This window comes from Neolamprologus brichardi, chromosome 23 (assembly GCF_056152115.1).
Source record: "Neolamprologus brichardi isolate AB-2024 chromosome 23, ASM5615211v1, whole genome shotgun sequence".
NCBI lineage: Eukaryota > Metazoa > Chordata > Actinopteri > Cichliformes > Cichlidae > Neolamprologus > Neolamprologus brichardi.
The window spans coordinates 26,815,213-26,959,391 of record NC_142125.1 but is presented as its reverse complement, the minus strand read 5'-3'; the positions used below and the strand labels follow the sequence as shown (position 1 = coordinate 26,959,391).

Here is a 144,179-nt window from a genome sequence, read left to right as displayed (position 1 = left end):
TAGTCCAAATCCCACCAAACAGAGAGGGCATGGGGTGATCATGGACCTTCTGAACAGCTGTTTCAAATCTGAGAATTATTCTTTGAGCTTTTGTTTGTGTTACTATTTTAGTTCTTTAGTTCTTGTGTTGTCATGCAGGGGTTGCTTTTAAAGAAAACATTTTGGTTCCCCCCTCTGTCAGCTTTTTTGCGTCTCAGTCTCACAGCAATAATTTGTGCTCATTACAGCAATTTGCAAGTAGCCATGACTTCACTTACTGTTTACTACTAATTAATGTGGACAGAAAAATGAAGTCACAGCCATATTTATGAAAAAAAATGTGTATTTTTTGAAAATTTTGATAGATAAACTTAATCTTCATTTTTCACAATTCGTCTTGCGAAGCCAACTCAAAGCCCAAACAGCAGAAATCAGTTTTCCCAGCACACCAGAGAACAAGAAGCAGTCAGCTGCATGGAAATACTGACATCATACCTGTCTGCATGCAGAATTCCTGTTCATTAGCCTGCCACTTAGATCCCGAGGCCAAGTCGCTCCAGCAACATGAAAAGCTCAGACAACCCTGACGAAGTTTCTTATTACTTGCTGTTTTTCTGTTCCTCGGTCAACCTCCTTTCATCTTGGTTAGTCAGCTCCTAGTCATGTATAATACTAACAAGTGGAGCTGTGTTTTGTATCTGCTCCATTCTTCTTGTTTCTCTGAAAACTTGGGAAATAGGATTAATGCTCTCCAGTGGACATGACTTTCAAAACCCAAAGCATATCCGTGTCAAACAATTCCACTGTTTCCCTGAAAAGATGCTGAAGGAGCTATAAAAGTGGTTCCATATGATTGACTGAAATGTGATTTATCCAGTCACCATCAGTATAATTTACTGGCTGGCATATATTTTGCCTACCATTTGGCAAAAGCTTGATATATGATGTGCTCCAAAACTAACAAGACTGAAATGAAGTGTGTGTGTGTGTGTGTGTGTGGGGGGGGGGGGGGGGGGGGGGGGGAGGGGCGGGGTGTCAACCAGTCACAAGAATCAGCTTTTTTTTGGACTCCTTCTCTGTTGTGATCACTTGAGGGCAAGTTGAATGTAGTAACAACACTCCACAGAGTGGATTTTGTGGCCAAGTAATTGTAACTTGCCTTTTGAAAAGATGCCAGCTTGGTCTTTGTGGGTGAGACTGATGGGCACTGAAAAAATGCTAGGGGCTAAGCTGGTGAGACTGACAAAATAACGTGTACGGCATTCAGCAGTGTGATTATTGAAAAAAAGGAATTCGTGAGAAAACAGAAATTTGTGGTGTTTTTGTTTCATTATAATAATTTAAGAAAAGAAAGTTTTTGGGTTTTTTCTCCTCTTGTTAGAGATTTTACTTTTGCAAATAATGACAATGATATTTCTTGAGGGTATATGACATAACTCTGTACCACACATGACATGTCAAAAATAAAAGGGCTGATCAGGCATGATTGTCTGGTGCTATGCCTGAATATGACTGAACCACCAACACTTCCACCAGTGGCTCGGGGTCTGACCGATGTTCCAAATAAGCATAATATACTTACTGTTATCTTCACAATTTGTTAATACTTCCTCTTGTCGTTGCTTTTTTTTAGAGGTGTAGGAACCATCCTCAAGAGCTGGAAAATGAAGGAAATGTAGAAGAGATAAAAACTGCAGTTCCTCGAGTCGCCTTTGCTAGCCCTCCTACTTCTTATTAGATGCAAATTGTATAAATGTGAAAATTTTAATTGACTTCCTTCTTATCATATTTGCAATATTTTCAGAAAATTTGACCAACAATTTAACTTTGAGGTCAAGTTCAACAATATTTAAACTCGTCTGAGAAAATTCTTGAAAATCCTGTGTCACCTAATTGTCATGTTAACAGTGTTGGGTGTCCATTCTGCCCATGCGCCCGGCTGGTGTTATAAGAACTGAGGGTGTTTGTTTTTTTTATTACTCATCCATCTGGAGTTAGGGGAGTGGTGACGTTGACTGAAAAGTCCTTTAATTAGTGCCATCAGGTCTCATCCACTACTTGAGGTTATTAAACTTCAGTGCATGTGCATTTTTTTGTGGATCACTGACTAATATGCTGGCTTGCTGTGTGGTTACATACCATCCCAGAAGTCTGCCCTTCAGTTTGGGTGAGCAAAATTCTAGTAGTTTACTGATCTTTAAGTTTCTCTGTACTGCATTCTTACATTTTATGAAAGGAGCTTGCTAACCAGGCTTGCTAACACTGGGTGATATCTTAGCACCAAACTAAAACTAAACAGATAAGAGCAAAACCATTCTGGAAACTCAGTGAAACTAAAGTGAAGACAAAAATTAAAAATTAATTAGAATAAAAAGCACTTATAAATTACAAAACACTAACAACTGTAATAGAGACATACCAGCTGATCACACCTGATCAGACACACCTGATCCTCAGCTATTTCTGAATTTTCTGCTTTGATTTAAAAAAAAAAGATGCATTCTGCATTTCTACACGGTTTATAGTTTGCCTCTTGCCAATATACCCAGCCACAAACATTTTCACTGGGAGTGACAAGGATGGACAAGAGTTGAAATGAGTACATCAGAGGGACAGCTCAGGTTGAGCAGCTTGAAGACAAAGTAAGAGTGGTAAGTGCAGACGAGGGCTGGTGGAGAAGATATAGTGGATATGTTGGACAAAGGAAGTTGAAGATGGAGCTGCCAGGCATTAGGACTAGAGGAAGACCTCAGGGGAAGTTCATGGATTAAAACGAAGAAGGAAATGCAGAAGGTTGGTGTAACAGAAGAGGATACTAGAGATATGCTGAGATGGGTCCACTTTAGTGACCTTCAAAGGGATCAACTGAATGAAGAAGATAAAGAAAGTTATATTGTAGAAGACTGTAATACTCAACATACTGTTGAGCTGCCCTGACTCCCCAGTTGTGGTGACGCAACACTGGTTGCAATTTGAGCGCAAGAGTTGACAATACTATCCATCCTCCACAAAAGGAAGTCACGACTTGTCCTGTTTGCCACTCTTCAAAAGCAAAAATTATTCCTAACATTCATTTTTTGTTTGCCCTGTGTTTGCCAAAATGTCAAAGGCAGAAAAAAGGTCCTATGAGGCAGTCTCGGTTATATCTGAGAAACTCAAAAGAAGAAATATCTAGGTAGACGTATATACTGTACTACTAGCTCTGAGTATATAGCGGGTCAGCTTTCTGTACTTGTAGACTGCACTTTTAAAATTGGGGCTGATGAAAGATTTTAGTTATATGATCTCTTTACATGAAACAATGTAATCTAAGTGCCAGTTACAGCTGTGGGATAAGTAGGCTAAAGGTACTAACGTGATGAAGCGGAACTGTGTATACGTTCCCAGTGAAAAAATACATATGGTGTACATAGTATAGGTTATAGATCAGTCAACGCTGCCTGAAGTACGTCCTCACAGTGAAACAAGCAAACCCACTGATTCCTGCTGGAACCAGTTTCTTAATGTGGTGACGAGCTATTCGCTCTCTCATGACCACCTCTGAATTTTTCTGTCTGGCTGTTAATCCCGTCGTCTCAGAGCCTGCTTTGAGTTGGGCCTGGAACTCGAATGTTTTTCTCCATCTTTGGAGGACAGTTTGAGAGTTTGGCAATGAGGCTATGAGCAGAGCAAGGAAAGGAATCTACAAAAGCCTGGAGAAGACATTCTTGACTTTATCCCTTCATTAAAACTAAGAGATGGTGTGAAAGGCAGATCTGGTACAGATTTGTCAAGAAATCATTTAAATTTCCCACTTTGAGGAGTGTGTTTGCAGTTGAATTTAATAGCAAATATGTAAGTTGTTCAATTAACTGTCAAAGTAAAACTTAGTCATTAGACTTGACCTCAGAACAATGCAAGAAAAAAATTATTTTTCAGTTGAAAACTGAATTTGAAGTAAAGTTGTTTTTCTGAAGTAAAACAGTAAGAAAAAAGGAGCCCTCACAAATACCAGAACTACGTTTTCAAAAAAATGTAAATGGCTAAAGAAGTAAAATATTGTAATTAGCACTGTATGCTGCTCAAATCATTTACTGTAGCATGCCATGTGGCACGGCCTGTGAAAAAACAATAAAAAATACTGGTTGAGCCATTTTTTGGGTTGGAGAAGCATTCGAATAAAGTTAATTCATTTTGTCACAGCATGTTTTCTTTTAGTGAAGTCAGACCAATTACCCAGCAACCCAAAGCATGCCAGTTCCACGTGATAGCACAGGAAAAAGATCGTTAGCTGCTAACCGCCTTTACCAACTTTGCTGTGGTCATTAAGTCTGTATGGCGGGGAAAGAAACAAGAGGGATTGTATGGGGAGGATAAAAAAGCCTCCAGTTAGTGCTTTAAGCACCCTTTCTTGCGTTGTCTGTTAGTGTAGTGTTAATACATCAGCGTGTTGAATGTGAATGGACAACAGTGGGACCTGAAGCTGATGTGTAGATCTCTCCCTGTTTGAAGTGTGATGCAATCGTCTAGGTTCTCAGACCTATTCATTATTTTTTACCAGACTTAAGTTCAGGACACATTTATGTACTGGTGTGCTGTTAGACACTGATTGAGATGTAAAATGATTCCAGATGTGTTGTTATTATGCACTGGTGCACTCATTCTCCCGAGACCTACATAGGTACTGATTTCCTAGATATCCTTGAATGACAGTCGCACAAAGAATTGTTTTGCTTTCAATCAAGCCAGTATAAAACCATGAATAATTAGCCAGCTCTGTGGTGGTGACCTTAATACAACATGCTCTTCTGGCTGCATTCAGCCTTGTCCTTAAATGACCAAGTAAGCACAGCCTCCTAATTATCGTTTTTGCGAGTGAAGAAACCCACCATGTTGGTAAACTGGTTAGCCTCAGACTAGTGGTTTCCTGCTTTGGTGCATTGGTTTTGGTTAAAAGGACAATCAACTCGTCACCAAGCAGACAATAAAACAGCTGGGAGGAATTACTTTACTGGGGCATGAGGACAATCTGATAATCTAGCTCATCTAATCTATAGCCTAACTACTGCAGTTTAACATTCCTCAATAGAGTGAACTTTTTCCCAGCCTTTTGCTTTCTCTGTAGAGACCTAAACAACAAGGTGGACTGCAGTGCATTTATTAATACCAAAAGTATATTAGTATATAAAAATAGCCACCTATTTCAGGATCAGATGCTAAGGCTGGATGCTGCCATACCTTTGTAGTGCTTCTAACACATGAAGTAATAAATATATAATAATGATAATGATCTTTTGCCCTATAGTAATTCTAAATCGTATGGAAGGCGCTGTTGCAAAGACACAAGTGTTGCACCATAAAAAACAAACATTGCGATGTAGTGCTTGCAATATATGAATGGCACAATTAAGTGGCAAAACAAATCCTATTTTTCCATGCTTTTCCAGCTTTAATACTGGAATGTCCTCAACTTGGGAGTGCTGGTGGCTAGCCTGTGTTAGCCTAGGCTAGAGGTAGCCACTAATTGCTAATTGCTGTCTAATTCCTACTTCCTTTTAGTCATAAATCAAATCTGATCTAGTGTAGAATTTACCTTTCAGGTGGCGGGCTGGAGGCAGCAATGAAAAAAGATTAAAAGGTAACCAGTTTAAACATGTAGTTATTTTTCTATGAATTTACTAAGATCACACACACACACACACACACACACACACACACACACACACACACACACACACACACACACACACACACACACACACACAATAGATTTCATGATAAAAAGTTAATAAAAACCCAAGATTTTTAGACATACATACTGTAATACTGTTGCAGTGAATGATTTTTTACATGAAAATCTCTCCAGCCTCCACCTCATAAGTTATGAATGAGGGATTTGACCCTCCTGCTCAGTAAAAATTTTCAGCTAAAAATGTAAAGCTGAGATAACCCAGATGACATCATCATAGTTCATTTCTCAGACATGGAAAAAAAACCTCCTCCAGAGCCATTAAATGACTGTTTTCACAAGCTGAAAAAAATCTATCAATAGAACTACTGTGAACAGCTTTTCTGCTCAGGAGTATAATGTTACCTTTAACAGTATTGGAGTAATTACATTTATGAAAAATGGTGACTATAATCTATAACTGTTTACTTTTTCTGAATTTCTGCAGTCTGTTAGTCAACTCCTACATGAGGCCTGGCTGAGGTCTGAGGCCTGTATTGCACTTACAAACACCTGAAGATAACTGTGATTGGACTACATTTAAAATATCCAAAAACATGTCAGTATTAGCTTTGTGCATCATTAAGCTGTTCTAAAATAATTTCATTCATTTGTGCTAGTGTGTTTACTGCACATGATGATATTACAACAATGATGACTTAAATAGTCTATATATGTAATGGGTATATCTAATGTAATGAGTGCAAGGGCTCTTGGTGGCGCTGTCGCTTGGTGTTCGCTTGCTCTGCGGTAGAGTATCACTTTCTGTTCCTGCTCAAACACAGTGGTGTTTCTGAGTAGCTTATTTGCTTAGCAATTTAATTAACAACTTTTAAATACATTCTTTTTTCAGAGTATAATCTTCACGTGCTTCATCTGAAGCACACTTTCTGTGTACTCACTACCTAATTTATAGCCAAAGTATTCACTCACTGTCTCTGTACTGATTCGCTAGCTTAGCTTAGCTCGTAGCCGACTCGTTAGCACCATGGCTACTTCACCTGTCCCTCCTGCACGTTCTTGCTCATTGTGTCAGATGTTTAGTTACTCCTCGGCCTCCTTTAGCAGTAATGATATCTGTAACAAATGTAGCATATTTGCAGCTCTGGAGGCCAGAATTACTGAATTGGAGACTCGGCTTCGCACCCTTCATTCACCTGTAGCTAGCCAGGCCCCTGTAGCTGGTGCAGCCGAAGATAGCGTAGGCCCTGCTAGCTGTTCCCCGGCAGACCCCAAGCAGCTGGGGAAAGAGGGCGGCTGGGTGACGGTGAGGAGGAAGCATAGTCCTAAACAGAAGCCCCAGGTACACCACCAACCCGTTCATGTGTATAACCGTTTTTGTCCACACGGCGACACACCCGCCGGGGGTCAAACTCTGGTAATTGGTGATTCTGTTCTCAGACATGTGAAGCTAGAGACACCGGCCACCATAGTCAATTGTCTTCCAGGGGCCAGAGCAGGCGACATTGAAGGAAATTTAAAGCTGCTGGCTAAGGGTAAACGTAAATTCAGTAAAATCATAATTCACGTCGGCAGTAATGACACCCAGTTACGCCAATCGGAGGTCACTAAAATCAATATTGAATCGGTGTGTAACTTTGCCAAAACAATGTCGGACTCTGTAGTTTTCTCTGGTCCCCTCCCCAATCAGACCAGGAGTGACATGTTTAGCCGCATGTTCTCCTTAAATTGCTGGCTGTCTGAGTGGTGTCCCAGAAACAATGTGGGCTTCATAGATAATTGGCAAACCTTCTGGAGGAAACCTGGTCTTGTTAGGAGAGATGGCATCCATCCCACTTTGGATGGAGCAGCTCTCATTTCTAGAAATATGGACAAATTTATTAAACCCCTCAAAATATGACTATCCAGAGTTGGGACCAGGAAGCAGAGTTGCAGTCTTACACGCCTCTCTGCAGCTTCCCTCCTCCTGCTACCCCCCCAAAAACCCATCTCCATAGAGACTGTGTCAGCTTCCAAAAAGACAAAAAACAAACTGAAAACCAGCAACAAACAACTTAAACATAAACAATTACAAAGAAAGAACAATACAGTATCCACATCTGAACCAAAGAGTAAAACAGTGAAATATGGATTATTAAATATTAGGTCTCTCTCCTCCAAGTCTCTGTTAGTACATGACTTAATAATTGATCAACAAGTTGATTTACTCTGCCTTACAGAAACCTGGTTGCAGCAGGATGATTATGTTAGTTTAAATGAATCAACACCCCCGAGTCATTCTAACTACCAGAAATCTCGAAGCACAGGCCGAGGGGGAGGTGTGGCAGCAATTTTTCACACCAGTCTATTAATTAATGAAAGACCAAGACAGACTTTTAATTCATTTGAAAGCCTGATGCTTAACATTGTCCACCCCAGCTGTGAAACCAGTCTTACTTGTTATCATCTATCGTCCACCTGGGCCTTACACAGAGTTTCTGTCTGATTTCTCAGACTTTATATCTAATTTAGTTCTGAGCTCAGATAAAATAATTATTGTGGGTGATTTTAACATCCATGTAGATGCTAAAAATGACAGCCTCAACATGGCATTTAATCTGTTATTAGACTCGATTGGTTTCTCTCAAAATGTAAAAGAACCCACCCACCACTTTAATCACACTCTAGATCTTGTTTTAACATATGGCATAGAAACTGAACATTTAACAGTGTTTCCTGAAAACCCTCTCCTGTCTGATCATTTCCTGATAACATTTACATTTACAATAATTGATTACACAGCAGTGGAGAGTAGACTTTATCAAAGTAGATGTCTTTCTGAAAGCGCTGTAACTAAGTTTAAGAATATAATCCACCCACTGTTATCATCGTCAATGCCCTGTACCAACACAGAGCAGAGCAGCTATTTGAACGCTACCCCAACAGAGGTCGATTATCTTGTTAATAATTTCACCTCCTCACTACGTACGACTCTGGATACTGTAGCTCCAGTGAAAACTAAGGTCTCTAATCAGAAGTACCTGACCCCGTGGTATAATTCTCAAACACGTACCCTAAAGCAGTTGACTCGTAATCTGGAGAGGAAATGGCGTGTCACAAATTTAGAGGATCATCATTTAGCCTGGAGAAATAGTTTGTTGCTTTATAAGAAAGCCCTCCGCAAAGCCAGAACATCTTACTATTCGTCACTGATTGAAGAAAATAAGAACAACCCCAGGTTTCTCTTCAGCACTGTAGCCAGGCTGACAAAAAGTCAGAGCTCTATCGAGCCAACCATCCCTTTAACGTTAACTAGTAATGACTTCATGAACTTCTTCACAAATAAAATTTTTATCATTAGAGAAAAAATTACCAATAATCATCCCACAGATGTAATATTATCTACAGCTACTCTTAGTACCATTGATGTTAAGTTAGACTCTTTTTCTCCAATTGATCTTTCTGAGTTAACTTCAATAATTACTTCCTCCAAACCATCAACGTGTCTTTTAGACCCCATTCCTACAAAACTGCTCAAAGAAGTCCTGCCATTAATTAATTCTTCGATCTTAAATATGATCAACTTATCTCTAATAATCGGCTATGTACCACAGGCCTTCAAGCTGGCTGTAGCTAAACCTTTACTCAAAAAGCCATCTCTAGACCCAGCAGTCTTAGCTAATTATAGGCCAATCTCCAACCTTCCTTTCATATCAAAAATCCTTGAAAGAGTAGTTGTCAAACAGCTAACAGATCATCTGCAGAGGAATGGTTTATTTGAAGAGTTTCATTCAGGTTTCAGAGCTTATCACAGCACAGAAACAGCTTTAGTGAAGGTTACAAATGATCTTCTTATGGCCTCTGACAGTGGACTCATCTCTGTGCTTGTCCTTCTTGACCTTAGTGCAGCATTCGATACTGTTGACCATAATATCCTATTAGAGCGATTAGAACATGCTGTAGGTATTACAGGTACTGCACTGCAGTGGTTTGTATCACATCTATCTAATAGACTCCAATTTGTGCATGTAAATGGAGAGTCCTCTTCACACACTGAGGTTAATTATGGAGTTCCACAGAGTTCAGTGCTAGGACCAATTCTGTTTACATTATACATGCTTCCCTTAGGCAGCATCATTAGAAGACATAGCATACATTTTCACTGCTATGCAGATGAGACCCAGCTCTATCTGTCCATGAAGCCAAATAACACACACCAATTAGTTAAACTGCAGGAATGTCTTAAAGACATAAAGACCTGGATGGCTGCTAACTTTCTGCTTCTTAATTCAGATAAAACTGAGGTTATTGTACTCGGCGCTGAAAAGCTTAGAAATATGGTATCTAACCAGATTCTTACTCTGGATGGCATTATCTTGGCCTCCAGTAACACCGTGAGGAACCTTGGAGTCATTTTTGACCAGGATATGTCCTTCAACGCACATATTAAACAAATATGTAAGACTGCGTTCTTCCATTTGCGCAACATCTCTAAAATTAGAAATATCCTGTCTCAGAGTGATGCTGAAAAACTAGTTCATGCATTTATTACTTCCAGGCTGGACTACTGCAATTCATTATTATCAGGATGTCCAAAAAACTCACTGAAAAGCCTTCAGCTAATCCAAAATGCTGCAGCAAGAGTACTGACAGGGACTAGAAAGAGAGAGCATATTTCTCCTGTTTTGGCTTCCCTTCATTGGCGTCCTGTTAAATCCAGAATTGAATTCAAAATCCTGCTCCTCACATACAAGGTCTTAAATAATCAGGCCCCATCTTATCTTAATGACCTTGTAGTACCATATCACCCTATTAGAGCACTTCGCTCTCGCTCTGCAGGCCTACTTGTTGTTCCTAGAGTATTTAAAAGTAGAATGGGAGGCAGAGCCTTCAGTTTTCAGGCCCCTCTTCTGTGGAACCAGCTTCCAGTTTGGATTCGGGAGACAGACACTATCTCTACTTTTAAGATTAGGCTTCAAACTTTCCTTTTTGCTAAAGCATATGACCAGGTGACCCTGAATCCTCCCTTAGTTATGCTGCAATAGACGTAGGCTGCCGGGGGATTCCCATGATGCATTGAGTTTTTCCTTTCCAGTCACTTTTCTCACTCACTATGTGTTAATAGACCTCTCTGCATTGAATCATATCTGTTATTAACCTCTGTCTCTCTTCCACAGCATGTCTTTATCCTGTTTTCCTTCTCTCACCCCAACCGGTCGCAGCAGATGGCCCCGCCCCTCCCTGAGCCTGGTTCTGCCGGAGGTTTCTTCCTGTTAAAAGGGAGTTTTTCCTTCCCACTGTCGCCAAAGTGCTTGCTCATAGGGGGTCATATGATTGTTGGGTTTTTCTCTGTATCTCTGAAGCGCCTTGAGGTGACTTTTGTTGTGATTTGGCGCTATATAAATAAAATTGAATTGAATTGAATTGAATTACAGTTAGGTTCATAGAAGTATTCCAACAATTATATAACTGTTCACACTATCACTTTAAAATAAAAAAAGCCAAGAGTGGACTGAAGTGCAGAGTTTCAGTTTTAATTCGAGGAGTTTAACTAAAGTATTAAGAATTACAGTAATTTTCATACATAGTCTCCCATTTTCAGAGCCTTAAAAGTTATTGGACAGTTGTCTGACAAGCCGTTAGGCAAAAACTGTAGGTGTGTTGATTGCACTGGATAGCCCACCATCACCAAAAGGCCTGAAACATAGAAGAAGATAATAAAAACGCATGATGACAGAATTATTTCCATTTTTAAGAAAAACAATGCCACAACATCTTAACCTAGTCAAGAACACTCCCAAGGTGGTGGGTATATCACTGTCATGCAATCATGACAGATGCAAGTATGCAATCATGAGATGTCTTCATGAACGTAAACAGAGTTTACAACAAGGTAAAAAGCACTGATTTATATTCAAAAACAAGAAGGAGAGATTCAAGTTTTCCTGAAAACATCTAAAACAGCCAGCACGGTTCTGGAAAAAAATCTTTGGACTTATGAAACCAGAATGATGAGGAAAATATGGAGAAGAAAAGAAACAGACCAGGATCCAAAGGATACCACATGATCTGTCAAACATGCTAGAGACAGTGTTATGCATGGTCATGTATAGCTGCCAGGGGAACTGAGCCACTCGTGTTTATTGATGATGTGACCACTGTTAGAAGTAGCAGGTTCACCCAGATGATGAAAAAATAATCAGACGTTGCTTCATGGTGCAAATGAATGATGACACAAAGGATACTGGAAAAGAGCTTCTCAAAGCAAATAACAGAGGTTATTCTTCAGTGGCCACATAAGTCAACCCAACAGAGCAGGTTCTCCATTACTAAATGCCAAACAATAGTTACATTTAACAGTGTTACGTCCCTCTGTAGCCCCTAATCAGCTGGTGCTAATTGGCCACACCTAGTAAGGTGTGGATAAAAGTATACCTGAGGCAAGCTTCCCAAGAGCTCACTTGTCTTTACCTGGGTGGCATCAGCTATTTCACCCAGCCTGCTATGCCATTTTAAGATAAAACCTCGTCTGACTAACACTCTGGTATCCGTCTCCTTTTTTTTTATGTTGCAGCTTTTGAGCCGGGTCGTAACAAACAGTAACTAGTTTGTCCAGTGATTAGTATCTAAAAATGTGTGCAACAATTCAGAAATATAAAAGAATCCTGAACAGATGATATGAACACTTTTGCCAAACTCTTTGAATTAAAGTTGAAAGTCTGCACTTCAGTTATGTTGACAGTTTGATTTAAAGTCTGCTGTGGTGCTGTAAAAAGGCTGAATTACAAGAACTGTATCAATATCCAAATATGGACCTAGCTGTGTGTTTAACTCTGTTTTTTATATTTGGAAATAAATGAGGCACTATATTAAATATGTACTCTGATATTAAACTGCTAGAGTTTCCATGGCTTATAGACCCACATACAGTGTTCTCGTTCTCCACTTTTATCCACTTTATCATCTCGCTCACTTTATCAACTTTCAATATAATTGCTGCATATCAAGATTACTACACATGTATGAGAAAAAAACAGGACTTTAGGAGAGGCTTCCTATCAAATGTTTTATTTATTTGCCATAAGTTTTGGTTTTCACTTCATTCCTCTGTTGACCTTGGAACAAGGGCCAAGAAAACTGGAAACCCCTGGAGTTTAATGGTGGGAAGTACATTAAAGAGTTTTAGGTGATCCAGAAGAAAAAGAAAAAAAATGGAGCTTTTTGCTTTCTCGCTGCTGAGTCATTGTCTGTTAATCTAACTTTGTGTCTGGTCAAAGGCAGATCCCATTCTTTTTGTGCCAACGGTTTGAGTTTGCCCTTTAAGCTCAAAGTGTCACAGAACTGTTGAACTGCCATAAATATTAGGGCTGTGGCATGGTTATTGGTGCCAGACATGCTGGTCTGATTATTTCAGAAACTGCTGATATACTGGGATTTTACCCCACAATCATCTCTTGGGTTTACAGAGAATGGTCCAAAAAACGAGAAAATATCCTGTGAATTGCAATTCTCTGTGATGTTGAAGCCTAAGGTCAGAGGACAAAGACCAGACTGCTTTGAGCTGATCTGAAGGCAACCATAATTCAAATAATCACTTGTTACAACCAAGATATCCAGAAGAGCATCACTGATAAGGTCATAATTTGGTGTCAAAAACATGAAAGCATGGATCCATACTGTCTTATTTCACCAGTTCAGACTAGCGTTGTGATAGTGTGGGGATAGTTTATTGGCCTATAGTCCCCTTAATACCAGCTGAGCACCATTTAAACACCACAGCCTACTTGAGTATTGTTTCTGACCATGTCCATCCCTTTATCATGATAGTGTACCATCATCTGATGGGTTGTTCCAGCAGGATAACACACCATGTCACAAAGCTCAGATTATCTCTGGTTTCTTGAACATGACAAGGAGTTCTCTGCAGAAACTCAGTTCACTGTAACAAAATACAGTAAGTTCCAACACAAAGATGTTACTCTTTCATTTGTGAACCTGTAGTTCTTCTGCAGTCGAGCTATCAATGGATACAGGCTATGAAAAAGAACATAAATGAGTGATAAAATTAAGCAAACAGCAGTTCATTTGGTAGGAGTAGTATTGCAGCATGGATTCATGAATCTGGTTGTAACAAGACACTGGCGCCACCGGGCCCTCTGACCACCACCAGTAGGCAAACATGGGGTTAGTATCTTGCCCAAGGATATTTGGCATGCAGCCAGGAGGCAGCCTGGGATCGAACCACCGACCTTCTGATTAGTGGCTGACCTGCTCTGCCACCTGAGCTACAGCCACCCTCACAGGCAACAGGATTGCATGTTCATCCTACACAGTTCTAATAATTTTGGTCATGCTGTGGTCTCCAATCACTTTTTTCAATAGCGTGACTGTAATATTAGTATCTCTGTTTTGAATTTAGGCTAAACCTTATAAAAATAACTGACAGGCAGAGGAAGAGGAGGCCAAATTTACTCTCCAGGTGGATGTTCCAAAGTAGAAATGTGACTTCATTTATAAACTATGAATAAATAATCCAAATGCCAATTCTTGATATCACAAGCAAGGCTGTGCACAACCAACACGAGCCACTGCAGATATTTTCTTTACATTTTAGGGGTAAAACAAGCATTCATTGTTGTATCTTGCAGTATTTCTAACGCTGAGAAAATGTGGACGTGCACTCATTTTCTAATGTGAATAAGTTCATGTTATTCCAAAGTCAGGAATGGAAGCTGTCTGACATTCATCTGACTGGAAATTGAGCTGTTGCCTAAAGAACTAGACAGTGAGTCAAAATCGTGTCTCAGTTCCGTGAAACAAGGCCGTCAAAGCCGTCCAGATGAATTAAAGGATGAATTTTTATATGACTGTAACTGACGGATTCCTTTTCTTGCACCTATTCATGCAGGTCAGGTAGCAGTAGGTCAGTGAGAATTTACAGCCACCCCCCTCCCTGGGTAATTTGCAGCTTACATTACACACTTTGAACTATGAAAAGTGCCAAACCACAGGTATTTCAGCCCCATGTTGTGAAATAGTCAAAGGACTCGGTCTTGTAATGTGTTTTCAGGAACGTTTGTCAAACGAGGGAGTGTGATGTTGAACAGAAAAACCATGTGACCACTGCAAAAAGTTGAATTCCTTCCTGCGTTCAATGAAGCCACAAAGCCCTGTTTTATTTCTGTGCTTGGCTTATTATTTGGATTAATATCTTCAAAACAGGCTTGCTTCGACACTTCGCCAACCAGACCATAATGCTGCATTTGCCAACATCAGAAACTGAATATTGATCCCAGATTCTGTCTATTACTGGTTTAAAAGCACACTCTCAGACACGATACAGGAACAAACACACACCAGCTTTACTCCTATCCAGTGTTTCTCAGAAACTATTAACACAAACAGGCTGCAGCCATAACACCAAAACCCACTGTACTCTTTACAAGGTACAACATAAAACACTGATGCGTACATTTCTTGACAGGCAAGAAAAATGATTTTATGGATGTGTGTTTGTGTGCACATCCAAAAACAGCAAATCTGAGCCAGGCAGAAGTAAAGGCTGTATAAAAGGCCAGAAGCTGAAGCAGACAGTGCAAACAATTCCCAGAATTCCTCTGAGGAGCAGAATAAACTGACCCTGGCCTTCTTCTGCCACACAGGCTGAGACACTGACGCCTCGGCGTTGTTGGGTCTAGCCTGTTATTACCGAGCATGGAGATGTGCCTGAATTTACTCACAGTCTTGCATTAACTTGTCAGTCTTTCACTTTTAGGTGGTGCAGGCAGAGCATGTGCAGGGTTTTCTTTTCTCCTCTACATGCTGTGAGTTTCTACTCCTAAGTCAATTCACAGATACTTCACCCTGAGACATAATTAAAGGCTGAAGTAAATCTGCACAGCTGGCGGTACATACACACTCTTGACCCCGGAGCATCAATTTTTGCTGTTTTACTCACAAGGTGCTTTTTGGTGTTTGTGCCACGACACACCAGCTTAAAGTGAAAAGGATTCGACACTCCTACCTTCCCTGTGGAAGATGTAATTGCTTCAGAATTCACAATTAGGGTATTTAATCGCATATTTCATCTTTTTAACGGAATGTGTAAATGCATATAATTCAATTAGTTTCTATTTTTTAAAGTTACAAGGCTTATGGTCAAATTTCAGCCAATAAATCATTGAGTTAACCATGAAGACCTTGGTGCATGGAAGCCTAATTTTAATGACTTGTAAACCTGACCCCAGTCTACGTTTAATCAGAATCTATTCAAAACCTTTCAAGCAATAATGTTAACAGATAAATGACACGCACGAATGCAAACGCTCTATTGTAACTGTTGCTTGCCTATTGTGCAAGCAGTTGGAACAAGATTTTGCTACTAACCCTAAAGCAACTATGACTAAACACTAATATTTGTGTTGTAACTGATTTTCCAGTTTTTACATTTTGTCACTAATAGGGTGCTATATTTCAACAAGGCGTCACTAGTTGAGGGTCTGTGTTCGTCTGCTGTGTAGTACTGATGCTGTCATTTAAATATCACAATGGAAAACTAATGTCCTTTACATACATAAAGACATGTATTAACAAAGGATACAGTGACATTCAAGTTCCACTTATCCAGTGAAATGACTTCCAGAGATAGATGCAGCTGACGTCGACCATCACTTGAACACCTTATTAACTTCACTAGGGCCCACACCTCAGCACATCAGTGTTTTAATAATAATTTCGACTGACCTTCATGTCAAGTCAAGTTATACTGGCAGCGTCTCAGAGTGTCTGAAAGGCATTTCAGAGACTGGGAGTAGAGATGCGACTGGAGAAAGTGTGAGAGAGTTTAAACAGAGACAGAATAATAATAAGAACATGGCCAGGCCAGAAAAGGAAAATGAATGGCAAAGAAGGCTACTGTTGGTGCTAGCAGAGGGTCTGTGCCTCCTCAGCAGCTCGGCTCTGTCTGGACCCTGTTTGTCCAGCTTTGGCGGACTCTTTTTTCATGTGCCAGGAGAACAAGTTTTTATTGGCTCACGTGCAGAGAGCATGCACACACAAAGTACTGACTGAGAAGTTATTGAAGCCATGATAGAGGCTCGCTGAAGTCTACAGATATTTAATCCAAAGAGCAGCAGGTTCGTCTACCTGCCTTAGCACCTTGTGCCACTGCTTCCTTAGTATACGCACACATATATATTATCTCAAGATAAAGCACAACTTGTTAGTCAGAACATGGAAAGCTATCCAAAGCTTATTTTGGAACCCCTTCCTGACCCCCACTGTAGGAATCACAGTTATAAACACAAAAGGGTATTGCAAAACATATACTTGCTGAAATGTTCAAAAACCTGTATCTGCATATCAGGTTAAAATGGATTCTAAAGCTGCTCCATGCATGGTCAGCTGATTAAAGTTCAGCAAAATTCAGCAGGCAGAGAGACTAACTGGGTGCAGGTGTGTGTGTGGAAGCAGTCTGGCTACTGGCATTTATAGCATTTCTGACATGAACTTTTCAAAAAGAGCTTGCTGGCCAACTGTGGACATGTTAATATCGCTCATGAGACGACCAAAAAGTTATATGTTTACAGATATGCTTTAGCTGATGTGTCATTTGCCAGATATGTTCAGTTAGTGAGAAACTGCTGCATGTAGCATCACAACCAGCAGGGATTAGATTAGATTCCAGGAGCACAAATACTGGTTACCATCATTAATCTTTTTTAGATAGCACCCTAGTCTATACATTGCATAGTATCTACAAACACTGCACCATTACATCTGCATGATTCTGCAATTTGCTCTACATTCTCAAGGGTTTGCACTATTACCTTACCTTAAAATGTATTTAAGAGTAAGAAGACAAGTTCTGTTTCAAAGTCGTCATTCTTAGCATTCAACACCATACTTGTCTTTATAAGTTTTTTAAGGGTCAAATGAATAAGGACACAGTTATGGAGACCTAGAGATCAGTCCATAACTACGTGGTAAACAATGCAAACAAAGGAGCACTGTGTATTTCCTGGCAAGTTGCCCTAAGTTTAATTTCAATTCAGTTTTGTTTATATAGTGCCAATTTATAACAACAGTTTCATCAAGGCACTTTGGTAAAGACTCTAAACTAATACAGAGAAAAACCAACAGTCAAATGATGCCCTATGAGCAAGCACTTGACAACTGTGGGAAAGAAAAACTCCCTTTGTACAGGAAGAAATCTCTGGCAGAAACAGGCTCAGAGTGGAGCAGCCATCTGCTGCAACTGGTTCCATGACTGGTTCCATGACTGGTTCCATGACTGCAAACACCTTTTACTTTAAAAACATCACACTTTTTGAAGTGTTTCTACCAGTGGGCTAGCAGTAATGTTTTTTTCCTGATGGGTCTGCAACTCATTTCTGGAGGTTGAGGCTGAAGCTAGAGGAAATTGGTCACAAAGAGTATGCTTCACTAAAAACATCCTTACGATTGCTTTAGCAGATTTCTGTGGTTGTCTGTAGTTTGCACAGAAGACGATGACTTATCTTCAAACATTAACTACTTGCTTGAGTGGTAGGAATACTTGAGAAAGTGATAGGTAAACCAGGAATGCAGGTTGATTGAAAGTAAAAGTTGGGCCTCAGCACTACAGCTAACAGATTTAAAAAGGAGCAACTTTTATTTTGAAGGTGAATGGTCTCCTTTTCCGCTTTGGACTTGGACTTGTTACTTGTTACGACTGTTGTCGTAACTTTGTGTAATATGTAAATCTGAGTGTGCAGGTGCTGTGATTGTTCAATCCAGGGGACGGATCGTAAGGATTGGCTAATGGCCGGGAGACATATAAGTATTTGGTGCTGCATGGTGTGACTTCCAGTTGTTTCGGACTCTTTAGTTTTCTCTTATATATTATGAAAACTAATATCCTACTTCTGTTAAAAATACTTCCTTTAATGCCATGTGACAAACTAATACAGTTCTTGTCTTTTCAGCCTCGTTCTGGAGATCAGTACAGTGTTCCTGCTGCTGGTGGAGATATGTTATGGGTAGATGATTGATGGACAAAAGTATTTAGGGCCTTTAGAAAGTTCTCCTCAGTGTCCACAGAGCTGCCTGTGAATTTGCAAGCATTGTCCAAATATTTAGTCTAATGAATTGTTATTTTTCATTTTGGATTCTGAACACCTACAAGGCGACACCCTTCCTTCCTGTCTTTTCCTTTCCACGCAACGAGCAAAATAACTCCAGCTCTTTGTGCCTTCTGCATATCAGCTCCCACAGATTGCTCAGATTTACATGTAGTTATAGGTTTCTACTTTTACCAAAGTTCTTTTATACAAAGATGATGTGGTTGAGATTCTTTGCACTAATGATTAAACAAAAGCTTTGTGGTAATCTTTGACATTTCCAAACCCACATTAAATGGGCACATCCTCTTGTGAAGTGCTCTCTCTCACAGTTTGGGATTTCAGTGCAATTGGTGCAAGACCGAAGCCGCAGGATTCACACTTTGCTTCCCCACAGAGATTTGGATACAAATATGTACTTCCTGCCTTGCCAGACTTGGCAAGACCACTCGTACATGTGTCACAGGCCTCACCTCCTCTGGTCTCAGGCATCGTTCTCACCAATATATTTTTACAGTGTTTTTTTTTTTTTTGGCAGGGGAGAGGGGTCCATCCTGCCTTGGGGTCCAAACTAAACAGAGAAGCATTCAGGATGGCAAAGAGGAATCTAAATAATTTTGTCACACCAAAGATAGTCTCTGCGACACTAGTTAGCTCTCTATTGCCTTTATCACACATCATCCATTTTTGACAGCATCTTCCAATGAAGGACCATTACCCTCATCTATACATGTGCGTAAACTCAGAAACAGTAATGGCAAAAAAGGGCCAGTATGTGGTGGAAGCAAGTAACATGTAGATAGTGTCATGCTTTTAAAAATATACCCAGGATTAGTATTCACTTCTGAGTTCTTACCCACTGTAAACAACAGACATTAATTGGACTCCATTTAGCTTTTAGCTAGTCCTGGTAAAAAAAATGTACACCTTCTTTCAAAAGTAATGTTTTACATATTAGGATATAATAAAAAATATCTAATCCTTATCAGGTCTTAAAATTATCGGTTGAACAACAACATGTGGCATAATACAGTATATAATACATAATGCAGTATTAGTATTTATTCTGTAAAAAATGCAAAGCAGGGTGTGAAAAACTAAGTACATGACATACCCCATACCTTATAAAATCCCCTCGATCATCAGTAACTTGAAGCAGTTAATATCTGTATGACTTAATCATTCTGTCACATTATTGTGTAGGAATGCTGAGGTCGGGACTTGGACTGGACCATTACAACACCATTGTTTTCTTTTTTGCTATTTTGTAGATTTGCTGCTGTGCTTGTGATCATAGTGGCGACCGTGGTTCAGGGGGTTGGGAAGCTCATCTTGTAACCGGAAGGTTGCTGGTTCAGCCCCTGCTCTGTCTATCTTGGTCGTTGTGGCCTTGAGCAAGACACTTCACCTGCTGCCTACTGGTGTTGGCCAGAGGGGCCGATGGCGCGATATGGCAGCCTCACTTCTGTCAGTCTGCCCCAGGGCAGCTGTGGCTACAACTGTAGCTGCCTCCACCAGTGTAAGAATATGAGAGTGAATGAATGGTGGAATTGTAAAGCGCTTTGAGGGTCTCGAAAAGCGCTTTATAAATGCAATCCATTATTGTTCTGATCCAATTTCAGCTAAACTTTGGTATACAGAGTTCATGGTCGACTCAGTGACTGCAAGGTGCTCAGGTTCTGTTGTTGCAAAACAAGCCCAAATCATCACGCCTCCACCACCGTGCTGTGTTTGGCTTTCTCCAAACACAATGTTGTTGATTATGGCCAAACATCTTCACTTTGATCTTTTCTGTCCAAAGGACATTCGTCCAGTAGTTTTGTGGCTTGTTCAGATGTAAATTTGTGAGAAGAGGCCTTGGGGAACCTTGGAGGAAATTTGCTGGGATTTGCTAGTCTTGAATATCCCCCATTTATAAATAATCTGTCTCAATGAATGTCGAATTGTTTGGAAATAACCTTGTAACCCTTCCCAGATTGACGGGCAGCAACAATTACTTCTCTAAGATAATTGCTGTTGTCTTTTCTAGTTGGCATTGTGGTAACATGCACCTGCATGCTGCAGTCCAGGAAACTGCCAAAACTTAAAAGCACTCACTCACATTTGCTGATGATCAGTTAATTAACTGTATTTGATTAGCAGCATCTGGCTACTACTTACTCCGGTGTAATATGTCACACTTTTTAGTACATTTGAGGTTATATTCATCTTTTAAACTGTCCTGATAGGTGTATCTGATATCACTGTGTTGGTGTTGTTCCTGCATCATAAAAACATTGGTCTAGGATTAACATTGCAATTGACCAATCACATTCTGGTGATGCCATAGCTTTGAAATGTGGTAGAAAAAATTCCATTTGTTTATATAAAACTCACTTGTAACTTCCATATCAAATGTTTTCTTCTTCTTCTTTTTTTTAAATTTACACAGTTTAACAGATATATTATCAAGTTAGGTTAGCTGTTATCCAGATTTAGGTCACTCATGTTGGTTGTTAGTGTATTAACCATGGTTAATACACTAACCTTTTTGGCTAATGCTAACTAAATACACAGATAACATGACTGGCTGGTGTTGATCCTGGACTAAAATTGTTATGATGATGTAGGAATATCACCAACACTGGGATATCAGTTTATCAGATCCTGACATATAAAACCTCAGAATTTAAAGAAAGTGTCCTTTCTTTTTACTATGTCTGTAATGTTGCTACCCGAAATAAAAGCTAGACGGCTAAACCTAGTTTTTAAAAGTTGTCATTGTGGTTGTTTTGACACAGGTTTTTGGTTTTGTTGTCCTTATGGGAAGTTTGTATTGGAGTGTTGTACAAGGAGGTGGTTTGCTGTAATAATTGACCAGTGGACTTAAATCGTGAGCTACTATTAACCAGTGTTGCTCACTGTTGATGATGGAAGCCAACCCAGTATCACAGCAAAGCACGTAATAGACCTGCTGGCTCATTATGTGGATGAGCCACGCTTTACCTCTCCTAGGAGTGAAATGGACACACCCGGTTAAGTTGCATTACTTTGCTGTAATATCGGGTTGTAGAAGTAGAAGAGAGTCACTGATATTTGTCCTGAGAGAGTCAGGAAGGGTCTCCTTAATTACAGTACATTCACACATTGGCAAAATTCACCCAACACACATTTAAGTAAAAGTCTATCTTAAGAATTTTAAACAAAGTACTTCTTACCAATGCTTTCTTTGCCCATCTAATAGTCCCAAAACATAATTATTAAAAAACAAGGAGAAATTTAACATAGATATTTACAGAAGTGCAGGTATGAGAGTCAAAAATAATAATAAGAGAGTTCTATTTCTGCAAGGCACTGACTTGTAGATAGCACTGCCCTCTACTGGAGGCTAATAGTAAATTCATCCATTTAAAACTATTATTGACAGTCTGCTCCTAATGCAAAAAGATGATGACTGAAGTAAATGGAAAATAATTGTGCTAGTTTTGTAACACCTTTTAGTCATTATGATCCACTTCAAAGTATTAAACTGAAAAAAAAAAAACATACAGTGAGGTTGTAGCACCAGTGCTGCATATTTTGTAAATAGAGGTCATTTCATAAGTGCCTAAACACAGAGGGAAGTTTATCTAGCCACAAGGCAAAACACATGAGCAATTTGTATGCAATGCATGACCCACAGTGCCCGAGGCCAGGATCCTGACTGTCTGCTTGGTCTCCGTCCGTAAACAAGATCTGATTTCTAAAATTGATGTATTTGAGGTAACATTCCCATGCCTTAATTCTTAAAAGCAGTTCAGGGTTCCAGGTTTGGCAAACACATGCAAGCAACACAGAGGAACATGAGCAGGAACGTTTAAAAAAAAAAAAAAGTTAAAATGTCCACAGTAAAAACTAAACCCATTTTAGGGAAAACTCTTGCTCACAATATACTGGAGGATGAATTTATTGATATTAGAGTATTAATTTAATAGCAGGATATGGAGCCATTCTTCCCACCCTATACTTGTATTACTTTGGTCTTGGCTGGGTCGCTGCTATTGACCTCTGGATGAAAATTTCACCAGTTGTGCTTGTGTACGTTTTTGAGTGTGTATGGATAGCTTTTAGAATGAAAAGAAGAAAAAAAAAAAAAAGGGGGGGGGGGGGGGGGGAATCCCTCATCACGTTCCGAGGATTACAGTCAGACTGAAAGCGAGCCTCCCAGACAGCTGGGAAAGACAAGGATCAAGACCCAAGGTGGAAAAATAGCAGAAGTCTAGTTGGTCAGATAGACGTTACTTCGGCTGTTAAGACCGCAGCAGTTCGTGAAGCGGATCGTGGCAAAGGAGTGAAAGCCAACTGTCAGATCAAACTTTATTTGTAACTCAAGAAGGTGCCATGAAACATTCCTACTGTCAGCACATTTTCCCATGTTAGCGCAGGGTGTTTTTCTTCCATCCTAATGCAAGATTAACGATGGCAGCCTGCATCCAAATTGAAGTTTAGCCTCCTAAGAGTTATTAGAGAGGAAATTACAGTGAATCCCCAGTGCTTGTGACTCATTTCCAACTGTGACAGTGGAAGAGAGATGAGGTGTGATAAAACATCAGCTCACACCTACAAAAAAATGGGCTACAGAAACCTCTCATTCAAAATATTTGCTACATTAACATGTGCCGATCAGTCCATCTAGGTTTACAGCTCAGTTCTCCCTTCGAGGTTAAACGGTCCGTAAAGATTGCACGGTCATATTCAATTCAGTTATTAAAACAACAAATTAAACATCACTTATAATTTGGTTTGTCATGAGGGTTCGGGCTTCAGGCCCCAGTGCTGGCAAGTATTCACTCTCCTAAAGGTGTTTGAGGGAAAATGGAAACCACAAGTCAGCATTAATGCTCCTGCTCTGCAGCCGACCAGCCTTTAACCTCCCTGAGACTGTTACATTTGACAAATCTCTCAACATTTACTCTCAGGCGAGCAGTTTTCTCGTAAGAACAATTCATTTCATGTTTTTCTTTTTTTTGTAATTTTACATACACATTTAGGGGGAACAACTTCATTTCACCCTGCACTGATTAACACTCAGAAATAGTCCAGCTTGTAATCCAGCCATGGGGTGTCCACAGTTCAATTAAATTTAATGTAGTTTTATTTATATAGCACCAAATCAACAACAACAATTGTCTCAAGGCACTTCTTATGGTAAAAGCACTACAATAAAACATCCAGCAGAACCAGGGTTTAGGGAGGGGCTGTCTGCTGCGACGGGTTGTCGGTGAGGAAGGAAGACAGGACAAAGACATGCTCTGGAAGAGATCCGGAATTTAATAATAACTAAATGCAGAGACACACGAGCAAATGTAGCCCTTAATGCTAGTCCCAAACCTGGATAATGGATGGGGTGGGTTTCATTGCGAAGGTCCATATGGGTTGGTCAGCAGCTTAGTTAACAACAACAACTGCTTCCAGTGCTGAAGCCTGTACTATTAAGCGAGAGAGGCCGCTGCATTATTAGAGGAAAAACACAAGTCTACCTTTGAGAAAGTTCCACTTTATTTTTTATAGGAAAAAAGCAAATTTATGATTAAAATGACAAACTGATAAAACAATACATTTTTGAACTTTGAATAAATGTGTTTGTAATTAGGTTATAATGATAATTTAATAAGGCTAAAAATGTGCACCTCCTCACTTCTTGCTGGCGATCCTCTTGGATCTCCTCAGACCTTCGTTTTGTGCCTCCTCTCCAGCATTATCTGCAGTGGTGGCAGCAGCTCTCCTCCTGCCACGAGAGGGCACCTCAGGTTCCCCAGTTTTCACTTTACTTTGACTTTTCTGTTGGGAAACTGTGGTCTGAGCAGTTCCAGCAGGCTTTCTTCGTCCTCTCACAGGTTGTACTGACTCTCCGGAATTTAAGTCCTGCCCTTCAGCTTCCTCATTTTCCCCTCTGCTTGCTTTAACCTTCTTTTTCTGTTGCTCTCCTGGAGGTCCGGACCGGGTTGGCTCTTCGGCTGAGGTTTTCAGAGTGTCCCTGTTTCTACTCCTTGTTGATTTACTTGTGTTTGTCGCGTCTTGCAACATTTCAGTAGATTTAACAGCTTTCTTTTGTCTCTTTCTTGGCAGCTTCATTTGGCTTTTAATGGCATCTAAATCTTCTTTGATTTCTGGTGCTTCTGTGATGTTCACCTGCATTTCCAGAGACTTGCAGGCCTCCTTTGAAACCACATAAATGGAAAAATAGTAAGCCTTTTGTTAATGTGTGGATACAGGCACCAAACCTCAAGTTTAAAAAGATAAATGAAGGGGTGTAAGATGAGATTAAATCAGGTCCTCACCTCACGCTGTGCAAGTTCAGCTTTCAAATCAGACAACTGCCTCATCAAACCTTGTATCCGCAGCTGAAACAGATACAAATAGTCAATAAATGTAGACTTTCAGGCTGGAGCCTCTCTTTTATGGGAGGCAAAAACGGACAAATTAACCCCCAACAGCTCAGTTCTATTTCGGTTTTTCTGACAGACTGCCATCTTCTTTACTGCTCTTGAATTTAACTACCACCAAGAAGTTGACTTCATGAAGGACTGAGTGACAGCCCCTGCTGACTATTCAAAAATTGGAGGGGAGAAAACCAAAACAAAAAAAAAACATTCAATAGAAAACACTATTTTCCATTACAAGTTATACATATATTGATGGCTTCCTATACTCACTGACCACTTTAATAGGGATACCTTTTCAACCACTTAAAAATACAAATCTCTAATCAGTCAGTCACATGGAAACAACTCAATGGATTTAGGCATGCAGACATGGTCAAGACCACCTGTTGAAGTTCAGCCTGAGAATCAGAATAAAGGGGATTTAAGTGACTTTGATTGTGGTATGGTTGTTACAGAAACCACTGATCTACTGGGATTTGTCCCGACAAAAACCATCTTTAGTATTTACAGAAAATATCTAGTGAGCAACAGTTCTGGGTGGAAATACCTTGCTGAGGTCAAAGATGAATGGCCAGACTACTTCAAGCTGACAGTAGGGTAATACTAACTCAAATAACTGCTTGTTACAGAAACAACCACGGTATACGGAAAAGCATGTGTGAACACACAACATGTTGAACCTTGAAGCAGATGAGCTACAGCAGCAGAAGAGCACACTCCTGTCAGCAAAGAACAGGAAAGTGAAGCTACAATTCGCAACAGCTTACCCATATTTGGCAACACTGGGTGCCACTTCCTAACAGCTAAGAAGAGGAAACTACAATTAATATTAACATCTCAAACTGGTTTCTTGAACATGGCAATGAATTCTCTGTACTCAACCGGCCTCCAAAGTCACAAGATCGCAGTTAAATGGAGCTTCTTTTTCATGTGTTCATGAGGAGATTCACATCACAGTCATGCAGCCAACAAATCTACAGGAACTGTGTGACACTGTCATGTCAATATGGATCAAAATCTTGAAGGAATGTTTTCAGCACCTTCATGAATCTGCACCATAAAGAATTCAGTCTGTTCTGAAGCTGAAAGAGGTCCAACCCAGTACCAGCAAGGTGCACTTAATGATGCAGCCAGTGAGTGCATATTTTTGCAGTTTTCAGCCTCCATATTCTCTTACCTGTTCATTGGCAATTTGCCTTTCCATCTGTCCTCTCTCTTCAGCCTCCTCCTTCCTTCTGTGATGTCAAATATATGAACAGTAATGGGATTTTTTTTTTTCTTTCTTTCAGAAGCCAAGATGCTGACAGCATTCATCAGCGATGCAAACCATTACTGCAAAACATGAATAGACAGAGCCATAACCCTGGCCTTACATTACTTTATCCAAGGAAGACATTACTTGTTTGCCACCATCTTCTTTATTTGATACAACTCGACCCTCTTCTTATCCATGGCGTCCTGGATGTCTCTCATTTTCATCATGGATAGGAGAGATTTGGCATCCGCGTCAGTCAAGTCAGCCTGTGGGCATGCCATTCTGAGGACCACCTTTGCCCACTCGGTGACCTCTATACAAGATGGGAACTGACAAAGAACAGGGAGGAGATTTATCACCAGAATACATTAAAAACACCTTTCCAGTGAAACTTCAACTGCAAACAATCTGTACATGTCTCTATTGCAAGGTTTAGTGTTTTGTTTTTTTTGGTAAAGCAAAAAAACTAAAGTCTGCAGGTTAGCGTTTGATGTTGTGGATTAAATATGCCTCTTAACCTTTGTTAAGAGCTTCCATGATTTTGAGGAATTTCCAGTGAATGTTATCTAACAGGCTGTAAATGCCAGAAGGAATCATTCAAAGGATCCATCTTTTTAAACTTCAAGTCCGTACCATCGCTGCCCTTCAAGTAAAGACTTTTTTTGGTGGTGGGGGATAATGCTATTTTAGGGGGGAATATAAGAAGCCAGTGAAGATGCCTGTAACACACTGAAGCTTGAACATACACTGAGTTATTACGACAATAAAAAGAGACAGATGCGCCCCAGGAGCAACTGTAGAAGTAAAGAAACATCAAAGAGTTGCTTTTAAAGGATACATTTGGAGGCTCACAGCATAGGAGGTCATGTTGCATGTGTGAAAGTCACCACGTCTATTGCATTTCAGAATAACTCACCCTCTTGAGCTCAGCCTCTGCTTTCTCCTTGGAAGCACATGCCAACTCTAAGGCCACCATTTCCGTTTTTAACAGCTTCTGCACTTCTTCTAGTTTAACCTGAGGACCACCAGAACATCCAACTGTATCAGCGCACTAATAGCTGTTCACGGTGAAATGCCCATATATGAGGCCTACCTGCATTTTTTTGACAAGCTGCTCTTCTTTCATCTTTTTTAAAAATTCCAAGTCAGCAGCAGTGAGCTGGTAACCCTTCATCCCTTTCAGCATGGAGTGAGGGTCATGAGATTCTGGAAGTTCTTCTGAGCAAATAGTAATTAAGACAAAACTTTGTGACAAAAACCTAAGTGTGAAACTTTCTTTACAAAAACTAAAATCTAGATGATTTCAGTTTCTGCTCAATAAATTAGACACCTGTTAAAATCCAAATGGGAACGTTTAATATTTGTATCATTTTCAAAGGATCTAAAACAAAACTGTTGATCACCTGTATCTGCCTGCCTTTTTTGGTTACCTTCGTCTTTATCTCTGACACCATCCTATTTATGAAAGCACAAACATTGATGGGTCAAGTCAATGAAGTAGTCTGATTTAAAAAAAAAACAAAAAATACGTTTATGTACCTCCATGTTCTGCTCTGGTTCCTCAGAGTTGGTGAAATCCAGTTGTCTTGTTACGTTTGTTAAGGGCGGCGTCCTGGGAAGCTGCCGACCTGACGGGATGTAGTTCCCTGAACTGCAGCTCCGTTGCAGAATTTCAAAATACGTGTCAGACATGTCTGAGGATTCTCTTCAACATAACCACAAAAAGCACTGAATGTCTTGAATGATAGCAGCAAGGGCTCAGCTGACAGCTGCGACCAATTGGTGCTGCCGACACATGCTCCCTTCCTCTCTTCCGGCCTTTAGGGCAGGTAGCTCCACCCAGAAGATGGATGCAGCTAAACACTCTCAATCAAAACATTTAACGAGATTAAACACGCAGACATTTCTAACAACATGACAGAATTTAATTATTAACCAAATGTGTTTGTGAAATCGTATTTCTAGAAACCTTTTGGCCAAGCGACAATCAGTCTGGGCCTCCTTTACTGTGGCACTAGTTGGAATCTCCCACTTTGTTTTGACTGTTTAGACCAGGTGTGTCCAACTCATGGCCTCAAGGGCTGGCGTCCTGCAGGTTTTAAGATGTCTCCTTGATCCAACACAGCTGATTTAAATGGCTAAATTGCCTCTTAAACATGTCTTAAAGTTCTCCAGAGGCCTGATAATGAACAAATCATTTGATTCAGTTGTGCTGACCCAGGGTGATATCTAAAACCTGCAGGACACCCTTGAGGGCTGGAGTTGGACACACCTGGTTTAGACCCATAATCAGTGCTTTAAACATAAAGCATTAAAATCAAGTGTGTACAATAATCTCTCAGGTTTTGAATAAATGTGTCTGACAGGCTAGTTAGGTATAGCTATGATACTGTCTTAAATAACTGCCACATATAAAAACATACGACTACGACCCAACTCTATATGCCGGCCTCAATGGTGCTGCTTTGTAGAAGTGTGAACACCTGTGAAGGTGTTTTGTCTTTTTCTTTATCTGACAGGCCGTCTCCAGACCACTGACTTCATCCACTCCAAAAGTCTACTGATAAAAGTGACGATGGAAACGTTGCACAGCACTGCACTGTGACAGGTCAGGCTCTGCAGAGTTGTTCTGTTCTTCTACCCTGCTGTGCTTCACTCATCACTGCATCGTTTTCAGCTGTGGTTCAGAGATGGCTGATTTCTCCTTGTTCACCAGTGGGTGGTGACAGATTCCTTCAGATGTGAAGTGTGGGGAAGGAACGCTTTGATTTCATATCTGCCCAGAAAAGCCATTAACATAACAGTTCTTACACTTTATTTTATTATTTCTTTTACATTGTTTATACACCTGAAGAACTTGTATTACTGCAGCTGGAGTGCAACCCTTGTTGTTAATCATAAACAATGTGAAAAGGCACCATTTGATTAGACAATCTTTAAAAAAGGTTTTAAAATACACATGGACAGCAGTGAACACTACATAGGTGTATTTACAAAAAGGCTAATTTTATAGTACTGGTCCTTAATAATGCTTGAATTTTCTCATTTGTGTTATTTTATAGTTAAATTTTAGAATATTTTTCTAAAAATAAAAACAGATGAAAGATGAAAATATTAAGATTTTTACTGAGACTGAGCCGGACTGACAAGATTTTTGGTTTTGGCTTTAAAATGTAAAAATAATTCTCATCTTTCAGGAAGCATTGGGATTTTTTTCTCCAGCCCAAAATCATTGAGGAGTAACAGTAATGTGATTTTCCTTTGTGCTACTATTATACACTGAATTTCCCATAACGGCTATCTTCTTTGTGAAACTGTTTGGATTTGGCCTCTAGCTCTCACTTAAAGTGCACTGGTAAATGGGCCTACTGCCAGGTCCATGTTCAATAAAGAGGTAAAAGGGAATTACTCCTCTCCACTATCACATACATGCTTATCAACTTTCTATTTACAATATTTTAGGTTCTTTACTTTTTCATTGTACAGTGGCTTGAGATGACTTCGTAAACTGCATCCCTTCTGAGTTGATTATCCAAGGCACAATGAATCAAGGAGACTGCCCAGACACATTTGTGAATATAAAAAAGCTTCAATTTTCTTTCTTAAGCTGACCTTACTTACGTTGCATAACTAGGAAATGTTCAGCCCTGCTTTAACAGACAGACAGGCAGGTGTACAGACAGACAGATGGACCGTGACATAAAATAGGCACAACCAAAACCCAGTCTATCTTTAAACTGAGCTGCCAGACCCACATGTCGAGAGGAGCTCCAGGAACTCAAAAGGAGAGGGCTGAGTCGTAAATACCTCTGTTTTTAAATGGCCCGCTCCCATAATGCCGAGCGAGAGAGGAAGGAGGATGGGGGTCAGAGAGTGTGTGTGTGTGTGTGTGTAGCTGTATGTGATAAAATAACTTGGCATAACCAAGTGGAAAACATTTGCTTGGTTTTACATGGCAGCTAACAAATCATGCCTCAATAAAAATCAAATTAAAAACGACTTTTCTCGTTTTCCTCATAGCGATAATTCCTCTCCGGTGTAAGTAACTGTGTCTGCTGTGTATCTGTTCTTCATCTGGCAGAAGGTGTTAAGCAGGGGGTTCAGTGCAGCTTCGCTGGTGTTAAATTGTTTTAACTGCAGTTTTTTTATGATGAATGTACGAATCCCGCTTGTTTATTTCTGTCTGAAACAAGGACCCACTGTTTCACAAATGTCCCCCTGGCAGACCTGTGACATGCACCCCACCTTTAACCCTTTGACAGTCTCCAGCTCCACAGAAACCCTGAATTGGATAAGTGGAAGAAATTGGATAGAAAGATTCCAGAAATTAGTAACCAAAAACAAAGATGAGGCACACTGACATACAAATGCATGTTGTATGTAAGAATGAGCCAGTTCTTCACATTTTTCAGCACAAGCAGATTACTTATATACAGAGTCCCTGAGATGACATTCAGACCCCCCCTCTTTCTAAAAGTATACACAGCACACATTTGTAAAGTAGCTCTTTTGTTGTGTAAAAGCTCTTTAGTGCAATAGCAAATGCCCCAAAAAGGCCATTAACAGCTGCTTTGACATGTACTGTATTGAACTGCTGAGCAGACAGCTCGTAAAGGGAGTGATAAAACAGCACCCATGGTCGCCGTGGATGTGGATTGGATAGAGGCAGGTGCTCCAACTTACCAAGAGACTAATGAAAATGGGTTAGAGTCATCACTGTGAGAAAGATGGGACAATGGAGAGTTAGTCTTACCCAGGAGATGGTTAGTTTGTACTGTTGCATGATGCAAGCTGATTTAATGACAAACAAAGTGGGAAAAAAACACACACACACACACTTGGAAAGCTGGAGAAATTCCTGCTGTATATCTTACAAAGTTATTTACCTCAGAGCCCAAACATGGCAGACGGAGGCAAACGTCTGGTTGATGGTAAGAATATTTAGTGATGATTCATTGTTTCTGTCATTCGTTCGAAATAGGGATCAGATTGATTAGTTCCTGCACACTTAGTTTAGTCAGAAATGTTATTTAGTAAAAGGTCAGGAAAGGAAATAATAGACAAGAATTGATTATCAAGATGTTATTTAGATATTTCCTTGCGTATTTTTTTGTAAACATTACACATTCTGGCTTAACAGCATGTGAATACAACAAAGTTAGGAGAATGGGACCATCTGCTAAACACACACATGCACAATTAGATTATTTTGTAACTTGGTGTCTGGAGAAAAAAATGAAAATAGTATTCAAGAAACAATTAGAATGAATCAGCAGATGCACGGTCAGTTTCTGTTTGGAAACAGATTTGATTTCTTTTTTTAACAAAATGAGCAGCAGTTTTCTGGGAAAAATACCTTATTGATGCCAGAGCTCAGAGGAGAATGGCCAGAGTGCTTCAAGCTAGTAGGAAGGTAAAAGTAACTCAAATAACAACACGATACAACTGAGGTATACTGAACCTCTGAATGCACAACACATCAAGTCTTCAAACAAAAAGATGACAGCAGCAGAAGATCACTAACTCCCTACAGCTTTGAACAGGAAAGTACAATTAACACAGTTTCACCAAAACTGAACAATAGAAAATTGGGAAAACATTCAGATGGTAGGATCGGAATTTAGTGTCAATAACATGAAAGCATGGATCCATCCTGCTTTGTCCCAACAATGTGGGTTGCCAGTGGGGAAATTGTGTGGGAGAAGATTCATGTGTGATGCTATCATGTCAATATAGACCCAAATCTTTGAGTGTTTCCAGCACCTTGTTGAATCTACACCATGCAGAATTAAGACGGCTCTGACGGTAAACCCAGTACAAGCATTGTGCAACTAACGAAGTGGATAATGAGTGTATATTCATGCTAGCTAGTTTATGACTTGTGTGGTGGTTGGGCTGATTAAAGTATATAATTCTTTAGACAAAACAATCTTCATCATCAGATGAAAACAACCTGTGTTACATAATCAAAAGCTGAGCATTGTGGTGCTTTCAGTTTGTTGCCATTTCCAAGGCAAAGAACTGAAATTCAGTTTATACTAAACAAAAATTCACCCCCCCCCCCCCCGTCTTCCCTGTAACTTATCATGTTTATCTTGTCTAATCAACATAAACAAACTTGATGACTGAATATGGTAGTGAATGAGAGTAAAGCAACATGACACCTCTGAGCATGTGCACATCCAGATCAGAAGCACACATAGACACACAACCATTTGCGAGTGATGAGAGATGGCTAGTTGGAAACTTCGAGGCCTGCACTTTCTGTCGTGCCACCTTCAGAGCTGTCAGTGAGGTTAATTCTGTGATGTTTGTGATTAGTGACCGGTGTAAGGTTACAACTTCCCAAGACCAGTCCAGGACTTACGCTGCAAAACGTCTGGACTTGACAAAAGTTTTGAAACGTATGACATTTCATCACATATGTGTAGTGTTTCATTACATAGTTCACATAGTTTTCAAAGGCTTGATAGAGCAGCCACACAAAATTTAATAGTGTTAATGTTTAGCATTGATGAGTGGATTCTCTTGTGCTAAATCACAGACTGACAAACTGAGTGCACTGCACACTCTTACATTAGTGACTTGTTATTCACTTGTTAATCATTTGTTGTCATCTATTTTACTCTATATTGGTTGCAAATGTGCAAATTAATGCCATGTTCTACTAAATAACACTTGAAACTAATAATAAAGACCATGAAGCTGAGATTATAAATGATTATAAACAGTGTTGGGCAAGTTACTTCGAAAAAGTAATTAATTATAGTTACTAGTTACTTTTTCAAAAAAAGTAACTGAGTTAGTAACTGAGTTACAATATTCTAAAAGTAATTAATTACTTGAAAAGTAACTATTGAGTTACTTTAAAAAAAAAAAGTTTAACCCTCTGGGGTCCAGAGGCCATTTTTAACTACTTTTAATTCCCGCCCCCCACACACACATTTTACCTTTAAAAACTATTTACTTTGCCTTGTTTGGTATCATCCTTTTCAGCACAACCTCACATGTCTGAATTTACGGTTATGTTTTCTTTTTTATTTATTGTATTAACACAATTGATCTAAAATCAGAAAAAAACTAATTAACATCCGAGTTGAAAAAGTGATATTTTTTACTGTAACAACCACAAACATGTTTAATGAATCATATTTTATAACTTTAAATGCAAATATAAATTGTCAATTTTAAAATCATATGTTGCAAGTTATTTGCAGCTATTTACCTTTTTTTAAATAACCATTTCAAACTATTTACATAACAATCAGGTGTTCTGCATTTAATAAGATGCCACACAAATTATTTGTGCCACTCCAAATATTTCTGTCCACTATAAAATAAAGGAGAACATCACAGCCTGATTCCTGCAGGTCTGACAGCAGCAGGTGTATCACTCCTGTTTTCTACCTGGAGACAGCAGTCGCCTCATTGTTCTGACACACAACACAAAACTATCCATAACACTACACACTAATTACACAAGACAACACACGAACTACACACTCCAAACACGCTAAACGTTACAAATCTCTCACATCTCAAAACTCGCTCTCTCTCTTTTTCTGCTGTCTCTCTCTCTCTCTCTCTCTCGCCATCACTCCTAAAACTTCCCCCTCTTATGTTGCCATATCATTTTTTGATTGGTCGACATTAGGGGTGGGGGGAAAAATCGATACTGTGTAGTATTATGATATTTTGTTTGCTAATAATGTATCGATACAGGGACAGCAGAAATCGATATTTTGTTACAAAAAAGGTTTTTGTGCTCTGACTTCAGAGCATGTTGATCCCTTTTCTGAGCAAGAATCCTGACATTCCTTCACTGTCCAAATGTGTTTAACTTTTTTTTGGCAGCAATAAACATGACAGTTTACTTATTTTAATTTAAGACATGTTTTATTTTAATTAAGTTTAAAACTTTTTTATTTAATGTAAAATTATATTTTGTTTTAATTTACTTTCAAATTCTTCAGTTGCTGAAGGGGCTGCATAGTTTTCATAAACTGCATAGTTCAGAATAGCTATAATTGTACCAGATGGTTGCATTTAGTTAAGTTGGACTAGACTGTAATACAAACCGTTCAGTTTGTCAACAATAAAACTGAAATGAGAGAAAGACTGAGTGTGAGACTTTGATATTAGAGAAAATGAATATTGATAAAGTTTACCTTTATGTACAGAATCTGAATATCGCAAAATATTTTTAAAAATTGCAATAATATCGTATCGTGCGTTAAGTATTATAATAATATCGGATCGTGGGATGTATGGTGATTCCCACCTCTAGTTGACATGGTGCATTTTCCAACCAATACAAAAAGGACTGGGTTTTTTTTTTTTTTCATAAGCAGAGAGTGCTTGCTAGCGCTGTCCTTAGACAGTAAACGTGACGAAACTATTGAGGAAAAAATGCTGCGTATATATTGTTAATCATGACTCTGGTTTTACGTGGCCCATCAACACAATTTAAAAACTGGTATATATCACCTTGTTGCTTTGTCATCTTGAAGTGGTCATGTGATTGGCTTACCACGACTACTTTATTCTTCCTCAGTCAAACAGCAGCACTCATGCAATTGTTTTGCCCCCTTAGCTCCAGGTGTTGTGCCAAAAAGTGATCGTCTGCCAGAAAGTGATTGCCGTCCGTGGGAGCGCGCAGCTGCTTAAAGCTGTAGCGCCCGGATTACTTACAGCTACTTCCGTGCAACTGACATAAGATGCGATAAGCTGAACACAGCTTCAACCGTCTGTACTCGTTACTGAAAAAAGTAGCGCCGGTAGTAACGCCATTACTTGCAACGCTGTTATCCCCATCAGTGATTATAAATGATTATAAATGAGATTATAAATTATAGACTTCTGTCCAATCAGAGTTCTTTTTGCGACCTCCTGCTGGCTGTAGGTGCAGAAATGTATTGAAACGCCTGCAAACATACATGGAAAGTATATAAGGCAAAAACAGAGGCCATGACTGACAGTGCTCCACTGTGTGCTTTTCTATCCAGATTGGCAGTGTCTTTGGGATCATTGTCACGATGAAAAATAAAGTTGTGCCAATCAGTTGCTTTCCAGATGGTATTGCATGATGGATCAATATCTGGTGGTACTTTGCTGTGTTCATAATTCCATCAATTTTGACAAAACCTCCAAAACCACTGGCTGAGCCTGAAGCATGGCAGAGCCTCCACCGTGTTTTACAGATGGCTGTAGACCACAGGTGTCGAACTCACGGCCTCGAGGGCCAGTCAACATGTCTTGAAGTTCTCCAGAGGCCTGGTAATGAACTAATAATTTGATTCAGGTGTGTTGACCCAGGGTGAGATCTAAAACCTGCAGGACACCGGCCCTCGAGGCCTGGAGTTCGACACCCCTGCTGTAGACACTCAGTGTTGTACTTCTCTCCTGACCTGCTCTGTATATACCTAAATTAATTTCAATTCTTAATTAAATTTTATTTGTATAGCACCAAATCACAACAACAGTTGCATCAAAACCTCAACAATCATATGATCCCCTATGAGCAAGGGCTTGGGTGACAGTAGGAAGGAAAAACTCCCTTTTAACAGGAAGAAACCTCCAGCAGAACGAGGTTTTAGGGACGGGCAGCCATCTGCTGCAACCGATTAGGGATGGGGGGGGGGGGGGGGGGGGGGTGAAGACAGGACAATGACATGCTGTGGATGATGATTTCAAGCAATGGTCAGATCCATCACTCAAGAGTTGCCACATTTCTGATTTTCATACTTCAGCCTTTTCTCCCTGTTTCCCTTCCTTAAAAATGGCTTCTTGACAGCCACCCCTCTACTGAGACCCTTTATGATGAGGCTTCAGTTAACAGTAGATGAATCAGCTAAAGGTCCAGATGCATCCTGTGTCAGGTCTTTCCTGGATATGTTCCTTTGTCTTAAGGTCATGACTTTCAGATACTCTTCATCTGCTGTAGTTTTTAGGCTTACTATTTCTTCTTTTGTGTTTTTTTTAGCTCTGTCAAATTATAGATATTTTTTTAACAACAGGCAGTATGGTTGCACGGTGGTTAGCACTGTTGCCTCATACGAAGAAGGTCCTGAGTTCAATTCCTGTGGAGTTTTCTAAATTGCCCATAGGTGTGAATGGTTGTCTGTGTGTTAGCCCCGTGGTAGGCTGGCAACCTGTCCAGGGTCGTCAACGTGTCAGAGTATAATCATTCCAGCGCGTGCTGTTTTATCATATTCTGTTAGTGTTTAGATTTCAGACACACAGTTTGCAGTAAAAACATGTTATAGCTTTTTGCTGCTTTATACGATTTGAAACTGTTTTTAAAGTGCGGATTAAAACGAGTGGAGTAAGCCAACATCTGAGCTTGTATAGTGTATAAAATGTATAGTTTTCAGGGTTTTTATCGGTTTTCAGCGTTATTTTGTTATCGTTTTTATCGTTTACTTGGTTTTCCTGGGTCTTTTCACCTGTGTTATGAATAAATTTTCTTTTTTTCGGTACCGGTACTAGTTTTATTTTGTTGTATTTATCCGCGACACCTTAAAGGCCGGTCCATGAAAATATTGTCGGGCATAAACCGGTCCGTGGCGCAATAAAGGTTGGAGACCGCTGTCTTACATGGTTTTTTTAAACATCAAGGCAAAATGTTTGTGTAGGTGTGTTCCCCATTTTTTTTAAGCTCCAGTCAGAACAGCTGAGTCACCGACCATATCCCACTGCAGGCTTAAAAGAAGGTGGCTTTTAAGAGGACTCCCACATTATTTTTCTTCTTTCTGAATGAGACTGGTAAACAAGTAATCAAAGAACTGAACAAACAATTCTCATACAGACAGCCATGGACACACATGGACACACACACACACCTCTGGGTAAATAAAGGTGAAAGAAAAGAGAGTTGGCTGTAGATTTATGGCAGAGTGTCAAGGAGAGGAGCCACTGACAGCTGGAGGACTCCCAGTCCTGATGCAATTCAGGTCACGCAGGCACACATTAAAGAAAGACACATCCACAGGTCAGTCCTTGGTCTGCTTTTTTTCTCCTTCAGTGAAAGGCAGACTTTGAATAGAAAACGAATTCATTTCGAAGCAGTTTATTTTAGCCCTGCATGCCATTTGAAGCTGAACAATGCCCATAATTCTATTACTGCTGTGACGTCCGCTGAGGGGAAAGAAGCTGCCTGTGACTCAACCGTCTGCGACCCTCCTGCCTCAGACTGCATCAGAAAGTAACCCTTATTTTTTAAACCAGCACTCAAAGCACCAGGTATCTATTTTTGGTGCATCCTTACCAAGGGTTGCCAACTTTTTAACTATCAAAGAAGGGATACTCTTGTGCTAGAAGCACAGTGCACAGCCAGCTGGGCATAGTGTAAATATGCACTGCATGTTCATATTCCATCCATCCATCCATTCGCTTCCGCTTATCCTTTTTCAGGGTCGCGGGGGGCGCTGGAGCCTATCCCAGCTGTCATAGGGCGAGAGGCGGGGTACACCCTGGACAGGTCGCCAGTCTGTCGCAGGGCTAACACACAGGGACAGACAACCATTCGCACTCACATTCATTCGCACATTCACTCCTAGTGACAAATTGGATTTTCCAATTAACCTATCCCCACAAGCTGCATGTCTTTGGACGGTGGGAGGAAGCCGGAGTACCCGGAGGGAACCCACACAAACACGGGGAGAACATGCAAACTCCACACAGAAAGACCCCGGCCTGATGTTGGAATTGAACTCAGGACCTTCTTGCTGTGCGGCAACAGTGCTAACCACCGTGCCACCGTGCTGCCTTCATATTCATATTCTAATAATAAAAATGCAGTAAAATGTTGGTATTCAGTTTAATCATTACCTCATCTAAAACAATAAAGACAAATACAGTAAATAATAATTTGGGCATTTCCTTTCAAAAATAAGCAAATAATAATAATAATAATAATAATAATAATAATAATAATAATAATGATGATGATGATGATGATGTAAAAACTTGTAGCTAGCCAAGCCACTATCGACTAGCATACTAGTAGAAGCTAACCAGTGTTAGCTCCTACCTGCAGACTGTCTCAAGCAGGTGAGGAGGAAGCTTATGTTTTCTTTTATTTTCTACAACAGCATGCCGTTATCATTAAAAAAACAAACAAACTGGCATGTACTGTAAATTTGTAGTTAGACTTCTTAACCAGGGGTATCAAACATAAGGCCCAGGAGCCAGAATTGGCCTAGCAATGTCACCCATCTGGTCCACTGGGCGGCTTTGGAAAATGTGAAAGATGGTATAAATTCTCAACTTTTAACTTTATTTTCGTACAGTTTTCCCACTGATAAAGACCTCCTGGATAGTCATCCATACTACATTTAGGTAACAGATAAACAAGTAAATGATGACATCTACTAGGGAAATGTCTTTATAAGTCCACAGAAAAAAGGACATTTTCTATGAATTAACAAAAGCTTTGTGTTTTATAATTACGGGACAGTCTGGGCAATGAGCCACTGCACTTTTTTCTGTACTTTTACACATTTATTTCTTACAATTTAAGCCCAAAAAGTTGTGCAGTAATTTTTCATTGCTTTTCACTTATTTCAGTATAAAATCTAATTTGCACTGTAAATGTTAAACTTCATGCATATGGCCCACAGTATAAAAAAGGTATGACATCCCTGTTCTTTACACTGACAGGATAGTTTCACTGACTGGTGGATTTGACATTGCTGACTTTGAAAGTCATTTTGTTCACATCTTCGAGCAGTTTTGGGGCAATGTTTAGTTTATTTGAGCCACCACATTTTCTTTTGACTTTCACCCCTCACACCCCCGCTCACTATTTCTCTTCTGATAGTCACAGACTCCCAAAGGCTCATGAGCCATATGGCACCATCAGGGATCCGTGTGCACTTGCGTCCCAGTGTGTTAGTGTGCTGGAGAGGGAGAGCAGCCGTGGCTCAAGGTGTCAGCAGGCAGGGTGGTTTAAATTTAACCGCAATAGGGCTGATATCTGCATGGCAGGTCCTGTCTCTCCCCTTCTGCTCTCTCTCCTCACACACAGACACACACAGTCTGCCTTCATAGTCACCAGCCACAGACATCATCACACACAGCAGCAGCAGCAGCAGCAGCTCCCTGTCAGGAGACGCACCTCTTCCTCCTCTTCCTCCTCTTCTTCTCTCTCACTCATCAGACCACCTGGATTGTACTAGAGGCCAGCTGAGGACGCGGCAGCAGCGACGGCAGTGGAGGAGAGAGAAGGGACGCTCAGCGTTGCAAAGGGAAGGAGAGCGGAGCAAACATTCACACTGAGGATAACACTTCATCCGAGCTGGCAGGCTGAAGGCACAGCCAGTGGCACTGCAGAGGCACATCAGCACCGTGGGCTAAAGATTTGCTGCGAGAGGTAAGGCTGGAGCTTGGCTATGAGACAGTGTGTGTGTGTGTGTATGTCATAAGATGTGTGTATATCATCTGTTTCCTTTGGAGGCAAATACACAAATGCAAAAGGTTGTGAGCCTGTGTGATTGTGCATGGATGTCATGGAAAATTATCACTGAGTCATGTTTGTAATAAATTACAAGTATTTCATTTTCAGCCTAGTCAGCCTGGCCTTTTCAAAATTTCTTTTTTTTTTTATTATTTAAGTATAGTCTGTATTTCTGCAAAGCCTTTTGCGCAGATGCGCTGAACTTCAGTGGATTTTCAGAACAACCACTGAGCAGAACATAATCTGCATTGTGGCAGCTTTTCTGCAAGGCTGCTGCTAATTGAATAGATACAAAGATTAGAGGCCAGAGGAGACCCGAGGCTCTGAGGAGGGGAGGGCACAGTGAACTCCTGCTGATCTTAATTCAATCTAATCGGGTTGAATTTGCTCTAATTAGGTTTATTTCTTTGGCTGGGACAGAGAAGGCTCTCACACATTTGGGTTTCTTTTTGCGGTTGGCTCTGCGTGACACTTTTGTTTTGCTTTCTTGGAGGGAATCACCATTACAGCTGAATCTGCTGATGAGGGCAGAACATGATATGGCCCCGGCAGTGGCAGCATGCCTCGTGATCAATTTGCCCACCACATCAAAGCTGGCGGTGATAATTCATCCACTCCTGTGCGGTGACACTAGCTCGAGCGGACGCTGGTGTTACACGGTGGGGTTGTATTAGTTGCAGCCGGGGAATTTCCAAAGGCCAGCGTGTCCATGAGAACCCACGGCAGAGTCATACAGTATCTGAGACCAATCAGAAGGGGTGGGTGACGGGAAGAAGGGAGGGAGGGAGTCAAGTTACCAATCTTGGACTCAAGTCTCAGATTGAAAGACGTGGGCGAGACTGGTAGCAATGAAGCATTTCTATTGGTTTAATTATGAAACTCTCACTTTATTATTTTCTCCTTTGGCTTAAAACATGCCAAATCTTTCATCACATTATGGGATTGGGGAGGTGCTGTGCTGGCATCCATAGTTTGATGACGTGCTGGTATGTGGTGGTCAGCACAGTGAGAGCGAGAGATGTTACTAATAAAAGGATTAGCATAGCCTTTAAACATCATCACATAACATTTTGGTTTGTGGTTACTCACAGGATGTGAATGAAGATGGCTTGAGGCTGGTATTTATAGGTGGAATTTGGGGCTCTTTTTTGGGCTCCTGGAACAGTTGGCCATTTCCACCTCTTTTCTTTTTTTCTGATGTTTAAAGGTCTGCAATAAAAGCATCGACAGGTGTTCGAAGCACTCCTTCCCGAATGGAAGAAACCTTCTTTCTGTGAGTAAATATTTGGGCAGAAGGATGTGTTGCCGTTCAGGTTTAAACGGCTTGCAGTTTAGCTTGTGACCGGAAGTGACCGGTTAATCGGGTTAACCATGTATGATAGTGGGGCCGAGAGCCACGGCCTTCTGGTGCTGGTAATCTGCTGTAAGACAACAAAAGGGGGCTGGCCAGCAGGCTGATCAGCAGGTTTAGTGTGAATGGTGTTTATAGTATGTGTGTGAATGATTTATAGACAGTTCATAGGCCCTGACGGGAGTGTCGAAGCAATGACAGGCCCCTCACATGTCAGATTTTAGATTGACAGACATGCTTGAAACTTTTCAAACTCCAATGTTTTTTTGTTTTTTTTTACCTGTTTTGTATAAACTCCTTCAAATGACTTTAAAAATGACATCCTGCCCTGCTAGAAAGTGCTTTTCTTTCAGTCTGATTGACAGTTTGAGGGTAGTGGGGCAGAGATCGCTAAGCAAGACACGCATTAAGGCAAACCTCCTGGCACCCTGAGCTTCACCAGCTGTAGACTGGATTAGAAGGTCTAGCTCAAAAGGTCTTATTGAAGGTGTTTGATTCATCAGCAGGAAGCGACTGGTGGTTAAATTCAGGGTTTAAAAACATGGATCAAAGATACTTGAAGTTTACTCCTTTTTCATCCTCTTGGATATCAACTGAGTTTAATCTTTTCTACTCGACTGGAAAAATCTTGGTCTTGAACTTTTTTTTTTTAATTTGTTGTTGTTCATACGCTTACATCTTAAGGCAGACAGTCCTATATTCAGTAAAACAGAAAGTTGCAGAAGCTGTGAAAAGTCTGAGTGACTTGAGTTGTAGTGGCTGACTCCTTATAACTACTGAACTGCATCTCTGCAAACAGTGAAAGCCTCATATTACAGTTTTGGAACATAGAAACACAGTCACATAACTCACCAAACTGAGGAGAGTTTTCCCCACATTGCTTAACTGTGACATCACATCAGTGTGATTGGTCACCTGCACTGTTGAACCTGGACCAATATTAATTATGACAATCCAGAAACAACACCAAGAACAAACTTATAACCTACTCCAACCTAGTAACCCCTCCAACCTCCAAATGTGGGCTTTTATACTTTCTAAATAGAGAAACTTTATCTGTCAGTGTCTAACAATGCTGAGGCAAGTTTGTGACCTAAAACAGTATTTGATTTCCCTGGATGAGAAAACCAAAATAAGGCTCCTAAATGACTAATCGCTTGCACTGTGTCAGTTGTCTGAGCCTAACTTTAACCATGACAGGAGTCTGTAATCGTTACACATAGTCTACCTGAACACTACAATCCTTATTTCTTGCTTTTCCAAGGCAGTTTAAATTAGTCTAGTAAAAAACGTGGCAATAATCGTCTAACGGCCATTTGTGAAGGAAAATTAGGTGATTGTCGTTTAATTTGGAGCAGGGGCGGATCTAGAAGGGTGGCATGGGGTGGCAAGTGCCACACTAAAATGATCCCTTGCCACCCCAAGTGCCACCCCAGTTTTCCATATGACAGTGTTGTTTATTAAAATAAGATAGCATTAACAGTTTGAGCGTAGTTACAGTCAACAGTGAATATAAATGCTAAAACTGATATATTGCATAGTGTTTCCCCCCTCCACCATTAACAAATGGTTCAGCCCATAGCAGGACCGGCTTTTTTCTTGTTTTCAGTAGCAAGTGATGTTTATGATTGTGCCAGAGCACATTTTGAACAACACGATGGGAATTTCGCTTTTTACACAGATGTTACACTCTGGAAATGGAAGGAAGGTGAGTGTTATTAACCCTCTGTGGTCCACGGACACGCTGCACCTCCAAATCACATGACTGATGTAAGCTGACATAGCAACAAGCTGCAGCCACGCAGCGAGACAGAGCGAGTGAGAGAGAGCGAGAGAGTTTTTAGATGTGGGAGATTTGTGACGTTTAGTGTGGAGTGTATACTTAGTGTGTTGTGTTGTCTTGTGTAGTTGTTCTGTTGTGTAGTCGTTTTGTTTTGCGTGTCAGTGAGGGCACTAATGAATGTCACAGAGGCACATTTGCAACGTAAACACTGTCACTAAGTAGAAAACCAGCGGAGTGATACACCTCCTGTTGTCAGGCCTGCAGGTTTCTCCCTGTGCTGTTCTCATCGGTCTTTTGGTGGACAAACTGTGCTTTTTACTGGCACACATCATTTGTGGGGCATCTTATTACAACACCTGATTGTTCTCTCATTTTAGTTTTAGTAATATTTTTAAATAGTTGTACAAAATGATAAAAACAGCAGGTGTATTGGCTGCATTTTTAGATAAATAGTTGTATATGTTTACAAAATGTACATTTTATATTTGCATTTCAAGTTATAAAACTCAACATGTCTGTGGTTTTTTTACAGTAAAAAAAAAAATACTACTAGGATTTTTAAGTTCTTTGTGTGATTTCAGATCAGTAACACTAATGCAGTATGTCAGTGAAAAAAAAAACTAAATTCAGTTGAGCTGAAAAGATACCAAACAAGGCAAGGAGGAAAAAATAAAATGAAACAATATGAGGGTGAACTACAAAAGGAATCAAAAATGGGCAGTTGTATTTCAGACCTCAGTGGGTTAATCCAACAAATCGTGAAAAATTAGGTTTAAATTTTTGTTCATGACAGTGCATATTTTTGACATTTTGTGTAATTTAAGCTGTAACAATGTGATTGTTTTCTAACAAAAAACAGTCTGAAGCTTAATTAGACTTGTGTTTGTAAATGAACTGCCTCATTTTGTGTAGCTTTCTGGATTTTATAGTTATTGGGCTACATATTTATTTATTATACAGGCTATACAGTACATAAGATCAAAACTCACATGTTTTATGTAACTAAAGTGTGTCATTATGTGGGCTACAGACAATAATTAAGTTATAGACTATATTTATATGAAAAACGTGTATACTTACAGCATTTGAATTATTTTAACCATATGTAACCACCTGCATATGTGTTTTAAAAAAAAGGTTTTGATTTTGCCACCCCATTTGATTTCTTTGCCACCCTCATGCCACCCTAAGAAAATTTCTCTAGATATGCCCCTGATTTGGAGGACTTGTTGAATGAATGTATCAGTACTGAGCCATTAGCAGGGGATTTGGCTTCTCAGTTTGATGGTTGAAAGTGGCTCCTTAAAAAGCTCCAGGGCTGATACACAAAAACTGCGGGTGTTGCAGATTGCTTAATTGAACTGGGCGTAGTGAGGTCGACAAGTACAAGAAGTGCATGGGTAGTGGGCCACGTGGTGCTTGGCTGCAGGAACAGTGACTCGTTTCATTGGTGGGGATCCTGTTTCTCTCACAGAATACCAACAGCTCACAGCTCTGGGAAAAGAGCACTATATATACGCGACACTGGGAGAAACCCCAGTGTTGTCCAACATTAGTCTCTCTCTTCATTTCTCACAGCTTGTCTTCTGCTGTCAAGCAAAGTCAAAATAAGCCAGCCGAGATCCATTTTTCAGGCAGGGGTGGGTGTGGGGGGGCACTGAAAGATCAGCTGGAGTGTGCTTTCGCAGAAGACGTTCCCATGAGAGCAAGGCAAGACAAACAAACAGAGTGTCGTGGACAAGTGGCTATAAAAAAAGTGAGGAAGGTGCACTGGTGACCGTAGACGGTGTGTTTAGTGCAAAACACATGAAACACACTCGGGATGGGAGCTAAATTATCTTTACGCTACTTCAGCAAAGCTTTTCTTCCTGCAGGTGCTTCACTACAGGAACAGCTCGACTCCAAGCGCATAAATAATTCACCAGGGTATCTCCAAGACTGTTCTGCTCCGAGCGGCTACAGCATGATTTGCTGCGGCAGACACCGTCGTCGTGGTCGTTGCTCATCTCCGTGCAAGTGTAAAGCAAGTAACACTTGCGGTGCATCAGTACGCCGTGGAGCATTAGTGACGGATGACTGCCTGTGCTGCATTAAAAACTATCAGCGGGAGGTGGGGGTGTGGGGTTTGGCTGGAGGCTTCAATTATATGTGTAAAAAAGGCAACATGGTGAAATCCCAGACCCAAAAAACTCTTTGAACACACTTTGAAGTTTACACGGTTCTGCATAATCTGCAAAGTTCAATAACTTGCCAGACAGCTCAGATCATTTTCTTTTTGTCAGCTATGAGTCATACGTATATACTTCTTGTAACCATCCGTTCTCATTTGAATCTTGTATTGTGTCTGCATATGTTGCAACAAATGAAGAACGCCTGAAAAGGAACATCAGAAGCAGAATAAACAAAAAAAAGGTGTGCGTTGGCTCTCGAGAGACGTCCTAAACTACAAAGGAGTCGCTACTTTGAATCGAACTGGTGCTCTGAACAAAACACACGTTGGAAGCTGAAGCTGTAATAACAGACAAATATGATCTGGCTCAGCTTGTGAAGATTAGCTATGTTAGAGGAACATAGCTTATACTTAATATTGTTAAGCAATATAAATAGACAACTAAAATCTATAAAACTCTCACTCTCAAGTGACAAACTCTACTAATGTGTAAATTATCAAAGAAAGCACAATATTTATTTGTCTACAGGTCGTAACCCATTAAATATGTAACAGGAAGACTTTTATCACTTTTACCTTGGTCATATTATTAACTGCTACTTCATACAGCACCTAATGAACTATAGGACTCTGATACACATGAAAACTCGACTATGTGTGCTTATTACAAAGAAACCATTCATTTCCTCGTGCTGTGAATGTTCGTCATTCGCATTGTTGGGATTTGTCGGCGCGTCATCACCTTTACTTTATTTAGTCCCTCGACTCTAAGTTAAATATACAATAAGGGGCCACTGCAGAGCTGTTTCCATGATGCAGCAGAATGTGTCAGGATGCTAGCTGAGGCTGTGGAGTCTGAGATGTAGGTTTTTGCATCTTTCAGTTTTTCAGATGATTGCTTTATCTGACTTTGGGGTGAATTTGCTGGGACGTCCACTTCTGGGAAGGCTGTCATGTGTCTTGAATGTTCTCCACTTCTAAATAAGCTTTCTCACTGTAGAATGATGGACTGCATACTGTTTGGAAATGACCTTATAACCCTTCCCATGTTGGTCAGCAGCAACAATTGCTGTTCATTGCTCTTGTCTTTCTTCCTTGGCATTGTGCATTCAGCACACACCTGAATTCTGACAGCAATAGTTTTTCTTACTGGAAGAAAAAGTAAACACAATGATTGTCACGCTTGTTCTAACACTATGGGATAAATCTACGGCTGACTAAAACATAGCTTGTCCATGGGTGTAGCTTAGCCTGCTTTGTGGAGAAACATTATATAAATGTAATCTCTATAGAGCTCTTTACAATCCAACCTCAGCATGAACCAGCTCACATCTTGCTGCTATATCTGCATTGTGTTCCCCTAGGGGCCTTGGCTTTGCTTGTGAAATTCTTGGCATATGCAACACGATGGGATAAAGTGACAGAGGTGGCAGCCTGATGCTAAAAATTCTCTGCGGGGGAAAAAAATAAAACACCCAAAGGGGTCCGTGAGTGTGTCTGTGCTCCTCTTTGGGCCTAAGCCTCCATTGTTGCTCCTGTCTGTGTTTGGTGTTGCCATAGAAATGGTCCTAGTTGAGATGAGGGCTTTGCATGGATCTGTAACTGTGAGTGGCTTTTGCATTCGTTAAATGACGGGGTCAGTTATCAGACTATTTTCTGATGATCCCCCCTCCCTAACATTTTCCCTGCTACCTCTTATTTAAGAGAAGTGAGGCATGTGGAGAGCAAACAGGGGCAGAAGTGGAAAGGACACAAATGTCACTGTTGCACCCTGGGACATATTTGCTTACTTTCGCCTGGATGAAGTGGGAAGTTGTCCTAACTGGGGGTATTTTGCACACAGAGAGACTGTGTTTGGCACGAGTGCTGCACTGTCCGTCTGGGACGAGGCCAAAGGCTGGACAGCAGACAGTGTTGGTGCGGATGAAGCGGAGAACGCTACACCCCTCTGCCAAGATGACTCATAAGCAGAGGGGGCGGGGGGTGGGGTGGGTGGGCAAAGCCACAATAGTGCTTCACAGTTTGGTGTCCAAGTTGGAAAGGATGAACTGCGGTTTTCCACAGCTCATCATGAAAGTGTTGCGGTTTTATTATAACCTCTCGTCCTCTCTAGCGCTGCGATCCCTGTGCCTGAATCAGGGATCTGTTTTTTGCACGACATGTTACGTTGTTTTTGTTGTCTGCTGTGCAAAAAAATACATGAATGCAGAGGCAGCTAACTTGAAGGATTTATAATTTTCCTCAGCTGATAAACCGCACTGATGACTCAAAGAATAATTAAACAGAAAACAAAACAGATCTGCAGCTCTGTTCTTTACAAATGAAATGCTCAGATCTTGTTCAAAAGAAGCCATGAGTCAGCTCCTGGAGAAATATTGCTTTGCTGCTTGGATGCAGCATAGCCACTAAATATTGAGTTGATACAACCTCGGGACAAACCTCATCTTGTTATGTATGATGATATATTTTTACCTATGATGATTACGTACTTGTCAGTCACCTCTAATGGATTAAAATGAATGACCAGCACAGGTAAAACTGAACTCACCCCACTTTCACTTTAGGAAACAAAACCAAGAACCCTGATCACACATAATGATATTCCAATGAGACGTTTCAGACAATCACATCTATAATACCTGTTTGTCGATCAGACACATCCACCCGGTTTATTACAGTTTTCAGTGGCATGTTGTGCTGTAATTACAGCTTAGACATTTGACTTGTAAATTGCCCTTGTTGTGATTCACTGGACAGCTTACTGAGGATGTTGCTGGGCAACTGGGTTAAGTTAAAAACTGAATAAAGATGCTTAGGGAACCATAACTATCTCCCTTCTCTACATAGTGGGTAATTATTTTTCTCAAAATTAGCTTTTGTAATAATTTTATACAATTTTCAACTGCATTTCTGTCTTAAAATGATCAAAATGTATTTTTAATATACAAATTATCATTTTAATTGTTATCCTCAATCTATTCCTGCTCTAGTAAGCAAATAGTTATGTGTGACGAGGTCATCTTTTCATCTAGAGGTTAATCAATACCAGGATCACAGCAGAAATGTCAGCTTACCAGATAACCAAGGTGTTAAAGCAGCCTCGCCAAAGATAAAGCTATTTAACAAGAAAATAAATAAGTAAGATCACAAGATTTGAAAGTAATAAGGGGACTAATACAAAGGTAAATAAATAAAAATGATAATTAATTCATGCATTTGTAAAACTATTTGACGTGTAGATCTGGTTTCAGTATTTTATGGAATATTGATTTATTTTTATGTAGTCTCTTATTAATTGTATTTATTATTATTATTATTTCACAGCTTCAGTCCTCTACAGAGTGCAGTACATAGCAGCAGCTCAGAGATTTCTCCAGTTTTTTTAATCTTTTACTGCTATTATTCACTAAAGATGATGAATTTTACTTTGAGGAATATCCATAATTTGTAGATGCAGTGTTTTTGCAGATTGATGAGCCTCTGCCTTTCTACAGTGCTACAGCAACGTTCACTAATTAACTGCAAAATGTTCCTCCAGCTGTTTCTCTGTAGTACCACTTACTTTTACTTTTTTGAGATGTGTTGCTGGCATTAAATTCAAAATGAGTTGATATTTTTCAGGAAATAGTGAAATGTCTGTGTCAACGTTCAATATGTTTTCTGTATTCTGTTGTGAACATAATACAGGTGAGTGATATTTGCTAATCACTGCATTCTGTTCCTTTTTCCATTTGTACCAATTCATGTACTCTTGTGTATGGCACACAGTACACGTGTGCACACCTGGATACATGCTACTTGTATTGCTGCAGCCAGTACTTTGGCTCTCAATATGCTGTAGCAGGTTCACGGCGTGTGCTTTTAGACTTTAAATGAAGCTAACAGACTGCTAACCTTTCTGTCATCACCGACTGACAATCTCACATCAATTAAAAAACACCCAAATGTGCACTAATTTAAAATGCGCAAAGGAGCAGCGCTGTGCACTTTTAAAGCTTTCAGTCCTCACACATTTTTAGAAATCATACGAAACTTTCCACTTCTTCAAACCCAGCCTGGTGAGAGACTCAGGTTTTCTTTGTGTTCACTGTACTGTTACAGTAGCAGCTTCAAATGTCCCATTTAAGTTTATTCAAACAGCTTATTTTGGAATATAGGACAAATCTGCAGCAACCACAGGTCTAGTGATTTAGGCCAATCAGAGAAAAGCACCTTCAAAGCTTTCTAAATGAAACCCTGGCTGGAGCTGACTAGAGTAGAGTTCTTATCTGACTTCTTGCCTTCTCCTCACCTCTACCGTGCAGGGGATTGGATGACCTACTAATTTTAGCCCAGGCTGATTTGTTGGCTGCTGGACAGTTTGGATTACAGGCAAAAAGGAGCTGACACATCAGTCATCATTCAGAGGATAAAGAGGAATATCACCACATATGTGCTTCATTTATTATTTAATTCACCCTACTACTATAATTTTCCAATTTAAAAAATCTCACATATTTAGACAAAACAACTCCCACAAGAGTAAATCATTACAATGACTCTAAGCAGAATAAAACGTGTCCAATAATAGTTTTACCTTCCAGCAATGCACCTCTCACACTGACAATGCTAATATGCTGCTGTTTACAATGTTCGCTGTCTTAATTTTAACTTTAACATTCCCTGACGAGCACCACACAGTTGGAACAGCTGAGGCTGGTGGGAATGTCAACAATTCTGCTGGTGTTTTTACTCAGTTCTGCATTAGGACTAACATCATGGCTAACGAACATGAATACAATTGATTTAATGCCATTTGATGATCTATGTGTTGTCACGCCCACCTTACGTTACTGTTGTAACATGTATTCAGAATTCTGGGTCTTAATACCAAAACTCACATTCAGATTTTGGACTTTTCAGTTGGTGTTGACTGAAGACTTTGAGCCAATCTGTGAGTCATTAATGAGTGACAGGGAAAAGCCTGCTTTAACAGAGGTAATCTGTTAATCAGTGGCATTAGGTGTGAGGGCAAAGTGACACCATGTGGGCCAGCTGATCGATGCTGCGAACCCGTAATCCTCTACTTTCAATCTGCTGTCACTGCACAGACGGATGGACTGACTGGGATCACATGCATGAATGAACACTTGCATGCTGATGCCTGTGAGGTTTGTTATGTAGCGAATGCTAAAACGTCCAAGAAAGACACACCCTCAGGTGTAATTATTTATGTCATGAGTGATGCTGCAGATTTCCATGAGGAGACAAATTAACAGCCTGCTTACCAGCTAATCTGCCCTCAGACCACAGTCTGGGATAGACCGTGAACTCACAATACATTAAAACTTTGGGGTAAACCCACCGACACTAAGACAATCCTTTAACAGCCCAACTTGTTCATCGATTGGTTAATCTGTGAGAGGGTAAGCTTAGTGCCAGGTCCATGAAGGGATCTGACAATGAAAGCTGCCACCAATGCAATGATCATTTTACAACACAGTAAATTAGACAGCAGCAGTGGTAAACAGGAAGAGCAAAAGACATTCATGCTACATAAAAACAGACACTGAATGCTAAAATAAACAAGAAAATATTGCTAATCTCCCTAACAAGTATGTACAGTGAAGCCAGTGGTAGTCTATGTAGCTAAATGAATATCTGATAAAGATATTCACAGTCCAAAAGTTCCACAAGGCCACTCCCCAAAACACAAAAAAGTGCTGCCCTCTGCTGGCTGTTTGAAGCAGAGGTTCCTGTGAAAACTACTTTAAAACAAGACTCCACTTTAACCTCAAAGAAAGACTCCAGCTGTTAAAACAATTTAGAAACATTTATAATGCCATAAAACTGCTGTTAAAAAGAGTAACACACCAAAACAAGAAAAACATTTAGTATCTTTTCAGTGTTTAGCAGTGCAGCTCTGTAGCTCATTGCCTTTGAGTAAATAAAAAATGTAAATCATATAACACCTTAACATGTTCATAATACTTGTGGCAAACACCAGACCAAATTGGCACCTACATGATATGAAATTAAAAATTAGGGAAGTCACACAGAAGTCAGTGAAGTATGTAAATAAATAAGTATTTAAATAAGTAAGTAACATTTATTTATTAAACACATTTCTCAGACAAGTGGTCACAAAGCACTGTACACAAAATAAAATCAATAAGAAAATTAAATGCCACAGAAAAAGTACAAAAACAATAAATGAAATCAATAAAAGTATCAACAGAAATCCTGGGAAAATGAAAAGGTTTGTAACAGAATCATTTAGTTAACACACACTTTCTGATGTGAAGCGCTCTGCACAAAAAAACAGTAAGCCCATCTCAAATCTCAAACCTAGCCTAAACCCTGCCTACACCGATCTGCTGACTATCTCATAGAAAAGCATGTCCATGTCTTAGAGTGCCTGACATGGGAAGCTTAAGAAAACGCATAAACAGCTGCAATATTTTTTGGTTGTATGTTTCTGTATCAGTTGATTTAAAGAAACTTTATTTGATAATTTGTTGGAAAAAATTGCTGCCCTTCACACTGGATTTATATACAATTTTTGACTTTTGCAGGTGTTTATATGTGTTTATCTTTGGGATTAAACAGAGGAGGAATGAGGTGTTGGGATGTGGGAGTTTGTGGGTGATCCATCATCTTCCACGGTGGCCCTCGTGGTGACAGGCTGTTTCAGCTATTCACACCTCCTTACCACCATATCCGTCTGGAGCTGCTCCATCATGCTGGGCACACAGGAGGGAGAGCAGGAACAGAAGATCAAGTTTAAAGAGAACTGGATGTTTTTTCTTTTTTTTTAATTCTGCCTAATGTTGGGAAATGTGTGAAGATGGGCCTTGTTTGAGTGCTATAGGTGAAACTGGTATAAATATAAGTGAAAAGAGAGCGTACAACCAGGCTCCAGTTGAATCTTTGAAGTCACTTATAAAACATTCTTTTGAAGACAATGTTTTCAATCCACAGGATCTTCCCCAGGCATGTTTCAAAGAGTGAAAAACAGGCTCTTCTTTTACAGGCAATAATCAGCTCAGATTACTGTCCCGAGCAGGTGACAGTGGATCAAAACATCGGCTTCAAAAGCAGCTTTCTAAAGAGAATTTAATTATTAAATTGTAGCCTAACAGTGTGCAGTCTGTTTCCCTTTTGTGGCAAAATATAAATGAAACTCCAAGTGAATACCAAATGAGGGGTGTGCAATAGAAATTCTATTTCACTATGAACTAAATTAGCAGCTCTGTCAGCTTTAGCGCAACGAGGATGTGAACAGGATGCAAATTTGTTTGGATACTGCAGAGCATCTTCTAAGCACTTTTTGAGGTCTAGCTTATTTTCATTGACTTCTCTTATTTCCTATTTCCTATCACAGGTTTCGTTAAAACTATTGTACTTACAATAACACATACGACTTACGAAGGCTCTTTTCATTTAGCACTATGACTTCCACAGGAACTACCTACCTGCACCTGGCTGCACCCCATTGAGTAAAACCAGCAGCTACTCGAACCCCCTCCCTGGCCTTGTTTCAGGGTCAGGCCCAGGTAAAGCTGTCCCAGAGTTGGGCAGCTTGCCTTGGGAGATCCTACCAGGAGCATATGTCCCTGACAACAAAGATCCTGGGATCACAAAGGCACACGAACCCCACAATGATTCACAGAGGCTTGTCCGCATTGAAAGGAGGCAGTCGAGGTTGTTTGTGCATTTGACTAGGATGACTCCTAGGTGAGGTGTTCTAGTTCAATTCAATTCAATTCAATTTTATTTATATAGCGCCAAATCACAACAAAAGTCGCCCCAAGATGCTTCATAGATACAGAGAAAAGCCCAACAATCATATGACCCCCTATGAGCAGCACTTTGGCGACAGTGGGAAGGAAAAACTCCCTTTTAACAGGAAGAAACCTCCAGCAGAACCAGGCTCAGGGAGGGGCGGGGCCATCTGCTGCGACCGGTTGGGGTGAGAGAAGGAAGACAGGACAAAAGACATGCTGTGGAAGAGAGACAGAGATTAATAACAGATATGATTCAATGCAGAGAGGTCTGTTAATACATAGTGAGTGAGAAAAGTGACTGGAAAGGAAAAACTCAATGCATCATGGGAATCCTCCGGCAGCCTACGTCTATTGCAGCATAACTAAGGGAGGATTCAGGGTCACCTGGTCCAGCCCTAACTATATGCTTTAGCAAAAAGGAAAGTTTTAAGCCTAATCTTAAAAGTAGAGATAGTGTCTGTCTCCCGAATCCAAACTGGAAGCTGGTTCCACAGAAGAGGGGCCTGAAAACTGAAGGCTCTGCCTCCCATTCTACTTTTAAATACTCTAGGAACAACAAGTAGGCCTGCAGAGCGAGAGCGAAGTGCTCTAATAGGGTGATATGGTACTACAAGGTCATTAAGATAAGATGGGGCCTGATTATTTAAGACCTTGTATGTGAGGAGCAGGATTTTGAATTCAATTCTGGATTTAACAGGAAGCCAATGAAGGGAAGCCAAAACAGGAGAAATATGCTCTCTCTTTCTAGTCCCTGTCAGGACTCTTGCTGCAGCATTTTGGATTAACTGAAGGCTTTTCAGTGAGTTTTTTGGACATCCTGATAATAATGAATTGCAGTAGTCCAGACTGGAAGTAATAAATGCATGAACTAGTTTTTCAGCGTCACTCTGAGACAGGATATTTCTAATTTTAGAGATGTTGCGCAAATGGAAGAACGCAGTCTTACATATTTGTTTAATATGTGCGTTGAAGGACATATCCTGGTCAAAAATGACTCCAAGGTTCCTCACAGTGTTACTGGAGGCCAAGGTAATGCCATCCAGAGGAAGAATCTGGTTAGATACCATATTTCTAAGCTTTTCAGCGCCGAGTACAATGACCTCAGTTTTATCTGAGTTAAGAAGCAGAAAGTTAGCGGCCATCCAGGTCTTTATGTCTTTAAGACATTCCTGCTGTTTAACTAATTGGTGTGTGTTATCTGGCTTCATGGACAGATAGAGCTGGGTGTCATCTGCATAGCAGTGAAAATGTATGCTATGTCTTCTAATGATGCTGCCTAAGGGAAGCATGTATAATGTAAACAGAATTGGTCCTAGCACTGAACCCTGTGGAACTCCATAATTAACCTCAGTGTGTGAAGAGGACTCTCCATTTACATGCACAAATTGGAGTCTATTAGATAGATATGATACAAACCACTGCAGTGCAATACCTGTAATACCTACAGCATGTTCTAATCGCTCTAACAGGATATTATGGTCAACAGTATCGAATGGTGCACTAAGGTCTAGCAGGACAAGCACAGAGATGAGTCCACTGTCAGAGGCCATAAGAAGATCATTTGTAACCTTCACTAAAGCTGTTTCTGTGCTGTGATGAACTCTGAAACCTGACTGAAACTCTTCAAATAAACCATTCCTCTGCAGATGATCTGTTAGCTGTTTGACAACTACTCTTTCAAGGATTTTTGATATGAAAGGAAGGTTGGAGATTGGCCTATAATAAGCTAAGACTGCTGGGTCTAGAGATGGCTTTTTGAGTAAAGGTTTAACTACAGCCAGCTTGAAGGCCTGTGGTACATAGCCGATTATTAGAGATAGGTTGATCATATATAAGATCGAAGAATTAATCAATGGCAGGACTTCTTTGAGCAGTTTTGTAGGAATGGGGTCTAAAAGACACGTTGATGGTTTGGAGGAAGTAATTATTGAAGTTAACTCAGAAAGATCGATTGGAGAAAAAGAGTCTAACTTAACATCAATGGTACTAAGAGTAGCTGTAGACAATATTACATCTGTGGGATGATTATTGGTAATTTTTTCTCTAATGATAAAAAATTTTGTTTGTGAAGAAGTTCATGAAGTCATCACTAGTTAACGTTAAAGGGATGGTTGGCTGAACAGAGCTCTGACTTTTTGTCAGCCTGGCTACAGTGCTGAAGAGAAACCTGGGGTTGTTCTTATTTTCTTCAATCAGTGACGAATAGTAAGATGTTCTAGCTTTGCGGAGGGCTTTCTTATAAAGCAACAAACTATTTCTCCAGGCTAAATGATGATCCTCTAAATTTGTGACACGCCATTTCCTCTCCAGATTACGAGTTATCTGCTTTAGGCTACGTGTTTGAGAATTATACCGCAGAGTCAGGTACTTCTGATTAGAGACCTTAGTTTTCACTGGAGCTACAGTATCCAGAGTTGTACGTAGTGAGGAGGTGAAATTATTAACAAGATAATCGACCTCTGTTGGGGTAGCGTTCAAATAGCTGCTCTGCTCTGTGTTGGTACAGGGCATTGACGATGATAACAGTGGGTGGATTATATTCTTAAACTTAGTTACAGCGCTTTCAGAAAGACATCTACTTAGTAATGTCCTACCATTAAGAGACCCCAGGACAGACCCAGGACATGCTTGACATATATATTTATTATTTATATATATTTTGGCTGGCTTGGGGATGACCCAGTGTGACTATCCAGGTGAGCTGAAGGAGGTGGCCAGTGAAAGGGGGATGTGCTTTTCTTTCCTTACAATCCTACCAATGCCCATAGCTTTTAGTGGTCAAAGTGGGCGTCCATTTAGTTGGACAAAAATACCTTCAGTGCTGGAAGTGTGCCAAACTTTTCCTTCTGAAATACAAAAGAGGTGCTAAAGCTTCAGTACTAGCCATCAAAATGCAGCCAACATTGAATTACTTGACATCAAACCTGCACAAACATTTACTCTTTGAGTTAATTTTCCAGTTTAAAATAACTTTTAGCAAAGCAAGTAAAATGCTATTAAATGTAGACGTTGCATAAATTTGATTAAAAATCAAGGTTACCAAAAGTAGCCTTCCCAACATTGAATATTGATTAGTGCAGCTGTACAGCCAAGCAACAATCAACACTGACTAAGTCATGCAAACGTCTGAAACACACTGGTGAGCCTTCCACTGAACCGGACGACCCCTCACATTTGGTTTGTTCATTGTGCCATACAGTGGAGTGACACCCCCTGGCAGCTCCTGGACAACTCAAGCTCCATCACTCCTCTTTCTCATAATCACCTGCTCCAGAAGCGACAAGGTTACAGTCTGATGACACTGAGCAAGAAGCACCTGCCAAAAAAATGAAAGCTGATACAGGATGTTAAATATATCAGGCATGTTTAGACCTCGTATTGAGGCTGCCATGGGAGCCAGCTTGGCTAAACATAGAGCCTGTTTGAGTGGGTTTAAAGAGCAACAGTCACAGCGTGAGGCTCACTTGGTGTGCGTCATCTTCTGTTGCGCTCATGTTTGAATCAAAACAGTGTGACAGGCGCCATTAAAAAGTAATTTTAGTCTTAGTTCTGGTTAAGAGGTCGAAGAAGTTCTGCGCCGCTGTCTGGCTTTGTTTTCATGAGCTTGACCTTGTTAAATGCGTAGACCTCAACATGAGGAAGAACAAGAGCAAATCTCTGACATACAGTGAAGACCTAGACAATTAATGATATTACTCACGCCTTCATGCAGACAAACACACACACACTGTAAAACGCAACATTTGAAGCCAGCCATGAGGTCATGAGAAAGATATCCTTTTGGCACCACAGTTGCTCAAATACAGACTAATACCAGGCAGAATACAGTATGTGTGTGTCTGTGTGCGTGCATTTACACATTTAGAGCAGCAACTGAGACAAACTGCATGTATGCTCGACCGCATTTCATGTTTCCAACTCGGGCCTTCTCCCCTATTCCTTTTAATGTAAACTAATGCTCTTTGTCTGTTTTCCCAGAGGATTAATCTCCTTCCCTGTCTTGTTTTTTATACGTGTTACCTGAATGAGCTCATCATTTGGAGAACAGTGTTTTGGCCATAGACTGCTTATGTGGGTGTGAATAGTGAAGCCAATGGAGAAGCACTGAACCTGCTTTATTACTAGTGACCAGCAGAGGGTGACTCCTTTGGATGCAAAAAAAGTCAGATTGCATGGAATATTTTGAGGACAGAAGCCTACTTCTCACTTCGTTTATTACCAAAGTTGACACAAGTGGCTTGCAGATAATGAGTGCAAAGGAGGTCAGGCTGTTTCAAAGTGAAACAGCAGTAACTGAAATAACCACGGTAACCAAGGTCTGCAGAGTACCATTTCTGAATGCACAATATGTCAAAACTTGAAGTAGATGGGCTCCAGCAGCAGAAGACCACATTGGGTCCACGTCAGTCAGTAAGAACAGGAAATGTTCAGAATTTGCATAAACACATAAAAGCATGGATCCACACTGCCTTGTATCAGCAGTTCAGGCTGGTGGTGTAATGGTCTAGGGGATATTTTCTTGGCGCACTTTGGGTCCCTCAGTGCGCCAAAGTGCGCCACTCAGGTAGGCAACAACACAGCCTACCTGAGTGTTGTTGCTGACCATGTCCATCCCTTTATGACCACCAGTGTTGCGACTAACGCGTTATTAAGTAACGCGTTACAGTAACTACGTTATTATTGTGGTAACGAGCACGGTAACTAGTTATTATGCCAAAATCAGGAACGCGTTAGTCGTTACTGGGATTTAGATAGGGTCGTTACTCGTTACTTCGTGTGGTGGCTATCGCGGAGCTTCCACAGATTCAGTAACATTAGCAAGTGGTGGAGGCCAGCAGGTGGATGAGGGAAAGGGGACGCAGAAGGAAAAGAGACCCGAGGCGGCCGCCGGTCCAAGTGTGAACTGAACTTCAGGTAAGAAGTTATGACCGGCAGTCTATCTGGGTCAGATATAAACCAAGTTTAGGTGGAGTTTATTTTCGTTATTCTGACTTTTTCCGTACTGCGTACTAGCTAGCATGACGGAGTTTCTATACAGCTGGGTGGGTGCTATGAAGTTAATGATGTTGAACTTTATTTTGTTCATAAGTTATTAGAGTTGCCAACCATCCCGTCTGGTATTCAGAGAAAATATTACGCGTTTCTTATTGAGGTGAAAAGGAACAGTTTGTCCCGGACTTCAGCTACAATGAAAAAGACACAAAGCTGGAGTTATTCTGTGTCTTTGCTGCACAGCTGCCTCTTCTTCTCTCATTCTCTCCCCCTCCCTCTCCCGTTTCTACTTCAATCATGAAAACTGATCAATGATCAGGTGATCGGCTCTCTTGTTTGTTTATCTCCCACTTTGCGCCAGAAAGAGGAAACCAGCCGATGTCGCGTTAAACAACAGCAGCACGTTTAAGCTTGATCAGCTGTTGTTTGAATTTATTTAATATTAATTTCTAGTATCAGCTGATGTTTGCTGGAGCCACAGCTGTAAAAGCTGCTGGTCATTATGTCGGTTTGTACATCTGGTGAGAGGGAAACATGAGGATGAAACCAGGAGATGTCCTTACTGAATCATCAGAGCTGAACAGGTGATGGAGAAACAGGTTTACCTTTTAGGTGACATAAATGAGTTGAAGGGAAGTTATGAACTGTTTCTGAGAGACAGATAACCCCAGGATCCTTTTTTAGGTAGCTGACAGCTGGTAACTGTGCAGGTGCGGATCTAGCAAAGTTTTGCCAGGGGGGCCAGGTAGGGCATTAACAGGGAGAGGGGGGCACAAAGAAATACTTTTCTTTCTTATTCTCATTTAAAATGTCTAGCTTTTAAAAAATAATTATCTGAATCTTACAACAAAGGATTGATAGATTGATGCATATATACCATCAAAACAGTGAACATCACTGTCACAACAGTGTTTGTTTTCATTCAAAGGCTTTATGATTTTTCCTATAATGGTGGGCCGGTCTCTAGTCAAAATGCCCGGGCCGATTTTTTGTGGCAAGTAAGCAAGCTAGAAGACTGGCAATCTTGCTGGGTATCCAGTTACAGAAGCAACACATTAACAAGAGAATTCTGAGTAAAACCAAAGTTACTTTCCCTGGTAACTAGTTACTTTGAAAGTAACGAGTAACTTGAAGTAACTGAGTTACTTTTGTTAGAAGTAACTAGTAATGTAACTAAGTTACTATTTTAAAGTAACTTACCCAACACTGATGACCACAGTGCACCCATTTTGACAAACAAATCTGAAGCAGCTCTGTGATGCTTTCATGTGAACATGGATCAAAATGTTCCTGGCACTTTCTTGAGTCATCCATGTGTGTGAGCACCTTATTTCGTCAACACCAAATGTCTGTAAAACACTAAAATCTCTCCATCAATAATATTCTTCATCGTACAGATCCCTGAAAAAAAAAAGAAAAAGGAAAAACTGATCCTGCATATTGAAATGTTTTCTTTTGTGTGCCCCCTTTTTTACATTTACAATCAGAAAACCCAGGTTTGACTTTGAATATGCTGAATCACATTTGGAATATTCACCTGAATGTACCCAGAATGGCAGCATGGCGCCCCCTGTTGATGAACAGATACGTCCCTGCTGCCCACTGTGCAGCAGTGTGGCTGCACATTTTTACTAATCCAACAAGAACTGATGCCAAAAAACCAAAAACAAATAAGAGATATTCCCCACGACTGTGCATGCAGAGCTATTTTTCTCCAGTTGATACCAGTAAAAAGCATCATCAGTGCTCCACTTCTGAAATGCTAGATGGTTACTGAATCTGATGCCTGCCTCTGCGGCATAATCCATGTATTGGCAACATGCTAAGATGACACTGTTACAGTTTCTGGCCAGTCCAAACATTTCATTGGATTGCATCATCCCGCTGAGAGGAGACCTAGATATAAAAAAAAAAAAGTGCAACGGTGCTCTTTTTCATTAGACGCACATTTCAGCAGCCATAAGGCCTGCAGCAGAAAGTCGCCATCGTCCACCCTGCTGATTTACAAAAAACAGCATGCCTACATCTCAGCTGAAACATCTCTATTCGTCTCCAAGCGTAACTCCTCCGCTGCTCTGGAGGAGTTACAGCGTGTGCCTGAAGCTGTGGACAACTTCAGTGCAGAGGAATTCCCAAAACTGCTTCTCCTGCTGCTTTACACTAATCCTCGCAGGAAACATCTTCAACGGTTTTACGGCACCTCTTCCAGCCTCGAGGCCCGAATCCTGGTCGCTACCTGTTGCTGCGGCAACCGCACTGTTTGTAAACATTTCACTGTTTCTCTTGGACCAACGAAGGAAACCCCTCCAGCTGAGCGTGTTACTCTCTGACAGCCTTTCTCTGGGTGCTGACCTATTTAGCAGTGTTTAATAACACTTTAAGTGAAGCTGTATGAGTAGAAACACTAGACGTATATTTTATAATGGAAACACTTTTCTTGAGAGGACCCACACCTTTCTTTCCCACAGTTTAAAAGTGTCCCTGTCCTCTCTAGTGTGCATATTTGCCCCTTAATGGGTATTACTGTGGCCATTAACGCACAGTATGTGTGCCTGTATATGAGTAAAACACCTAGATGCTGTTTCGGTGTAAACTCGCTGACTTTTGTTACATTATTGGCCTCTAAACTCTTACACTCTTAAACAGTTAAATACAAAACAGCAGACCTCTGCTAACAGCTGTGAAGCTCACTGTCTTGAGATCACAGGCAAGCTTGCATATTTCCTAAGAGGTGGTTTTTATTTATTTCATTGAGTCTTTCTGTATTTTTATCAAGTATTTTTTTTAATCTTTGATTTAAAAATGCTATAAGTAGTTTCTGTGGTGGCCCTGAGAGATCACTCAAGGAAAGAGCAGCGAATAGAAAACTTTGTACAACAAAACACAACTCAAGTTAAATAAAACAATGAAAATAGACAAAAACAACAAACCCCCACAACAACACACTTTTATGGCATTTTCCCCCCCTATTTGCTGGTGTTTTCTTACGTTGCAGTCTGTTTGACCTTTCAGGGCCACCATAGCTTTTTCTCCTTTCTGGCCAAAAAGTGATTTCCGGTATTTAAAATGTTGTAAATGGCTTGATTGTGTATAATATATCTCTCATTATGAGCCAAAAAGGACATCCCTGTCACTAGGGAGAAGCTGAAATCAACTTGATGTAAAGTGACGTTTATATATCTTTTATTTATCTGGGTAAAAAGTGTCACTGACATTAAAATGTCTTTTTCAAGAGAGATCTGACTGAGAGAGCAGCAGAAATGGCAACAAATGAAACATCACAGTTCTATCAAGATATTGTAGGGGACAATAACACAAGGTCAAGAAGATCATTTCAAAACAGGTTATTTCTTTATGCACTGTGCAATCCATTGTAAATCCTGTTTACAGCAGTCTATTTACCAATATAAGCAAGGATATTAGGCATAAAATAAACACATAAAAACATCAAAATCCCTTTTTTGGTGCAACTAAGTTTGAGCTAAAAGGAAAAGCGCTGATTTGGGATCTCACGACATTGTGACCTTCTTTGGCTCCAAATGCCTTTGCAGTTTAATCATCGCTGACCCTCAAATTATATGTGTTCCTTTTTGCTATTAGAGCACATGGCCTTGCATACACGAAAATGCATAATTATGATTGTGAATAATGATTCACGTGATCGAAAACAAAGATGCCGTGACATTATTCAGCAGAAATGCATGCAGAGTAAAAGATGAATAAATGAGTATATAATAACTAATGCAATAAACAGACTTATACAGTGACATGAAAGAACAGCATAGCTTGGACCAAACACTAAAACTGGACTTTGATTACACCAAACTTTGGTGGTGTTAAAAATAAGTGACATGTTACAGTTATGTGTGATAATGTACAGCGTTAAGGAAATTCTTCAATTATTTCATTATGAATTTGCCCTCCATGAAGAACAACTTTCTATTTCACATCATCACTTTTAATGGTTCAAAGAGTAATTTTTTCCATCTTCTGGGAGTAGAATGAATCCTGTATACAGTAAACTGCTGGAACTGCTGTAAAATTGCAGGAACATTTGTACAATGTCCTGGTCTTTGTAAATACAATTTAATGTGGTAAATGTTAATGCTGTTGAGTAAAAAGACAGCAGCTGTAAAATTTTATTTTCAGTTAAGGAAAAAACTTAAACTTGAGCTCAAGCAAAACAATGATATATCAAGTCCCAACACTGCCACATTCCTACACTAGCGAAGTTTGAGGGGCTTCTGTTTTAAAATGAAATTCTCAGTTTCCTCTTCTTAGCTGATAGGATGTCTTTTGCTAATGCACCCCATCTGTTTCAGACATTCTCTTCTGCATGCCTTGGTAGTAATGGGTTGATTTTTTTGAGGGTTTTTTTCCCCTTTCCTATTATTTGAAACAGCCCAGTCATTCTCCTCTAACCTCTGGCATCAGCAAGGCATTTTCTCCCAGACAACTGCTGCTCACTGAATGGTTTCTCTTTCTCTATAAACACTAGAGATGGTTGTGTGGGAAAATCCCAGTAGTTCAACAGTTTCTGAAATAGTCCAACATGCCAAAATCCATGGTTGTTGGAGTCCACTGTAAAATAGCAGCCACGTGCTGGGAACGACTGTTTTTGTACAGCTTATAGTTAAAGAAACATCTGTTGTTTCTTTTTAATAAAAGCTAACCTGTTGCTGCCTCAAAGCTGAAATGATTTTTCCCAGTGCTAGTTTAGAGGTGTATATTTTAATCTCTAACCTGGCTAACACAGACAATTCTGTTTGCGCTGAATGAAAAACATCTGTGTCAAAACTTTTTAGGAACCAAGATAAGCAAAAAAGCTGTTTTTGGTTTTTTTTAGTAACACTGGGTATGTTCCATCCAAATCCAGTGGGATTTGGGAAAGGTTACCTCTTAAAGTGATTCTAAGTGGTGATTTAGTCCACACTCTGTTCAGTAAGCAGCACACTACCAGAAGATCCTCCAGAGGATAAACTGCTGCCCCTCCGTCTTTCCCACCCCTCTCTTCCCTTTCTCTGCTCTCTTTTGATCTGCATTTCTCTTCCCCTCAATCATCCCGACAGCAGCGTGATGTCAGGCTGCAGGAATTTTCTCTGTAATTTCTCGGTGTATGTGTCTTTGCAGTGGTGGGTGTGTGCACGCATGCATATGTTCTGTGCGTGTCTGCGAGATTTCTGCTCGCATGCCACCAGCTTGCTGTTTGCATTTCAATGTATGTGTGTGTGTGTGTGTTTGGCTGGAAAAGAGTAAGGGACCTTCTCTTTGTAGCACACCTGTTTGCTCACCTTTCACCCCAGCGACTTTAATGGCTCTTTTCCTCTGCTTCACTTCCAACACACATAAAAAGTGAAGTCATCACTTCAGTAAAAAAAAAGGCCTCTTTTATCTTTCAGGGATACCAAATGCTTATAGGAGAGAGTCCTGATGCCCTGATGAGTTGTTTTCTTAAAAGTTTAAATAACATCTGGGGAAAGGCTTTTTTTTTCTCGTGCCTTAATGTGGCACAGAACGGGCCTGGTCTAAGATTGTGAGTCCCAGCAGTCCAAGAAAAGACCTAATATCATAAAGCTCCATAATAATAAGCCTAATCGCTTTTTGAAGAACTCACATGTGTGATAAAATAACTTAATGGCCATTATAACTGGCCTTATAAGGCTTTATGAGTTAGTGACTGCCTGGCTGGCTGGCTTGGTGAGTTCATTGCGTAAAAACTCTTTGAATGAATGAGCCTTTTGACCTGGTAGGAAGTCAAAGAAACCTTGGTGGTCTCTGCTAGACAAGACTAAACTGCCAACTGTTTCCAGTAACAGCTCTGCTTTTGGCTTCGGCCATCGTCCTCTTTGCCTAATGAGAGCACAAGGTAATGGAAGGGCCTCGGGAAAGGCAGGCGGGAGAACTCATGACTAAATAATTTAGCTCTTTTCATTAATAGCGCCACACCAGAATGGATGCCAGTGTCCGTCTGTCAGTTTGTAAGTACATCATTGGCTCCAGACAGATCAGCCCCAACATTAAAACCACTGACAGGTGAAGTAAACCTGGAGTCTTACTGTGAAACACACCACATGTCCAAACAAGCTCATAGATAGATAGATAGCTTGACACTTCATTAATCCCCTCAGGGAAATTCAGGTATCCTGTAGACATAAAGTAAGCACAGGCAAAGCATAAAATGTCCACAATACATACTTTTATAGCAATAAAAGAAACAAATAAAAGGTGCATATCATCCCCATAAAACTAATGATCAGTGTTATAAAATATAATAGCAGCGGGGGTAAAGGGGTTCAATATAAGGAGATATCGACTCCATGCCTCATGGCAATGCAACTCCACAGTGGCAGCAGGCAAATACCAAATGCAGTCCCCTCACATGTCCATCAGATCAATCATTCACGCGACGGGTGAGAGTGAACCCAATCCACGCAGCCCTGAGGACCCGATGGATCCACTGCCAACGACTTGGTGGTAATATTAGACCATTAGTTTTAATGTCGTGGCATTTTTCAACAGCTGTTGGATGGATTACAATAAACTCTCTCTGTGTTTATACACCACTCTGTATTTAATCATTAGTCATTATTAATCTCTGGATCACTTCCACAGTCTATCTTTTTTCCTGTCCCTACTTTACCCGGCCTCCCCTCTCTGAGCCTGGTTCTGCTGGAGGGTTTTTCCTGTTAAAAGGGAGTTTTTCCTTTCCACTGTTGCCATGTGTTTTGTCATAGTGGGGCGTTTGATTTTGGGGGTTTTCTTTCTAATACTGTGGAGTCTTTACCTTGCAAAAACTTGTTGAAATGACTGTTGTTACAATTTGTTGCCATATAAATAAAAGAGAACTGAATTGAATTAGACTGAAAACAGACTCTTGGGGTGCCCAGATGATGACTACCCAACAAAACTGCTTGTTGTGGTCTACAAAAACTGAAACAATGTCAACATTGTTTCCAAATAGAGTAGATTACAAATTGAGAGCAGATTACTGCAAAAGAGAAATCAAATGCATTTGTTTTTGGTTGTGAACAGACATCTCACACAATGTTTTCACCACTTAAACTAATATTGCTGTCGTTAACTATTTATGGTTTTATACATCTAAATTCAATTTTAGTTGTTGCATGGTGAAGTTCATGTGAAGGGTTGTAGGCTTGGGCCACAACTTTGTTACTTTGCATTGTTTCATTGTTGCATTTTTTTTTTTTTTTTTTACAATTTTGTTTATTCATTTTAGTGTGATCTATAAAGACAACGGGAAATAATACTAACTTTTCAAATTAAGAGCATTCAAAAACAACAAATATAAAAAGACATAACATTAAATTTTCACCCTGTGGCCAGTTCGTGGTGGGGTGGTTAGTATAGCAAGAGGGTCCATTAATGCATGTTCTCCCAGTGTCTGCTGTAAACTGTCAGGGTTCCTGGGTCAGTGACCCAGTGTTTTCAGTTATGTTGTCGTTCCCACGTGTGTTCAGTTCAGCCAGCCATTCAGTCTTTCAGTCAGTCCTTTCGTTCCTGCTCTGTTCATGACCCGTGGTAGGTACCTATTTAAGATAGGACAGAGCTGTAACCACACAGTCAGTTAAAATGGATTTAATTTTAATACTAAATAAAAGTAAACGTGTAACAGCGGCACCTAAAAACAATTGAAAGCTTTACTTTATTAAGTACGGTAAAAATGATAAAATTGTACGAATGCCAGGGAGACAGGATAAGCGCTGCGGGGAACCTGTTAAAAACAAATCAACATATCAAACACGTTAAAAGGGACGGCAACTCACACTGAACCCCACTGGGCAAAACACTATAAAAAAGGCAAATCTTCAGTGCCGTCTTCACTCAGGCCCACCGTGGTGCATACAAAAAGCGGCATGACAAAAAAGGATTTGTTTTCCACACAGCATCTTCACTGTCTACAACGATATATATATATAACCCTCGGCACGTGTGCCACAGCTGGCACACAAAGGGTTAACTGATGGCACGACCATAGCTGGACTGACCATCGGGCATACCGGGCATTTGCTCAGTGGCCCGATGATTTTTTATTTTTTATCTTTAACGGTATAAACAATCAAAGGTGTTGGATTGGCCAGATGCTGGCCGGTGTATAAAAATAACTCGTTTGGTGGTGGCTATCGCGGAGCTTCCACAGATTCAGTAACATTAGCAAGTGGTGTGGCAGCAATTTTTCACACCAGTCTATTAATTAATGAAAGACCAAGACAGACTTTTAATTCATTTGAAAGCCTGATGCTTAACATTGTCCACCCCAGCTGTGAAACTCAGAAACCAGTCTTACTTGTTATCATCTATCGTCCACCTGGGCCTTACACAGAGTTTCTGTCTGATTTCTCAGACTTTATATCTAATTTAGTTCTGAGCTCAGATAAAATAATTATTGTGGGTGATTTTAACATCCATGTTGATGCTAAAAATGACAGCCTCAACATGGCATTTAATCTGTTGTTAGACTCAATTGGTTTCTCTCAAAATGTAAAAGAACCCACCCACCACTTTAATCACACTCTAGATCTTGTTTTAACATATGGCATAGAAACTGAACATTTAACAGTGTTTCCTGAAAACCCTCTCCTGTCTGATCATTTCTTGATAACATTTACATTTACAATAATTGATTACACAGCAGTGGAGAGTGGACTTTATCAAAGTAGATGTCTTTCTGAAAGCGCTGTAACTAAGTTTAAGAATATAATCCACCCACTGTTATCATCGTCAATGCCCTGTACCAACACAGAGCAGAGCAGCTATCTGAACGCTACCCCAACAGAGGTCGATTATCTTGTTAATAATTTCACCTCCTCACTACGTACGACTCTGGATACTGTAGCTCCAGTGAAAACTAAGGTCTCTAATCAGAAGTACCTGACCCCGTGGTATAATTCTCAAACACGTACCCTAAAGCAGATGACTCGTAATCTGGAGAGGAAATGGCGTGTCACAAATTTAGAGGATCATCATTTAGCCTGGAGAAATAGTTTGTTGCGCCTCTGTCAGTGCGCCCCAGGGTGGCTGTGGTTACATTGTAGCTTACCATCACCAGTGTGTGAATGTGTGCGTGAATGGGTGGATGACTGGATATGTAAAGCGCTTTGGGGTCCTTAGGGACTAGTAAGGCGCTATATAAATACAGGCCATTTACCATTTACCATTTATAAGAAAGCCCTCCGCAAAGCCAGAACAGCTTACTACTCATCACTGATTGAAGAAAATAAGAACAACCCCAGGTTTCTCTTCAGCACTGTAGCCAGGCTGACAAAAAGTCAGAGCTCTTTTGAGCCAACCATCCCTTTAACGTTAACTAGTGATGACTTCATGAACTTCTTCACAAATAAAATTTTTATCATTAGAGAAAAAATTACCAATAATCATCCCACAGATGTAATATTATCTACAGCTACTCTTAGTACCATTGATGTTAAGTTAGACTCTTTTTCTCCAATTGATCTTTCTGAGTTAACTTCAATAATTACTTCCTCCAAACCATCAACGTGTCTTTTAGACCCCATTCCTACAAAACTGCTCAAAGAAGTTCTGCCATTGATTAATTCTTCAATCTTATATATGATCAACCTATCTCTAATAATCGGCTATGTACCACAGGCCTTCAAGGTGGCTGCAGTTAAACCTTTACTCAAAAAGCCATCTCTAGACCCAGCAGTCTTAGCTAATTATAGGCCAATCTCCAACCTTCCTTTCATATCAAAAATCCTTGAAAGAGTAGTTGTCAAACAGCTAACAGATCATCTGCAGAGGAATGGTTTATTTGAAGAGTTTCAGTCAGGTTTCAGAGTTCATCACAGCACAGAAACAGCTTTAGTGAAGGTTACAAATGATCTTCTTATGGCCTCTGACAGTGGACTCATCTCTGTGCTTGTCCTGCTAGACCTTAGTGCAGCATTCGATACTGTTGACCATAATATCCTATTAGAGCGATTAGAACATGCTGTAGGTATTACAGGTATTGCACTGCAGTGGTTTGTATCATATCTATCTAATAGACTCCAATTTGTGCATGTAAATGGAGAGTCCTCTTCACACACTGAGGTTAATTATGGAGTTCCACAGGGTTCAGTGCTAGGACCAATTCTGTTTACATTATACATGCTTCCCCTAGGCAGCATCATTAGAAGACATAGCATACATTTTCACTGCTATGCAGATGACACCCAGCTCTATCTGTCCATGAAGCCAGATAACACACACCAATTAGTTAAACAGCAGGAATGTCTTAAAGACATAAAGACTTGGATGGCCACTAACTTTCTGCTTCTTAACTCAGATAAAACTGAGGTCATTGTACTCGGCGCTGAAAAGCTTAGAAATATGGTATCTAACCAGATTCTTACTCTGGATGGCATTACTTTGGCCTCCAGTAACACTGTGAGGAACCTTGGAGTCATTTTTGACCAGGATATGTCCTTCAACGCACATATTAAACAAATATGTAAGACTGCGTTCTTCCATTTGCGCAACATCTCTAAAATTAGAAATATCCTGTCTCAGAGTGACGCTGAAAAACTAGTTCATGCATTTATTACTTCCAGGCTGGACTACTGCAATTCATTATTATCAGGATGTCCAAAAAACTCACTGAAAAGCCTTCAGTTAATCCAAAATGCTGCAGCAAGAGTACTGACAGGGACTAGAAAGAGAGAGCATATTTCTCCTGTTTTGGCTTCCCTTCATTGGCTTCCTGTTAAATCCAGAATTGAATTCAAAATCCTGCTCCTCACATACAAGGTCTTAAATAATCAGGCCCCATCTTATCTTAATGACCTTGTAGTACCATATCACCCTATTAGAGCACTTCGCTCCCGCTCTGCAGGCCTACTTGTTGTTCCTAGAGTATTTAAAAGTAGAATGGGAGGGAGAGCCTTCAGTTTTCAGGCCCCTCTTCTGTGGAACCAGCTTCCAGTTTGGATTCGGGAGACAGACACTATCTCTACTTTTAAGATTAGGCTTAAAACTTTTCTTTTTGCTAAAGCATATAGTTAGGGCTGGACCAGGTGACCCTGAATCCTCCCTTAGTTATGCTGCAATAGATGTAGGCTGCCGGGGGATTCCCATGATGCATTGAGTTTTTCCTTTCCAGTCATCTTTCTCACTCACTATGTATTAACAGACCTCTCTGCATTGAATCATATCTGTTATTAACCTCTGTCTCTCTTCCACAGCATGTCTTTTATCCTGTCTTCCTTCTCTCACCCCAACCGGTCGCAGCAGATGGCCGCCCCTCCCTGAGCCTGGTTCTGCCGGAGGTTTCTTCCTGTTAAAAGGGAGTTTTTCCTTCCCACTGTTGCCAAAGTGCTTGCTCATAGGGGGTCATATGATTGTTGGGTTTTTCTCTGTATCTATGAAGCGCCTTGAGGCGACTTTTGTTGTGATTTGGCGCTATATAAATAAAATTGAATTGAATTGAATTGGATGAGAGAAAGGTGAGGCAAGAAGAGAGACTCGAGGCGGCCGCCGGTCTGAGTATCAGGTGAACTGAACTTCAGGTACGAAGTTATGACCTGCAGTGTATCTGAGTCAGATATAAACCAAGTTTAGGTGGAGTTTATTTTTGTTGTGCTGACTTTTTACAGTCAGTTACAATAACTCGTACTGCGTACTAGCTAGCATGAACTTTATCTTATTCATAAGTTAGTAGAGTTGCCAACCGTCCCGTAAAAAGACGGAATCCTCCCGCATTCAGAGAAAATATTACGCGTTTTGTATTGAGCTGAAAAGGAACACAGTTTGTCCCGTACTTCAGCTAGAATGGAAAAGGACACAAAGCTGGAGTTATTCTGTCGTTACGCTGTCAGCTGCCTCTTCTTCTCTCATTCTCTCTCTCCGGTTGCTACTTCAATCATGAAACTGATCAATGATCAGCTGATCGGCTTTTCTCTCTTGTTTATTTATCGCCCACTTTGCGCCAGAAAGAAGAAACCAGCGGATGTCGCGTTAAACAACAGCAGCACGTTTAAGCTTGATCAGCTATTGTTAGAATTTATTTAATATTAATTTCTAGTATCAGTTGATGTTTGCTGGAGCCACAGCTGTAAAAGCTGCTGGTCATTATGTCGGTTTGGATATCTGGTGAGAGGGAAACATGAGGATGAAACCAGGAGATGTCCTTACTGAATCATCAGAGCTGAACAGGTGATGGAGAAACAGGTTTACCTTTTAGGTGACATGAGTGAGTTGAGGGGAAGTTATGAACTGTTTCTGAGAGACAGATAACACCAGGATCCTTTTTCTATGTAGCTGACAGCTGGTAACTGTGCAGGGGCGGATCTAGCAAAGTGTTGCCAGGGGGCCAGGTAGGGCATTAACAGGGAGAGGGGGGCACAGAGAAATACTTTCTTATTCTCATTTAAAATGTCTCGCTTTTATTAAATAATTATCTGAATCTTACAACCAAAGTTTTTATCTGACGTAAAATGTATAGAAATCATACATATACCAACAAGATTGTACATCACTGTCACAACAATGTTTGTTTTCATTCAAAGGCTTTATGGCTTTAATACCTGGTGGACCGGTCTCTAGTCAAAATGCCCGGGCTGATTTTTTGTCCCAGTGCAGCCCTGGGCACGACACACAGTGAATTAATCTGAGAGGGTGCATTAAAAGATAAATGGCCGCACCAGCGGTGCACATCGCAAATTAGCTCGCATAGACACATTAGTTGTGCCGCTTCTTAATGACAGTATGTTAGCTACCAACTACCAACTACCAGATTCAACTTGTAATTGTCTAAAATTAATTTCACCTACTGGTGAGGGGGCGTTGTTAGCTTTCCATATTCCGACACTTCAAAAGCTTCAGGAGCTTTCTGCTCAGCACAGCATCAGCACCAAATACACGGATACATCCGTAGACTCGAGACAGAATTCACAATGCGTTTTTGGGACTTTCAGGTGTTTGGACCAATGTTTTATTTTCTGATCAAACCAGAAAGCTTTAATGAGCAGCTAGATTTGTCTTGCATTAAGTGGCTGAGTTAATGCCAGTTAATGCAACATCGAAGCAGCTGGAATCCATACCTGTGCATGTTCATGCAGCTTGCATTTTCACCTGTTGGACATCACTACCTGACAAGTTTAACTGTCTTCAGAACATTGCAGAGGCCTTATTGACAGTATTTGGCTCTACTTATCTGTGTGAGCAGATTTTCTCTCACATGAGTGTCCTCAGGTCTGAATGCTGGACACTCGGAGACCTGTGTCTCTGAGTGGGAGACCAGAGATCACATTAACATGTGTGTCTCTGTATTAACAAACATGCCATATTGGCCCAGTTTATTTTTCTTATCATTGTTGTGAGGAGACCATAAATAGCATTTGTATTTTCTGTTGTACAGTTCATTTGCTGTTATGGATAAAAAGTGTCTTTTTTTTGTTTCAAAATAGCTGATAGCTATTCGCTGATAGCTGCCAACAACTGCGAACAAATATAATTCTATAAAGTTCTTCTATATAGTGTGTAACTGTTAATATAGAGCGTTATTAAATTGTATTTATTGCTAATGCAATCATATAGCACACTGACTTCTGAGGAAATCTCAGATGGCACTCATCATCATAAAGGTTGCCTACCCCTGTATATATATATATATATATATATATATATATATATATATAAAATATAAAAAGGGTAAAACACTGAACCAGGGGCGGTTCCCAGACTCAGGTCTCACCTGTCACAAAAACAACATCACCCTGCACCGTGAGTCCTGCGTTTGGGTGATCTCTTCCTCGTCTCCACACACAGCCACTGACATAAACAGGCACTCTGGCCTAATTCCACAGTCCAAAAACATACATGGGGTTAGGCTAATTGGTATTAATGGTTATAGGACTGAATTTAGATTTGTCCACTAATTATTTATTTAATTGATGCCCAGATGCCCACAAAATTAATAAAATTTCCATCAGCTATGCTCTTGTGTAAATAAATGCTAATATGAGAAGTGACATGAATGCAGAAGTATTTTAAAATGTCATTCTGTCAGATAGTTAGCAGGGGGAAATGACTCTGGCTGCTTAAAGGTTGATGAGAAAGTGACCCCCACTGCTCACTGGACTAATGACTAGGGATGGGTATCATTTAAGTTTTATCCGATAACGGTGCCAAACCGGTACTTTTGAAACGGTGCCGGTGCTTAAACAGTGCTCGAACCGGTGCTTAAAGAATGGAGAACACACACTTTGTCCAAAAACCTCTTATGTTTTTATTTTTAGCAGTCTCTTTTTTTCTGCAAAATGATAACCAAGTTAGCCTTTTCTGTTGATACAACATACCTACTTTGGTTGGAACCGGTGCTTAAACAATGGAAAACACAAACTTTGGAGACAAGAAGACAGACAACAACGATGGTGTTTGCTAGTTCACCTTACATGCATTAATGTAATAACGTGGTTAGCCTACTCAACGTAAATTACACACGAACAACATTAAGCTACTCACGCAGAGAAGTACGCCATCATCATCCATCATCATTTCTGCTACACTGGCAGGGCTAGGGGCCAGGACTTTCCTCTTTGGGTTCTTGGGGGATGTTACTAACTCCGGGTCCGATAACAGGCAACCCACCCGCAGTAGATGCGCACGGTGTGAGGTGTCGCAGCAAGCTATCAAATACCAGAATCAGAATCAGAATCGTGTTTATTGGCCAAGCATATGTGCAGACACATACGAGGAATTTGGTTCCGGTAGATGGAGGCTCTCAAGCACAGCAATGTAAATCACACACACACACACACACACACACACACACACACACACACACACACACACACACACACACACACACACTATATATACATTACACATGCATACACATACATACACAAAGCTGTGTAAACCAACTATAAATAACTAATCTAAACTTGTATACATAAAATACAGAAATGAAATGAGGTGGAATGAATACTGCAGAATGTACATAAGGTGCAGTTGCAGTCTGGCAGTGGGAGCAGTGTGACAGGTCAACTGTTTAGAAGGGAGATGGCGAGGGGAAAGAAACTGTTCCTGTGTCGGGTGGTCCTGGTCTGCAGGCTTCTGCCAGAGGGCAGCAGATCAAAAAGTCTGTGTCCAGGGTGTGAGGGGTCTGTGATGATTTTCCCTGCCCGTTTCCTGGTTCTTGAGAGGTACAGATCCTGGATGGAGGGCAGGGGGGCGCCGATGATCCTTTCTGCTGCCCGTACAGTCCGCTGCAGTCTGCTCCTGTCCTGTTTAGTGGCTGCACCATACCAGACTGTGATGGAGGAGCACAGGACAGACTCAATGACCGCAGTGTAGAACTGGATCAGCAGCTCCTGTGGAAGACTGTACTTCCCCAGTTGTCTCAGGAAGTACATCCTCTGTTGGGTCTTTTTGAGGATGGAGTTGGTGTTGGTCTCCTACTTCAAGTCCTGGGAGATGGTGGTACCCAGGAACTTGAAGATCTTCGCAGTCGACACAGGGCTGTCTGATATGGTAAGGGGGGGCAGAGTTGAGGGATGTCTCCTGAAGTCCACTGTCATCTCTACAGTTTTAAGAGTGTTCAGCTCCAGATTGTGCAGACTGCACCAGAGTACCAGCCGCTCAACTTCCTGCCGGTATGCAGTAAATACGACGCATTTCTCGGCTTTTAAAAAAACGCTATGCGTCGCCAGGTATTTCCTCAGATTCGAGGTGTTACCTCCTTTGCACAGTATCACCTTAAAGCACTTGTTGCAGGCTGCTTCGTTTGCATCTTTTGCTGTGAAGTACAGCCAGACTTTTGACCGCTTCGCCTTGGGAATTTTTAATCTGTAGCTCTGCTCTAAAAGAACCTGAGCCCGCCTCCTATCCTTGGAAAGGTAAAATGATTGGCTAGAATCCAAAGTGTATGACATCCCAGGAAAAAAAAAAGCTCCAAAATAAAGCTGCTTCTTGGTCTGGTTACTACCGTTTATGTCAGAACAATATCGCTACCCATCCCTACTAATGACCTCAGTAAAGACTTCTTTAGTGGTATATAGTTGGATGCACCCACTTCACCTCTACATTAACTCTGTGCCATGTTCATTTAGTGAAGTCTGCTCCCAAAGATGATAAAGCAGCTCGTGATTTAGGGTGGGGCTGTGTGGTGATTGAAAATCCACAACTGTGTGAGCCTGCAGCTCCCCTCAGCTTCACGGTTAGTCGTCGATCGTCACATTTAACTTCAAAATACCAAAACGGCACCTTCACCAACCAACAGGTGGTGGCATGGTGGTTCATGCCCATCTTTTATATACAGTCTATGTCTACAAGCTGGAAAACTAAGATTGTTGTTGTTTTAGCTTACTCACTGTTTAGCTCAAAACACCACTTAGCCGAATTATATCAGGAAGCTGTGCCAGCATGGGCTCTGTGTGTGGGTACACACCCACATGTAAGTGTATATACACCTAAAAATGAGAAGCTGTTGAGATGTTTAAACCAAACACACACAAACACGCACACACACATATTAATTTTCCCTCTGTGTCCAATTGTGTTTGTGCTTGAGTGATTCTCTTTTAGTGTGTTTGTCTTTATTGCCAAAGAGCACACTGAGTGGCCAACTCTGTTGCATAAGATCTGAGCACCTGTTAATCATAACATCAACTCCTGGCACTGATCTTTGCTTGCAAAATGAAAAATGAGCAGAGTTTATTCAAATCGCGCTGACAAGCACGCCTTACTCTGGTTGGATGGGATTAGTGAGAGGACAAAGCGCGGTTAAGTCATCCCTGGGCAGTTTCACACATGTCGCACACCCATTCATTCATGCTGTTTGTGTCAATAAGCACTTCGGCAGATGGAAATGGTGATCTGTTGTTATTATATGAGAATCACAGGTAGAAACACGATAGCTTCAGCAGGTTGACAGTTGGATAATACGATGACTTCATCTGAAATATTGACAGGTCTGAACTGGTTTTCGGCTTCGAACACAGTCAAAGTTTTCCCCAGTTAGACTTACACAGGCCATACACAGAGGATAACAGAAACTCCCACCCATCCATTCATTCTCTTCCACTTATCCAATCAAGGGTCACAGGGGTGCTGGAGATTATCCCAGCTACCATAGGGTAAGAAGCAGGGAACACCCTGGACCGGTCACCAGTCCATCACAGGGGTAACAAAGGCAGACTCCACAGAGAACGATCCCGGCCAGATGGTGGATTCAAACCCAGGTTAACCCTCCTACGCCCCCCCATATAGAAACTCAATCACTAAAATGGTCCTGACAGGGTTATCCGAGGTTTCTGTCCACACATGGTGGTCAGTTACCGGAACTTGGTCTTCACACCTTCTCTGCTGACAACAACAATGTCATGGAGAAAATATGGCCTCACACCAGCTTTTAGTAGCTATTGTTTTTCCGACTCCTCGGGTGATGGAAGGCCCGAAAGAAATTTTCAAACAGCATCTTTTTTTTTTGTTTTTGTTAGTTTTTTCTTGCTTTGTTTGTAAGCTTTGCTTTCTCTTGGCACTGCTGCCTTCCAAAGTCTATTTACATCCTGTGTTTATTTAGATTTGGATGGTGCTGCTGATGCTGCAGAGCAGATGATGGGATTTTAACAGTTAACGGCGATTAACTCCAGTGTTATCGCATCGATCAGCCGAAGTCTGCTCCATCAAATCGTTTTGTTTGTTTTTTTACCCCCTTACATTTAGAAAGAAAAAAGAAAGATGTTTTGTGCTTTGTAACTACAGTCAAACAAATTAGTTTCCCATCTGTTTAAAAATACATCAGCACAGCTGGCCGGCTTGCTTTCGCACACCCATTTGAATGTTTCCAAAGATTTCTTTGCTTTCATCTTGGCTTCCTGTAACCAATAATACAGATCAGAAAAATCAGGGACATCACTCACCCGAGATACAATGCTGATCTCAAAACTAATTTATTTGACTCCCACCAGGACTGCAGGGGACTGATTTGGAGAAACATCAGATCCGATCTGATCCTGAGCTATTTTCCTGTTCCCTCAGTGAACATTTTCATTTTTTTTTATGAACTATGTGATGTATTTCTGATCCATCTTGGAAATTTTGCAGATACGTGATACTTGCACATGTAAGAATCCCAGCAGGGCTTTACATGTCTGTGACCCTTGGATTTGTTGCGCAATCCCTGATCAAATCTGCGCTCTCCAGCCCCAAATATGTATCTTGCATTTGTGAACTTGAACAGGCTGCAGTTGTGCTGTAGTGACTAATAGCTGCGTTTCATTAGGACACTTACTGTTCTGATGACACAGGCTTAACTGCATGTTTGCTTTACATATTGCAAGCACATTACTTAATTCTTCACAGACACACTTGCTCACACATTTCGAAGAGCTCTGTCTATCGCCTGTAGCCCAGATCTCTGAGTAAGCCGATGTGGAGTCTGTCTTAGACTGCAGGGAATTACCTCAGCTCTGAATCATGTGGCGCCTTGCCTAGAGTGTGCACAATGCAATCAGCCAGCCATCTTTCTTACTCATAAACTGTCAGAGGGCCTCACACAGAGGCTGGACACGAACTGCAGGAGTCGAGTCAAACACACTGTTTTTTTCTGTGTTCCAATTGGGCCGTATTAGGATTAAAAATATGACTTGAAGTTTGTGTTAAATAGTAAGCAAATACAGTTCAAACAGAGTGCACATGGGGACAGATCACAAGCCTAGGTATAGCTGGGGTATCACCAAATAAGCTGTGCAGGTGTAGGTGAGCCACACTCAAACATATGGCTGTTGGGCCAGACATCCTGGTGTGATGATGGAGGAGTACAACGCTGGAATGACATTTTGTAACTTTTGTAACTTTCATGGTATGTGTGTTGTTGTTGTTTTTTTAAAAGCTAATGTGATCTGTAATTTTTAATACAAATGCACAGCCCTAAAGTTGATCTTCTGTTTTCTGAGTAGATGTTCACTGTATGTAAAATGCTTCCAGTAGAATTGTATTTAACACAAATGGAAGAGGAAACTGGAGTTTTATTATAGGTGAAGTGAATGTAGTGGCTTTCCTGGTCAGGCAACTTGAGATAAAATTTAACGTAAATGACTCTGAAACACCTAAAACTACTCTTGCACAGTGTTGTACTGTAATTAAAAGTTCTGATCCACCCCTCATTTCTTCATACTTTGCTTCTGAGCTGTCAGATCTTCTTGTAACTTCTAAAGTGGTCTCGAGCAACAGTTCTCCAGGCTACTCATTTTTAGTCCAGTCCTTGTACCTGACTGTATTAAAAAACTTTTTTATCTTTAATTTGAAGCCACTTAAAAATGTGGGAATCCTCTTAAAAACCCTATTTTCTTAAGCCTGCAGTGGGATATGGTCGGTGACTCAGCTGTTCTGACTGGAGCTTTAAAAAATGGGGCACACACCTACACAAACATTTTGCCTTGATGTTTAAAAAAAAAACATGTAAGATACGATTGTGGTAAGCTCAGATGTTGGCTGACTCTACTCGTTTTAATCTGCAGTTTAAAGACAGTTTTAAATCGTATAAAGAAGCAAAAACCTACAACATATTTTTACTGCAAACTGTGTGTCTGAAATCTAAACACTAAGAGGATATGATAGAACAGCGGGCGCTGGAATGATTTTACTTTGACACCTTGACTTTTGGCATTCAGCGGTGCCCATGATAGTCTCCTTCAGCTATGTTGTTATTCTTTACTCGTGCCTTAAGTACAGCACAATGTAGATGAAACATGGACTTTTAGTATTTCATTACATATAGTACTGTACAAAAGGTTTGACCTAACCTTCATTGCTTCGAATTTTAACATTTTTCTTTGGACATTGGCTGCTTTTTCACTCATTTTCAGTCCAGTCCTTGTACCTGACCATTTTCAGATAATCTTTTTGTGTGTTGAGCCATGTAAATCTGACCTACGAATCAGTCAAACATAAAAAGAATCATGTATGTTTGCACATACATGATATATATATATATATATATATATATATATGTAACTTGTTCTATATATATATATATATGACTTAGCATAGCATAATAGCATCTTACCTCCCTTTTCCTTGTCCTTGCTGTCATTTCGAGCTGCTTTAGTTGGTTCCCCTTCAAAGAAAATCAACACACTCTAATCCCAGTATTTCTGTCACTGTCCCTTACAGAGTACAGTATTGCATTATGTTATGTTGCTCAGTTACAAATGACAAAATAAATGTAACCAAGTATACTGTTGTGAAATATGTCTGTTAGCCAGAACTGCCACTTTTGAGCTCAGTTAGTTGGACTCATTTTGATGTGAGTGGAGCCGGATGAATTATGATCTAATGCCTTTGGGCAGCTTATTCTCTCTGACATCAAACACAAATGAGTCTCAGCATGTTTCAGTTCTGGTTTGTCTTTTGAATATATTTACTTTAGCCGAGCATAATGCTGAAAAAGTAATAAATTACTTTGCAAAAGAGCTTTCAAAGAGGTTTCTTTGCCCGCAAGCTTGTAGCTTGCATTCATCTATTTATCATAGTTTGATTTGTCATAGTCAATGAGTCCCTGAATAGCCCATTCCTAAACCAGATGCCACAAAGGCACACTGTATATGCCAAACAGACCTTGGTAGGTAGCCACGATGCTTTTTATTCATAGCACACAACATCATCTACCCTAATGTTAACCCTTTTTCTAACCACACTCTGGGCCCACCTATCATCATATGTATAACTAACAGAGTAGGTACACATTAAAACTACAGAACTCAGGGGTCTGACTGATTTTGGCTGCTTTTTCTATGTTAAAAATAAATCAATAAAGCACTTTCTGGGAAAATTCACCAGCTGCTAATGACTGTCAGCAGTTCTGGGTAATTCGCTGCGACAGGACTAAAGGTCCAGGGTCCAAAAACGGTTCTGGTGCTGTCAGAAAATTGGTGGACTAATCGGGCTTTGTGGCCAGTGGTACGACGTGGTGATGATGAATCAATTCCGCTGAGTGACTAGTAATAACACAGCAGGGAATGACGACATGCCACCGCGCTGTACGCATTGCATATATGGAACTGGATGCAGGTCTAGTTTATGACCTACTTCTGGACGATGACAGGTTACATCTGCTGTGTGTGATGGTGTGTGATGAGATCCCCCTGCGGAGTCCAGCATGTTAATAAAAACATGCTTCAGGATAAAGACAAGACACTGATGAGAAAGGTCCCCTCTTAAATACTTTTCCTGTCATTGAATGAGTACTTCTGGTGGACTATTTTCATTGTTCCTCTGCCCTCTTTAAATATGCTTGCAGAACCAGTCCTGCAAGTGCACCCGTCAAGCATTTGAGGAGAGCTCTTAAATTGCACCATTACCCACTAAGGCCTAAATCAGGGATGTTAAACTCACTGTACAGCCCACTTTGATCTTAAGTGGGCCGGACCAGTGAGACTACCCTTTCTATTGGTATAAAGAAGTTTAACTACACCCTTAATCCCTGAGATGTGTTTGTATTAGAGAAAGAAGTGCAAGTCCTAATGTACATCTCAGATTTCCTGCAACAAAGCTACTGTAGTAAACTAAAGAAAGCTGTCGCCATGACATGCAAAAAATAAGTAATAAATGTGTAAAATTACAGAAGAAGTTCTGGTAGCTTGTTGCCATGACATGCCATTAAACCTTTTGTGGTAATTCACAGAAGATGTTGTAGTGTTCTGTTGCAGAGTGTAGCAACTCTGATTAAACACCTAGCTAAACCTTTGTCAATGAATACAGTCTGAGTAGAGTTGACCTTTTACTCTCAGAATCTTCATTTGACAAGCGGTGAAAACTGTAGTTGAAAAGAAATACAGAATAGTGTAAATGCCTTTGAGGCCTTTGAGGCATCACAGATGTCCTCTTTAAGAAAAAAATAAAAATTGATAATAATAATAATAATAATAATAATAATAATAATAATAATAATGTGGCTCGTTGTAGTAAAAAAAAAACAGAAAGGTTTTTGTTGTTTAATTACTTATCTATTACTGTCTGTTGTAATATGAATGAATGGCCATGGGGGAAAAGCTGTAAAACTAATGCAAATACAGTTAAAGGTCAAAACTATGCAATCCTTCACTTGTTTCAAAACTACCCATCTGAGTTTTTTGGAGTTGGAGTCTTTGTCAATTTTGTCCCCTGAGCCTTATGTTTGACACCCTTGGCCTAAAATATTTGCCCAGAAAATCAATGTAAAAGATGACATTGTGACATTGTCCTTTAATTGAAGGTCATGAATGAAATCAGTTGTCAGACACTTTATATGTTCAGTTTCTTTTCCGTTTCTCTTGACTTTATGCAAAGACGAATGACAGAAAAGACAATAAATGTACATTTATTTGCATACAGACAGTAACAAGCGTGTTCCTCTCTTTCACTGAACAGGTAGACGAACATGCGATCCCGCAGCAACAGTCTGGAGGACGTAACCAAGGCCAAGCTGATGCAGCAGGCAGATACTCGCAAGAGATCTGCAGAGCGAGATGAGCCCTCTGGAAGGGCAGAGCGTCGCGGTCGACACCGCGAGCCACCAGACGACACCGGCACCATTCAGAGGAACAACAAGACTCCCAAGAAGAGCACCAGCACAGGAGGAAGTGGGTGCAGCAGCAGTGCCAGCGGCGCTGCCAAGGGTGGTCGAAGGGAGAAGGGCAGGGACCTTTCCCGTGATGACCTTGTCTTTCTTCTGAGTTTGCTTGAAGGAGAGCTACAGGTAACCCAAACAGTAGAGATGACTAGGGGAATGTGGATTTAGCCCAGACAACATACAACCATTAAAGCAGCTGGTAGGCCTGCAGACATAGCACCATCCCCTGGCTTAGTGCGCTCTCAAGTTGGTCTGTGTTAACAGACAGCTGACAGCTGAGGCTTCTTCCTGTTTCCTACACTACAGCCGAGAATCGCCTGGCAGTAGGAATGGAAACTAAAGAATTTATATTGATTCCATTATTACTATCAGTTATTCATTTGATTCCTTATCGATTCTCATTGGCTCCATTTTGAGAGCCACCACCATTGCTAAGTAGCAGTAAAGAAATGACACTCATGAAAATGAATTGCATGCTGTGGGTCAAATGTTTTCCAGTCTGTTGAGGCATTTCTCCTCTTTGTTGTGATCAGTGTTGGAGTTATTACTCAAAAAAGTATTTTTTACAAATATAATACTGAACACTTTTCTTGAAAGTAATACAGTACCTAACTTAATTACTCCTGGTAAAAAGTAATTCTTTCTACTACTGGTTACATTACTCTAATGGTACTTTGTAAAACAACTGAAACACACTGTCTCATAATCACCATTTAACAATATAAATCTGAGGCTACAACCCCACACACCAACACAAATCCCTAATGCAGACACACACGCGTCTCTAAGATCTTTCTCTTAGTAGAATACAAAGCTGGCTGCACAAAGCAAAGATGAAGACCAGCACAAAAAAGCAATCTCCACAGTGATTCGGCTTTAGAGATGTGAACAGGTAGAAAGGGAGGCTGCAGCCTGACTGCTCACCTGCTTGTTACCTGTTGAAGTTAAGAGTCTGGCTGTTGGGCTCGACATTCACTCAGCTTTCACTCGGGGTCCCTCACTGGCCTTCTATAGCTTGCATAGCTTCTGAAACTTACTCAGTGTGTTTCACCGCAGAGAAAACCCTTGTGTGGGTTTCTGGCATGTGAATCTATACAGGAAACAGTAATCCTGTAAATGGTGGTGTTTAGCCTTGGTCCGTTTCATTTCTTGTTAGATTTAATCAGTTTGTGGCATTTTTCACTCATGTTAATGAGTGAAAAATGCTCAATATTTCTGTGATTTATCTGGCAATTTAGAGGAGGTGGGCAGGGAAAGAGAGGTCTGGGCTTTTCTCTTTAGACGACTGTCCCTGTGATGTAGACACAAATAATTGGCAGAAGGTGGATGTATGCACAAAAATAAAAATTCCTAATATATTTGTCAATTTACTTCAACAGTGCTCCACAATGTTTCCATACAATCCGTGGTAACTGCAGAACGTAGACTCTTGCTGTCTTGCTGCTGCACATTAGCAGGAAAACAGTTTATTCCACTGCATATTAATCTTGCAATACGAAGTTCAGACCAGCCACATTCCTTTTCTTCCCTCACTGCAGGCCAGAGATGAGGTGATCACAGTGCTGAAGGCAGAGAAGATTGACTTGGCCCTGCTGGAGGCCAAATATGGTTTTGTCACACCACAGAAGGTCCTGCAAGCTCTGCAGAGAGACGCCATCCAGGGCAAGTGTGACATCTTCCAGGAAGACATCTATGAAAAACCCATGGCAGAGGTAACAAACAGTCACTCAAAATCTCTAATCTACTAATCCACTGTCCAAGCAATGCAGAACAGTCCAGACATGACAGATGTTTTTTATTCGCTCCCATCACAGCTGGATAAGCTAGTGGAGAAGCAGAGGGAGACGCACCGGCGGATGCTAGAGCAGCTGCTAATGGTGGAACAATCACACAAGCAGACCTTGTACAAGCTGGAAGATGAGAAGAGGAACCACGGGGAGTTCATAAAGAAGAGTGACGAGTTCACCAACCTTCTGGAGCAGGAGCGAGAGAGGTCAGTGCACAAACTACTAGGAGAAGTTGGGCAGTCAGTCAGAAAACTGGCAGTCCCCCCAAAAATGGCAATCACAATTTGCTTCAGTATGGAAGTGTCTGACTGTGTTTATGCTGGTTTCCTTGGAGAAATCTGGTGACCTATAATCTGATAGCAAATACAGGAAATCTCACTCTGGGTTAAGGGAAAGGGCGTCAGTGTCACTCTATAATTTATAATGTCTGATTTAAAAGATTCTGGATGCCCTTCAACTGCATTACAGCAGATCTTTATTGCGCTATTCTTTTGTTGTGTTTAAAACGGGGTCCATGAGGAAACTTAAAGTCTTCAGCACAACTGACCTCATCTCAAGTGGCATCACTTTAGAACGCTTATCAGATTTTAGAAACCCAGAAGGCTTCCTGGAGCTTCATTTACATGGACAAAAGTAGTCAAGCTCTGGAGTTCTTCTTGAAGTAGATGTTTATATGTGAAGTGATGTAAATCAAACTGCTGCAGGACAGCCATTCTAACCTGCACTTCATGTTTCATTGACCTCCAACAGGCAGCGACTCCAAACATGTGCATTGTATCAAGCTGAAGCTAGAATTACAGCTGATGCTGATTTCTTTCTTAAACAATAGCTGCCATCATCTTCACTGTCGCGGTGATATGAGTGTCTTTCTGAGTCAGTGTTGACCTTTTCTTTGGAGTGAGAGGTCCTCTTAACTTCCTATGACCTGGCATCCACATATGTGGACATCATATTTTGGGTTGTCTAAACCAAAATACAAAATTTTGCTTTACAAGGCCCTGATATCCACTTACGAGGACATTATACTGCCACTGTTCTATTGAAATTTAAAACAAACGTCCTCATATGTGGGTCTCATTTTTCTCAGAAACAAAAATCAGGTAAAAGAAAAAAAAAACTCAGGTAATTCTTTGTTTTTACATTCGTCAGGTTCCAATCAGCCCAATAGGCAAAGAGAAATTAAAAATGAATGCCATGAAAGAGTTTGGGTCTTAGGAGGTTAAATCATTTTAGCCAGCAGAGGGGAAGTACACGAGGAGTGATCAAATCTTTTCCCTTGAACTGATAGTATGAGATATCGACGGGCAGCCAGCCTCCTTCCAACTCAAGCCACTCAGTGTCACCAAATAAATGTAATAATAATAATTAATGTATTAATTAATAGTGTTAGCACTAAATCAGTTCTTTAGGAACAGGAGGAAAATCCCCTATAAAAAACAAAACATCCAATAGTTTTGTTCCCATGACCTAGCCCAGGTCTTTTACTTTTACTATCACTTTTTATTGGACAACTTTGCAAAAACCTGGAACAAACCAAGAGTTGTTTCTGGAGTTAATCCAGTGACCAGGAATGGAAGGCAGGACAGATAATTTACATGTGCGCTTAACAAGACAAATAAGCTTTACATTTACAGTTCTGCTTTATGGTAGCACTGTGGATATTTATGAAATGGGGGGACCACATCCCTGGAAAACTGTCATAAGGGCTAAGTCTGCATTTTGTTGCCAGTGAAGCTTTGAGGCAGCAGCTCAGCACGAGGGACACTGACTGTTGGTGCTGCCATTTCATGATGTGCTATGATGTAATTCTTTAAACTCTCCAAGATCAGCAGCAGTATATTACAACTGCTCAAATCTGAAGGTTTATACACACCTTTCTTAATACAGTGTCCTGTGCACTACAGCTTAGCACAAACCACAATCAGTTTTCCTCAGTGCAGTGTTGATGCATCAGTCCACCAATTTAATTTGCTTTCAGAGTAACATATTCTAACATTACCTAGTTGGACCCAGTGTAGTACAGGGATTTATAAAATCTAACAATGAATGCTATAACCACCACAAAGTTTACATTTTTGGTGTAGCTCTTCTAATGGCTTCAATAAAGCTGAAAAATCCCTTTACAGTAGATCAGCGGTCTCCAACCTTTTTTGCGCCACGGACCGGTTTATGCCCGACAATATTTTCATGGACCGGCCTTTAAGGTGTCGTGGATAAATACAACAAAATAAAACTAGTACCGGTACCAAAAAAAAGAAGACTTATTCATAACACACGTGAAAAGACCAAGGAAAACAGAGTTAATGATAAAAACGATAACAAAATAACGCTGAAAACCGATAAAAACCCTGAAAACTATACATTTCACACCTGAACTCTCGCGGCCCGGTACCAAACGACTCACGAGGCCCGGGGACCACTGCAGTAGATCACATCGCCACAATGCCAAGCTCAAGGCCTAAAAGGTGTAGCCTAAGGTTACTTTGAGTGCAAAAATAATTCCTGACCGAGGTTGAGTGCGAATATGGGAAATTTTATTAGACTAAAAGACTGCAGTAAGATGCTGGAAGCTTGTCATCTCGGACTGAGAGAAGCTGCTCGGCCACTGAAATTCATGCCACAAAACACCTGGTGCACATTTTTGATGCTTATGTTAATACCAGAGGAGGTTTAAAGTGCTGCAGCTGTTGAGTCAGCAGAGCATTGCTGTGGTTCCTTAAAACTTCTACTTTGCAATAATACCACTTACAACTGATTGTGAAATATCTAGGAAGGAATAATATTTAGAAATAAACTCGGAAATAAACTGTGGCATCCTATTACCAAACTCTGGAAGCTCTTTACAACCATGCATTCTTTCATTAATGTTTGTAAAGGCAGACTGCATGGCTAAGTGCGGATTTTGTAACCCAGTGGCAATGGACTTGAAAACATCTGAATTTAAAATTAAAATGTGTGGCCCAATACTTTTGTCCATATGGTATTTGGTACTTTAAGCTAATTGTTATTGTATCTTTATTTCAGACATATACAGAAAAAAACAATATATACACAAGTACACATACTTGCATTTACAAATACAAATATATATGTAAATACACACACGTATGTGCTCAGACAAAACAAAAAAAAGAAAATAAATAAAATAAAACAGAGTCTAAATGACATGAAATGACAATTATTAAGTCTGAAATGGTAATTGCTATCATCGTCATGCGGTCTTGGTCATGACAATGTTAGCATTTAGTCCAACATCCCTGAATGTATACTTTTGAATATTGCAGAAGTCCTAACACTTCCAGTGGAGAAAAATATTGTAATGTGAGATGAAGCTACGATGAATTATTTAGCAGTCATGTTCAGCACTGCAAGCCAAGACAGAGGCAGCTGGAGGTCTGAGGTGGAAACATGTCTGATTTCTTCTGTAAATGTCACATAGAGAGCAGTTACTGGGCCGCACTCTTTTTACTGCTTCCTCAGCAATATCACATATCATACACAAGCACAGTGTGTGCACTAACCTGGGAACTCACCTGCAACACACACACAGGCAAAAAACACGCACGCACACACACACACTATCTCGGCAATTAATCTCACAAGGGAAACACAGCTGGACAGCGGCCCGTGACCTATTTGGGACAATCACATCATTGCACTTCAGCCATAGCAGAATGTTTGAGTTGGATCGAGAGGGCAGTGTGACGATGGTCTGGGCTTTGTCAAAGAGCATGTCAGGAAGGACAGGCTGCCATGAAAAATAGACCCCTGTCCAGGGTCGAGCTAATTACCTTGTGAGAAAAGGCAAAAGATTTATATGACTGAGAGAACAAAAAAAAAAGAAAAGAAGAAAACTTACCCAAAAGCTCTGAAAAATATCAGTCATAGTGCATGTTCAACAACATGCCAGAATACCATGGAAATAGTGGACAAGGGTCTATTTTTTAAATAATGAGCTTGCCAGTAGACTTTAGCATAAGCTCAAGTCTGTGTGTAAAGGCATTGAACATTTGCCACTGTCTTCTCTGGATTGTGTATTAGCTGAGTATGTGTGTATCCAACATTATTAGGCAAACGTGTGTTCAGAGGTGTCCTCTTACCTCGCCTCCCCTCCCTGTTTGTCCAGACAATCCTCACATGAGACATTATAGTTCTCAGTGTCGCCACTTGGATAATTATAAGTTATACTATATGGTAATGATGTAAGTGTGCTCTCTTGAGTGACTGTGGGTAGCTTTTCTGGTTCATAAATAAAAGGGCATATAGTTATCACAGCCAGCAGGAAAACCCAGTTGTACACTATGCTATGTATTTATTAACAGCTTCATTTGTACTTATTGAGTCTTGGCCAGCATTTCTATTGGTTATGATGATGCACTTGTCTCAAACAAACAAGACCTGCTAAGCTGCTAACATCCCTGTTTGAAAGGGAAGATAAAGGTTTCAGATGGGATTATGAGTGGCAAATAATGGAAAATGACTATGAAGAATCTGTAGGCACGGGATGATATTTCTTACCTTCTGGTTTTCATTTGGGTTAGTCCAAGTTCTACTGAACATGTCACATTTGGGCAGGTTTAGCAGCTAGACAGAGTGAACAATGGCACATGGAACAAGAAGTCTGGAATGTCACTTTCTTTATCTGCTATCTAATATCCCGACTACACCAGAAGCCCCGTAAAACTGGCTCTCATTCACAGAGGCCAAGTAAGCAGACTAGCTGGTGGGTTTTCAGAGTTAGTGCACAATGAATTCCTGGAACTCACTCTGCTAGTGTTGATCACTTTCCAACTATGAGATTTTTGGTTAAATGCTACAAAATCAGATTTAAAATAGTCAGCATTTTTGTACAATTTGATGTGATGAATCAATTTGTGAGCTCAGGCTTATGTGCTACACATCTGATATGGAGTTAACCAACGATCAAAGAATACAGCCAAAGTTGTCATTTGTGGAAGCTGTTACCTGCTGAGGGTTCAGTTACATGACCCCAAATCATATGTCAGTAACTTCACCACCTTTTCGTATGTGTGCCTCTGTAAAGTCAAGTGAGTTAGGCCTCAGTCAAACAAGCCTAGATAATGGTCTACAACCATATGGCAACCAGCAGTTGCAAGTGAAAAATTAGTATTCCTCTACCAGTTGGCAAACTGTCACTATCACTATCAAATTGATTGCTAAAGCCCCAGTTATGCAGGCCTTAAGACCAGTCAGTGACCCCTTGGCAACCACTGGTTTCTAGAATGTTCATTCCAATAGCAATCATGCAAACTTAAACGCGCTTAAACAATGGAAAAAACACAAACTTTGTCCAAAAACCTCTCATGTTTAACTGTTTTCCACTTTTTCTTTGGTCATTTTAGCCTTTTTGGCCAGGGTGAAGGGAGTATCTGCCATCAAACAAGAAGACAGCCGCATGTAGCTACGATGGTGTTTGCTAGTTCACCTTACATGCATTAATGTAATGACGTGGTTAGCCTACTCAACGTAAATTACACACGAGCAACATTAAGCTACTCACGCAGAGAAGAACGGCTGCTGCTGCATCATCATCCTCATCATTTCTGCTACACTGGCAGGGCTAAGGCTACACCCGCAGTAGATGCGCTCGGTGTGAGGTCTCGCAGCAAGCTATCAAATACGGCGCATTTCTCGGCTTTAAGAAAAAAAACGCTATGCGTCGCCAGGTGTTTCATCGGATTTGAGGAGTTACCTCCTTTGACAGTATCACAGTATCACCTTAAAGCACTTGTTGCAGCTGCTGAGTTTGCATCTTTTGCTGTGAAGTACAGCCAGACTTTTGACCGCTTCGCCTTGGACATTTTTAATCTGTAGCTTTGCTCTAAAAGAACATACGTACCTGGACCCGCCTACTATCCTCGGAAATGTAAAATGATTGGCTAGCCACTTAAGCCCCACGCCCCCGGTACCGGGGGCAAAAAGGAGGAGATCACGTTTAATCGGTTATAACGCGGGTTGAGAAATATAAGTCCAGACATGTGTGGTATCCACAGAAACCTCAGAATCTCAGCTAAAATGTGATATAAACCATTTCTACAACCACAAAACACACCGAAAACAAGCCGTGATTAAACGAGCAGTTACGTAAATGCGCAGAAGTCCGCTAAACAAACAAAACCGAACCAGAAATTCTTCAGACTTTGTGTAACCGGCTAAAGATAGGCTGGTTAGCTTCCAAAATTCACTGAATGAGCCACAAAAGAAGATCACAAAAACACACAGCGGCGCAAATGCGCTACAACAGAAATTGGCTTACCGTCCCGATTTCCTCCGGTATTTACGCCGGTAGCCGGTAACCACGTGACTAACAGTAGTTACCATGCCTACCTAGCTGCATCAGAGCCGTCAACAACCTCCATTTTAGACCCACCTACAGACACGTGACTGAACAGACGCCCATTGCAGTAAATTTGGGCCCACGTGGGTTTTGGCATCACAACGTCTGATTGGTTGACGTGACGAATGTGGCATCGTCACTGTGAATCTATTGGCTCAAACATTAAAAAGAGGTGTCAATCACGCAAATTGACCAAAAGAAACCAAAGTTACAGCCCCTCGGAGTTTAAAGGGCCAGAGGCCAATCAAACGCTCTATGCGCACTGCAGAAAAGGGCCATTACCATGTAAATGTGTGGTTAATTCTTCAAAAATATATTTTAAAAAAAGCATTTTTAGGCCTGTTAATAAAATTTATTAATTTCTGCTCTTTAATACCTAAAAAAAATCAACTGGCATGGTGTCCAATTGTGTGCCAAAATTGGACATTTTTGTACAACGTCTGGATATTCATGTATTGACAGCGCTGTAATTTTTCACTGTTTCACTTTAGAAACATAAATCTTTGCACAGATGATGTTTATATGTTGGTTACTGAATTTCTGGAACCAAATGTGATCTGAGGCATATTTTTCAAAGGGTTATATGCTAAAAATTAAAAAAATAATTAGGCGAGGATAAAATCTACTTACTTTTTCTGTGTTCCAGTCTCAGTAACTTTGACACAGTAATATCTGCTTCAATATTTACACCTCTGATGAAAGTGTTAGCTTTATTTTGATACCAAGATTGTAAGAACAGAGTTTGTAATTGCAGAGAAATAATCAATTCAATTTAGGCATTACATTTTCGAGCACGAAGCTCAGAAACCCCCTTGGGGCTTAAGAGGCTAGAATCTAAAGTGTATCACAGCTCAGAAAAAAAAGCACCGAAATAAAGCACCGAAACGTGCGCTGCTTTTCGGTCTGGTTACTACCGTTTATGTCAGAACCGGTGCCATAATGGCACCAGATACTGGTACCCATCCCTACTTATAGCACTGAGGCACAACTTTTACTTTGAAAGCAACCGTTTACCGTTTTCAGTTTGCATCCTGCCTTTTCAAGTTTGAGTTTGCAGAGAAGTCTATGTCTTCTATGCAATGTGAGAGCATACATACAAATTTTCCCTCATGACCAGTGGTTGTATCACAAAGAATATAGTTGACAACGTACGGCACACAACATCAACCTCAATAGTTCTATTTTAAAGTAAACCTCTACTGGCTGTGTAAAGAAGCAACAACAACAACAAAAAAAAGCTATGAGGAAAAGTGAAAGTAAGAAGCAAATCAAAGTGAAACTTAAGAAGGTTGTGAAATATCTCCTGATTTATATTTTTTCCTATTTTTACCCCATGTCAATCTTAGCACAGACTTTCACAATCGTATGCGTCATATCGGCTATGCTTGCATGGATCATATCATTCATTAGGAACCAATGGTGACGTAATCATTGTTGAAGGACTCGATCGGTTTCTGGCAGCAGCTTCATAATAAATCTTTCATGTAAGTCTAGTGAATAAGGATCTCAGTGCTGATCACAAGGCAGACTTAACGAGATCTAGTGAACATATTTTTCTGTTATATAACCATTCAGTCACCCTTTAAAGAGGCAGACATGTCATCACAACTGCCTCATGCAAGAAGAAAGGGAGAATCCCCTGCGGAGCTTAAGTAAACACCATTTTAGTCCTTCTCCCATGCACAAAACACAAAGTTTGCTCAGTGGTTTCTGCTAAACTCTGCGCTCCTTCCAAAATATTATTATAGAGGGCTTGAAATAATAAAAGAAACCCCAAAACTTTGACTTCTGAAAGGAAAAAGCCACTTATCGCTTGTTTAAGGAGAGCTGAAACAGCCGTCTGTGTTTTAAGAGCGCCTGCCATGGCTTCAGCATGTACAGTATGAAAGACACCACATCACACCGGGCTTTAATTCCACTCTCGTTAATCCACTGTTATATGACGCATTTTAGCTGCATGTAATCATTTCCTTTAACTGGGTCCTGGAAAGCTGCAAGTTGTGATTGCATCCTGGGGTAATGTGGAGCAGCGTTTGGAAGTGGACAAACCTTATTCCCCCCCATCTTTCACTAAATTCACTCACAGTTCAGCCTGTATGTTTAGAAACGCCTCATCGCCCACGGCCATTTTTTTAATTCTTTCACTCTTTTCATAGCAGGAGGCCTGCGATTGACCTCCTCCCTGCAACCTCTAAAGAGGATGTAAATCCGGGCAGGGGGTCGGGGATGAACCTGGTTCCCCACCGATTAATTGTCAATTGAGCAGCCATACATGAGTGATGACCTCATCGCGCGCCGAGCACTGCAGGAGCAGCAGGGGTGTGAGAGCAAGAGCGGCATCTTAACCTTTAACAGATGTTACTTTAAACATGACTTCAGCTCACTGATACACACAAACACACACACACACACACACACACACATCTATGCCTCAACAGGCCATTTGCTCGCCTTTGTTCTTTTGCAGAAAAGAGCAGGGAGGGAATTTTATTACCACGAGTATCTTCTAACTGATGTCAGTGTGACAGGTTCCAGCTTATGCTGTCATGCATTGCCCTGAACTGAACATATAGAAGAGTCAAACATCCAAATCAACCTGCTGTCTCTATCATTTAAAGTTTGCACAACTGTCGGTGACAGCAAATAAACCAATGAGACAAACTCAGAGAAACTCTGTGAGGTAATGTCAGTGAAACACATAACAAGCATGGTTGTTTGAGATTATTTTATAGTCAAAAAAAGAATTAAAATAGCTTTTAGGTAGCAACTGTAAAGTTTGTATTTTGTCTCTTTTTTTTTTGGATGATGTGAACATACCCAGCGCCAGAGTTTAATTGAAGAGGAAATAAAAGAAGCCAGAGAATCACAGATGACACAGTGAAAAAAAAAAAAAATTAAGAAACACAATAAAGTATATCTCTGTCTAAAAACTCACACAACCAGACATTGCGACAAATTCTAGATACTTTTACTAGTTTATGCATTGAATTACACAGACTAGGATCACAGTCTATTACAGCAGTGCTCAAGTAATTTTCCCAAAGAGCCTCATGAGAAACTAGGGCTGTTTTGGAGGGTTCAGCCAAAAAGTTGAACTCAGATCTGCTCAATGTGAATTGTATCTCTTCACTGGCTCCCTATTAAATCCAGAATTGAATTTAAAATCCTTCTCTTCATATACAAGGTCTTGAATAATCAGTCCCCATTTATTTTAAACACCTCATACTACTGCATCACCTAATCTAGAGCACTTCGCTCTCAGACTCCGGGCTTACATGTGGTTCCTGGGATATTTAAAAGTAGAATGGGAGGCAGAGCCTTCAGCTTTCTGGCCCCTCTTCTCCCAGTTTGGATTCGGGAGACAGACACTATCTCTACTTTTAAGGTTAGGCTTTGATAAAGCTTACAGTTAGGACTGGATCAAGTGATCACGCTGCTGGGGGGTTTCCCATGATGCACTGAGCATTTCTTTAATCACTGTGTTTATACACCGCTCCGCCTTTAATTATTAGTTATTATTCATCTCTGGCTGTCTTCCACAGTGTCTTTTGTCCTGTCTTCCTCCTCTCATTCCCAACCAGTGGCAGCCTTCCTGAGCCTGGTTCTGCTGGAGATCTTCCTGTTAAAAGGGAGTTTTTCTTCCCACTGTCACCAAGTGCTTGATTACTGGGGGTCGTTTGGTTTCTTGCTATTACTGTAGGTTCTTTATAAAACTGAATTGAAGTTACAATTGGGTCCTACCTGTTGCCCTTTAGAAAAATTAATTGCCCACCCCTGTCATATTAGAAAGGCTCACTTTAAGGGGCATTTTTTAGAGGATTAATGATATCTTACATCAAATAAAAAGCATTGTTTTAAAATTCATTTTTTGCTTTTATTCTTGTTCTTTCTTAATACCTTTATAATTTTATGCCTTTAAATCTTTTAAGAAAAGCAAACTTTTTGGTCAAACTTAAAATCGCCTCTTCGAGGCCATTTCAAGTGGCCATAAATACAGCTCAGTAATATCACTTATATCTGTATACATGTTGGCTGAAAGTAGAGCACACAAATACCAAATATTTATTTGTGGTATTTTAGAGACAGAAATCGTGCTAACTGAATAGATGTTTGCAGCTGCTGTCATTCTATTACAGCACAATAGATTAACACTAATAAAACGGGCGCACTTTCCAATAAAAGTCCTTCAGTTGTAAATGTATTTTACAAGTTCTCGAAAAATGCCTCAAGACCTTTATAGGAACGAACAAGGTGGTGTGACAGGAAATAGCCTGCAGATAATTTGAAACAACAACTTGTTGATGTCATTCACTGGCACAGTGGGTTATTATCAGCGGTATAGTGTATATATAAAGTACAGTAGCTCCAAACATAACACCACATAACCTTCACCCACCTCTTAACAGTTTGCAGGGCTTACGATACATGCTCATGCCATCTGGTTGACTTAACAGTAGGTGGTGACATCACTCCCGTGGATCAAATTGAGAACATTCTTCAGCGATTTCTTCATCATCGCTGAGATGTTATTATCCAGTCCTGCCCTGTTTTTTGAAACCAAACACACGGGTTTTTGATTTTTTATGATCTGGGATCTTTGGTTATTAATGATGGTCCTGCCTCTGCAAGTTCACCTTAGAGGCAGGCTGTGAACTCTGCAGTTTTATGCAAATAAATGAGCGTTTTTGCACGAATGACGGGGTGTTTTAGGAAGTTGTTGAGCAGCTGCCGCGCCGTATGAACGCATATTCCCGTGGGTGCGAAGGATCCATCTTCACCTATGCATCGTTAAGATATTATCAGTGTTGGCCTCATTCATCAACTGTACCTGACACGTGATGCCTAAACTTTTTGCAAAGGCTGTTATTTCTGTGTTGACTCCACGGAACAGCGCACCTGTAGTCCTCCCAGAAATGCTTCAGCCTTGCGCATTTCATACATTCCTGTACCAAGCAAAGTTCAAGCTTTTGGTATGAAGGTTGAGAAATTGAGAAATGTGATCTGAAATGTTTAGAAACTGTCTGGTTAGTTTTAAACTGTGCAATTTTTAACTTTAATGAAATGTTAGCTTGGGAAAATACACATCTCAGTAATGAACAGCTGAAGCCAAACAGTTCCCTCTATGAGAAGGAAAGCTCTTCTTCATGCTGACTAGTGCATGTACAAAACAGTCAGTGCCACCATCTACATGAAGCCAGTTATATTACAGATTTTTGTAACACACTTGCTTGACTTGCACATTCAGCATCGCAAAGACTTTATGGAATTTGTTTTGGTTTAGTTAGACATCAGGAATTAAATCCAGACAGAGGAGAAGACAGACAAGCCAACAATGTGATAGCAGTTCATATCTTTGTGGCTCAGTCACTTAAATTTACGGCGATGTCGTCTTTTCTCAAAAACTTGTCTGTTCAGTTTAAAAGCCATTAAAAGATGATTTCAGCGTCAGACAGTAAAAGACAAGTAGTCTTATACATTTTCTTAAGTAATGTATTTAAATGTATATTCAGAGATGTTACATGTGTTAGCTCTGCTTCATGGATGGGAGTTTGTTTATGGATTAAAAAAAACATTATCGTAGAGACCGAAAGGTTGCTGCCTGTTGCCGGGTAAAATTGGTGGGTACTACCCCAAAAACCTCCTTGTGATTGCAATAGTTGCTAGAAGATTGCCACAGTCATCCATAGTTTGCATGGGAGGCATGATGTGCCTTCCAACATGTTTGAAACACTGCACCTTTTACTTATGTAGCCAAATGCACAGTTTTACTACCATTTGGCAAGTGTTTGCAGACAAGTCGGCACCTTCCTGGAAAGTGCTGCAACTGCAGCACTCTGCAGCTGTCCACAGCGATTGCAAGCAGGTTTTCTGTGTAGAACCTCTTACTTCTGCGTGAACAATTTCACACAGCAACTGCCAGCAGCCACCTAACAACACCTATTTTTTGCCCAGGGGGGCCACCAACTGGTCTCTAGGCCCGTGTGACCGAGATCTTAGGCCTGTTTGATACACTTCTCAATCTAACACACAAGTCATAAAAAATCACGAACACACAAGGACATACTGTTGAAGACAGTCAGCACAGTAGGAAAATAAAACATTCGCTTAGACGCGATGGATGATTGAGAAATAGAAGTATGATGAGATTATTTGAGTCCCTTCTGCGTTTGCTGTCTTGCTCTTTGTTTGTGTGTCTTGATGCTCGTCACTGTATTGTTCCCACATTGTAGGAAATACTGAGTGGCTACTGACCTGATTCGTGCTGGTCAGCCAACACTCCCTTCCCTGCTTTAGCCAGATAACAACCAAATGGCTTCACAGTCTTCTTGACCTCAGCCTCATTTATCTGAATGTACTGTAACAAGGTTGATGGGATTAAGACAAGCCCGTTCATTCATTAACCTTTAAAGCTTTTGGATTTCATCAACTTTATCTATTAATATTAACAGAAGTACTTTCTAAGGAGTGTTTCCTTATGGATAATTATGTTTTGTTTTAAAGGAGTGATAACTTAATCTAATTAAGTCCAGTGACTGACCCGGTATTTCACTAACGGATTTGTGTTTTTTTTCTAATTTACTGTGAAAAAAAAGTGAATATATGAAATCTGCATGATTAGAATATACGGACCGTTTTGTTTTGTGATTTTTGGTTTTTGAGCTTTTGAAGCATTTTTTCTATTTAATGTTGGATGTGTTTTATGTGCTTTTGGAACATTTTCCAACATCTGTTTGCTGGTACATTTGACGTCTTAGAGCCACCACAGCTTAATGTCTGACCCTTACAAGCAGTGTTGGGGAGTAACGGAATACATGTACCGCCGTTACGTATTTAAAATACAAAATATGAGTAACTGTATTCCGTTACAGTTACCGTTTAAAAAGGTGGTATTTAGAATACAGTTACTTTGTTGAAATAAATGGATTACACGGCGGTACTTCCCTGTTTCATATTGTGGCGGGTCAGGACTGTTTGGGTTTTGTTTGACAGCTACGTTCTGTTGTTCCAGGTGGCAGCGTTACGGTTGCCATGGTTACAGGGTGACGCTCTCTCTCTCTGCGTGTTTCCTGGGTGAGAGAGGCCTTTTTGTTGTTGTTGTGCTAAGCTAATAGGCAGAATGCTACAGGTATAGCTCTAAAGAATGTAGCATCATGGGCAGTGTAGTCCGAGCTGCAGGGAGAATGGACTGCCATACCCGTTATGTGTCTGTGAGCGAGGGAGGGAGAAAAAGGAAAAGTACGAGCTGTCATCGAGCAGAAACGGGAGCTGGAAGCATGTAAATATAATAATAACCACTGCAGCCAAGAAGAGTGCCTGACGAGCCCAGCTGTAAGTAAGCTATTAAGACTCGACTATACATGTTCGTGTTCTCCTCCAAAAACAATAAGTCCCGTTGGAGCAGCCTTTCAAGGCTTCTCTCTGTCTCTGCTAGCAAAGTTGACCCAAAGTTGAACAAAGTAAAGCTAGTTTTCGGCTACGAGCCCGACACAGAACCCACCGTATTAGCCAGAGGTCCCTTTACTACGGTTCGGAGCCGCGGACCTTCAGTAACAGTAATAAATCACAGCAATAGTACATTCATGTAGTTGTAAACAGCATGATAATATATTAAGTAATCCAAAGTATTCAGAATACGTTACTCTCATTGAGTAACGTAACGGAATACGTTACAGAATACATTTTGGGGCATGTAATCTGTAATCTGTAATGGAATACATTTTAAAAGTAACCTTCCCAACACTGCTTACAAGTACCTATTAATGCATAACCTTAAGCACACAACATGTTTGTAGTTAAGAATATATTGATGATATATGAAATACTGCGACAGGAAGGACTCAAACTTGTATTGCTGGTACGACAGTCTGCCAACTTAAGCCTGCATCACTCCTCCAACTTCTTTTGCTTTTTAATGAGGACACATGAGAACAGACTGGTGGAAAAATAATTTTAAGGGAGATGAAATAATGAATTTAACTTGAGGAACACAAAAAAATATTTAAAACTCATGTTCAGAAACAAGAATTAATACATTATAGGTCATGAGTATATCACAACTGGAAGTTAAAAGGTGTGCCTTGGAGCATAATACTTTCTTGTGTCACAGCTCCATGAACACAGCAAATTTTGAGCAACAAGTCACCGTTTGCTTTTGTTTTATTAGGGAGTCATCAAAGACAAAAATATGGAGGTAATCTTTAAAAAAAACAGAGACAAGACACTAACAGATGCATGGTTTAATCCACATGCTTTCCATCTCTGTACTGCAGATGTGCAGGTACGAGTGCTTCACAAGGTGCTGGGAGACAGAAGCCAAAGACACAGCTCACATAAAGCGTACTTTCATGTGCCATGAAATGCGTGTGTCAAAATATTGCTCCGTTACATCTGTGCGCTGGGTAGTAATTAGGGCCAAGTGATTCGTCACTGCATGGCGTAATGTGATTACATCTCCCTGACAGAATGTAGCTATTAGACCTCACCAACCACAAGGACTCGGGGCCTTGCAGCTTGTACTTTTCCAGCCTTTTTTAGACTTGTTATAAAAGAGGAATCCAGCTTAAAATAGCACTTACGTGTTGTGTTCTATTTCTGTAGCAGTGCAGGTAATGGATTTGAGTGTTCTCCTAAAACATTACATTTCTGCTATAAAAACTCAGTGCTAATGTTTTGCAGTGAAAGAGGCACATTTTCTTAATTTGTCTTTTTAATTCTGTAGCAGATGTGGGATGTTTTTAGCGCGGCAAAAGGTATTGTCCCCATATTATTCCACACTAACAATGAGGAGAAAAGTGCCTTTGTAACCAGTGTTTATACGAGATTGTGTAATTTTAGGGTTCATTTTCCTTTAAATCGAACAGTGAACACCTCAGGGCTTTTGCATGAGCCTTGATTACATTAACAGACTCAACTGGATTGCAATCAAAGAGTGCAATTAAAAACAAAGCCGTGCATGATATAGCTCTTTGCGATGATTGGTGAGCTTGACTAACTATAATAAAGAGTTTTCCAGTAAAATGAACAGAGCCAAAATGTTATTTGAGCATTTCAACAGCATATTTGTAACTTAGAACATCTGTCAGGGTTATAAAAGAGCAGGAACAACTCAATGGTGAACTGAATAGAGCTTGACAAATGATTACGCTGACTGGGAATCCGCAGGAGTGATGTATGAGCTAATCTTCTGTTTGTGAAAGGAAATAGCACCGAGGGTGGAGAGAAGGAGGTCAAGGAGGAAAAAAAATGTGGCTAATGTAGACTTAGCATGACATTTCTACGCTTGCTGTGAACCGTGCGTGGCCCCTGCCAGCACTGGAGACAGCGAGTGATGGCCAGACTGAAAATGCAGCAGGCAACAGAGAAAATCCGACATGCAGGCTAAACACTGTGGAGGACACTTTTACCCGCAAGCGAGGGCTAATCGCTCTGATTTACTTTGTTTCCCACATTTGTTACAGCAGACACTGTGTTGAGTTATGGCTTGGCAAAACACCGCAAAGGGAAGCCATTTTTCCCCTCCTGTCCTGTCAGGCTGGAAGGAAGCGACAGCGAGAAAGTTGCGCTTTTTACGTCCTTGTTGCTGGCAGCTGCTGTGTCTGAACAATGAGTGCACGCCTGTGCTCTCAGTCAAGTCAGTGTTGAGATAGTGAGTGAAATATGGAGGGAGGAAAGAGCCTGCCTGTATCTGCCAACTCCAATGTCTCACAGTGGTGAATGGGCTATCTGGACAGGGCCACAATGAACTGAGCAAACAGGGAGAGAGTGGTGACATTTTCTTTTTAACAAAGAAAGAGTCACTGCTGTGCTGTTGTTATTAGGAGATGGGATATTTCTTCCTCTATCCAAATAGTAACTGTTTATATGCTAAATCGTTTTAAAAACAACCTTTGTCTTTCTAAGCTTCCAATCACATCATAGCTACACAAAAACACATAAAAATGGCCTTTTCTCTGTGTACAAGCGCATGATACTGTGTTAAAAATATTTATTACTCGATGTTAGAGTGGAACTTTTAAGCTGGCATGTGAAGTTAAATAATTCACTGAACTCTATGCAATCTTGTGTAAAGTAGGTACCCCCATGCTGGTGGTGCAGGAATTATCAGCCATGCGCTCCTAATCAACTCCACTTCGTTCAGTGTGATCAGCTGCATAAAAACTGGAGCAGGTGTGTTTAAAGACAGCACCACAACCTTCCCAGGCGTGTGTTACCCAAAAAACTCAGAGAAAATGCAAAAAATCCAAACGCTACTTCTCAGACTTTACAGGCCTCAGCTAGCATGTAAAATGTTAAATTTCATGACAGAACAAATAGTAAAAGATGCACTGCAGCATGTTTGTCAGCATGGTGGTGGAGGGGTGAGGATTTGTGCTTGTTTTGCAGACACAGGTCCTTAGCACCCTGCTGTCATTGAGTCTGCCATGAAGTCTTCTGTATACCAAAGTATTCTAGAGTCAAACATGAGACAGTCTGTCTGACAGCGTGGTTAAAACTGGATCAATGGGACAATGATACCAAACACAGAAGCAGCTCTACAACAGCCTGAAAAAGAAAAGAGTCAAAGTACTGCAATCATTCAGTCAAAGTGCAGACCTTACTGACTGCAATGCTGGGGTGGAACATTAAGCGAGCTGTGAGTAAATGAATACAAACCTCTATTTCCTCCACAGTGATGTGAGACTGATAAAATCATACAGACAATGATGACTTGTTGCTAAAGATGCATCTACAAGCTACTGAATCATGGGGTGGACTTAGTTTTTCATGACTGCATTTACACTTAAAATATCCTGTTATTATCAAACCTCATGCTTCAGAATGTTCCCCCCTCCTCTTGGCTCTGTATTATATCATAGTGATATCTTTAATAAGGCTCTCAGGCCTTCTAGTTGTCAGTGTTGGGGAGTAACGGAATACATGTACCGCCGTTACGTATTTAAAATACAAAATATGAGTAACTGTATTCCGTTACAGTTACCGTTTAAAAAGGTGGTATTTAGAATACAGTTACTTTGTTGAAATAAATGGATTACACGGCGGTACTTCCCTGTTTCATATTGTGGCGGGTCAGGACTGTTTGGGTTTTGTCTGACAGCTACGTTCTGTTCCAGGTGGCAGCGTTATGGTTGCCATGGTTACAGGGTGACGCTCTCTCTGCGTGTTTCCTGGGTGAGAGAGCGCCTGTTGTTGTTGTTGTGCTAAGCTAACAGGCAGAATGCTACAGGTATAGCTCTAAAGAATGTAGCATCATGGGCAGTGTAGTCCGTGCTGCAGGGAGAATGGACTGCCATACCCGTTATGTGTCTGTGAGCGAGGGAGGGAGAAAAAGGAAAAGTACGAGCTGTCATCGAGCAGAAACGGGAGCTGGAAGCATGTAAATATAATAATAACCACTGCAGCCAAGAAGAGTGCCTGACGAGCCCAGTTGTAAGTAAGCTATTAAGACTCGACTGTACACCGTGTTCGTGTTTTCCTCCGACACAATAAGTTCTGTTGGAGCAGCCTTTCAACGCCTCTCTCTGTCTCTCGCTAGCAAAGTGACCCAGACAACAAAGTAAAGCTATTTTTCAGCTACGAGCCCGACACAGAACCCGCTGTATTAGTCAGAGGTCCCTTTACTACGGTTCAGAGCTGCGGACCTTCAGTAACAGTAATAAATCACAGCAATAGTACATTCACGTAGTTGTAAACAGCATGATAATATGTTAAGTAATCCAAAGTATTCAGAATACGTTTCTCTCATTGAGTAACGTAACGGAATACGTTACAGAATACATTTTGGGCCATGTATTCTGTAATCTGTAATACATTTTAAAAGTAACCTTCCCAACACTGGTAGTTGTACAGCCAGTCAGAAAAAAACTAGCTTAAGTAAAGGTTGCCCTTAATGGAACAGGAGCTAAAAGGCTTGAGTTCACTACAACAACACCAAAGATGGTGGTGTAGTTGGAAGTGTGAACTGTAGAATGACTGTAAAATAATGTACATAAAAAACTAAACAGGTTGATAAATTTGATTTAGACAGAGCACATGTTCAAATAGATTTCTATACTGACAAGTCTATGAAGGAAATACATGTCAGCACGTTTCACATCCTGTTTCAGGCTGAGGGACAAAGTTTCAGTTAAGCCCTACAGGAAACAGAAATCCACCAGTGGGACCGTATTTGACACAAATACACTTTGCTTTGGTAAAAGGTTGTTTTCTTTTTTTCCCATTCATTACAGTATGGAAACTTTTGCCACATCTCACCACATGCGCCTCGTCGTGATGAAAGACACTTTTCCTTGTAAACAACGCAGTGAGCCGAAGAACGCTGCGTTTCAGTGATTTCCACCAATAATGTTGCTCTTAACATCATCCCAAATGCAGCTAATCACAAACACTGCCACGAAAAAGCAAGACATAAAACACCAAAAACAAATTCCTTTTTAATTGTGAATAATTATATTTTTAATTCATGTAAAAATCCTTCTACTTTCTCTTTTCTGTCACCCATTAAACTAATGCTGTTGCTTGAAACACTGTGTGCTGTTTGGATTTGTGTAAAATTTGAAATACTTACAGGGTGCTAGGTGGTGTTTGATTTGGAGGCAGTAATAGTGCTAATTAGGGATGTTTACACCGACTGGGGTTCAATTTACTTTTCCCTGACGAGGTTTGTCTCCTTATTTTGTGGCTCAGGGAGATGGATTTGCACAATATTTACCATTTGTCATCTTAAAGGAATTTAAAGATGTCAGGTACCCGGCACCATAAATCCCCCGTGCAGCCTGAAGAAAGAAAGCCAGAAGTTGGCTCGTGGTTGTGTGAAGGTAAGAAAAATCTCAAGGACCTGCCTTGAGAGGGAGTGAGGTAGTCGGGGAGTCAAAGCTGTGATACTGAAACCAAAATTTAACGCTTTGGGGACTGACTCTTTGGAGACGGAACAATAGAGAGCTGTCAGAGGGACCACCCTATCCCAGTTCATCCCAGCTTTTGACAAGAAAACCCAGAAAGCAGGAAATAAGAGCTACGCTTTAGGGTTTTAAATTCCCTCCACCCAGATCTACTGCAAGGTGCTGGGGATGATTGATGAGAACGTTTTCCTGTAAGGTTATGAGGCTGGAGAATAGCTGGCACCGCTGTTCTTCGAGGTTGAGATACAAGGGTAAACACTGTCTTTTCAGACCCACATTTCCCCGCTTGATAATTCACACACATCGCAGGGGAAATTAGTAAAAACTTCATAAACATCTGCTAGAATAAAAGAATGTGGAAGAAACGTTCATCAGTTGAATCTTTTACAAGCTCGACAAGACTGCAGAAACAGTGCAGACGTGTAATTTAACTTTCAATAAGATGCATGACTACACACAAAAACAGATTGCTTCTTTTTTTTTCTTCTTTTTTTTAATGGCAGGAGGTGAGATCATCGCCAAGCTTATTAACCAGCACAAACAGCGGTACAACAAGGACAATGGCATTGTCATAACAGCAAAACAAACACAATCCACCTTCCTCTGCCCAAAAAACTCTGAACCGCACTCTTCCTCGAAGTCCTTTCCAGAGCGGCCCTTTCTGATGCAAACCTCAAACCTCAATTACACTGTATTTTTCCAAGATGAAATTATGCAGCCCATTTCGTTTTACTCAAAAATCTCCCATCCCGATGTCGTGTTGACCTGGGGAGGAACTGCAGCCTGAGCGAACTATAAATGGCTGGCATTTATAGCGTGTAACAGTGATGGATGGAGATGTCCGGTGGATGATGTTTTGAGTGGGTAGCAGCGGGATTTAAGACGGCTTGTGCACTTTGCCATAAAAGATTAGAGTGATGAAACCAGACTGTTGTCAGAGTCCACAGGCTGATATCTCAGGACAAATGTTTTTTGGGCCTGAAACTGAGAAAATCCTCCTGGCAGTGGCAGAGGTGCGGGAGAGTAGGCGGGTTTGGAGTATGACTAAAAGTGTGGAAAAACGGTTTAAAGGGTCTATCCAGTTTCAGGAGCCTCTCATGGCTTAGCGAAGGGGAATAAAGAGGAAGTATCCATATCAACAAGGAGACAAGTAGGGTTGGACAGCAGTCCTGCAAAGAGGTGCGAGAAAATGTATTTTTTGCTTTATCCACTTCAATAAATCCCCAATTCCTTATCTCACTCCCCTCTGAAAGACACTCATATTTTGTTTTATCAGTCTGCGTGTATTACAATGTCTCAGTGCCAAAGTAAAGAACGTCAGTGAGCCTTCTTCCCTCGTATCACCTATAATCTGGTTAAATGGATCTAACAATTTAAGAAGGCTTGTTGAGCATGGCGAGGAGGAGGTACGCAATCTGCGGTTTGGACACAGAGCAAACACAAGACAGAATAAATGCTATGCCTGGATCTCTCTAATTTAATGTAAGTATAGCGTGAGCTCATTCCTCAGGCACACTCTTTTGCTTTTTTTTTTTTTTTCAAACAAAGAAAATTATGAGCTCGCATTTCGAGCAGCCGCATATTACAGCCAGTTTTGTGCTCAACCCGATATAACATAAAAATCGGATCGAGCAGCTATTCTTTTTCTTTGATCCGTTGGCCCCTTGGCTTAGATTCAGAGGGACAGTGCTGCATCCAAACTTTAATATTACATTTTAGATGGAGGCCTTTCTGTTCTAGCTTGAAGGGATAAAATTAAATTGATTTTAGTATCAAATTAAAACCTCATTTAGTCTGTTTGTTTTTGAGGCAAGACACAAATATATACTCAAATACAGATGTTAGTCCTCTTTTTTGTTGTTGTTAAATTATGGTTCCCCAGCTTGAGCGCTTGGGAGACCGAAGTGTGATGGAAGGGTTCAAAAAATGCTTCCTTGGGTTCTCTGGGGAACTTCTGGAGCGGCTGCTGGGTGGTTGTAGAGAATAGTAAAAGACTGGTGTTGCATAAAGAATTCCCAAAGTGTGCGTGTACATATAGAGTGTGTATAATTCTGCAAAGTAGAGCGTTCAAGTACATGATTTGCTATTCAAGAGCATGACAACAGGAAGACCTTGACCACTATGGCATGTAAAGTTTTTAACTACATCCTCGCAAAACTGTAAAATAATTGAACTAGCATTTAGCCGTGGTGCGGTCGGAAACCAGTGACTCCAGTGGCTCGAGGCGCAGAAAAACGATTTTTATGTTTGTACAGCACACAGCTTGGCACGAGCCAAGTGTGACTGATCCATGCTGTGATAATGCCACAAGGCCAGTACAAATGAGACATCCACTCTGCAGCTGGCATGTGTGGCAAAATGAAGTAAAGTTAAAGACAGCATGTCTGAATTCCCTGACTTTGTATCCCTGATACAAAGTATCGAGACACTGGGAAGAAAAGCCGTCCTTGGAACGAACAAGGCCTGAACAAACTTTTTTGTCATTTCTTTAAGTCATCTTCAAGAATAGTTCTCCAGGCTTCTTGAAGGACATTCAAAGCTCTTCTTTGGATGTTTCTGCCTTTTGTTCTGTTCTCTGTCAACATGATCCCACACTACTTCAATAATGTTGAGGTCTGGGCTCTGGGGAGGCCAATGCACGACTGATAGTGCTCCACTGTGTGTTTTTCTATACAGGTATGATTTTACTGGACTGGCAGTGTGTTTGGGATCAATGATATGCTGAAAAATAAAGCTGCTGTCAATCAGATGCTTTCCAAATGGTATTGCATGGTGGATTAAAGCCTTATGGTACTTTCGGTGTTCATTTTTGACAATATCTTCAACACCACTGATTGTAATGCAGCTTAAACTATGACAAAGCCTCCACTGTGTTTTACATGGCTGTAGACACTCGCTGTTGAACCTCTCTCCTGACCTCCCCTGTACACACTGACAATAATTTCATGCAAATATTTCACATTTGGATTCATCCTCACCTGTTGCCACTGATTGTCAGTCCAGTTCTTATGCAATGTGGAATACTCAGGCCTTTTCTCACTGTTTCCTGTCTTTAAGAATGGCTTCTTCATAGCCGCCCTTCCACTGAGGCTTCAGTAAACAGTAGATGATCAGCTGAAGGTCCAGATCCATCTCTCATAACTTAAATGGATTATTTGCTGTTTTTTAAGGACATGCCTTTCAGATACTGTGTATCTCTAGATATTTTTTATGCTGGATACTTCCTATTGTGTCTTCCCCTAGAACAGTTTCCTACATTTTTTAAGTACACACAGCCATGCAATGTTGAAATATCTCAATTTTTCAGCTAATAGCTCTTTGGGAATCACCTTGTTGGCGCAGAAGTACAATTGTATTTTATGTCTGTCAAACAGTGTATATATATATATATATATATATATATATATAAATACATTATTTTTTTTTCCTTCTTTTTTTTCTTTTTGGACAGGCTGCTAATAACGAAGTGCCAAAAGATTTAAAATCATCTTTTTCCCAAGTTGCAATGAATGATGTTGGTTTTGAGTTGAGTCCTCTTAGTTTAAGTCCTTTTTCAACTGCTTGAATGATCCATAAGTCAGTGTTAAGTGGCTCACATTACTCTGACAATGGTCAGGTACAAGGACTAGATTGGATGGTTTTTCACTATTTTTTTTATTATTATAATTATTTATTTTGCTGCCTTGTCTACTGCTCCTTCAAACAGAACAATGATTCCTGTGAGCACAGCAAACGCTTTGTCCTGTCAAAAGTGTCTTTAGTGTATTTCATCTTTTATATAAGCATGTAGGAGTACGTAGAAAGATAGCTCTATACCTCTTCAAATTTTGCAGTAAAAAAAGTTTTCTTAATGTTGTAAATGAGAAAAAAAAACCCAGAAGCACGTGTAAAGATCCATGCAACATTGCCAGACGATGGTTTTTTTTTACATTTTTTAAATATCTTGTAAAACCTCTCAAGACTCGGCACCCTGCCAGAGCTAATTGCACCAAAAGAAAAGAAAATCACCATCGATCTTCATCATCACTGGATGTTAGTGGACAAAGCTAAACCTCACAGTCCTCAGTGCTAAAATGCTTCTCTGGAATCCCTCCAGATGTGAGCCATCTGTTGTGTTCAGTCACTGAGGTGAGACTGGTCGTGTCTATCCAGACGGTGACATCACCCCGAATAGAGACAGCTAAAATCCAGCACTGTTCATTAATAACACCGCTGATCCAAGCCTTTCAGGCAAGCTCTCAGCATGAATTGAGGTGTCCCACTGGTGCACTTCATCAACAGTATAAGTGCTTTCTGCCACAGGGAGCCTAATCTGGCCAGGAGACCTGAACACCAAGGCCACGCTGTACAACAGTTCCATAACATGTCGCTCTGATTCTGCTTTCCAGAAGGTTTCGAATTTTATGGAGTGACATAAAGTCATGGTTAAAAGTACTTAAAAAACTAGACCCGTTTAAAAACAGGTTGCAGGATAAAAGGTGACACAAGGAACATTAAGAAAAGATATCAGTTAACTGGCTTCAATGCACACACAGTCAGAGAGGTTTTTTTCTGCACCCGCCATGCAGTACCAACTTGCTGATTTCTAACTGCAGATTTTTGCAATATTTTGAAGTAAGACTAAAAAAAGGGAAATATTAAAGAATGATAAAAACAACATCTCACCCAATATAAAGGCTTTTGATCAGGATCCACCTTCACATTTTTATCACACTGGGTATACTTTAGTGTCCTTTTTCAGTAAGTATTTCAACCCAAACTGTGATCATTTCCTTAAAAACTGTTAAGGAAAAATGAAGCCAAGGCGGAAGTGCCTTAAACCTCCAGTCTATTTGAAGGCCACCAGATGGTGATAGCTATGGTGACTCCCGGTCTTATAGACCTGCCCTGATCTTTGAAAACACTTTCCTGTTGGGTTTATGGTCTTTTTTCATAAAATCTTGTATGTATAATGTTTCAAAAAGGATTATTTGTGCTGTGAAACCACCATGGGGTTAGCCAGTGAGCCCCTCCTGGTTACATCCTTTTTTCTTCCACTGAAGATGACGACAGTGGAAGCTTCAAAATGGGAATTCAGAAACCAGTGGGTGACATCATGGTAGCTACGGCCACCTTTTATACCGCCAATGGATCAACGCCAAAGGACGTCAGCTCTGCTAGTTGCTATGACAAAACAGTACTATGTGATGCCCTGAGAATGAGACTATGATGATCCCCCTGCCCCCCCCTTCTATTCATTAGAGCATAAAACAGTTTTTTTGTTGTTTTTTTTAGATCCACTGGTCATAACAATGTAAACAACGCAGTGCAAGTGTCTGACTCAGACAGACTTCATCAAACGTGTACAATGGAAAGCTTTGACGACAAAAAAAAATGTGTGTCATTATAAAAAAAGAAGACATCACTCACTGGTTTGTAGATCTCCCATTTTAGAGTATTACAGTTCACCATTTTGCCCCCTCAATAGCTCTGACTGAGTAAGTGAGGAACATTGCAAGGTTGCTGAGCCCTAAAGCGTCTTCTGCTTTATCACCTATTTCACTCTAAATGGGACCACAATGCACTGAATGAATATTATGTTTTGTTCAATAGGACCTGAAACTAGAAATTGAGACTATAAACTACATAAAGTGTGTAATTGGGTCAATTTCATGACTATAATGTTAGGGAGTGGAACCCCAAGGATACACTAAATGGCATATTTCACTCAGTGGAATAAATTAAAACTCAACAAATGTGACACAAAGAAAGTAGCTGTTTTAGTCGCCTCATACTTGATTGTATGTTTGTAATCGCTGATTAATCTTTGAGCTCAAGCATACACTGATCCTTCAGAGGGTGAAGCCACCCTGCATGAATCACTCAACAGCTAAATGAAAAAAAAATCCCTTGTGATATAACTTTTTTTGCTCTCAAATAACACCGTGCCAACAGAAACAGATGTGGGGATGACATACGGCAATCTGTGAGAACGTCGAGCGATGACGTGGCAGCCTCGGTCTGCTTGTCTTCACATTAATTCAGAGTCCGAGACATTTTGAGGCGGGCTGCCAAGCAATTGGGATAATGAAAGCCGAACAGGAAGTGAGCAGACAATAGACAGAAGTCATGTCCAGGATCCCAAAAAACGCCGCCCATCCAGGCTGTCATAGCCCTCTGATCGCTCTGGGAGGGGAGTGATGTCACCTTAGCATAGATGATAACACAGACACACACTCACAGCCCATCTAAGCAGCGTCTCGCTAAAGTAAATTCCAGCGTCACACCCCACATCCCAAATGACTATCATTTACATTCCTCCCGAAAACAAAGAGGTGAGCAGCGAGTGGGAGGATCCGGGCTGAGCGAGCTATTTGGCTGGCCGGGATGGAAACGCTGAGAGGACGGAGCAGAAGGGTGAGAACAAGAGAAGGAAAGGAGAGCGAGGGCAGGAGGAGAAAGGGGAGAACGGGAGGAACAATGCTGACAATAAATCATGTAAAGGAAGTTGTCATAATAGGTGGTGGTTGCTCAAGTGTCAAAATTCAGGAAGGGACACATTTACAATCAGTAGCATTTGTGCAGGTAATGCTGAGCTCACTATTAGCGAACTCTTACTCAGCACACGGCGGTTTAAAGGAACAAAATAGAGGTTTTTGACAGGCCTGCATGTGACTTGGTTCTCTCAGTATTTACTTAACTTGAGCTTGTTTTATTTCTGACTAAGCAGGCAGACCATTTTCTTTCTCTTGACACTTTCTTTAAAGATGTAACACTTTTTGTGGTCAATTTGATGAAAAGGCTGATGTGAAATGAAAAAGTGAGGTCTGAGGTCAGTGATATTTGGTTGCAAACTATAATGTTATATTTGGAATATCCATGTATAAGTATATAATTTCCTAAATGCTGCTAATATAATACAAAGGCAACAGTATTTTTAACACAGTTTATGAAGGTTTGATCTTATTTGACCTTGATGAAGAGGTCAAGGTTCAAACTAATGTGATATATAGAATCCCCATATATCATTTCCTATATGCCTATATGTTGTCAGTACTAACAATTGCAGTAATAGACAGCCCTATGTAGCATTATTATCGCGTTGACCATCGGAGATGGTTAACTGTGACATGATACTTAAATCTTTATATCAGTACTTTCACACTTAGTTTCTAGGTTTTAATGCTTTTTTGTTAGTTTTAGACAGATAAATAATTAGGTTGACCTTGAAGATCTCAGTGGATGTAAGCCAAATTTTAATGGACTAAGCTGAGTTTTATCAGAATTAATTCAAAACTTTTTGAGCTATTGTGTTTGCAGGTATGTGACTTAATCATAATTTGGACCTATTAGAAATGCAATTTATTTGAAGGTACTTCACAGGCTAAGTTTCATGAAGACTGAAGGAGGAGGAGTTCAGGATCAGACATACAGACAAATGCTACAATCCAATGTTTAGGTTTGTTATAATTCTACAGACTCATTGATGTATTAGTAATGCTACACGAAGTCATCCATATTTTACTGTCTGACTCATAAACTGTATATAAAAGACGGGCATAGCCAGCATGATGTTACCCACTCGTGTGTGGGCATTTTGGCTAACTCCATGTTACTTTCTCAAGTCTCACATGACCAGTGAAGGATGGATCTGGCTGAGATATTGAAGACATTGCCCCAGTGATAGCATAACCCACTTTATAATTTATTTGACTCTAAATAGGGCGACATTTTTAAAATTAACATTGTCCTGTGTTAAATAAGACTTAATATTGGCCAGTCATCCATCCATTCGCTTATCAGGGTCACAGGGGGTGCTGGAGCCTATCCCAGCTGTCATAGGGTGAGAGGCGGGGTACACCCTGCATATCAATGACTTAAATATATCTACAATCTTATGGTGAACAGGGAGAGATACCAGCCAGAAACAGTAGGGCAGGAATAATGTGTATCAGGCTTTGGCTACAGGGACAATACTTGTGAGTCAAGTTGGTTTTGGGCTTCTCGCAGGATTTGGAACATTGCCAGACTTATTATTTAATCACAGGGCTTGTGAATAAGTCATGAGTGGTTTTGGAAGGCACTGACTAAAACCTTTTGTGCTGGACATTTCGTTCTGCCAGATCAGCAACAGCATTTTTTTTTCTACTCCTCATTTTGGTTTGACAAGTTGAATCTTCTTCCTACGTACAATGTGAACCAATGAAACTACGCCTTTATTTGTTGTAATCTGATAACATTTCTCCCCCTTGGGCCCAACAGATGATCCGTCATTTATTTCTAATCACACTAATCCCCTCACATGTGAGCCATTATTTCTGAAAAATGAAGTGTGTCATCTGAGGTCTTGCTCCTGCTTGGGAAGTGAACAGAGCCAAGGCCTTATGAGAGGGTTCAGATAAATGACGAATGAGGACATCTGGAGAATTTTGTCAGGGGTGTGTCATTGACGAAGATACTGTAGAGACACAGACAGAGAGGAGGACAGATGGGCCAACCGAGAGGGTCAAAGGATGATAGAGATATCAGATGGAGGTAATAATAGGAAATATGACAAAGAGATCTAAGAATTTAATATGTGACTCATCTACAAAACAGCATATGAGAACATACTTGACTGATATAACATTATCAATAACTTAGATCTGAGCAGGCTGTTGGTCCACATAAATCTAATGTGGCTTAACTGTAGGTAGGATTACACTGTAAATGGTTATAAGTTATAATCAGCAGGGTAAAGATATAAATGCAGCTACACACTAGATTCCTTTCTGATTATACTACCAAGTGCTTAAATACAGTGCTCGATAACATGAGGAACTGCCATTGGCATGACTTCTTAGATAAACTTGTAAATGTTAGGGTTTTGACGTAATCTAACCAAACACTTGTATATCCAAGGTGGAAGTTTTCCAGAGGCGTTAGGGGATTTATTTATTTTTAATGAGGTAACAAACCATTTTTATCTGAACTGGGCATGGAAAGTAGGCGGCGATCTGTGCAGCTGGAAAATTTCGCCAACTTAGGAGGTGCAAAAAAACTACATTTCCTATAATGGCCACATGAGGCAGGCCAGCTTCAAACACCCTGTGTTAAAATTCCCAACTCAGGAGAAGAAAAAAAATGTTTACCTCCTGACAGAAAACCACAAAATCTCCCCATTTTTTGCCTTTTCCGTTGGTGAAATACCCTTTTTAATTGTATTTTACGATTTAAACCTACCACTTTATTTATGAGTATGGCTGCCCTTAATGGCAAGTGGGAGGTGTAGCCGCTTTGATTGACGGGTGTCTCACATGGAGCTGTAGATGCCAGACCTGAGGGGTTTTCTATGAAGGAAGTTCAGTATAGTCAGGCTTTCTTTGTGTTAGCTGGCTTGATGAAACTCCAAAACTTGGACATAATGGGTATCACGTCGTTGCTTATCAGCTTTTCTGCTATCTATAAAGAATATGCAAAATATAATGGCTCCACATTAGAGCTTGAAACTTGAAAGTGAATACATTTAAAGATTAAAGGTTCCTGAGGCATAACCTACTAAAGAAGACGTGGAAATCGGTTTAGTTTGGCACCAGATCAAAGTGAAATTAAATTTACTGATCAACTCTGTATCAATGGTTTGATCAATTTTCTGATGTGTGTTCTATTACCTGCAGTTCCAGCAGTGTAAAAGAGACTTCCTGACAGATTAGAATAAAGTAGAAAAACATTTATACAATTTCTGGTTTTGAATTCATGCAGACACTAGTGACAGTGTGATGCACACTGTTGTAACTACAGCAGCCCTTCATTTGTGACTATGGCAGCAGAGAATCTACATTAACATTAAAACAGGATGCAAATAAAAGAATCAGTGAAAATGTGGAACTTTCAGTGGATTTTAAAATTAAATGTCAAACATAAACTGTTCTCAAACACATCGACTTAGCCAGGTAAAAAGCGACCCACTTACACCCCTCAGATCTCTTAACTTTGTGGTGAATAACTGTAGCTACAGCTTGTCTGTACTGTGCTTTACTTTTTCCTCAGTGAATTATATCATATTATTTGAATGTCACCTAGGCTTAATTAGCAAAAGCATGCGTCCAAGCAAAGCACCAACCCTGCTTTGCTAACCAAGCCTGCTAGCCTTAGCTGCAAACCTAGAACTCCATATTCTTGTCCAGATATATGAACTTCTAGCTCTAAAAACAACAATAATAAAAAAATATTCTATTCAAAGCCAGCAGATGACATCTTATCACGTCATTCAATGCTATAAACATCGCTCTCTTGAGTATGATTGATTGGATAAAGTTGAAGGTCCAATGCTAGAAAAACATGTGTCGTTTAAAACAGATTCAAAAGGAAAAGAAAAAAAAGTCACACAAACCCACATAAATCCACTGCTGTTGAAAACAACAACTTTATATTATAAAAGGCACTGTAGAAATTATCCCCATATCTCACTGATCTTAACTGCACTACTGTATAATTCTGTGTAAAAAAACATTCTGTTCAATACGATAATTTTTAAATCTACAACTGTTTATAACCTGCATAGTTCACATTTCTGTATAGCTGTATATCTCATATTTCTGTGTAGTTTTTTTATTTCATATTCTGTATAGTTTTTCATATTTATATCCTGTTCATAGCCTGTACATACTTATAGTTATAGCATATTCATAACATACTTCATACGTGTACATTATAACATACCATAATAGACCCATTTCTGTAATATACTCACATATCTATATTATTGCTAATATATATTTGTAACATATCTATATCATGGCTAAAGCACTTCTGGATGGATGAAAACTTCATTTCGTTGCCTTGTACCTGTGACATGTGCAATGACAATAAAGTTGAATTCTATTCTATTCTATTCTAACAAGTAAAAGGACTCAGTGCCGTGGCCACAGAAACGACTCCGCTAGGCCAGCTTGACATCGCACAAAGAAGGGACACATCGATTCAGCCACGATGAGGCCTACTTCCCAAATGCCAAATGTGTGTTCTCATTAATGTTACGTAAAACACTTGTTTTTTTTTTTTTGTTCAACTTTGCTGTTCATCTCATCTCTGACAGCCTTTGGATGCGTCACTTTATTTAGGCCAGTGTTGAAATAACAATGTGATGACACCCGTTATCATGGGACCATATTTCGCAGCGGACTGGGCTTGTTTTCCATTAATGCAGTTGTGAAAGGGTGACCAGATTAGGAAACCCATTTCCTGTGTTTAAAAATCCTGGACAGTGCACGTCAGAGAAAGAGTGAATGAGTATCTGAGTAGGAGTTTGGCCACACCGCACTAATGGCAGATTTGAGAATTTCCTCTGCTGTAGGTCCCCTATTCAGCAGAAGTCTATTTTCCCTAAACTGTTATGAAAAGAGTAGGTGGTTAAACTGAAAATTATGCTTGTATTAACTCAGAGAAATGAGCTAGCGTTTACTCCAAGCACCTTGAATTCAGCTGGAATGATCTTGAAGTAAACTGCTGCTTTCATTTCTTTTAAACTGCTCCCCTGGATGGTGGTCACACTGTAATTTTGCCTCAGGTTAAACCAGCATTTAGATGCAGCATATATGCTCCCTCTTAAACACAACCTCCGCACTGAAGGCTCAAGTGCGGCTATCTTTAACTGCGTAAACACAACCTTTGTTTTGGTGAAGGCTCGGGGGCTGCTTATCACAGAGGTAAGGCTGGGGATGTTAATGCTGCCCCTGGGAAGGCAAACATTAAGAGATTACCCAGGTAGTGGTTGCACTGTTAGTCAAATGGCAGCTTCCTCCTGCTTATTAATTATCTTGAATAAACAGTCTCCCAACAAGTTCGAAAATTTATGAGACAGGTCTGCAAACACACCTTTTATAGCTCAAAAGAATAAGATTACCTGGTTGGTCTATGGGTGGGAAAAAGACAGGCTTTAGTGGCAGAGACCAGAAAGCAGCTCTTGTATGCTTCCACGGACTGTTTGATATGTATGCTAATCCACCAGGAAACCATCAAAGAGCGTCTGGAGGCACCCCGCTCACCTGACAGCTGGGCAGATTGTGCATGTGTGTGCCACTTCCTTTCTTCCTGTGAACTGGCCACCACCTTACGCGATCTGTGGTCAATTGTTTCTCTAATGTATTTCTAGAGTTGTCAGTGAATCTGAATGGACTCATCATCATAAATGTGTGTAAGTTTAATAACAGGAACCTCACTCAGAGGCTCAAATTTCTGTTAATAGTGATTCCTCAACCAAGAATATATATGAACACCCCCCCCCCCCCCCCCCCCCCCCCCCCAACCAAAGGGGACCTCTTTGCTAACCTTTTTATTGTAGTTTAATTTTAATGGAGGGAGACAAAATATCAAACAAGTAGAAGTACACAGTACATAAAAGTTATAAATTTGAGCCAAATGTCATTGAGTGAAGTATGTTTTTGATCCTTTTACAACCTAGTCACAATTCTGGCTGCCACGGATTGGCTGTGTGCACACAGATTACAATCAATGAATCAATCAATCAAAGATCAAAGAGCCGCCAAAGGATGTCAGGGACAAAACTTTAGACCTGCACAAAACTGGAGTGGGCTACAAACTGTTGTGACAACTTTTGGTGTGATTCTTTGGAAATGGAAGAAATATAAAATCACAATGAGTCTAGAGATCCATGCATGGGGTGAGGTTGATTATGAAAAAGGTGGTGGATCAGCCCAAAACTACATGGGAGGAGCTTGTAAATCATCTGAAGGCAGCTGGGACAAAGTCTTAGAGCCTTGGAGCACTTGCAAAGTCCTGCTGCTCAAGAAGGCCCGTCTTAAGTTTGCCATTGATATCTAAATGATTTCGAGGAAGCTTGGGAGAAAGTGCTGCACTCAGATGAAACCAAAACTTTTTGGAGGAAGAGAAATATTGAGTATAACCCAAATGGCATCCCTACATTCAAGCATAGAGATGGAAAGATTATGCTTTGTGGCTGCTTGTCTGAAAAGGGTACAGGATGACTGCATTCAGGGCCCAATAGACGGGACCATGTACTGTAAAATCTCGAACCAAGAACCTTCTTTTCTCAGCCAGAACATTGAAAGTTGACATTGACCTTGCCGGTCTCCAGACCTCAATCTTGGTGAAAATCTGTGGAGAGATGAAGCTTGATTGGCCAAGCAATAGCCAAGAAACGTAAAGGTAATGTTTTGTTTGGAGATTAAACACGTATTTGAGTCACTGACATGCTAATCAGTTTTTAACTGTTTTGTAATATGTTTTTTCTGGATTTTTGGTTGATATTATGTCTGTCTCCATTTAAATGAAACTAACATTAAAATTACAGAGCTTTCATTTCTTTTTTTCCTAATTCACCCGGGGATCAAATAATTATTTCCCCCACTGTATTATCAGTAAGCTGTAATCTTCCACCTTACACTGGCACACCTAACATCAATCTGAGTAACAGCCCCTGTGTTCACGGGCTGCGCTTCTTTATGTAAAACCAGCTGGTATCGAGTTCTTGCCATTCTGTACATGTAATGGCTGGTAGTAGATGTGTGGCCCTGGGGCTTTGAAATCCACCACATCTGAGCAAACACAGATCGCCAACATCCCCCTTAAATGTTTGTGATTTAACCCATAGTCCAATGATTTTGAGGGGTAATGATTATCAGCTGTACCAATTGAGGGTATCAGACACACGCCTGCCCTGCTGACTGAGATCACACATACACACACAAACACTTGTACACATCTCCCTTGATTTCTCACTACAAGTGCAATCCTTTTTTAGGCAATAGCTGTTGTTAGTTTGTAAATTACAGCCTCTCTGTCTGGCAGAGCTTCACTCTGAAGCAGCCATGATTGATTCCTGCCCATAATCTTATATCCCTCCATCGTGGCATGACGTGTTTTACCTGCTATGCACTGGCAATTAAATTGTTTCGTAACTAAAGGACAGTGCACAAAAACCACAAAGCCTTTTTTGGGTCGTAAAAATGCCTTAGGTGCTACAAAATCTCCCCAAGGGAAAGAAGAGGTAAAATGTCAAGGTTATCGCCAACCATCAGTTTCCAGTCAACAAGCTGGTGGATTAGACATAAACTGAGGACCAAATAGTCTTCACTGTATGCCAGCAGCATGCACAGTAATTAAAAAGTATACTAAAGGCAAAAAAAAAGAAAAATGCAGACTATAGAGGAGAATCAAGCTCACTTTTAACATGCAGTTACAGATATCTGGATTCTACAGTATGTCATCACAACAATAAGTGAAAGGCCTTCAGCCAGAGAACGGCCATAAAACCCAAGTTTGGCCATAAAAGGCCAGCAAACATCCACATGGGATTTTTTAGGCTGGCAATCCAAATCATGTTCCATTTTCACAGAGCTCATGCCGAGGCCTGCGCTAAGATGAGAAACAAGAGACAGATGGAGGAGGTGGGCAAAAATAGGGAAAAACTGGTGAAGCAGAGGAGGAAAAAGAGGAGAGTGACAAATACGACGAAGGTTAAGGAGCCACGGGTTAGATGCAAAAATGAGACAACCCTGTGTAAGATAGACCTTAAAAGGAGGAGGTGGAAGAGGAGGGAAGCTGACATATGGATTTGATTACAAGGCGATGATGTCATGTATGTATGTCAGGTAATCAGCCCCTGGGCTGTGTGTATTGTACACCTACGTGTGTGTTAGACAGCCCTCGAGTGCGCTGGGCAAGACCGGGCCTTGTCCGTGATGGCTGCGGAGAGGCTGTCTGATGTGCAGCAGAAACCACACTCAGTGGAGAGAGTGACTGTGTGTCTTTGTCTGACTTTGTCTGCTTCTGCTTCATGCAGCCGGTTGATCAGATCCTTAAACATATTGCTACGGGGCAAAAAATGTGCACATGTGTTATTTGAAAAAAAAAAAAACCACACACTCTGCTTTATCTCTGGTTTCCATCTGGTTTGGACATTAATGGTTTTATCAGATTCATACCTTGTATCAGGCACATATATGCACAAATATGCACTCAGAAGCACTTCCCTGCTCCCCTGTTATCTGTGCAATGATTTAACAGCACTGGGAAACCTTACATTTAAAAGTAAATTGTTACAATATACCTACAGAGCAATTACCGCAAGCCTGTTAATTTCCCTTGTAGTGACCACTTTAGATGAACTAAAACTTAGCAGCTGCTGTTCAGGACGGGCCTCGACGGTCCAAGTTCGCCCAATAAAAAATACAAAAGGGGAAAACACAGGTTTTATCCTGTGTTTTCCCCTTTTGTTTCTGTACAGCCCTTTGGGCAAACCTTCTGTTTTTAAATGTGCTATATAAATAAATTGGATTTGGATTTAAATACAGTAATAGAGAGAAAAGCTTTGCATCTGCAATCTAAGACAGATATTTTTGCATTTTTTTAGAACTGTGTCTACATTTTTCTGACTCTACCATATTATATATGGTTGTAATTATGCACAGATTGTGTGTGAGTGCAGGTGCATGTGTTTTTTTAATGGAATAGCAAAATGACTTGAGTTGATCCCCCCCCCCCCCTTGTCAAAGTTGCCCGTCCAGTTCATGTGGTGTGCTGCTGACCGTGGTTCAGGAGAATTGTCACCTGCACAATTCTGTAGAGCTGTTCTTAGGCTACGTTCACTCTGCAGGTCTTAATGCTCAATTCCGATTTTTTGATCAAATCCGATTTTTTTGTGTGCTCGTTCACACTACAAATAAAATGCGACAGCAAACGCGCTCTAGTGTGAACGCTTAAAGCGCAAAAGAAGACGTCACACACAACGCGCTCTGTTTAGACCCAGAGCAAACAATATTGTTTGACTGATGGCCCTTAATATAAAGACTTCAGACTTCACGTTTCCCAATTTTTGCTTTATTTTATTTAAAGTTATTTTGTTATTTACATAATAATGTAAATAACCTAATAATGATCCTTATTGCTGTTTTAGAGGAGCGCTGCTTCAAAGGATAGTTGCAGATTTCTGTCAGAATCTGCAGATTATACAGAACAAATAAAATGTTCACGTTTCTCCAACGTTGTCTTCCCAGTTTCACCGGATGGCCAGGAAGCGTTCGCGATGTCTTATCGGGCGCTTCTCCGGCGCTGATAATTGGCGTCTGTCTTGTGTCAGTGACGTAAAAGACGGATTTAATGCGACATGACCGTTCACACAGCAGTCGCTTTCTGAAACATCGGATATGTATCGGATTCAGTACCACATACGAAAGTGACCCAGATCGGATTTGAAAATATCGGATTTGTGCCGTTCACACTGTCACACCATGATCGGATATGGGTCGCATAGGGTCAAAAAAATCGGATTTGATGCGCTTTCGCCTGCAGTGTGAACGTAGCCTTAGTCTTCAAATGCTTTGTGTAAATGTCATGTGTCTGACACACACTTATTATGACCCTGACATAATTTGTACTTCACTGTGATGTTATTCTCATTCTTTCCCCCCACAAATTTGAAGTAATTTTGCAACATGTGCTTCGGAGTTGATAAAAGACTGATTTTGGTTATGCAGATCCATGTCCAAAGATAAACCACAATTCAGGAAGTCTACTTAGTGATGAAAGTTTTACCGTAAAATCATTTCAAGATGCACCTAAATTTACAGAAGAAAAGAAAATGATGTTATGAAACAGGAACAAAAAAGGAACACACAATATCGTTAAATAATGTTTAAATAAAACATTGTTTTGCATAAATATATTTTTAAAAATCATCTGGTCCTTAGCAACATCTAAAATGATTTAAATCTAACCTGAGGTGTGAAACAGCATCTGGTAGATTTCACCATTTCATTGTATATTTAAACAAAATGAAGCTGAAATACAGAAGCAGTGTGAAAAGCTAAGTACATCCCATCCTTCAGTAGCTTGTAGAGCCTACAAGCTCTTTGTCACTTTATCAGTCTGTTACATCATTGTAGGGGAATTTAGGCCCTCTCTTCTTTATAACATCACTTCATTTTCCACCACAGTATTTCCGTCAGGTTGAGGTCTGAACTTTGACTGGTCAGCTATTCAGTTGTAGATCCAGGACAGATGTCCTAGAATACTAGTCTAGAATACTTTGACATGCAGAAGAGTTCATGGTTGACTCAATGACTGCAAGGTATCCAGGTCCTGTGACTGCAAAACAAGCCCAAATCACCACACCTCCACTACCGTGCTTCAGACTATATAACACACTATATGAGACGCAGCTCTTGGGGTTTTTTGCAGTTACTCTGAGCATTGCACAGTCTGACTTTGGAGTGAATTTGCTGAGACATCCACTCCTGGAAAGGCTGACAGTTATCTTAAATGTTTGCTGCTACTTAATAATCTTTCTCAATACAGGATGATTTCAAATGGTTTGGAAATGGCCTCATAACCCTGCCCACATTTATGGGCTATAACTGCTTTTCTAAGCTCACTGCTGATGTCTGTCCTTGGTATTGTGTTAACACACGCCTGAATGCTCCAGAGCAGCAAACTGCCCAAACTTGTTTTGTAGTTTATCTGAGGTCATATTACCTCATTTCAAGACCTGGTGATTTATGTTAGAACTCAAACTCGGTGTGCTTCCCTTTAACCACGTAAATAACAGAATCAGCCGATTTCACGTGACTTATGTGTCATGCATCTTTCCATCATTCCTTAACCAATACTTGTACACCTCAGCCAACTTCAAACTCTGAAAATAAGGCTTTACTTTTCCTCCACAGCTGTAGGGTAAACAGTACAATTCAACTGTTCTTGTTGTGATGACAAAGATGTATCATCCCCAGTCAGAATCACACCGGAAACCATGATAGTGTCAGTCTGAACAAAGCACTAGAAAGCAGGCCATCAGTCTTTCAGACCCACTAATGCTTCATGTACGAGATAAGTACATCATGTGTCATTCGTACACATCTGGAATTCCCACTAATACCAGGTCCAAAAGAACATGTCGAAATGGCCTTGAGACTGGATGAGTTCAAAGAGCACACGTTGCTCATCCAAACCAAATCCCAAACCTTCATTCTTCTGTGTATTGTCAGCGCTATAGTCATTCCACTGAGGTTTCATAACACCTCTTCATCCCCACACTATTTGTCATTTGGCTTGTCACAGCAAACATGTTTGTGTGGCCTGCTCTTGTGTTTGATCCTTGACATCTGTTTCAAGTGTACAGTACTCAGGGCTCCGAATATGTCCTGATTTAGAAACAGGGTCTTATTTTGGATGACCGAATTGTTTGTTCCAAGAACAAACACTTTATTGCAGGGAAATGGGGAAAAACACATCACTATAACAGATCGTGCTGATGGTAATCCGTCACACTAAGTATTGCACTGTGCAGATTTTCAAAGGGTTGAAAAAAACAGCTCGTCTATGAAATGAGTGAAGACTTCGGTCTCAGAAAAGTAGGCAACAATGTCTTTCTGCTTGTGCTTTAGCTTCTCATCTCTTTGGTCTTTAGCTGTTGAGTAACATGTGACAATTCCCATGCAGAAAGCTCTACCCAGTCCCTGTCTTTTTAGCTGGTGATGTATAACCTGTTCAAGACACCAAACAAAATCACATTTTGTGTGTTTGCACAGGAACCTCCTGACCTGAAAGACATGCTATCTTTGGCTTCTACGAGCACTCTTTGCACAGACTTGCTATCCAGACATTTTCACACAGCCTCATTCATTGTCCTCCAACAACAGTCTCCTCCAATTGGTTAAAAAACACTGTGATTAATTGGATTCTTTTTTTAAACATAACTTGTTGGGCCACATGTTTTGAGTTTACTTCCTTTTAGGAATTCGTGAGTCGTGTCTGGCACCCGCTGCGACTCATGAACGTTGCTCCGTGCGCTATTAATGAACAGACATCGACTCAGATTGTGTATGCTGGCATCCGCTGTATCGGCTAAATTGAATTTTGCTTGGAATACGCCACTGGACAAAGTTTGGGTTTTACATTTCCGGCCTTAAAGTTGTCCAGACTCTGGTTAAAACGCTTCCTAGATGCTTGTGGCCTTGAACGCTAACTCAATTTGAATGTAAAAGCCTCATTTCCAGTATTATTGCATGGTCACAATTACATCCTGTGATGCCAGAAATAAATGACAGTACCGACTTTTCCTCATACTGCATAGCGTTCAGCTGACAGGAAGGGTCATAAAGTCAGATGGGTGTGTAGATTGAACACTTGCGAGCCTTTAATCTGTATCCTGGTCATCAAGTAAGTTTAACATGGTCATATTTTTAACATATTAATCCTGCCCTACTGTCGCTTTAAATTTACCCAGAAAATCCAGTTCCTTCAGCTCAGTTGGCAGAGCTCGTAACATTTAGCAACAGTGACCTCAGCCATTGTGAAGCCATGACATATTGTATTTAGTGGGCAGGAGACAGGAAGACTCTTGCCCTCGTTATTCCCTTACACTGCTGGAATCACTTATAACTGCGACTGCCTGAAGCACGTACTCGTAGAACATGCTTTGTGTTTTTACAAACTGTTATGTAACTCATTTGCTGTCTGCCATGCATTGTCACCTTACACCGAGCATGAAACCCTGCCGTTCTCGCACCATGTTTGTCAGGAGCTAGTTATGTCACTCGCTGAAATGCTCCTGAAGTGTCACCACTCCTATTGTCTTGAATATACTGGGCACATTTATTCCCACAAAAAACTGGGAAACCTCACTTAAAGATTAAATTTGCACCCCTCATGTGACAATAGGTGACACACTGTGGCTTCTGTCTTCAGTTAAAGGCTGAGAATTTTCAGAGTAAGGTGAGAACACCCCCGATGAGGAAAAAAATATAGACTTTGGCGTTATGAGCCAAACAATGCGCCACGGATAAAGACTGATGTGCGCTGACTTAAGCTGTGATTACATCACAGTGTGGAAAGCCATTGTTTTGTTTGTGGAGCCATTAGCTTAAAGCCACTTTTCACCACACAGGTAAGATGTTTAACCACCCAACCGTTGCTTCAGACTTTCTCATAACCTGGCTCAGTCCAAAGGCAGAGCTCCAATGTGTAATCTTCATACTTTGGATTTTGAGAAGATAAATAAGCAAATAAGTTGTGAAAAATATGCTGGGAAGCAGATGTTGTTTGCTCCTGGGCCATGATGGCTGCTTTAGTTTCTATGTTCCAGCCTCCAGATTCATATTTAATAAAAACATATGACCATAGTCACACAAGTTTATTTTACTAGAGAAAGTAGTTCTGATGTGTATAAGAGACATTTCTCCCCATACTCAGATCACTCGAAATACACCAGTCCACTAAGTGTGGAAAATTGTAATACTAAAACCCCCCCATCATCAAAAGCAGGCCTAAAAACAGACAGATATCCAATTACGTATCTAATCATCTTACTTAAGCCTTCTTTCTATTTCTGCAGGAGACTAAACAACAAATGACTGGATTATTAATTGGCTATGACTCAAGAACATTATCTGCATCTCAATCTCAATATACTCTTGCTGCACAGAACAAAACTTCTACTAGCTCGCTCCAAATTTGTAAAATGTAAGCTTTTTACATGTAAAGTAATCATTCTTATTTTGTTGTGCCATCAAACCACTACATATCCACTGCAGACAAACCTACAGTGAGGGAAACTTTGCTTTTTAACCATATAATAGTCCCACTTTTTGTCTGTATTTAATACAGTTTGCACACGCAACACACACTGTTTTTATTAATGAGCTGCTTTTTTATTTTTACATATAAACTGAGCGAAATATGTTAATTTTTGAAAAGAAAAGCACATCAATACACTACTAACTTACTTATACTAGGCTATATGCAGTCATGATAAAATCTTGTATGCTAGCTAGCAGCAACTGTATTAGCATAGCTATTTTAGATGAATAACCTGAAGATTCAAATGAAACTAGGAATGTAGCCAGAACAAATGTTCATGATACCCTACTCTATGTTGGCTACCCTACCCTAGGTAACATAGGCAGCATATAAATCGAGCGCTCTAGTCTATCCTTATGCGCTGAAGAAGGAGGGTGCCCACAAGCACAGGACAACTATACGTGGAAGATGGTGACCAGTACAGCTGCTGCAATTGAGGTTTTGCAGACATGTGACCACAAACCACACGATGTTAGCTTGTGTGCCATTTTTGAAGTGTGAGAATCATGGTGACAATATAGGATCGAGTGAATAAGACCCCAGTCATGCAGGCCTACAGACCAGTCAGTGACCACCTGGCACGTGTATTCCCCAACCAGTTGGTAAAATCCTCCCAGTGATTGTTTTGGGTGCTGGGATATTGCTGCGGTTGTAGTTTGAGTGGAACTGACTGACTTGCCCAGCCACTCTCCAAGCTGTAGTGAAACTGTCCAAAGTCGGATGCAAGGCGAATCCAGTTTTTGTCACACTTTTTCAAGTTTATTACCGCTGAGCTTATAGTTATTATTTGTAGAGAAATAACTACAGGAAATCTCAGCAATCCTCTAACAACAAAACCAATTACAGGAGGTTTTTGGTACTGCTTCTTTACCCAATGACAGCCAGCAATGCCCCGGAACTTCTGTAATCAGTTGGTGAATACACATTTTCCCCTAGCAACCGGTGATTGTGTCATGTCCAACTATTCATCAGTTGCCCACATGATGTCACATGAGATACTTCAATAGCTCCACCCTTACTCATTGATAAGAAAAGCAGTAAGAGTCGGGTATGGAAGTGTTTTGTGTTGCAGGTGGATGAATAAGGGGTGATAATTGATTTAAAAAAAAGGCAATATGCAAATGATTCTTTTGTGCTTTTCTGACAAAGGAAAGAGATATTTCCAGCTTAGCGAAGCACCTAAAAAATGGCATCCAGATGTGTTCAATTCAGCATACAACAATATCCAAAGTATTATCATTCTTATGCTGAAATACACGTGTTTATTTAAGATAGCTGGAACTGCTGTTGCGAAATCAACTTTGTTCCGTCAGCTCAGATGTTTGCAATGAATAACATTATATAAATGCTTAGACTGACACAATGTACCAAACAAAAAACAAGACTTGTTTTGGCATCGTACTCATATTGGTAGAGACAACCCCCCCCAAAATAAAAATAAAAATAAAATCTGGTTTCATAACATCCCTAATTAATTAGTTTTAAAACTGCAGTCACTCCCCCCCCCCAAAAGAAAAAAAAAAAAAAAACCTTCAAAATTAGGGTCAAGCGATCCTTTTCCTTTTCAACAGAATTAACAGAATCCCACTGAGCATGTGTGGAGAAATACATCTGACATTTATGAAAAATTGCAAATAGTGCTTAAAAGTTTAAAAGAAAAAGAAGACCTGGCTGACATAATGGGCCGTGTTTGTTGAAAGAACAGGTCAGTACTTGGAAACTAAATCTGCCACTATGTGCACAAAAACACTGCCTAGGGAGAAGAAACTACATTTTATGTTTTTTCATCACTCTAATATGCTTGAAACTAAATAGGTTTTAACTCGAATTTCCATAATACAGCATACTAACTGTGCTCACCGCTCCATGACACTAAACAGGTTCTGCTACTAGGTGGCTATAAGGGAAACACTCCCTGAGCTTAATCAGCATCACTAACAAACCTTTTGAGAGACTAAATGCCAGGGGATCTCTTAGGAGTGGGCTGTGTATACATTTCACAAAGATACAGTATGCGTTACAAGTCTTGTCATGTTCTCCAGCACTGGTCTCAGTTACAAATCCGCATCCAAGAATCTCTTATTAACTTTGCAAGCTGATTATTTTTCCCCCTCTTCTCCCTTGGCTGAAAAAATGAGTTAAGCTGACAAGACCCATAAGGACATACTGTAACTCGAACTCTTCATCTGTCCTCGCTTACTGTTCGGCCTCTAGAGCACTGACAGACCATGCAGATATTTCACACATTACATACGACAAGGCATACCTTTTCCCTTCTTATTTTTTTGTGCCACAACCTTTAGTTAAACAGTTACTCCAGCAGGCTTGCTCAAGCGCAGTTACACATGCGAGCAAGCACACCCCCTTCTTGTGAGCCTCTGCAATGCAAAGCTCCATATAAGGACATGTTGATGATGTAATGGTCCATAGGCAGGGAGCACATCCCTTATTGTTTGGTCTGACTGCAGGAATGCCCACATTACTGCTACTAAGAGTCTGAGAATCAGAGAGAGAGCGGGAGAGCCGAGAGCCCGGGTGTTGTACGGCAAGTTGATCATGAGCTTGTGGCTGTAAAGCTGGGAGAGAGCCGCTGGCACAGGTAGGCACACAAAACATTGCCTTTGAGGAGAAGAACTTTCAAAACTTTAAAAGAGCTGCTCCCTTGATGAGCCTGAACACACACAGATTTTTAGGCTTGCATCTTGTCATTCTGGTTGTTCTTTTAAATTATATTTTGTATAGTTACATCTGAAATGCGTCTTCTTTAAAACAGCTGCATAGGAAAATTAAGACATTAGATTCTACTTAATTAGACACCATTGTGGGGGTTTTAATCCCCAAGTATCTTTTTGTATATTTGCTGAGAAATTCTTATAAAAGTTGAATGAATTTAATAGAAATGATCGGAAAGGAGCCCTTAATATGACAACTAAAATATGTAGACTGTAAAATTAGGGAAATCTAAGGTAAGGTCCTAAATGTTCCTCGTTGTGTACTATGTAAGTCACATAATAAGCAGAAATTAGTACACAATGTACGCCTAATTGAATTACACACAAATATTTGGGTCCCATGTGTAACAACAAGAAAAATGACTGTGTGCGACTGAGTGTGTGTGCAATAGCAGATGGCATAGTTCTGTGATGATAGTAATAAGTATATTATATTAATTCAAGTCATACCCATTGAAATTACGAGTAATGTCATTAACTGCATTGTATAAAACAGCAGCTGTGTTTAAAGTAAGTAAAACAGTTTTGGTGCTTAAGACCCGAATGTTTCAGGAGAGTCACATCCAGGTCTCTGTTTGGTTCACACCATGTTATTAATCATAATACCACTAGCAGGAAGTTAATAAATACCCGAACAACATATATCACACGTTTTGATTGCACTCTGGGGGCATATCACTTGGCCTGTGCGGATTTTAAATACAGTCCGTGGACCTCATCAATCAGTGTCCTCCCTTTGAACTGTTGTCACACCAGCATCTGTTAAAGAAGGAGGAGATGTTCATGTATGTGCACAGGATATATTAGTCTATACATACATGACCTAATCGCTTGCGGTGAGGAAATGGCACAGCAACCCGCAGAGGAGGCGCAGCGGCACTTTACACACAGCGGGTGAGCCACAGTTTCCAGCATAAAAACAGAGGGAAGCCCTCGGCAAAGCTGTAATGTGTGCTAGTGTGTCTCCCGTATGGACTTGGCTGAGAGTTCCGACTGGATGTTTCCTTTTCTTTGAGTGCATTCATGTTATCGTACATTTGAGAGAAAAGTAAAATATAATATAACATTAAGATATCCACTCAAGGACCCTAACACACTAAATCACTCAGCACAACTTGTTTTTCCATGACACTTAACGACTGACAGTGGTGACTGTGCATCTGTCTTCCTGGGGAAACCGCTCTGAATGAAATTAGTACCTGATGCAAAGTTTGCACAGGCTGCTCCATGAGTGGTAATAGTGATAGCTGTTAAACTGTTATGTGACCAGCTCTTTTTTCAAGAATCACAGATCTCTGCGTAAAGGAGCTACACTCTTGCAATGCTGAAAATGTAGCGTGATGGGGTTCAAAATGTAGCCCTGAAAAAATGCAACACACATTTGTGTGTTGCAGTAAATTAGATGGTGACAGCAGGTAGGTTGAGCTACTAACCATCATTTAAAAGTTTGATTGTACTTCCTTTAGGTGCCACCTGAGGTTGGCTCCACAAAGGAGTCAATCGTGGAAGGCTCCAATTTTAAAATGGAAGACCAAAGCATTAGAAAACATGTTTTCAACTTTGACCCAAAAAAAAAGAGGAAAAAGAAAAAAGGTTTTGGCCTCTATGGATAGTTTCCCCCTCTCATAACAACTCTAAGTGGGATAATTTTTTTAATAACTTATCCAGCTGGACAATTGAGCTTCCCTGACGCAGGTAGTTGAAGCTGATCGGAGTCTGCTAAGCCTCATCCACTACTTTGAGTCATTAAACTGGACCTCTTCACTGTATGTATGTTGCATTTTAATAAATTATCTGACTAATATTAGACTATTATGGTACAGACCATCCAAAAAGTTTGTCCTTCAGATGTGCTGAGGGAAATTTTACTACTCTATTATTTCTAACGACACTAATTACACTAATTAGCTGATATGGGTCTGTTGTGTTGCACTTTGTGAATGCAGCTTGCTAACCAAGCTAGCTAGTATTAGCTGCTAACTTAGCCATCCACCCTTTTATCAATAAAAGCTAACGTCTAGCTCAAAAAAAAGCTTTGGCTAATATGGCAACGTTGACAGCTCAAGGTGTGGAACGATAGATAAGTCCATCGTATTTTTTTTCACCAAGTGTCACTATGTCTGTTTTTGCCCCATCCATGCAACACGCAGTGTGCTCTAAATTATATCTAACAACCCAAAATGGTCTCAGATGTTGCTCTGTTGGCCAATTACATTCATCTCTCTGTGTGTCCCTGATGAGAAGAAGTCCGGGAACAAATTATCTGATTTAAAGATTTTTTTCTGTACCACAGAGTACATCAGGCACAGAGTAATATAGTCCTACAAAGGAGATAGAATTTGTCTTTAGTAATGCAAAGTTCTCTTGCATGCAGTAATTTGGATTAATATCCATTTCAGAACTTTTTTTAACGTGGTTTTTGTTTGTTTTTTTAAGCCAGAGTGACAGAGTTTCCAGTAATACTAGGGAACAAAGTATGTTGATCTTTCTATTTTCGCCGATGACATCACTAGGAAAACAGTGGGGACAGAGATAAGAGATTAAATAAATAGTGATTACAGACTGGTTTGAAAAGGACATGTCTGCCTGCTGTAGAGGAGTTTTGCTTTGCAGCTTTTCACACGCATAATCTAATCAAACGCAACCTTTCAGCACATGCATGGCTCCTAATGAGGCGATAAGTATTTTGATGACACCACTAGCAAGCACTTTGTAGTCCTGGGCTTGATTTGCAATCAACATGTGTAGGAGATAGGATTAAAAACAAGAGCAAGCTATGTTGATAAAACCCAGACAGAAAAGTGCAAGTCCTTGGGTCTATCAGATACCTTGAAATGAAAAAGCATGATTAGAGATGTGTTTAATACACTGTTGAACACCATGCCACCTAATAACCCCAGCATAGCAGCCATATCAATCCTCTATATGCAAAAATCAAAGTAGTTTATTCAAGACATAAATCTTTCTTTTTTTAAACTGACATACATGTAAGTGTGTATTAATATATACCACCATATAACTTAAACTTCTTCATGTAATTTCACCAGAATAGATCAAAATGTGTAAATTGTCTCTGTTTTAAGTTAAACTGGAATATAAGTAGTAAAAGTGAATAGAGCTTTTGTAGTTGTATAAATGTAATTGACTGAAGTTTAAAGTAATATACCGGGGAACCTTTCCAAAAAAATGGTACTAAAGTATATTATTTGAGTAAATATACTTTGAGTTTACCATGAAAAGCTAAACTATAAAGGATGGTGCAATCATGTGTTGTGTGATGCTATAAATTTTGGTATCACTCGGATACCAAATACAGGGTCAGTATCGCTGATACCAATACCGATACCGATAGAGCAGGGTGTCATGATTTATGAGATGAATCTTCATCAGTTTGGAAATTATTAACATATGTTAATGACCAATAAATCACTGTGACTTTTACTTTCTACAATAATTAGTTAGCACTGAAACTGGGTGTTTTTAGCACCTTGGAATGTAAATGTGCCTGTCTTTGAAGCACTTTGGGTCACCTTCTGTTGTTTAAATGTGCTATAAGCAAATAAAACACAAGACACAGAAAGGTTCAGACAATTTTCACAGTGCATGTTAGAGTTATATTTATATAAAGTATCAACCCTGGCGCTTTAGTATCGATACAATACCGATACCAGCGTTGCTATCAATAATATCAATATTTGGATTGATCTAACCACCTCTAGTGCAATGCTCTACTCTGACTATACCCAATATTAGAATGGTACATCTTTATTAGAAAATTTCAACATAATTTACTATAAATAAGTTTATTTTTTCTTGTCCATAAAAAGATTTCCTCCCATAATGCATTACAACCACACTAATAATTAGGTCTTATTATTAATCATACAGATTTATATGTACTTTATTGGGTGTTTTTCTATGTAATAGCAGCACATGGATCTAGTTACATGTGTCCCCCTAAATCCAACTGCCCTTTAGCAGCTACTGAAGAAAGAAATGACATACTGCTGCAGAAGTGACCCACCCTACTGTACCACACTTACATCATGGCCCACAACCCAAGTGTACATGTGGAATTTGTGTGTGTGTGTTTGTGTGTGTGTGTGTGTGTGTGGGGGGGGGGGGGGGGGGGGGTCTTCTGAATAAACCCTGCGGAGCTGTAATTGCTTTTGGAAGCAGGGGGAATTCCTTTAAAAGTATAAGAAAAAAAAAAGCAGGGTGGGTAGGTGGTGGTGGGTTTAGTGAGGGGGAGGAGGGTTGGTAGTAGAGGAACCCCTTAATTAAAGGATTGTTCCATGCCAGTGGGCCATCTGTGTGGAAACGCCTGGCAGAAGCACACTCAGCAGTCATAACATATTTTCTCCAGGGGCTGTAGGCACTTTGGTGATGCATGCATGTGCCAGACGCCTTGACCCTGGCTGCACACTGTACTTAAGGGACTACAGCTGCATCACATGGCACACATATTCTATAGTATAAAAATATGGGATTTCATTAGTTGTGGAAATATAAATATTACATATGCTACCCTGTCGGGTCTTATTTTTCTTAAACAGACTGCTTCTGATTTGATTTTATTTTTGTCAGTTTGTCAGCTGTGACAGACATTAAAAAAGTTTACATTCTAAAGTGTTTCTCATTTTTGCTTGAATCCTGATTTCCTGATTTGCTCTTGTGCAATGATGCAGTTATTTCCTTCTATGAGCTAACAATCAGGCCTCAGATTTAGATTATAAGTGGGTCACAGACATATTTTATTGTGCTTGCAATATGTCATGTTGTCCAGTCAGATGATCACTTTCAGAGGTCACCATTTGGCTGTGTGTCTCTTTTCTGACAGGGGACGTAGGTCTTACGCTACCCCCTCACCCACTGTGGAAACTTTCGGAAATTCACTGATTGTTAAACTTAAGACCCACTATTTAGAGTAGGAACTCAGGTTTCCAAAGCATATGAGAATTAGCTGGCACTGAGGGAACAAAAATTAACCAAAGGTATTTCAGAACGTAAAGTGATGCTTTTTTTTATTATGTGTTAAACTTTCCATGACATAAGAACTTTATTCCTCCTTAGAAATGCTGGGAAAATAATAGTGTTTATGATGTGTCAGAGCTTGGAAAGCTGGACTGTATGTGAGGGTGTAGAGTTCCTTTAGGGGTGTTCTTATATAATATTAGTGGATAAACAGGATTAGCATTTTAGATATTTAGGTTTAGGATGCTCTATTTTTACCCTCTATGGAAGACTTAAGCAGCCAAAAAATAAATAAATAATAATTGAGAAATTATCAAAAGACAACAAAATACAAAGGTAAATATTAAAAGGAAATATCAACCTATATAAGGTTTCAAAAATTAATTAACACCTATTTTTACATTTTTTTTCTATATTTTGTGCTTTTTGATTAAATGACGTACTTTTGTCAGGAAAAAAGCTAACTAATCAAATTCCTAAAAATCATGTTCCTTTTTTTCTTTCCTTTTATTACAGGTTAAAGCTGTTAATTGATCAGGAAAAGGCCTACCAAGAACGCAAAGACGAAGAAAACAACAAAAAGGTGGCAAGCCTCAAGGAGGAGCTGACAAAACTCAAGTCGTTTGCATTGATGGTTGTGGATGAACAGCAGCGTCTTACCGAGCAGCTGAATCAACAGACAGCTAAAGTTCAAGAACTGAGTGCCAGTTCTTCACAAGCCCAGGAAGAGCTGAGCTCAGCTAATGCTCGTCTGCAGGAAGAGGAGCAAAAGGTCTGTCGCTTGGAGGCTGAGCTGCGTGACCAAGCCAGTCGATACCATCAGGAACAGGAAGCCATGACTGCCAAATTAACCAGCGAGGATGCCCAAAACAGGCAGCTGCGTCAGAAGCTTTCAGCTCTCAGCAGGCAGCTTGATGAGCTGGAGGAGACCAATAAAACCCTGCGCAGGGCTGAGGAGGAACTGCAAGAGCTGAGAGACAAAATTAGCCGTGGTGAGTGTGGAAACTCTGGTCTCATGTCAGAGCTTGAAGAGTTACGAAAACGGGTACTTGAAATGGAGGGAAAGGATGAAGAGCTGATCAGAATGGAGGACCAATGCAGGGACCTCAACAAAAAACTGGAGAAAGAGGCCAGCCAAAACCGGTGCCTGAAAGCTGAAGTGGACAAACTGAATCAGAGAATCATGGACTTGGAGAAACTAGAGGATGCATTCAGTAAGAGCAAACAAGAATGCAGCTCACTGAAAAGCAACTTGGAGAAAGAGAGGTCAGTGTCAAAGGTTCTGACCAGTGAGTTGGAAGTCCTCAAAGTCAGAGTCAAAGAGTTGGAGGCTGCTGAAAGCCAGCTGGGAAAGACAGAGCTGACTATGAAGGAAGATCTCACCAAGCTAAAGACTCTCACAGTGATGCTGGTGGATGAGAGAAAGGCAATGGCAGAGAAGCTGAAGCAAATGGAGAACAAAGTCCAGAACAGCACAGGCAAACTGCAGGCTGAACAGGACAGAGTTACATCAGTTACAGAGAAGCTTATTGACGAAAGCAAGAAAGCACTGAGATCAAAGGCTGAGCTTGAGGAGAAAATCTGCGGTGTTACAAAGGAAAAGGATGACGTGAAGGCCAGGTTAAGAGCTGAGGAGGAGAAGAGTAACGATTTGGAGTCTAAAATAAGCTTGATGAAGAAAAGGTTGCAATCACTTGAGACAATAGAGAGAGAATACCTGAGAAACAAGGCTAAAGAGGAGAATATCAAAACGCCAATTGCTAACCGCTTCCAGCAAGAAGACAACAAAGTAAAAGATTTGACCCAGGAAGTCGAACGCCTCCGACGCAAGTTAAAAGACATGAAAGTGGTGGAAGGCGAATCATTAAAAACAGAGGCGTTTGAATCGCTGGAGAAAAGATTTAACAACGAGCAAGAAAAAGCTAAAGCCTTGATGGAAGAGCTGGAAGTATCTAGAAAAGAGCTTTCGAAGTACCAGCTGGTTGAAAAGAAAGAGTGCAACCAAGAGCACGTCCTTTACAAACGCCTTAAGGAAGAGGAGGCCAAGTCCAGCCATTTGACCAGAGAGGTGGCAGCTCTGAAAGAGAAGATTCATGAATACATGGGAACAGAAGAGTCCATTTGCCGCATGAAAACTGACCACTCGACACTGCAGAGAAAACTGACCCAGCAGGAAGTCAGAAACAAAGAACTGGCCAGAGAAATGGAGACACTCACTCGAGAGCTGGAAAGATACCGACGGTTCAGCAAAAGCCTTCGCCCAGGAATGAACGGCAGGCGCTTTTCAGACCTGCATGTTTCCACTAAGGAGGTTCAGACAGACCCACTTGATTTCATGTCTCCCAACTACAAGGGTATGCCACCACTGGAACGTGCAGTGGTGAACGGCAAGCTGTACGACGAGAACGAACCGGAAGAAAATGCAAATTACAGCAATGAGCTGCAGCTCACCAAATGTAGCCCCGCGATTATCAATAATGTAAATAATCTTAACAACAACCTGAAAAGAGCACGAGGCCCACTCCTTAAGAACAAAGACGCTCCTCATCAGGTCAATGGAAAAATGCAACCGCGGCAGAACGGCAGCCATGTTCAGCCTGGAGACGTTGTGCTGACCCACAGTCCTGGGCAACCTCTGCATATTAAAGTGACACCTGACCACGGACACAACACTGCAACGCTAGAGATCACCAGTCCAACCACAGAAAACACCCAGTCATTCACCAGCACTGCTGTCATACCCACAAGCGGGGGTCCACCCAAACAAAGAATTACCATCATCCAGAATGCATCTATATCCCCTAATGCAAAATCCATTTCCCCAACAGCAAAATCTAAGAGTTCCTCTGTGTCTGATGAGCCATGTTCACCAGATAGGGCCCTGTCACCTTATACTATGGCTACATACTCCAGAGCGATGACCCCAGACTCTTGTGGCTCTGTAACCCCAGACAGAGCCATGTCACCAATACAAATAGTATCAGTGATGACAGGCACCCCAGACCGCTCCTTATCCACGGAGCCAGTCGAGGTTGTTGGAGGACACGCCGTCTTCCGCGTGACCCCCGAAAGGCAGAACAGCTGGCAGGTCCAGAGGTCCCCCAGCTTGGGGCCCAACGTCATCACCACAGAGGACAACAAAATCCACATTCACTTAGGGAGCCCATTCATTCAGGGCATCAGCACTTCGTCCCAAACGCAGAGTCCATGCCACACGCCTGGACTTCCGGAACAAAGGACTCAGGTCCTTGCAAACTGCAGTTCTCCTACTGTCAAAGCCAACAGCAAAATCACAAGTAGCATCATGATTAAGCCCACCTCCACCCCAATCCAAAGGCCATCACAAATTACAGTAAGTAATGCCTACAACTGACCTGATAACCCCCAAAACCTTCCATCCCATCCTGCCCATAAGATACCTCTTATACCCCAACTCTATACCCTAAAAAAAAGTCTGATTTGCTTCATTTTTGAGCTTAAACGGTTGAATGTTTTACTTTTCATTTTTGTTGGTTTGCTTGGTTCTGTGTGATAAAGTTCAAACAACTGTGTGCCTGCATGAAAAAAATAAAGCACTAGAACTTGAATTAATCTGACATAACACAAGGTTTTAACTTAAGTGCACTTACTGTATTGTACTCAGTGGCACATTTGCCATGTAGTCAGACTATTCACACTGATGTATCGTACCAATTTTTATACTTCATACTCCACATACTGCATTATTATTAAGTTGTTTGCTTTCCTGAGAATTAAAGTGTGCAAAAAGAAGTATGTTTTAGTTTGTCATCCATGCTTGCCTATTTCATTTATTCACTAAATCCAGCATGTTTTGAATTTTTTCTTTTTAAAAATACATATAATGTGGGAATATGCCAATAGATTAAAATCAGCTCTTTGATTTGATTTGTGCTGCATGCACTGTAACGTTTTAACACTTAAAGACTTGAATCCAGTGAGTCAAAGCCAAAATGTCTGCAGATCACTTTCCGTTAGACTCAAGTGGAAGATTTTTCAGAATAAAAAACACAGTGCTTATGTTTGACCAGATGACACAAAAGCAAAGTCAAAAACCCCTCAGGGATTCTCACATGGTTGAGTTAAAATCATAAGCTGATGTCATAGTTTCTTCTTCGGGACACAGAAACCCAGTAACTGAGAAAGAAAACCACAGTTGTGTGAACTTGGGAGTTCTCTTAAATGACATAATGGAAACTCTGCTTAAAACCTTTAAACCTTAGTGCAGCGCACTGTAACGCTGCTGTGGAAGGTGAGTCTTGTACTTTTAAAAATGCAACAGCCGCAGTTGTTCTTCAGCAGTGGTTTTTCAAACATAACTGAAACAATCTTACATATTCACTGGACCATGAAAACTTTTAGCATCAATCGTGTATGCAACACTGCAAAGGGTACCTGCTAGATTACATCAGTGATTTCAAACCAGGGGTAACAGCACAAGAAAGCCTGCAGGTGTATGTGCAGAGACAATGGATTACGTGGGAAGACTGAGTGTACCTGAATAGGTATGAATAGAAGCATTAAAACTCATATGACCGTAAAGGTACAGTGCAAACAGAAACCCAAAAGCAATAAATACATCATACACAGATGAGGATTAGGTCCACTGAGAAAAAAAAATGTAGGGAGTCATGACTTTTCTTTTTCTCTGAAAAAACACAACACAAAAACTTTATATATACTTTTAATTATAGATGAATATAAAAGGGACATAAATGTGAACAAATACTTCACATATAAAGATTAATACTCTGCATCTAATTGGAGCTGTATCCTAAAGTAATGTCTTATTGTTACTAATAAGCTAACTATAACTCCTAAATGGTCAGATGAAAGCAGTGGCTAACGGTAAACATAGCTGACACTCAGATGAAACTCGCCTAAACAATGATAATTCAACTGGCTGAAAACTTACATACAACATACATTTTTATATAATTAAATGTGAAAACAAGATTAAGTTTAACCTCGATTTAAATGAATAGATCTCAATAGATGATGATGTGATGCAGGCTTGAAAAAGGTTGGGAACATTTCAATCTCACATGAGGGTCGGAGTAAAGAGAAGATGATGGAAAAGGGCAGAATGAGAAGGAGACAGAAGACCCGTGTGGCAGTCCTTATAGGCAGCATTTGAAAGAAGATGTAAAGTACAATTCTGGAAAAAAAAATAATAAAAAAAAAAAAATCTGGAAAATTATCTACTGCAAATTTAGGGTAAACTATGACGAGCAATGTTTTTTAAAATAAAAAAAAAAAAAGATTACAACAATACAAAAACTTTACATTAATAATAACAGTCTAAGTTGTCCAACATAGTGCAAAAAATATAGTAATATAATCATAACTTATACATATTAAAACTGTTTTAATATTCTCTTAAGTAGTAAAGAAAAAAATTAAAAAAAAAAAAAGACCACAGTATGTCTAGGTTATCTGAGGTAGTCCTGTGCTTAGCAGTTGGTATAGTTGTCCTTACCAGGAGGTAAACTTTTCTCAGACTTAATCTGGGACTGTAAGAGAAACAACAGTTTTTAGACACAAACAATTGCATTATCTTACTAAGTTAACATCTGCCTATATATGTTACAAATGGGCAGGACTGAAAATATAGCTCTAACTGCTAGCCGCTACTCGCTGATCCTCACAGCTAATGTGGCTATTGGGCAACTGCTAATAGTTAAACAGGTAATAGTTAAACAGGTAATGCTAACATGCCATTGAACAGGTTAACATTTAGGATAATTGTTAAATACTTCAACATCGTTGAACAAAATTACTTATAAAGAGCCAGATTAACTAAACGGGGTAACTAGCTTGTTAGTGCAAAGTGTCTTTAGTTTTAGTTTTATAAAAGTTGTGCTGTGTTCAAAATACAGGCGCAGGTATTTAATTTCAATATGAAGCACAACAAAAAATAAAATAAAAAATAAAAGACATCCTTTTTGTCAGCATTCAATATCGGCACAATTAGCGGTAAATTACGGATCACAAACATCGGTGAATCCGAGTCCAATTTAAATATTCTCCTTCTTATACTTTGTCTGTCACAAAAATCTGTGAGTTTACACCTCATACCTTCTCATGCTGCTCTTGTTGGAAATACCAACACAGCACTTGTTTTTTTGTTTTTGGTTTTTTACCTAAAACCCAGTTTGCACTGGTTCAGTGTTTTCATAAATCTGGCCCAAAAATGTTCAGTGAACAAAAACTACTGTAGCTGCTCCTGAGTCGAGGCCCTTTGTTGTGCCTACCTGTATGCAGCGGTGCTGTATGAAGTTGGGTGTGAACTGTAGGAGGTGAAGACAGCACTGCTGCTCACTACTCTGAGAGGAAGATGCACCCACCTCTAAGCACTGGGACCAGAGGGCACTGCACTAAAAGTGGATGATGTTCATCCAAACATGCGGCGTGACAAAGAAAATCCTAAAACTTGTGGTGGAAATAGAGGGGAAAAAAACTGCCTTTATTTCCCAATGTTATGAGCATAGCAACTGAATAATGCACTCCAGGAAACATACTGTAAACATCACAAAACCCCTTCAGAAAACCTGATACTGTGTTTGGGTCACAGGAACACAAACGTATTCGTTGAAAGTTCTTTTTACCGAGCGTGCCTTTGACTGGGTAGAAAACCAAAACGTTTATTTTCTTTTCTCCCATGAATCACGTCCTTTGAGATGAGTCATCTGTATAGCCTACAAATGTTTTCTATGTATATGAATTCTTCCACATGGACTGAAAATGTTACCTCGTACGTGCGTTTCACTTCACGTTAAATCTGTACCAAAGGTCAGAACTGGATGGTCGGGGAGGGGAGGTTGATTGAAAGGCAAGAATGAAAGGATGCAAGAGGAAAAGGTAATTAATTTCATGTCTTAAGGAAAAGATAATGAACGCCTCAGATGGGCTTTCCTCATCGCAGTGGCATTTTATGCATGCGATGAGGAAATACGATTGGCTTGTTTAAAATCAAACACACACAAATAATCTTAATTATTTTACTCTGTATTTCCAGCTGGATCAAAGCCACCAGATCCATACTTTAATTGTTAGGTGATTCACACCTTTGTTAACAAGTAGGGCAACAAATTAAGTGTTGTAAGGGGTAGAAAGACAAATTTGAGCAACTTCATTGCTTTTCTTTCCATCCCTGAGCCTTCCTCTTTACCCAAAGTCTTACATTTTACCAATAACCATTAAAAACTAATACACTTTAATGAATTACAAACTCATACTTTCATGGAGCGAGGCAAGTACTGCAGGAAAACTGTTGAACCTGACCCAAAGGCAGACGAGCCGGTGTGGCAACGAGGCGATGATTAAATCAAGCATTAAATCCAATGAGTGAGAAGGAGCACAGCTGTGGAAACCAGATCCAAAGCTCGCCTGGGTGTGATGAAACGATGCAGGGGCTAAACAAGATGCTATTCATTAGACCTCTCCTTGAGAAAAGCATCCAGCAGCTGGGATTACTGTCTGCGACCTTAATTACCCCCTGACTCACTTTAAACTTATTCGATTCATAAAACTCATCTGGTTCAGCCAAGGAAGACAGATCTGTGCACGGTATCCCAGCCAGACTGGGAGAATGAGTATCATGTGACACACTGGAAGGCTATTTCATTTAAAAGCCTGCAGCAATGCTCCCTTCTGCTGGGTGAGAGCGAAGCTGTAATCACACTAAGCTCACAATGATACTACTGATTAAGAGCAGAGTTGTTCAGGGGTGAAAGAAAACATCAAAAATGCCAGACATCCTGATGTGACTTTTGAACAATCAGCTACTGATATCAATCAGCCAGGGACAGGAAAATTGAACGATTACCATGGCGCGAACAAAGAGAGCAGATCTCTGTGCTTTAGCCCACCTTGACCCTTAATAAACAGCAGTACTGGGGTTTTGTCTAAACAAAAGGCTTCGTGAGTGTGAGAGTGCAGACATTGTGAAAGCAAGCCTCTCTCCCACCGCAACGCAAGCACCAAAACAAACCTTGTGTTTGGTTGCCACAGAAACAGCTGTGCCGGTGCAGAGTGTGGGGCAGAGGAGGAAGTACTCAGCTGAACTCCTGCTGTACCGCTGATATATGAGAGGACAAAGCCGCACATTAAGGTCTCTCTCCAAGTAAAATCAACAGCACTCCCATGACGTGGGTCAGATTTTCTGGACCATTAGCTCTGCTGAAGCATGAGGCCCTACTTATTCTGAAATTTATACCCCGTATGAATATTTAAGGCTGCAGTTCACTGAATATTTCTTAATTCTCTAAACCTCACGAGCGCTTCTCCTAAGTCACAGCAAGAGGTTTGGAGCTCGGCAGGGAATAATATCGGTGAAGTGATGAAACTCGTGGAAATACTGAAAACTTTCACTGGGCTGGAGAAAAGGATACCAGATCGATGACACTTTCATACAAAGAGACGGTTTCGGTTTTTATTTCTGACTCCAGTGAACTCCAGATAAAAAAAGTTAAGAGGCCTGGACTGAAAAGGGCTTTTTAAACTTTTTTTTTTGCTAGAGATATCTCAAAATGCTTTCCTAATATCAATTCTGTTTTAGGGATGTTTGATGTAAAGTACAGACATTTTTTGCAGTACCAATCAGCTTTTGAAAAATGAGGAAAATGTGTAAAAGTCCTGAAGCATCTCTCATTTCTTAATATTTTACTAAGAAAATGGGAAATACGTGCAGTGGTTTATTTAAATGAGCCAGTACACATGGAAATACAGTATATGAGGCAAAAATGAGCTTTTTAGAATTCTAACAAGCCTGAAAGTCAATATTTGTCGTTATTTAACCCCCTTTATTCTTCAGCCCAGTCTGAACTCTCTTAGGCAGCTTTCTTGTCATTTGTTTAAGTAGTCTTCATGAATAGTTCTCCAGGCTTCTTGAAGGACATTCAAAGATCTTCTTTGGATGTTTGTTCTGTTCTCTGTCAACACGATGCCACACTGCTTCGATAATGTTGATGTCCGGGCCCTGGGGAGGCTAATACCCAGCCTTTTCGCCCTGTTTCCCTTCCTTAAGAATGGCGTCTTAATAGACACTTTCACTGATACTATTTCCTGGCTAATAGCTCTTTGGGAATCCACTCGTTGGTGCAAAGATAGTATTCTATGTCTGTCAAACATGATCATAGATCAACATTTAAGTGGCTTAACAAAAAAAAAAAAAAAAAGCATTTGTCTGAAAATGGGTGCAAGAACTGTATGGCGTTATTTTTGTGCTACGATTCTGAGCGCACGTAAAAAAAAAGTTAGGGTAAAAGGGTAACAGGCATCTCCGAAAACGTCAGAGCACTTATGCAAATATGTGACGTCTTGATGAACCGAGCAGATATTTGAAGTTTACACAGAATCATTCTGGCATGAAAATATCTTAAAAGTTAATTTTGTGACCCAGACAGAGTAATATTTCAAACTCCGCCACTCTGTGTTCCTTCGCCGCTGCCTGTTTGAGTTTTGGACGAAATGGATTCTGGGATATTACATTTTGTCATTTCAAGCTGATTGGAGACCAGAACAGCCAATCAGATTTTTTTGCATCCAAGTCTGTGATTGGCTAGTTTTGTGGCACAAATATAACGGTGTACAGAAAGAGTTGAGCGCACACAGGCAGAAATGTTGAGAGGGCAAGCAACACATTGCGAGCGAGCGCAAATGCAAAAACTGAGCGAGAGGGGCTGCTATTGTGTGTGTGTGGATAATAGCAAACACTGAAATACATTTTTTGCACGCAGGAATGAATTTTGTTCACTCAAATTCAGCTTTTCTTCGCTCAAAATAAATTTCTCCTCAAAATACAGCACTTGCACCTGCAAACTTTTTTTTACGTGCGCTCAAATTTTTTTTACGTGCGCTCAGAATAGTGGCACAAAAATAATGCCATAGAACTGGACTTAAAATGAATACAAACAAAGCAGAAAGAAAAACTTTGAAAGACTCTGAAACCCATTCAGAAAGCCTGGAGAGCCATACAACCAAGTCTGGCTCCTTGGAGACAAAATACAAAGAAATGAGGGCTGGCTCGAGACTTTTGCACAGTACTGTGTGTGCCATTTTTGTTTGTTGATTTATTTTAAAGAAGATAACCACTTGCTGACTATCGCCACATAGGGATTCAGTCACTGTTTAATGGATAAGAGGATCGCACCAAGATCTTCTTATGCTGTCCTGAGCTGAGTGTTTACAAAAAGAACATCATGCAGCATCAAATAAGACTTGAAACTAGCAATTCAGGTGGAAAATGCATACTAAAGTGACCCAAGTGAGGCGTTGGGTCTCCTTGTCTCTACAGTCAGACCTTCTGCCACCAGAGGAGTCTCCCCCTGCTGGACATTAGAAGCAATGCAGATTTAAAGCACTGGCTTAATCCATCTTTCTTATTCAGTCTACTGAGCATAAAAACTACACATTTAAGCAAGTGCATTAGATGACAGCAGTGTTTATCTAAATCAGTGTATCCGTTTCTTGAAATGCCAAATACTAAATAAACATGCTACAAATACATTTACAGAGTATGCCATCTGTGGCTGAGGTTCCTCATAACTGTGGAAACATCTTATCACTGTACTGTAAACAGGACATAGTTTCTACTGTGCAAGGACCGATCCAAAAGTGATGCACCCCAGTGTGCTGCCCTGCTGCTCTGCATGTAAACATGCTCATTAAAAGTGATTGCACAGTAAGTGGAGCAGCAAGTTGTTTAAGAAAACGCGAAATGCGATGTGTCTCATGAGATGCCCTCGTATGAGGACTGTGATATAAAAGCACTGGTTTCTAAGCACAAGTTACACTGTTGGTATCATTACCAGGATGAAGTGGAACTATATCGGGGCCATTAGCAGTTTGCAGAAAAGGTTGTTTTTTTTTTTCATTTAATCATCAAATCATTCTCAAAATACCTGTTACCATTTATTTGATTAACTGCTGGACTTAACAGCTTTCACCATACTTGTAGTTTTCTTCAGAAGAAGCACTGATGTGTATTAAAGTTTGCACAAAACTGTCTAAATGTATCATTAAACATATTGTGATATTGCTGAAAGGATGTTTAATGCATTTTAAAAATAGTAGAAACCTTTTCCTTTACTGAAAATTGCTCTATTTCATGTCAAGTTACCATATTTTTAAGCTACAAGCACAAAATACTGCAGTCATGCAGCAAATGTTTGGCAGTGTGTCCATAAAATGTGATGTGATATCCTCTAGTGGTCATTATGAGTATTACAGTCGGTCTTTGCTGAGCTCATGGGCACAGTTCAGCCAGAAAAGAAGTAAAGCCTTCAAACACACCTCTTTTTCATGCAGTCATCTACTGTATTCACTTCTTTCCTCATTGTTGTTGCTATAAGTCATAATGGAGACTTTAAAAATCTGTCGTTGTTCCCTCAGCAGATACCTCTAGAAGCATTCCGACGTCCAGGACCGACAAGAATCCCCAAACCGAAGGGCTTCTGCTCCCAGAAAGGGACAAACAGCACAGCAGGAAACCTGGGACCGCAGTGCAAGAGTCAGCCGCCACGGACTCACGTACCTGGTGGGAAAGAGCAGGCCTCACACACAGCTGCATCGCACAACAACAACCCAAATCTAGCAAACCGGAGACTGTGAAATCAATCATTTCTCTTCAGGAGGAAAGCTTTCAGTATGTCGACGCCAAAAACATACCCGTAGTTAGCTGATATATTAAACAGGATAACAATCATTTTAAACTGATGAAGACTTTAAGAGAAGATCCATCACGACCCATGATTCATCTGTGGTGCTGTAAAGACTGCAAAACTGCAACTGTTCAGCGTTGCACTGCAAAAACTAACAAGTCACAGGAAGTACATTAAATGTGGATTCATTTAATTATTCACTGATTACAAACCAGTAAGTAACTTTTTCTGTCAGATTTATGTGGGGAAGCCACTGTGAGAATTTTAAAAAAAGAAGCGTAACATTAGATCAGCAAGCGTGTTATATGTTGTTTAATTAAATATTTATTTGTATTGTGACTATTTTGGTTCCTCTTTGCTTACTTTTTATCTGTTGTCGGATACAGATGATGAAACAGCCTTTTATTCATTTCGCAGGATAGAACATGTTTGTATTTTTTAAGTGACAATAATGTACATACTGTAGGTATATAACTGTTGTAATGCAGCTCATTCATAGTGATTATGTGTAAATTGTGACATTTGTGGGGGTTTTTTGGTTATCAATAAAAATCTTTTTATACCTTGAACTCGAGAAATGTTTCCTATGTGACTAAAAAGAAAATCTTATCGACTGAGAGAATAAGGAGAAACTGACAAAGCCAGTAAACATTATAGTGCGATAAGGCCAGATCATATGGATACTTAATAAAAGCTAGCTTAGAAAAAGAAATAGAATGTTGCCTTACTATGGTCATTTTAACTCATACCTTCAGTACATCCATTGTGCAGCAGGAGCAACAGTTTTTCCAAGCAGGGTTACTGCATACACCATATAGATATTTCACTACAAGACGAGAGTGGACCAGAGAAGATTGTAACACACATACATACGTCAAAATTTAAAAATCTAGAGAAATGATGTGGAAGATTTTCAGGAAATAGCAATTTTGTATTATTAATTGGTCGACGTTCAGCAGCTCGCACAATGCGGGGCTTACGTTTAATTAATTGTGACGCAGTACAGAAAAGGTGGCAAAAGATGCAGACTGAACACTGGCTGCATACAAAAACAGCCAAGCAAGGACACAAGAAAGAACAGCCAGACTTTGCAGTATTGTCAATGAGAGCACGACTGATATAGAATTTTTAAGACCGATACTGGTACCGATATTAGGTGATATTACAAATCTGATACATTGATCGACATTTTTTTTCCATTCAAACACACAAATCATAACCAGATTTGTCTAACATTTCCTATGAGTAATTATTTCAGTGGTTACTAAGATAATATAATAACACTGCTTAAATATCGACTCCCTTACTGTCTGCTCGGATTGGCTGGTTGTTGTTTGAAGCATTCAAAACACGTGTTGCAAACAGGAAAGTTGCAGAATGCTCTATGAACGTGTGTTTGAATAAGTAAATAAGTGCTCAAACAGAGTAGAAAAGCGCTCCACAAGTAGTGGTCCATTTTCCATAAATGAAGACAATATAATGGCAGGTCGCTAATATCAGCCGCTGTTTCCGTTGTTTGTTATCTTACCTGTTGTCTTCTACAAACAATGTCCAGAAAAGCTTATTCAAGAGTTTCTGAAACATTAATTGCAAATAAACTTTTCTGTCTTTAGCCTATTGCGTTAAGGCTGTTTGGATGATTCCTTCTAGTTTTTATTGGAAGTTTAATCATTTACAAATGTGCTAGAAAGGACTATTTATCAGTTTCCCCCATTAATAAATGTATCTTTGATACAGAATTTAATACAAAATAAAGAAATACTGATTAACAAAATCAGTTTTTTGCATGTTACTCTGCATGTTTTGAAATTTTAGGATCATAAGAAAGGGGGGGGGAAATGAAACTTTTGGACTGTGGTTTTTTTCATGCTGTATTACATTTATTACATTTATTACACCAAAAAACAAGACTTAGAGCACCACTGTTCTTTATCAGACCTTTCTCATATCATACAAAACTACCAGAAATACATCAGTTGAGGCAACAGCCTACTTTACATTTTTCAGACAGTTACCTGTGTTTTTCTCACACCAGTCAGAGATTACACAGACTCTGAACCTGGGAGCTGGTAGGATGAAGTCTGTTTAATGTCTGATCTGACTCAACATACAGCTCTGCTTGGTAATGCTAAGAAAAGGTCAAGACAGCATGTGAAACTGTGTGAAAATGTCTAATGTCTAATGAATAACTGTATCGCTAAATGAAGTATAAGGATGTAAATTCAATTCAATTTCAATTCAATTTTATTTATATAGCGCCAAATCACAACAAAAGGCACCTCAAGGTGCTTCATAGATACAGAGAAAACCCCAACAATCATATGACCCCCTATGAGCAGCACTTTGGTGACGGTGGGAAGGAAAAACTCAGAACCAGGCTCAGGGAGGGGCGGCCATCTGCTACACAAGATGTAAGTATGTGTAGAAATGTGTACTGAGTCATTTTTCATCTTATGAATGCAAACATATGAGATTTCTAATACTGCATATTTTAGAACTATCCAGCTCCAGAAGTACAGTCACAGTAAAAGTAGCATCAATTAAATATAAACACTGGCAGATGGTCTACATATTTACACTTAACTACGACATTAAAATAGAATTTCCTTCATAAATTTTAGTTTCCAAAAACCTTTTGACACAAAAACAGTCAAACAGTCTTTTTCCAAACCTCGCTGTCACTGATGTCCTGCCAAAG

The 144,179-nt window shown here is 40.3% G+C and overlaps 3 protein-coding genes across 6 annotated transcripts in view; 1 reads left to right on the top strand and 2 right to left on the bottom strand.

Annotated features, from left to right (window-relative positions):
* Nucleotides 1-24,378: 24,378 nt before the first annotated feature.
* On the bottom strand, nt 24,379-28,077 carry LOC118454312 (uncharacterized). Its single transcript, XM_087836770.1, has 8 exons — nt 27,925-28,077; nt 27,789-27,840; nt 27,479-27,603; nt 27,302-27,400; nt 26,530-26,714; nt 26,308-26,365; nt 25,026-25,088; nt 24,379-24,903 (listed from the first exon to the last, which is right to left on the bottom strand). The coding sequence occupies exons 1-8, from the start codon at nt 28,075-28,077 to the stop codon at nt 24,379-24,381; spliced, it is 1,260 nt and encodes a 419-aa protein (XP_087692896.1).
* An 11,229-nt stretch (nt 28,078-39,306) lies between these two features.
* On the top strand, nt 39,307-141,890 carry filip1l (filamin A interacting protein 1-like). 4 transcript variants are annotated; one of them, XM_035908604.2, is made up of 6 exons: nt 39,307-39,757; nt 80,275-80,602; nt 82,015-82,188; nt 82,291-82,469; nt 130,317-133,152; nt 141,216-141,890. In XM_035908604.2, the coding sequence occupies exons 2-6, from the start codon at nt 80,285-80,287 to the stop codon at nt 141,429-141,431; spliced, it is 3,723 nt and encodes a 1,240-aa protein (XP_035764497.2). In that variant the 5' UTR covers nt 39,307-39,757; nt 80,275-80,284; the 3' UTR covers nt 141,432-141,890. The 4 variants fall into 4 exon arrangements, with proteins under 4 accessions (XP_035764497.2, XP_006792866.2, XP_087692422.1 ...); XM_006792803.3 differs by having other exon boundaries at nt 141,213-141,890; XM_087836295.1 differs by lacking the exon at nt 39,307-39,757 and adding an exon at nt 69,332-69,428 and having other exon boundaries at nt 141,213-141,890.
* Nucleotides 141,891-143,545: 1,655 nt separating this feature from the next.
* Nucleotides 143,546-144,179, bottom strand: part of ect2l (epithelial cell transforming 2 like) — a 14,149-nt gene continuing 13,515 nt past the window's right edge. Inside the window, exon 21 of the mRNA XM_006792805.3 lies at nt 143,546-144,179. This exon is cut by the window's right edge and continues 114 nt beyond it. Within this exon, the coding sequence (XP_006792868.2) occupies nt 144,160-144,179 (20 nt within the window). The 3' untranslated portion in view covers nt 143,546-144,159.

Coding starts and splice junctions, on each gene's coding strand:
- LOC118454312 (XM_087836770.1), bottom strand. CDS start 28,077: ATGTCTGACACGTATTTTGAAATTCTGCAACGGAGCTGCAGTTCAGGG. Junction 26,715..27,301: donor CAGAGGCTGAGCTCAAGAGG/GTGAGTTATTCT, acceptor GTTCTTTGTCAG/TTCCCATCTTGTATAGAGGT. Junction 24,904..25,025: donor CTGAACTTGCACAGCGTGAG/GTGAGGACCTGA, acceptor GTGGTTTCAAAG/GAGGCCTGCAAGTCTCTGGA.
- filip1l (XM_006792803.3), top strand. CDS start 80,285: ATGCGATCCCGCAGCAACAGTCTGGAGGACGTAACCAAGGCCAAGCTG. Junction 80,603..82,014: donor TGCTTGAAGGAGAGCTACAG/GTAACCCAAACA, acceptor CCCTCACTGCAG/GCCAGAGATGAGGTGATCAC. Junction 133,153..141,212: donor AAAGGCCATCACAAATTACA/GTAAGTAATGCC, acceptor TTGTTCCCTCAG/CAGATACCTCTAGAAGCATT.